The sequence below is a fragment of the Dermacentor silvarum genome, chromosome 1, assembly GCF_013339745.2.
Source record: "Dermacentor silvarum isolate Dsil-2018 chromosome 1, BIME_Dsil_1.4, whole genome shotgun sequence".
NCBI lineage: Eukaryota > Metazoa > Arthropoda > Arachnida > Ixodida > Ixodidae > Dermacentor > Dermacentor silvarum.
The window spans coordinates 211,752,679-211,865,951 of NC_051154.1; the positions used below are offsets into that span (position 1 = coordinate 211,752,679).

The following is a 113,273-nucleotide window of genomic DNA, read 5'->3' on the forward strand; positions in this document are numbered from 1 at the left end:
CGTCCACTAAACTGCAGGTGTGTTTACAGTGTATTGGCAGTTAATTCACGAAGCTAATTCTGCATCACACATGTTTCACGTAAATGAGCTTTTGGACATTACGAGATTTTTCTGTAGTGGTATTATGTTGAAAACATTAACGATTGTTTCATAGTACTACTTACTCTGAAGCTAATTAAAAGCTGCCAGTGGGTCTTTCAGTACTATCTAATGATGTTTGCACGTTTTCTATTGCAACTCTATAACAGCATTATAAAGTTCATACGCAAGAGGAATCACAACATTTTTAGACGCGCCGCTGGAACCCAATTGTATGCTATTTCTTGCAGATATCTGCCTAATTACACACAGAGTGTTCTATCCAGTGGACGGTGTTCCGTGAGCGTGTGGGGAGCAATCAGCAAAGATGGCCTTGGTCCCCTTGTGCGTCTGGAAGGGGCCCTTCACTGCGTCACGGTACTGCGACGTCATCACTAGACACCTCGTTCCGTATGCGCTGGACGGTCCCTTCAGCGACGGCTGCTATTTTTTCAACACGACCGCAGCCCGATCCATAAAGCACGTATCGTCCAGTCATTGCTAGAAGAACATGCTGTTTGCCAGCTTGAGTGGCCTCCATGTGGCGCCGACTTGAATCCCATAGAAAATGTCTGGGGCATGTTGAAGAAACGGCTGTCCACACGAGCCAACCGCGGCCGCACGGCCGATACGCTGTGGCAAGCGATCGCACAAGAATGGGAAAGCCTGCGCGGTCGACCGGAGATTACTGAATCTTTGTACGAGTCAATGCCCACACGCATCAATAAGGTGCTAGAAAACGGCGGACATTTCACTTCCTACTAGATCATTGAGAGACCTATGTTTCATGACACTTCTGTAAATGTCTTGTGAATAAATTCATCCCCTTCAGACACGAATTATGATGCACTGTCTGCAAATGCGTCAAATGCGCATGGCATCATTTCAAGACGCTCACTATTACATTCCAAGAAAGAAGACGAAGCAATGTGCTGTTTTGTGCGAGTTTCAGTAAAAAAAATTTAATTAGCGTATAACTCATTATCTAATTATTCTGAAATCCGTCAGCTTCAATGCTTGCATAAAAAGAATCACTATTAGGCCCGAAACGCATGCACACTTGCTTTTTCGGTTGTATTCGTGTCGACCGGAGAAAAAAAATACTCTTGACGTTGGTCTTGGAACGCGGCACGTCGAACGATTGTCTAACATGGTAGTGTCTCCAGCAAAGTGATCATCTGCAGCAATACGCAGGACAATGAAGTTAACTGACCGCTAGTTGTCCCATCAGGAAGCGGACACGAATGTGCACACTGAGTTTTAGGTCATTTGAAGAAACACGTGGCGTGGGACGCGCCTCCGAAGTTCGAGTCCCCGAACGAGGACGCCGTGTCGCAAAGGGTTATAAAAAGAGTCATCGCACCCGATTATTTCTTATTTTTCTAAATGTAACCACTATAGCAGCGCGGTGGTTCGGGCTTTGCGCAGCAAAACCTGGGCGCAGGCGATCAAATCCCGGCCGCTACTGTCACTTAGCGATGGGGGAGGAACGGAAAAATTCTGCCTACTGACTAAGCATCTGTGTCCCATGGCTGCCTCACCGCTCACTCACGCACTCACGAAAAAAAAAAAAAACAGCGTGGCTACGCGAAAATAGAACTGATAACAGCCGAAGAATACGCTGTCTGATTACTTGTACTGATATTCTGCTCTCAAAATATAAGCAAGTAGCCCTGGCTAACAAAGAGCGCGTCACGTTGAAAGAGATAGGTAGAAAATATTTGCGCACAGTGCGAAAATAGACAGGCCATAGATTTAAGGAGGGATGCGTCTTCAACGTAGCGCTGCTGTCGATCGCTGGTGACGTAGCGGAAGTGTCGCGAAGAGGCTCTTGGCCACGCGCTCGCGTGGTCCGCAAACTTTTGTGGTTGACTGTACGCTGCGACAGTGACGGGAGGTACTTGCTGAAGTAGTTAACGACTCCCAGTAGCCTTTGTACCGCCAATTTGTCCTGAGGTTTTGGCATTTTTAGCAGACCGTCAACGAGATCAGGATTCGGCCTAATGCCCTTGTCGCTAATGATGTCACCCAGGAACAGGACTTCTTGTAGGCCAAAGCGACACTTGGATGCATTGAAGGTAAGGCCTGCTTTTTCAGCTGCTTCTAATGCTCTGCGCAGCCTCTCATCGTGTTCGGCTCTGGTCCCTCCCCAGATTAACACATCGTCTACGTACACGCGTACACCGGGAAGGCCATCAAAAACCTCGTTAAGGGCTTTTTGAAACACTTCGCTAGCTGAAGCTATGCCAAACGGTAGTCGAAGAAAGCGATAGCGGCCGAAGGGCGTTGTGAATGTGCATATCTTCGATGATTGTTCATCTAATGCGATTTGATGAAATCCCGCATTTGCGTCGAGACGCGAAAAAAACTTGGCACCTGTTAGGTCTGCCTCAATATCCTCTCTGCGCGGCATTTGGTAGTGCTCCCTCTTGATGTTTTCGTTGATGCGTCTTGGGTCCATGCAGACTCGCAATTTTCCGTCTTTCTTTAGTACAATGACAAGGGGGCTTACCCAATCTGTGGGGCTGCTGACCTTCTGGATGATGCCTTCCTTTTCCATTCTGTCAAGTTCAGTACGGAGAGGCTCTCGAAGGGACAGGGGCACTCTTCTAGCTGGCTGGACAACTGGCACGGCATCCTTGTGCAGCGCAATCTTGTATTCACGCGGGGCGCGCCCTGTTCCATGGAAAAGACGTGGGAACTCCTTCACAATTGCTTCGGTGTTGCTCGTCGTCACGCTGTCAACAGCGTGCTGTACGATTCCTAGCTTCTCGCTGGTTTCCAAGCCTAAGATAGCGCTGTGGTCCTTTTTTACCACAAAGAAATTTACGCACGCCTCGCGGTCACCAATCTTGACGGGCGCTGAAAACTTCCCGATATGCTTGATCATGTTGCCACCGTAGGATCTCAGAACGGCGCAACTGGGCATCAGACTGGTCATCTTGAGCTTACGAAACACTGAAAGTGGCAAAATGTTTGCCTGCGATCCTGTGTCCACCTTGAAGGTGACGTACTTGCCGTCAATGCATGCGTTCACACGCCAGTCTCATTCTCTGCTTGCGCTGCTGCTGGCCACATTCAGTATTTCGAAGTCGTCGTTCTGATGCTGCACTTCGTATACGCGCTCCTTCTCGCTGCAACAGGACGCGAAATGGTTTCGCCCATTACACGAGTAACAGACTTTGCCGTAAGCTGGGCAGCGTCTCACGGCATGCCTTCGGTTGCAGCGGTTGCATTTTAGGTCGTTCCTGGACCCTCTAGGAGTGCTCTTGCTGGCTGTGACAGCGTTCATATCGAGTTCTTCCTTTGTTTTCTGCCAGAATTCGTTTTGACGAGTTGATGTTTCAGCCGCCTTGCATAGGATGACAACCTTTTCCAAGGTCAGGTTTTTGTCCCTGAGCATCTTTTCTCGAAGGCCTTGGCGAGTTTGTTCCAAAGACAATTTGGTCTCGTACCATGTCGTCTACCATGGTCCCAAAGTTGCAATGCTGCGCTTGTTTTTTCAACTCGCGTAGAAACTGCTCAAAAGGCTCCGCCTCACCTTGACTACGGGAACGGAAAACATAGCGCTCGTGGATTTCATTCTGTTGCTCCGTGCAGTATTCTTCGAACTTGGCAATCACGGTGTTGTAGTCTTCCTTGTTCTCTTCTCCGCTGAACACAAAATTGTTGAAAACGTCCAAGGCTTCCTCCCCCGCCACGCTGAGGAGCAGGGCCGTCTTCGCCGCTTCCGAGCCTCGGATTGGCTTTGCATACCGTCGCTTGCAGAAAAAACTCGAACTGCTGACGAAACCGCTTCCAGTTCCTTCCGCCATCAGCTGTCAAACGCAGCGGCTCAGGTTGCCTCAGGCGCTCCATATCGTTGCTTCTCACGTTCACCTATCCCAGGAACCATTCGCTTGAGCTGGCAGCCTTTCATCCCACTTCTGACACCATGTTTCGTTCAAGTGTGCAACGAACAGAATGGACAGCTGGGTTTTCAAGAAAAAAATCACAAACTCGTTTATTCTGCGTCGTTATTTATAGTCGAAGGTGGAAAGGGTTAGTAAGAGTGAGGGGCAGGTATAAGCACGTGGCAATCGTGCATGTAGATAGCGCCATGCGCATTCATCAGATATGATACACTGCTAAGCTAGCCTCGCTCGAGAGGGTGCGCGTGTTGAACGTTGCCAGGTTCAGTTTCCATTGGCGGCCTGTCCGGACCCAGAGATTCTTAGCACCCTCTGCCGCGTAGCAGGTCTGACCGCCGCCTTGGTCAGGTGCTCCGCAGCCACTGGGGACTGAGGGCCATGGGTTAATTGTCGGAGTCATGAGGGAGGTAGCTGCCGAATACTGCACCAGGGAGGCCAATTCCTGTTCTGGTGAGGTATTGACTTTGATGAAGCTTAGTGGGCCTTCCTAGTTTGGTTGCACCTGAACTAGTATAGCCCCACTAGCTCTCGGCAATATATTTTTCTTGCCGGTGTCAGGCACCACTCCATGCCTGAAAATGTGGGGGACTGGAGCAGAATTCGAACTTATGATCTTCAGATTTGAGGCCGGGTATTCTACCTCTCTTCCACGCCACTTACCTATTTCGTATTTAATATCAGCCACTTTCCTTCCAGCTGGAAGGAAAGTGACTGGATAGATTTGTAATGCGATAAATGCCCTAAATGTCGGCAGCAGTGACACTGCCGTCTTTTGTTCGCCTTCTCGTTTCATAAAGATTTTCCTGCTTCAAAATTTTTTTTGCTGTGCGCGTCGATTTCAGTGAATCAACGATAGCTCGAGTGATAGCTCTTTATAAAGTAATATGTTCTTTACAGGCGTCTATGGATTCTTTGTTCAGCCTACGCACTGCAGCGACTCGAATATGCATTAGTACAATTGATATGGGCACTACACACGGATAAATATTATTTAATATAGCTGTACCACAAAGAGACGTCCCTTAAACAAAATTATCATGTTGATCTTGTAAGTTGAAACGGCAAAAATATCTGCGAGGTAATATTTTGCCTCAACTAATTTTCTTTCAGCTTTGCAACGGCTGGCTTTCTATGTGTGACCATGCAGTCACCGGCCAACATTAAAAACGCGTGATCGCCTTGCTTCGCTACTATCTGAATAGCGGCAGCGCACGGTTGCAGCCGCCGGCGGGCGGTGGCGCCGAGCAGAGGTCGCGCACTCTGGTGTTCCCTTTAACCGTGGACTGCTCTGTACATACACCCTCGCAGCGTCGGCGGTGAGTGCGCACGCGCCAAGTGTCAGGGAGCAAGGGCTTCTGAGAAGGAACGTCTGGGGCGCAATTGGCTGCGCGGTTGCTGAAGTCATTCCTCTCTCGCAGCGGTGCACGTGCGGATCATTCTCTCTCTCCGACATCGCAATGGTACATCCACGTGCTGTGCGTCCTCCCGAGGAGCAGCTCGCGTATGAAGAACGGCGCCGCGAACAGCGCCGGAAGTCCGCCCGCCGCCGCCGTGCCGCCAACGTCAAACGTGTCCATGTCTTCATTGCTCGGCATAAAGCGACGCATAAAGTGACACATAATTGCGTAACACAGTTCAGAAGCACTTTAATATACCCGCGTGATAAACGTTAAGATAAACACCGCAGCCGCCCCTTTTCCGCTTTGCTAGTCAACCATCTCCATGGGATGAACGGCCGAACATTTTTTAAGCCAAGCTTTATAGGCTCACAAGTGGTGGTGGTAGTGGTGGTGGTGGTGGTGTCATGCTGAAAATTGGGCCAATCCTGGTGATAGTGCAGAAAGCATCCAAGCTCAATGGCACATACCCCTGTGGGCTCGGGTACCTGTAAAACGCCCCTGAACTACCCTTGTCACACGTGGGACCCAAAAAGACAAAATCACCAGCCCTTCTCCTGTTGAGAAAATGAGCGTGAGGGCTTCCGAAGCCCAGGTGAAACGTCAGCGAAGAGCCGCGGACCCCGAGTTGCGAGAGCGCGATGTTGAGGCCAAACGTCAGCGAAGATTCGCCAACGCTGAGTTTAAGACAAACGAAGCGGAACGCCTGCGACAGCGTCGCCTTGCCACAAGCTTCACTTACCCCCATTTTCTCGGCAGGGGAAGGGCTGGTGATTTTTTTATCTAGCATTTTTGTATACATATCTTTAATGGGTTTTTCCCCTTCAAAATCTACCTTGTACCGCTACCTATAACTGCAACAGATCCGGTCGCATCAATTTTTTCCCTGCTTTTTTTTTCCATCAGTACTCTAAACGTCTCTTGCTTATCTCGACTGCTGACTGGTTGACGGTTCCGTCCACTTAAAATTCAAGCGCTTCTAGAAGGTGTACGTTACCTACGGTTCTCAATGGATGTATCCCTTCGCATAACATTAGGATGTGCTGAATGGTCTTTGGATTTTGGCTGCAGCTTCCACATGCCTAATCTAGTTCCGAATATTTGCTCCGGCATGTTTTTTGTCCATAGGCAACCGGCTCGAGCCTCAAATAGCAAGGCACTGCCCTTTGTGTTATCGTACAGATTTTCCTTCTAATTTCTTTCTTCTCCAAATATCATCCAAATAACAGTCTCTGTTTCACTCACTTTCTTTCTGATGACTCCTGGTTGTCTATTTACAGTTTCAACTACCCTGTACTTGGTTGCCAACTTTATTGACCTCTTCCTACATTCGGTGTCCATGCTTTTCATGTAAAGATACTTGTGCACTTTAGCCACCCATTTATTTTCATTCGTGTTCCCAAGTCTTAGACTCAGGAACATCAACCAATTAAACTTAGAGACTTAGATAAATTATCAGGCACAGCCGCCAAGAACATGGCTGTGTTGGGCAACGTCCTTTTCCTGTAAGTTTGGAGAAACCGATACCTGGCTTCGCTACAGGTCTTGCACTAGCCGTATACGAGGCCGGTTTATCGTGAGCAGAAACGGTGAATTTCGGAAAATAAGAAAGGCTGCTACCATCATCATCATCATCATCATTGACCGAAGCTGACCCCCCCCCCCCCCCCCCCTCAGAAAAAACCTGGATCCGCCCCGGCGTGTTTTTGGTATAACTCGATGACCGCCTCCTGTTCAATGTTTACTATAGCAGTATTCATGCATTTATGCACAGCTGCGTATATTTGGCCACTTTAATTTTTTTTTTCGTTTTATTTTGCCCATCCACTGCTGTCTGATCTATGAACGGGTTGAAGGCCTCGTCAGCAGGCACGCCTTGCCTATATTGTATTGCCACACCTCGTTGGTTTGTTGGGCTGCGCTGTACACACGTTTGAATCAAGTCAAAGAAACGGTGGAACAATTCATGATGGGCTGAAGCTGACCGCACTGATGCATCTGAAAACTTCTGAAATAACTTTTAAATGCGAAGCATTTCCTGGCGAACATTTGCTACTGTGACAGTATCTATCTATCTATCTATCTATCTATCTATCTATCTATCTATCTATCTATCTATCTATCTATCTATCTATCTATCTATCTATCTATCTATCTATCTATCTATCTATCTATCTATCTATCTAGCCGCCTACGTCTTTGTGCTCTCAAAATTGGCATACTATGACAAGAGTATACGAGGAACATAAATGATATGTCATGACATGCGTGTCATGTAGGTCATGAAACAGCCGCCTACATCTAGGTGCTCTAATGGTCGTTTCGTTAACTTCATAGGTACCAAAATTGGCATAGTATGACAGGAGTGTATGAAGAACTTAAGTGATAGGACATGACATGGGTGTCATGTGGGTCATGACAGTGACCCAGCGAAAAAGATTAACACTCAAAGACCACTTAAATGGGTTCGCATGTGGGTACTAAGTGAAGAAAACACTAAAGGATGATGGTAGAAGTCATAGTCATGAGCATTACTCAGCAAGAATGACAATGACTCAGCGGAAAAAGATTAACACTCAAAAACCACTGAAATAGGTTTGGGCCTGGGCACTAAGTGAAGGAAACACTAAAGGATCATGGTAGAAGTCATAGTCATGACCATGACTGAGAAAAAATGACAATGAGTCAGCGAAAAAAGATTAACACTCAAAAACAACTGAAATGGGTTCGGATGTGGGTACTAAGTGAAGGAAACACTAAAGGATGGCGGTAGAAGTCATAGTCATGAGCATGGATCAGCAAAAACGTCAATGACTCAACGAAAAAAAGATTAACACTCAAAAACCATGGAATGGGTTCGGATGTGGTACTAAGTGAAGGAAAAGCTAAAGGTTGATGGTCGAAGTCATAGTCATGGTCGAAGTCATAGTCATTTCGCCTTAAGATCTCTTAGGTGTAGCTAAAGGTACTCCTGAGGACTCATGACATGAATGTCATGACATGCGTGTCATGTAGGTCATGAAAGAGCCGCCTACGTCTTGGTGCTCTCATGGTCGTTTCGTTAACATGGCAGATGGCAGGCTCCCCCGCACACTGCTTCGCATAACAGTGATTCCCACAGGGCGTGGGATCTGCCGGCACTTTTTTTATAGACATGCTGCTCTAGCTTTTGGGACAAACCTCGTACTATAATGAATTATTCTTGTACAGCCTCCCCCATTTTAGCTATATCGCGGCAGCGTCCATCACGCGTCATTTTAGCGCCTTTAAGCGGCGATAATCAGCGAGACCGGCAGAAGTACTCTCAACTGCACTGAGCACTCTCCTGTGCAAGAGTCGTCTAATGCGATGTTCCCTTCAAGACGATGTAGGACCATATTATAGTGTTCTCGTGCGATATAGCTTAAAATGCAGGAGGCTGTACTACCCGATCCTTGGCCAATCACCAAGAGTAGGTCTATGCCACTGCCACAAAATTGCCTCCTATATACTATGCACCAGCAACTCCGATTTTACAAGTTTTAGACAGCGGCAGTTTTGTCTGCCGTGAGCGTACTATTTGCTGTTCCCTCAGCCATATTGCCAAGTGGGGCACTGGCAGCGTGTTACAGACTTTGCTAAGCTTGTGGCAGGCCTGCTGAGTAGCGATTGCCAAAGCCACGCGGACCCGGTGTGACGGACCGAAGATCCACGGGGGAAAAAAAAGCAGGGTATCGCGCACCCATTCTAGACACGTATAAGCGCTGAAGGAATGGGTCACTGCGCTTCGTATAGAGGGTTCTATAAGTAGGTCATGTGTCCCAGGGGCCGTTCCCTAGATCTCCAAGTACAGGATGGAATCACCCGAATGAGAAATTATGACATAATTCATTCACTAAATTATATATCGTTTGCCTTTCCACAAATTTGAAGCATGCCATTGATTTCTGATCTTGGATCAGCATGTTTATGTTTGAGAATTTTCCTTATATATTTTATATTTGTTGACAGAGCAAGAGGAGAGGCAAAGATTGACTGCCCACGTGCAGTTCCATATATCAGGTTTGTTATGTGGGAAGCACCCGTGACTAGAGACCAGAAATCGGAACATGAGGTTGGGGAATTCATTGTGGGTTTTTAGTCCGCTGTTAGATGAAGCAGTCCACAAAAGGAGAGCGCAATAGCAATTAAAGCTTTCAAAACTCTTTTTGAACGACGCACTATTCGATGCTCCCTTTCGTCATTGGAACTGCCCGTGCGGGCTCCCCCTGCAGCAGCCTGCTTTGCCAGCGCGTCAGAAACGTCTTTACCGAAATTTTCGTAATAAGCTTTGACGCAGGTTAGTAAATTCGCGATCCTTATTAAGAGTTCTAGTTTTAATTGATCGGATTGCTGGGTTGATACACTTTTCTTTTTTATTCTGAAGGGCATTGAAAGGCTGCTAAAATTCAAAGAAAGAGGTCTTCATTTTCTCCAGTATTAGTCAACCTTTTTTTTTTTTGCGCTATAAGAATGAAAATAGAGTTTCGAAAGAATACTTTGCCAGTCTAAACAGCCTGCGTGTTCCTATGTAATTAATTTCCCTTTAATGATAACGTGGGCTACACACGCTATAAAAGCTTGGGCAGAAGTTAACGGTGGTTCATTGGATCAGTTGTATTTGCAAAGACAATGAACAGCCTCGGTACAGTTTTCATGTTCAATATGTTCTAATATGCATTCCTTCTGGGTGCGAAAAACCAACTATGTCAACCGATTTTTTTTCGATAACCGAATAGAGCATTTGTCATTATTTCATGCTTGTCTGACAATCAAGAGAGAAGAACTTTTTCGAAGACCTTGGAGAATACGGGTAAGGTTGCTATAGTAGGTCTGAAAAAGCTAAGTTGTTTCGACCGCCTTTTAAAGAAAGTACTCCTACATTTGGTATATCTAACTGTGTCGGGAAAGTGGTTGTAGAAAAGAATAGGCTAGCAATATTGGTGCGTGCATTAAAAAAAAACTAATAAAACAGCGACATATTTTACGGGGGCAGCGTGTATGTTTAAGTAATCACAGTCGGCACGGTTGGTTAATTATAACCTCAGATTCCCTCGTTTTAAGAAATGTTTCACGACATGCATTTTCCAAGCGTCGAGTGCTGACTTTTGAGCCAGTTGGATGAAACATATTTCAGAAATCATTAAGGCATGTTAGCCAGTTCACCCCCCTACGGCTCTGTCACTATTTTAAAATCTCATTGGTTTTATTAAGTGACGTCCCAGTTCCAAGCTAAGTATTGAGTTTCTTCAAAGTAAGGATCGAGTTGTCGGCGGTTCCTGCAAACTTGTTATTAAAACGCCATTCTAGCATTCCCAAGTTGCTTATTCAATTGATTGCTATCTGTTTTATACCACCCTAATAACTGCGGGTCGTGATAAGCGAGAAAGGGCAGCATACATTTTGTATTTTGTTTTGATCTTGTTGAGTAAATCGGTAACGATCCATGTCTTTCTCATATTTCGAGGTGGTCGGGAACTGATTTAAGAAAATGTAACTGATGACTGTTTTTGAACTCTTTAAAGGCGTTTTTGACTCTTTAAAGATGTCAAAGGTTGCCCCGTTAGCATGCTAAAATAAAATAAATCTGACGATGACATGTCTGAGACAGCTTGTCGCAAGTTATCTATATTTTTAGTTTAGATATCCTGCTCACAGAAGACAAGCTTTCTTTCTTTCTGATGCTATTGATAACCATAAACATTAAAAAATGATCACTTTTACGTCGTCGGTGCTAGTAAAAACACTCATTTGGCGGCATTGACAGTCTTACCAAGTGTTTTGGATGCAATAAACAAGTATTTCTGAGCGTCTGTAGCTTGTGGCACCAGCTGCAATTTTCGATTTTTAGCATATGTATGTGATATTCGTGACTCAAAAGTTATCGGTGTGCTTTACAAGGCTTGCAGTTTTTTAAAGGCGAAGATCTTTCTCGATTGGTCTTCCAGAAGGTACTGGAGACCGGCCGAGAAATGAGTCGACAGAGAAATCAGAGACAAATGAGTCGTAATTACCAAAGGCAAGAAAAGAAAACGCTGTAAGAGTGGAGCAGTGTTGCGGCAAATATTTTGTTTCCCGCTTGCTCCCATTGCGACGGACGCGACGCGTCGTCGTCATTTTATCTGTACATTGAACTATGGTGGCATTATAATTGAACATCACGCCGACAGCAGCGCCAGCTTCTCCAGAGATGGTGCTCGACGCCAATTGAGGGTGTCAAAGTGTCAAGTACGCCTTCCCGCCGTCAACAATCATACACGCAATCGGAACAGAATTTGAAGGGTGAGCATTCCGTTTTTCAATCGAAAGAGCGATTCTTAATCATTGAAATTACATGGGAAAATTTCTTCAAAAACATGTATTTTCCCGGCAAGAGCTACCGTCAAACTTTGGACTTTCTCCAAGCAAATGTGCAACAAATGCACCGCCGCTAGTTTCCGCACGTTTTTCAGTGTCGCCAGTCATGATGCGTGAAACCTTGCTCGAGCTACCTGCAGGGTCTGCCATGTGCGTACGACGCGAAGCGCAAATGTTTGGCTAACATCCTGCGTCTGTCTTTGTTTCCTGTCCCATTCACGTGGACTGGCCGCGAACCAACTTCCTCAACAATAAACTCCCATGCAACCTCCACCAAGACCAGCAGCCAAGCCAAACGTCAGCCGTCTCCCCATTTCTGCCGTCAAGTGGCAGGTGAAAGCGCTAGCTGCGTCCTTCCGCACGAGCTGCGGATCGTTTAAGAGGCTGCAGCAGTCACATCTCCAGCCAAGCGTCAGCTCCCCGTGGAGTACGCCTCGTGTGTAGCCAACGCCACGTGTAACACAATGCAGAAGTCGAGTACACACGTGCCTCCTTAAGATGGGCCTTTCATGTCTTTGCATCCTCTCCGTACGTGCGCGATAACATCGCACGGAAAGCCTCTGCGCGCTTGAAACCAACGGAAACTAATGGCGCTGTTCAGTGTACGAATTCAGCAGCCATTCAGAACCGTTCAATGTACTCTCGCCAATTCGCGGCAAATCTTAGTGCCACTATAGTGCCTCTTCGAGCGGGTCTGAGTCATCCTATTCACCCGATGGAAATTGCCGTAAACATCTCTGTACTCTCGCAAGGATTTCGGGAAAACGGGAATCGGCGTAAAACGACGCTAAGTCTTCTCACAGTGTATACGATCAGTCGAACAAGCAGATGCCCATCTGCGCCTGAAACCGTTCCTCGTTGTCGACATGGACGATGCGAGAGGCTCAATGTGCGCCTCCGGCTCTTGCAACGCACGGCACTCAACTAAGTTATATGATGTGTGTTACCTATGTCCCCACCCTTTCAAGCTTCCCCCAAACAGTTAGAAGCTCAGGTTCAAGAGTTAGACCATCTACACCATGCAACCGGAATATATCATTCGAACCAAACAACTGGCCCATATTTTTTTCTTTAGTTTTGCTATTGGAACGTTAAGAAAGCTTCACCGTATACACCGTCAACCACCGACATTCATGACCACAGCGTGGTGCAATACATTTAAATATAAATGCATTGGAAAGTGGTATAAAATAGTAAAACCAAATAAGGTCACTTACTTGACAGTATTGTTCAAATGAAACTTCCTCATTGATAACTGGGCAAGTTCATAAATTTGTATTTAAAAAATGAACATAGATCTGTAAGTTAAAAAATGTCGCAGTTTCGCCCGAAAGTTTCGGGCGAAGCATCAATTGCGATAGCAAATTGGTAGAGAGCTATTCGGAGTAGGGATAGTAGAGTAGTTTTATCGGCCGCATAAACTTGGACACATTCGCTTTCTAACTGAATTGACAAGCGTGGTGTCATCGCGCACAAGCAAACATGAATAGATCACACTGAATGACCGCAGACAATGACTGTCAAAACGCTGGCGCGGCCGCTGCAGCGGGCGAAGAATCGTGCGGTCTATCGCTTCAACGGAAACTGAGCGGCGAATGGACAGCGCATAAAGGTGAGAGCCGTGTGGAGACACGGCCGGGCTCGACTGGCGCGCGCGCTCGCTCGCTTCAGAAGCGAGTGCGCGCGCCAGTAGAGCCCGGCCGTGGTGGAGATAAAGTAGTAGTATACGTGGTTCGTGGGGAAAGGGAAAGGTTGGCGCTATCTTCTGCAGCCCTTGAGGGAGCACGGCTCAGCGCCAACGGTGCGGGCAACGGCCACCACAGCCAGTGCAAGCGTATTTGTTGGCAGAGTAGAAGCTGCTCCCCCCGTCCCTCCCGCGCTGCCTCCCCGCTTTTTTTTTTTTTTTTTTGCTTTCACGTGGGAGATTGCGTTGCCAGTTCTCCTTGCGCTGGGTTGCAAGATAAGCATTTGGTGCCATAGCACAGCGTCGCCCCTCCTCCCTCCCCCCCCTACCCCCACGGCCTTTTGGGCGACAATCGCGTTTGCTTTCCGCCGTGCGTTGGCTCTCCGTGATAGCGCGCGTCCCCCGCGCGCTTTCACTCGTACGGCGCGCTGCGACGATTTTATCGCCCTTGGAATCTATACGGAACCTGACGGCGACGGCGACGCCGACGGCAGAAATCCCGTTGAAGTGTCCATATAATTGCTATCGCAATAAAACATAGATCTGCAACTTGAAAGATGGTAAGTTTGCATACAACGGCGCTCGTTCTGTGTGCATCGTTCCACTTGTGTACATGTCTTAATTCTTGGGCTTTTTCTTCTTTTTTATTGCGCATTTAGGTGCGCATCGGCCGAAGCCGTGCACGTTGACTGTGCGTGGTACGTAATTCCCAAGCAGCAGTAGCGAACTCTTCAAAAGCGGAGCTCATGTGACCGATAATTTACCCGCACCAATCTGACGCAAATCCCACTGCTCTTCACTACTCTTTCCTCACCGGAATTCCACCGAGCGCATGCATATGTCTACGTTGTATACAGCTGAAACTGGAGCTCGCACCGAAAGCGAATGTTCAAATCTGCTACCTATTTCTAATCTTTTAAACTGTCTTTCAGCTGCCGGTACATATGAGTGATGGCAAGCCCCGTCGAGCGGTAAATCCCACAAAGGCCAAAAACAGATTTTCGGTTGAAAGGCGCTGGAGAAACTTAAGATGAATCGCTCTAGTGACAAAGAAGGCAGAGGAAGTATTGCAATACTTAAAAAGAAATGCGACTCCTCGTCTTCGGCACAGACGCTTCGTTCTCATTCCAGAGACACACACAGCATCGAGAAGGCTGACAGCGGTGTAACCGTGGTTTCTTCTAATTACTGCCTCACAGATCTTACATTTTCTGCAACAGTCAACTCATCGATTCTTAGCACTCGCGGTTCGGCAGCTCTGACGACCTTCGTAAACGTCCTTGTTGTGTATCGGTTCGTTGACTCCTGCGGTTTATAGCCTGCCCCTGTGCCGTGGAGGCAACGTGGCCTACAACCTTCCAGGTGGATGTCGAAGCCATTTCTATGCACGGGAGGTGGTAATTCGGGATATCGAACCAAAACTGAAAAAAAAGTCGCAGTTTCGCCCGAAAGGCGAAACATCGACTGCGATAGTCATTTAGTAGAGAGCTATACGCAGCAAGGATATTAGTTTAATGGGCCGTATAAATAGACAAGCACGGTGTCACGCACGCAAAGGTAAACATGAACACATCTCGCTCGATGGCCGCGGAAACTCGCTGTGAAAACGCCGGAGTGAGAAAGCGCGCCAGCAGCAGCGGCCAAATTGACCTTCGCGCTGTCTCTCGTCTCGCTTCAACGTGAACTAAACGTCGAAATGCACAGCGCATACGAAGCTACCGGCACTCGGCGCATACACTTTGTCCCCATCGCAGTTCGCTTTGAAGATGAGGCCGGTGCGGGCGCGCACTTCGCAAATCGCTTTCAATATACGGCGCCCGCGCGGCCGCGTTGTGAGCAGCAAGCGACGGAGCAGAACGCACCCCCTCCCTCTCCCTCGGCCCCGTGCCTCGCGCGCGAAAGAAGACCGCGCGCTTCCGGCCTGCCTTCCTCTCTCGCGTGCGTTACATTGAGCCGCGACTGCCGGTTCACACTCGCACACACAGCGTACGGCGCGCGGCGACGATTTTATCGCCGTTGGACTTTATATGAAACCTCACGGCGACGACGACGGCAGAAATGCGCTTGGAGTGTCCATATAATTGCTATCGCAATAAAAGGCAAAAATTATGCGGAAACTCCACTGGAGTTAAGTTTGCTTAAGCATCGTTTCACTTGTAATCTCCACGCATACGACCAACACCTCCTGTACAGGTTTTCAGGCCTGCGCGCAAGAATTTGACGTCACAAGCCGCCGGCCGTCCGACCCGCCCGACGAGTTCGCTTCCCTCGCATTCCATTCCCGTCACCTCAGTGACACTGCCGGACGCGCGTGTGTCTGCGCCGTTGCTGAAGGCACGTTGCACGTTTTTCTGTATCTTTTGACGTTAATATGGAGCCGAAGACGACAGTGTAAAAATGCCGAAGTGTCGCGTTCCGGAATGTTCCAGAAACTACGCCGAGAAGAAACAGATCCAAGAGTTTTCCTTTTCGAAGGACGAAAACATGCGGCAGAAGTGGATCCGCGCGACCCAAGGAAGGATTTTGTGCCTACTGCATACATGAAGGTATGACGGTTCTTAGGGCTCTTTCTATTAATTTTTTTACTGTACGTGGGGGGCTTTGCTTTTATAATCTAGGGGCAATGGTTAAAAAGAAAGCTCCTCGCACCACGTGTTTATAGCTAACGGACGTGTCGCGCGTGTGAACTGCAAGGAGACTTTTCTTATTTTTTATTGTTATTAACGGTTTTTTATTGCGGTTACCGTGGGACTCAGGCACACGTTTACGTTTGTGCAGGTGTGTGAAGACCATTTTCTCTGACCCTGCTTGGAGCGAATGACTTCTTACACAGGCCCAAGAACTGGCAATGTGCTCCAAGTGTCATTGCCAGTGCCGCGCCTGCGCCCTGATTCGGTGCCGGCAGTATTTCCTGGATGTCCGTCGTATTTCTCTAAGCCGGGAGAAAACACAAGAGAAGCTCCGGAAACAAAGGGGACGAGAAAGGAAGCTGAACAGCTCGCTAATGCAGTCAAGGAATCCGTGGTGTCGTACGAAGCAGAACAGAAAAGGCGCCGCTTCGCGATACTCGCGGAACTAAATGTTTGCCTTGAAGCAGTTTCAGATCCTCAGATTTAGACTATCCTCCACTTAAAGAAGTGTACGAAGTTTCTGAACATTGTAGAGAGTGTGAGCACCAGCTGGAAGCCTCCGTGACTGTTTGCGAACACCTGAAAGTTAGCATTTGTTTTCAAGGAGCTAGAATCAAAAGATTGGGAGAAAGTGTCCTTTCGGACATTGTCAACGACATAGGCGTTTTGATGAAGATTTTAGACGATATTGCCATGCTGCGATAGCTGGAGCAAAGCTGCTGTCAGCTGTTGAGCACAATGATTTCTCTTCTTGATAAAGTTGAGGCTACAGTAAGTGAAGCAAAAAAGGAACGTGTAAAGTTCCTAAAAGGACACCTTTGCAACTTAAAGTTAAAGCTCAATACAGCCCACATTCGATGGTAATCGCATGCATATTGCATTGTGTGTCAGCGCATGCTTACAAATGTTTAAGGAGAACAAATGTAATCATTCTGCCTCACCCAAACATAGTTAGAAATGCATCCTCGTCTCTGCAACTGTCTCCGCTTTCTGAGATCAGCAGATGATAATTTTTTGCAGTATATTGAAGATGTGACGACGTGTGTAAATTTCATTTCATTTGATCTATTTACTCTCAAGGCCGTACAGGCATTACAGAGAGGAGTGGCAATAGAAAAAGAAAAAAAATGGCTAATGAGGCAGCACATGATCATAGATAGCCGACTTGAACACATCATGATCTGTGATAGTGAAGATGGAGGCGGGAAGGCGATTCCAGCCTTGACTTGTTTTCGGGATGAAGGCTTCGAGGTATGCATTGCTTTTACACTGAGGCACCCCAACTTTCATTCGATGATCAATACGGGATGAAAAATGGCTCGGAGGCGAAAAAAGTGTCATTCTTAGCTCATTATTAGAGTAGTATATTTTATGAAACAGGCAAAAGTGGGAAATTCTACGTCTAGTTGAAAGGAGAGGTAGGTCAAGTTTTTTGCATCATGCGAGAAACGCTGGCTAAGCGATAGTAGTTAGAGAGGATAAACCTAGCTGAGCGGTTTTGAACCAATTCTAAGGACTGTGTTGGCCACACGCGCGACTTACTTATGCGTTTGGTTGCGAACTGTGCTACAAATGTTCTGTTGAATAACTTGTGCAAACAACGGAACTATGTATATCGCAGTGCAAATGAAGAGAATGCCAAAAAGCGAAAGGCCCGCGAGTGTACTTGTCGAGAAATAGTTTTTTAAGTTTTTTTTTTTTTTTTTTTAACATAGGGGGTTACTGTTTGTGTACTTGTTTGCTATACTGTATTTCATGTTTTATAACAGCAAGGGGTCAGTTCTCGATACTAACAGGAGTTTGTATCATGTGCGCAGTGTAGCACCCTTGCTTTGTACCTTTAACGCTTGTTTTATTCGTTACCCGCCGCGGTTGCTCAGTGGCTATGGTGTTGGGCTGCTGAGCACGAGGTTGCGGGATCGAATCCCGGTCACGGCGGCCGCATTTCGATGGGGGCGAAATGCGAAAACACCCGTGTACTTAGATTTAGGTGCACGTTAAAGAACCCCAGGTGGTCCAAATTTCCGGAGTCCCCCACTACGGCGTGCCTCATAATCAGAACTGGTTTTGGCACGTAAAACCCCACAATTTAATTTTTTTGTTTTATTCGTTGTATTGTCTTGTTATCCACGGGTAATTAGAGATCGCAGGGAGAGGCCTTCGTCCTGCAGTGGACATGAATATACGCTGCTGCTGATGATGATTGTCTTGTTCGGCTATGCTCTGTATTGAATTGTTCCGCAACGGCAATGTGCAATGCGCTGCTTTGAGCTGTATGCGTCATTAAATGTTTCCGCGCGCGCGCGCACGCACACACGCACACACACGCACACACGCACACACACGCGCGCGCACACACACACACACACACACGCAAACACAAACACATCTTTTCGCTATGTATCTTGCCTGCGCTGCGAAAACTGTGCAAACGGAAAACTTCACGGTTTCGATAAACGAAAAATGTTATTTCAGAATTTGCCTGTCTTTCTTGCATTATAAGAAAATAATGTGTTTAGATGCTGCCGATTTTCGTACCGCGAAAAACGACCAGCTTTCCACTCGAGCACGAGCCGCACAGCCGGCGAAGGGCGCCAAGCTGGCCGAGCGAGATGGAGCCGGCGGGTATGTGACGTAGCCTACGTCATCTCACGGGACGCGCAGGACTGAAAACCGGTCTAGGAGGTGTTGATACGACGCGACGTATGTTGTTTACCGCGATTGGCAAAGTAGTAGACTGTTTATTAAACGTATGCTTTATTGGCCTTGTAATCTGTTTTGACTCTTGATTCGGTCAGTATAAACCGTTATAAACCCTTATCGGTCGTTATCAACCTGATCAAATTCGATCCAACCCTTATAGACCCTTATCAACCTTTATCAGTTGTTATCAACCTTATCGGAGTCGCTCTGACCCTTATCCTTCCTCATCAACCTTATCGGACACGATCCAGTCCCTTATCAACCCTTATCAAACATGATCAGTCCCTTATCAGCCCTTATAGCTCGTTATCAACCTTATCGGACTCGATCCGACCCTTATTAACACTTATCGGTCGTTATCAGCCTTATTGGAATCGATACATCCCTGATCAACCCTTACCTGTCCTTATCGAACTTATGGGACTCGATCCGACCCTTATCAACCCATGGAGTTCGCAAGGCGATGGATCCACTTGGAATGAATTCTTGGGAAGGCACCAGTTTCGAGACATTAATTCCCGAACTTAGCGGAGAAATGCATTGGCGTGCAGTTACTCTTGTGCTTCAAGGTGTAAAACGGCGTTTTGTTAAGAAAGTAAGTGGAACGCCAATGCATTTCTCCGCAAAGTTCCCCGTTTTTATCACCGGGATCGGCAGGTCGTGAGCTCTGGTGTGACCGCCATCGTTTTTGCCTACGCACACAAACCGCCAGAAACTAGCGTATAACAGCTCCGCTCTAAAATTTGCTCATACCTATGATCTAAATTCTGTGTCACTACTCCGTCGTGTGTAAAACTGTGAGGGGATGCGCGACTCTCACGCGTCCCCTGATGTTGTTTTCCCCGCATGGCTCCCGTAATACGGCTTCGCCGCGTAGCTTTACGGCGGCAGAGTTGCGGCGCAGTGCGAGAGATGGCGCGAGTGTCGCGATGCTGGCACCACCGAGCGCCGGGGTGACTTGGGAGAAAGGGGTCAACGACGCTTCCTCTTTGGCTGGGGATCGGCGACCAACACGTACGAACGCTTCGCGCGTGCTCCGGCCCGCTTCGCGCGACCGTCGCGCGAGGCTTAGAGCGGGACACCGGTATGGACGAACACGGATCGTTCGAGCGCGCCACCGTTCGCGTGACTGTACACGTGCGCGCATCCCCACAACTGCTTCGCTGGTAATCCATCTTCACAGCAGTGGAATGGCGCGCGATTTTACAGCGATGCTGTTAAGGGCTTCGATGGTCGCGTCCGGCAATAGAAAAAAACCTCTCATTGGCCGTATGCTGTATGTGCGAGTGAAAGCGCGCGAGGGCGAGGGACGCGCGCTTTCACGGGAAGCGAACGCATGGCGGAGAGCAAACGCGACTTATGTGCGAGTGAAGGCGCGCGAGGGCGAGGGACGCGCGCTTTCACGGGGAGTGAACGCAGCTAGGGACAAACGTCCATACGGTGTCCGAGGCGGCACACTGATAGCAAATGTTAATTTGCTTCCGATATAGCGAACATGGGAGTGACGTGGAGCCGTAGCACACCTGAAAAGGCACATCTGGTCCATCGCTTTTGACGGACCGCTGGACGTGCTGCTGGATTAAAGCCTTTTTTTTTAATCCAACGGCCGTGACCCTTTACAAAGGGGCTGGCCGCCACTACATCATCATCATCATCGTATAACAAAAGTTTCCTATGTGGCCTGGTGAGGGGCCCTTTAAAAGGGCCCTGAACCACTTTTTATCGAAGTCGAGAGATGAATCTGAAGTTAAATTAGACTATTTCAGAAATACTTTGCCGCAAAAAGTTTTTCAGTGCGTTCGGCAGAAGCGGATATGCCTCGCTCGGGATGCTTCTTCAATGATTTGCACTGCGACGGCTACGGCGGAGCAGGGTGTACCCCCAACGCTGCGCCTACAGAACGTCACCGTGAGGCGCAGTTCAGATTTGATTTTTAGATGCTCACGTAGACACCACCATCGTTTATAGATATTATCTATAAACGATGGACACCACAACTTCCGATTTTGCGGCTACGACGCGACAAACGCGGTTGTCCTCAGAGAGCCGCAGTGCGCTCAGCCAGTGGACTCGTCGCGGCACCCCGTGGCATCTACGCTACGCAGGACACCGCCGCCTGGGTGGATGGATGGATGAGGCTGAACCCTTTAAACCGGGCGGTGGCATGCGCCACCTAGCCATGACTATTAACATATTTTGTACTTTGTGGTGGGTGAAATTTCACCCCTGCCTAGATTTTATCCACCAATCAGATAACCTCTGTTTGGTTATTTCTACCCGCTTAATGTCTATTTTGCCTTTACTGTCCCTAAACCCCAATGCCTTGAAAAAATCAGCCCCGTTGCTTTGCACTGTAGGGTTAAGCCCTTTACAGAAAAGTATGAGGTGTTCAGCCGTTTCCTCTTCTTCTCCACACGCACAGCACAACGTGTCTATACCTTGGTACTTGACTCGGTACATCTTAGTCCGCAATACTCCCGTCCTGGCTTCAAACAACAAAGAGCTTCCCCTAGAATTATCGTACATATTTTCTTTGGCAATTTCTTGCTTGAAAGTTAGGTATGTTCCCAGTGCGGATTTCGTCTGCATCCCTGTTTTCCACAGACCCCTCTCTGTTTCCTTAACCTTTTTCTTTACCGCTATTTCCTGGTTTGCACCCCTCCTGCAGTCCAAATATTTGATTGACAGTTTTCTGGTCAGCTTCCTCCATTTTGTATCAACATTCCTCATGTACAAATAACTGAAAACTCTCCTTGCCCACCGCTTTTCTGCCATTTCTCTCAATCGCTCCTCGAACTCTATCTTGCTGCTGGCTTCCCTGCCCTCGAATGACGTCCATATCATGTCACCCTGTACCCCCTGATTTGGTGTATTTCCGTGTGCTCCCCAGAGCCAGTCTAACTACCCGGCCGGCCCTCGCTGCTTAACTTCCAACCTTGCTCGAACCTCTGATCTCATGCACAGGACCGCATTGCCGAAAGTCAAACTAGGGACCATCACCCCCTTCCAAATCCCTCTCACCACTTCGTACCTATTGTAATTCCACAGTGCCCTATTTTTCATCACAGCTGCATTTCCGCTACCTTTAGCCGTCACATATTTTTCATGTTCCGTTAGGTACTCAGCCCCATTGTTTATCCACACTCCAAGATATTTGTACTGATCCACCACCTCCAGCGTAACCTCCTGTATCCTATGCTCGCTGCCCTGATTATCATTAAAAGTCATGACTGCCGATTTTTCTTTACTAAACTTCAAACCTAAGCTATCTCCCTCTTTACCACAGATGTCCATTAATCTCTGCAAGTCTTCCTTGCTGTCAGCCATAAGTACAATGTCATCCGCATACATCAGTCCTGGTAATGACTGTTTAATCCATACTCCTTGCTTGAAATAGGAGAGGTTGAAGCCAAGTCCACTCCTCTCTAATTTTTTCTCTAATCCTTGTAAATACAGCATGAACAACAGAGGTGACAGAGGGCACCCCTGCCTAAGCCCCTGCTGTATCTCTATAGGCCCAGATACCTTGTCTTCCCATTTTATAAGCACCTTGTTACTTTTATAGATATCTTTTAAAAGATTTCTTACTCCATCTTCCACATCTAGAGTGCCCAGTATGTCCCACAAATCCTTTTGGATTACACTGTCATAGGTTCCCTTGATATCCGATTGCCTGCGCCTGGATCGGCGCACGCAACGCCTCCTTTGCGCAGGAGACCGCAGATGCATGCAACTGCAGCGTTTGCTTTGTGCACGCTCGTGCTCATATCCTCTTGTCTGGCTGTGCTACATGGTGCGGACCGGCTATGTCCTGCACCAGCTTCACCAACGGGTAGTAGCCACATCCAACTTGCACATTTTGAAGCGCTCTCAATAACTTTATCATTACGAAGTGAAGTCTGCCAAGGCGTCTAACCAGGAGCGGCCACCAATTGAGTGCTCAAACCTAGTCGAAATCAGCGAGACCCGACGGCTATGACACCGATATATGCAGGGTGGCCAAAGTTTAATTATTACGCGGGCGGCCGCGGCCGAGCTTGAGCATACGATAGTCGGCCTTCTTCCGGAAGTACGCAATTATTATCGAAATTTGGAAGCACATTTTCGCTTACTTGAGCCTGCTTATTGAACTTCGTCAATAAATATACACAGTAACAGTAGGAAGAAGCGCACTGATCCAAACACCCTTCTCGATTAACGTAGCAGCCGCGTATGGGAATCCGCTCTATTACGAAATAAAGCGTTCAGTCCAGAAGAGAGCGGGGAACTGTGAACATGGCATCCATTGAAAAGAGAGCGTTTGAGAGAAAGATGATTTTGCGCTCCGCTTGCGAGCTCCACGCGCCGCGCACGACAGCAAAACTTGGCTGAGATGTTCACAGCAGCGTAGGCAATATATTCGCGGACTGTTTTTCGCCAAGCAAGAGGGGTGGTTCAGGGCCCCCTTAATGTGCATTCTTCTTCGTTCTGTGGTTTTACGTGTCAAAACTAGTTCCGATTATGAGGCACCTGGGGCCACCTGGGGTTCATTACCGTGCACTACAACGCAATCACACGGGCGTTTTTGCATTTTCGCCTCCACCGAAATGCAGACGCCGCGGCCGGGATTCGATCCCGCGACCTCGTGCTCAGCAGCGCAACGCCTTAGCCACTGAGCCACCACGGCGGGTCCCCTTAATGTGCACCCAAAGCATGATGCACAAGTGTTTTTGCATGCAGACCACATTGAAATGCAGCTGCGGTGGCCGGATATTGAACCTAGGCTACGACTTTGTTTTCAGCAGCAGAATGCAGTAGTATCACAGGAGTGGGTATGCGACACTTGGCGACTCCAAATAAATGCTCCCTACCTAGCGGCCTCGCCGAGAAACATCCGATCAGGTTCAAGTTTGAAGCGAAAGAGGTGTCCTATCACGGCATGCGCTGAATGCCTCGTGGTTTTTAAATCGTCGTGATGCCGCTCCGCAGAAGCCCGAAAATGAAAAAAGACGGACGTGGAAAGACTTTTGTTGTGTACTGTTATGCGTGTCATCATGCTGGAAAGATCAATGCATGATTTCATCGTTTCTAGAAAGATGCAGGCGACGCGCATCGGAGAGCAACTTGGATCAGAAACTTCCACATCGGGAAAAGGCGACATATTATACCGGTTTATGCAAAACACTTCATTCGGGACTTCTTGCTTCCTGGCGAGTAGAGCATTGCTCTCTTTTTGTTTATACTAAATATCTTGTTGGCGTTTCAAATCGCAGAGTGTACTTTCTTCAGGCAGGTGCATTAGTGTTACTATTGCTTTAAGCAGAAGAAATATTCTTGCAAATGTACTTTTGTCTGCAGGCACAGTCGCAGGTATGATAACTGCCTCGGAAGGCCTGAAGTTGATCATGACACATGTTAAATAGCGATCGACATATTGTTTTTATAGCATGGTTTAGTTTAGCGGTCCAAGCAGAAGATGCTGTTTTCTCATTCAATGCGGCGAGTTTATATATTTGCTCGCAAGAAATTTAGAAGCAACTGCAATCAGTGCTTGTTCCAGCTTTTGAACATTTGACCTGCGCACTGTGCCACTAGTCTGCTTTCCGACACTGTGCACACAGCTAAATTCCATTACAACTGGTTCAATTCGTTTCCAAGTCATGCATTTACACTAATGCAACTGACTTTGCCAAAAGAAAACCCTTGCTAAGTTTTGGAAACCTGATGGAAGAAACTCCAACTTGATCTGATCATGGTTGTTATTCACTTCTCACGTTTCACCGGGTTTGAGAATTTCTACGGGCGGCAGCTGTATGCTGTGTTCCGAAGCCCACACCCTACGAGCTCCAATACTGCGTTCTGTGAGCATGAACAAGTGCCAGTCATCGGACGCAGGCGACCTTATCACACTTATCAGCTAACTATAAAAAGAAGGTGCACCCCGACTCACAAATTGAACTGATTTGTTTTTATACCAAGAACACTGACAAGGTAACTTAGTTTTTAGCCTCGTTCTATCAGTGCAGAGTATCCGTATTTAGCTTCTGACAGCACGACAGACATTACTGCCGATATATTGCGAGATGCCATATGTGATATACAGCAACACGAATCACAGTGTGGAGTTGCTTATGAAAGTCGAAAACAGCCAAGTATCGCATCTGTAGCAGTGGAGCAACGCTGCGAACAAGTGCTCGCACCTTTCGTAGAGGCTTGCTGCACACCAACACTTCCTTTATTTAACCTCCGGCACGCTTGAAAGGCATCTAAAAAGAACCTGATGCGGCTCGCTAGACAGGTCTGACGTTTGCACGCACAGCGCAACTATTTCTACGATTTCGTCGCTTAAATCCTTGAGACCAATGTAAATAAGATGAACGGCAACAAGGACCCTTTCAGCTTCCACGAAACACTTCGATTCGATGCCACAAAAGAGAAATGTGACCCCAGCACCAAGCGAAAGAGCCGCCGTGAACCTGGATGCCATAGCCATCCTTGTATATATTTGGGTAGCATTGCCAGATCAAGTAGTGGATTCTGGAGTTGCCAATAGATGGCCCTTGCCACCGTATGTTGCGACACCAAGTAGCCTATGCGTGCATCTGTGGACTATGCTGTTCCAAGCCACGATGTGCCTTCTCACTCACCACTGCTTCTTGCTCCCTGCCCTCTGGGCATATGCCTTTGCTGCCGCAGCTACCAGCTAGGACGCGATATTCACACTTCTCATGAAAATTGTTTTTTCACTGTGCAATTAGTTCTCTTTCTCTTGCAAATGGGGGAACAAACCTTTCGCACCACACACAAATACTGGTCTTTGTTCAAAGATAATTTTGATCTCATGCTTCTGGCCAACCTGGCTAGAGCTTCTCAGCTCCAAAGTCACATGCGAGGAAACGATCGATGCAAATAAATACTTCTTGGGTCATCACATGTGGCAGCAAGCACATGTCTTTGGAACCTAATGCCTCACCAACACCTGCCGTTACGTGCACACGTAGCGTAAACTCCCCTTCACCCACTTTGCCTGCCAGCAATGCCACGCAGCTATGCTGCTCGGTGGGAAAAACAGTCTTATTACTTTCTAGACACACACTGTATATCTACTTAAATTTTACTTTATGAGATGGATAAGAACAGCGATGTGGGCGAGTTGGTCTAGGTTTATGGCGCGATTGGCAGCACAAATCACTCAAGTGTGGAAAGAAAATAACAAAGGATTAGCGAAAGATGGGCAAACACAAGCGTCACACCTAGGAACTTCGTGCCCAGACTTGAGAAAAAAAGTGCAGCTCTTAATGAGAATTTATGGCATCAATGAAGCCTCTAGGTAACAGCAACCTCATCATTACCACTGGGGCATTCTAACTAATAATAATTGATTGCATTTTATGCACCAAAGCTGCTAACAGGCTACAAGGGAAACCCATTGTGGAGGGCTCTGGATTAAGCTCTGGGCACCCCATACACGTGTTTTTGCATTTTTCCCATGAGAATGTGGTTGCTCCGGCTGGGAATTCGAACCCACAACTGTGCACTCAGCAGCAGAACACCCTAGTCACTGAGGCACCACAGTATAAAGCAATACACAATCAAGAAAATTAAAAGCAGTGAACAATAATAATGACATAGTTACGAGGTAGTACACAGTGCCAGACTGCATTTATTAATTTCCCAACGATGCATAAATACATTAAACAACTGTTACCACGTTTGTAAAACGTGAAGGCGAAAGCCTGATTGCATAGGAATGCACGACAGAACTCACCAAAATCCCAGCACCTAAAGGTAGTGGGCCAGTACCATCAGCGCCATTGCAGAGGGAGGGGCAGCATGGGAACGCTAGCATCGAACCCAGCTGTGGAAGAAGACGACGAACGCGCAAGCAGCGGCACGAGCACGAGGGGCAGTGTGGGAATGCTGGCATGATCAGCGGCATCAGAGCCAGCTGTGGAAGACGACGACGAACGCGCGAGCAGTGGCACAAGCACGTTTCTGTGACCATGTGACGTGTGTAATCATGGACGCACTAGGCACACCTTTAGTAAGCCAGAACCCTAAAGCAACCGTGGTCTCAGGGAAGCGTGCTCATCTGGCACCTTGGAGGCCCAAACTCAATTCTCACCGAGACCAAAACCTACCAAATTTTCTTTTCTGATCCGGAAGTACAAGTCCAGGCCACAGCGCGAGCCCAAGAGGTCGCCTTCAGCACAGACTGAGGGCCATCCCCCCCCCTGGTGGGGTCGCAGAACCCATCACTCCCAGTACCGAGAATAAAGTTTTATGACTGACTGACTTTTCACAAGCCACCAATTTACTTTGTTTACAGGAGCCTCCCTGAGAAATGTGACGTCAATGCGAGCATTTCCCGACGTGTTTTTATTACTCTTTGCGGCATCAGCCATTTTTCGTCACTGTGCAGTTTCACCAAGGTCACCGCCAACATAGACACCTAAGGCTTTCACCTTAATAACATGGTTAAATCAACAGCAAGTGTTGAATGTCAGTGCAAGATTTATTCTGATGGCAGCATCACTGCATCACCAGCACTTCACACTGTACACAAAATGCAGGCTGCACTGGCAGTCAGTACACGTGTTTATACTACACAGCTCACCACAAGTCCAAATAGACCTGCACTGAGAACACATTTCAGCATTACACAATAAGCAGGGGATGAACCGTTTCTGATTTATGGCATGTCAATGTAACAAATAGATTAGCACTACGTACAAATGAACTGCATGATCAATTTCAGTTGTGACTGCAATCTGGTATTTCCTGAGAAAGACAGCAGTAGGACAGTTTCTCACAATATATTACCAGTGTCATCCATTCTTTTATAGCCAGTACACACACTCGCAAGACAGAGCAGTGCAAGAATGCCGAATTTGAGTATATTATATTCGCATCAGTTACCGTGGCTTCTGATGGCATCTATGACAAATAACTACACTGACAACATACAGTGGCAGAAGTCAAGGCAAATAACACAAGAAAATGCAATCTCAACAAGCGAGACTTTATAAGAGGCGAAACACTTTTGGTTAAGCTGTCCAAGGTTGACTACTGTTAAATCACACTTTGTGCATAAATCTCTGTTGGCTACACTTACACATGCTTTGCACGTATGGCAGATAAGGCTGCAAGAGTGCAAGTGCTTAGTAAGCATCAGGACATGCCTTGTTTTGCTCTTATTTGGTTTATTCAAGTAGTGAATGTTCTATAAGAGCTTTTATCAGAATGAAAAAAGAAACAGCAAAGTAAACAATACGTGAAAAACTATTAACTGTCTTTTGCTGAACCTTTCTAATGAACACCTCTAATGCTTATACTTGGAGTTCTTTTCTGAGCTGCACCTGGCATGACTAAGGCTGACAGTCCCATCCAAAATTTGTATGATATACAGGAAAAATACAGACATGTGTTACCAACTTTACACTTGGCTTCACAAAAACTATATTGTTTCACATATATAAGACACAAATGAAGCAATGGCTGAGGCTGCAATTCAGACAGGCCTCACACATCTCTCTTACCATTCTTCGTACTTCCCTTCAATCTGCCAAGAGACTGAGAAACAGTGTTTCTCATGTTTGTAGGAAGTAGAAAAATATGCACATTCATTCGATATGCCCATATCAATGGGTTTAACTGAAACTCAGACATAAGGGGAGAGGGTAAATTAATAGCATAGGACACAACCCGATATCTACAAAAACCTTCTAGGTGAACTTAAGAACAACAACACAAAACCAAAGGCATAGAACAGCAAGAAAGGCTATGTGTACAGATGGAAAACTGTAGCTTCCCACACATGCTTAAAAGCTATCAACGAGAAACTGCTTTCATGAAACTTTGTGAGTTTCTTCTCAAGCCACAAAAAAGGAAAAAAAAAAAAAAAAGAAAGCGATAAACAACTTACAATACTTTACAGCCATGGCACATGGCGTATGTTTTTTTCACTGAAAGTTAGTGTCTGCAAGGCTCTCCTCTTCAGTGCTGGCTGTTCTCGCACTTTGGCCCAAGAAAATCACATCATCTGCCACCACCGTGCTGGTCACATGGGTTGCACCCTTGGCGTCTGTTATCTCGCCATAAACCAAACGTCCCTGGACCAGCACTCGAGAACCTTTGCGTGTGTACTGGTGCACCGAGTTGCGAAGGAATGGTTTGAACACGCTGATACGGTGCCACTGGGTCTTCTGCTGTACTTCACCAGTTTCATAGCGGTAGTTGCTGTTTGTGGCCAATGTGAACACAACAACCGGATTCGCATCAGTACCACGTAGCTGGGGCTCTATTCCAACGCGGCCCAGGAGGGTTACCTGAAGCGAGGGAAAAAAAAAAAAAAAAGTTATTTCCATATAAAAATCTCGTGGCATAGGTTCAGATCTGAACGGTGCCAATTACTATAAGCGATGACAAGGAACATGATGCCGTGCATCAGAACATCATGCTCTTTACATCGAAGGTATATCAACTAAAGTTACGTTGCACGGTCAGTGCGAACGGTACAGTTCCCCACAATACACGCATTGAACGGCAAAATTCAAGCTAAGCTCGTGTAACACAAAAAATCGTGAATAATGGTAATTTGGGCCCCGCAGATTTTTGAACATTTGGCCGCCTTGCCGACCTTTATGCGCCGATCCTGCCTTGCATGTGTGATCGCAAGTTAGGACAGGGCAACAAAAGACCTTCAAAGGACCGAACTTGTGCAAAACTTACCTGATTGATGCTCTTTTCGAAAGTAGTTGGCCTTTCCTCGCAGTACAACCGCCGCAACAGAGGCGCGCTAGGCCGACTACGCAGAAACAGCTCTGCAGACAAGGTGCAGAATTTTCGCGCGGCAATGCTCATCTTCGCCCACGTGGAGACACGCACAACGACGAGTGCTTGAACCTTAAACAATCACAAAACTTGGTGTTAAGAAGCCACCAAAATCTTGATGGGAAGACAAGTGTTTCAAATTTTTACAGTGACAATGACCGAATGTCTATACACATCGGTGATGTGTGTCGCTACATGCAGAACACAATACGCGCCATTTTCTCCTTCGTATCAATCGCATGCACCAACTTGCTAGCGCTGCGCCTGCAGGCTTCGCCTTTTGCGATTTTACGCCTTGCGAGTTGCGCCACGCTTAACGGTTTACATGCTTCAAAACGCGACAATAATGCATGTACAATTAAGAACTTAACAATTGCGACGGTATCTTATAAAAGAAAAAGACATTATAAACACAAATTTTATGAATAAAAGTTGGCAAAAGTAACTACTTGGTTTGTTCATAGATGGCAGGCAAGTCAGTTACAAGTATTTGTTACAAAGCTTGGGTTTTATTGAAGGTTTTGTTGCTAAGCTTTGTAAAACTAAAACGTCCGCCTGATGCAAGAGTGACCACAATCCATGCCATAATCACGTACCGTGTGAGAGCATTGTTTTGTTACAGTTGTGCTAAGCATTTTCCTTTTTACCAAATAAGTCGCTGCATATAAAAATGGCAGCGTACGTAATAATATTATGCAACAAACAATCAGTGTAGCTTAAAAAAATTAAATAATATGCAGTTGTTTCACTTCTTAAAGCAGTTTCAATTTTCCAAAATAAAATTATGTTTGAGATAGTTTGCGCTAAATAACAGCTTCTAATAAAACCGTGCGCAATCAAATCTACAGCACCTGCGGAAATTTTGACGCTAGATGACTCACCGCTAGGATTGAGAAACGCGAAAGCTCCGATGTGTTGATACGGTGATGTTGGTTGTTGAAGTCTTCATCTTCTTTGCATTTAGAATGTCGTGCTTGGTTTCATGCTCGCTGTTGGTGTAAGCTACGTGTCATAGTATGGGTGAGCAGCGTTCATCCGCTTAGAAAATTCAGAGTAGCTTAAAGAGTTCAAATACAAGGTTTCGCAACGTTGTGAAGGTAAGCGCCTCAACTTCCCATTAAATTCTCTACCTCCCTATCCCAGGTGTTCAAACTTTTTCCAGCACCACTTTCGCGATCTGTTTCGTTTTCGTTCATCATGTTTAGGTTACTGTCGTTGGATTAATTGCTTGCATGGCTAGCATCAGCTTTGAAAGTTGAGGGTCAGCAGCGAAATTGCTGTTGCTTTGCTAAGCAGAGTGGCAAATGTAGAAGCTCGCGGAATTCGCGTTAGGTCGGATCGACTACCTCTATGCCCAACACGGTGTTGCAATGGAATACTGTCACTGTGCGTGTGACCCGTTTCTTGTTGTTTTTCCGGAAGCCTTGGCTCGCTTGTTCCCCCGCGGTGTGTGTCTATGCTCGGGAATCCTGGCTCGATTTGTGCCTGTCACATATATTGCGTAACTATATCGCGGCAGAGCGTCAACACTGCGCACTGTGGTTAAACGCCGCGACCTTTTGATTCAGTGAAGTGGACTGTCGCTGGCTCGCATTCCCTTTGTGAGCCCTTGTGGAGATTTCCGGTTAGTGACCGCGGCTTCTTACCGTCAGTGTCACGAGACCCATGTTTACTGTGTGTATTGGCTTGTTAGTTTGTAGTTCTCCAAAGTTAATCCAAATGTTTCTCCTAAAAATCGAGAGGCAATGCCTTCATCACTTGAAGCTAATCAGAAGTATTCGCACATAGCACAATTTCGCTGAAATATCGAAGCAGAGCAGACCAATCCTGTAAAATTCGTAGCTGGTGTATTTGTTTCCCTCACACATTGCAATTAAAAGCCACCTCATATGGAGTAGTTACTAGGTAGTCATTTCCAAGCTGTTGCTTTCAAACATGTGAAATGCTTGGCCCCAGCTATCATTGTATATAGTGACAATGAATGCATCATCCCTTTCTTTTGTATTGTTTTTAGTATTTTGTTACTTCACTATCGTAAACTGTTCATGAAATCAAGGTACTGTAAGAGTGGTATAATCCCGTGATGTTAAGGAGTAAGAGTCGGCCACGGTGGCCACATTTTGATGAGGCAAAATGCAAAGACGCCCGTGTGCTTGCGTTGTAGCACACGTTAAAAGAACCCCAGGTGGTCAAAATTAATCTGAAGCCCTCCACTATGGCGTGCCTCATAATCAGAACTGGTTTTAGCACATAAAACCCCAGAAAGAAGAAGTTAAGAAGTAAGAAATAGCCTGTAGGGGGCTTAGCTTATAAAGACCAACACCAAGAAAGCAACCACAATTGCACTGTGCAGCAAGCATGTCTAAATTCTACTTCGAGTAGACAGGCAATACATAGAGAGCCATTAAAAAAGAAGGAAAAAAAAAAAAAGGAAACCATTTTACAGGTTGAACGAAGCACATGCAACACTAATATTTGACTTTTGGCTTTGTGTTTTGACCGTCTCTCCACTGTGCTGAGAAACAGTAACCTAATTTTCAAGTATTTCTCTAAGTTAGGAAAAAATATGTTGTTGCAAAAGCTCACAAAAATACTGTGCCTCCAAGGTAAGCGTAGATTGACCTCCTTGCGGCTGGAAGCCAGCTGAGGGTCCCTGAATAGCTGCAGTTTGACCACTCCTACTTTAGACACTGCTGTTGAGCATGAGTTCAGTGGTACGATCGGTGCAATTCCCAGCTGTGGCAGCCACATTCCGACAAGGACATGCACTTTGGGTATTACTTAAAAACCTCTGTTGATTTATATTTAATCGGCTTTAAACCTGTTGTGCTTCTTGCAGGTGCAGATTTTTCCCACCCTTTAATTTTTTAATTCTTTTTCAAATCTGGGAATGCAGTTTACCTTGTGTGGGATTGAGCATTAGGAGCAAGTTAAAGAGCCCCATATGTTCTGAGTTAATTCAGGGCCCTCCACTACAGTGTCATTTTGTAGCTTGTGTTTTGCTTTCGGATGCTAAGGTGATAGAGGCTTCAATTTGTTGTCTGCTTCGCTCTTTTATTCTCTCTTCTCCTCATTCCTTACATGCGAATTAACCCACTTATCTTTTCATTGCCCTTGTGCCTTGAGTTTTCTTTTGGCTGAGTGAAACTCAGTGCATCTAGTAATGCAGGTTGTTTTCTTGTGTCCCTTTTGTGCCATCATGTTGGTGCAGGTAATCATAATTATTCTATGCAAACTTGCAGGGCCACTGGTACCAATGATTAGTTGCGTCCTTGATGCTACATAGTTGTGAGAATTCCTAGCTAAAAAGTGCAGATTTGGTATGCAGTGAAGTCAACATTTACTTTCAGCCGCCGTGGTGGCGTAGTGGCTAATGCGCTACTAAGCCTGAGGGTGCAGGATCAAATCCTGGTTACGGCGGCCACGTTTCGATGGTGGTGAAATGCAAAAACGCCTGTGTACCGTGTATTAGCTGCACATTAAAGAACCCCTGGTGGTCAAACTGAATCCAGAGTCCCTCACTACCCAAAACCCCACTTTAATTTTTATTTTTTAACATTTACTTGTATTTACAGCCTTTCATATCTTATGCAAAATGAATGTTTGAATGTTTGAATGATATTACTGGTGGGCCCTATAGTAATCTATATTTTATGTTGATTTAATCCTTTGTTGGAGCATTCGTCTTGCATGTTAGAACTTTAATGTTAACTGCTAATGTTTTGGAAAGTGAAATAGTGCAAATATTATGGGGCGTTAAAGTTCAGCAAAACTTGTTGGGCAAGTTGGTGCTTAGATGCCATGACATGGACAAAAACAAGCACGAACAAATGCCTTGTGCCTGTTATTGTTCTTTTCTTTGTCCATGTTTTATGTGCCAGATATGCCGTGGTATTGGTATTGGAGTTTGCTGATTACAGAAAAAGCAATAATTTTCCTGCCAAATATTTTTTTCACTGTTAGCTTGTATATTTCATTTCCTTTCATGATGAGACTATAAACTTATCATTTGTGATGCGCATAACACGAGCACCCAGGAAAGTGGATGTGAGGATGGCTGCCGCGGTAGCTTAATTGGTAAAGTGCCGTACGCGTAATGCGGAAGATGTGGGTTCGGCTCCTACCTGTGGCAAGTTATCTTTTCATCCACTTTCATTTCTCTTTACTTGCATGACACATTTCAATTAAACATAACAATTAACTTCCCTTTTGGTTTTCTTCATATAGTAGTGACATAAAAAATTTAGCCCCTCGGATTACAGCAAGCTTCAGTTTCGTTTCTACTGTTTCATGACTTTATGATGTAGAGAAGGTAGTCATGTGGTAGAACATTGTGAGGTTTTTACATTTGCCCTGGCTTGTTTGGTCGTCTGCTATGCCGCTACATCAGCCTTCACTATGAGTAGCAGCATAGGAGGCAACATAGTGTCAACATCGTAGCGTCCTGCTTGAGCACATTCTGCATCATGACACAGTATCCTTGTGGGAAGCAAAACCGAAACTGGCTGTAGAAAAGCTATTATACTAAAATGTTTAGTGTGCTCTGAGGCCTGCCAGTATTTTTTTTCTAGGGTTTAGAGGCTCAGGACCTTCACTTAAAGGGGCCTTGAACCACCCCTCGAGCTTGGTGAAATAACATAGTCTGCAGGTAGCATACGCTGCTGTGAACATCTCAGCCAAGTTTGGCTGTCGTACGTGTGTGTGGAGCTTGCAAGTGGAGCGCGAAGTCACCTTTCTCTCAAACACTCTCGTTTCAACAAAAGCTATGATCCTCAGTCGTTTCTGGACGCTTTATTTCATAATAAAACGCATTCCCATACGGGGCTGCCGCAGGGTGCCACCACGAGTCCTCTGGCTAAGCGCACTGCGGCTTGCTGTCGCTGAGGACAACCGTGTTTAGCTTACGTTTAGCATGCCGTAGGCACCAAAATCGGAAGTCGTGGTGTTTACGTTAACATCCAAAATGAAATTTGAACTGCGCGCCACGGTGACATTGAGAAGGCGGAGCATTGTGGTCACAGCCCACTCTACCGTAGCCTTCGCAGTGCAACATTGAAGAAGGAATGGGAGCACAGCAGAAGCCGTGTTTGATTGCGAATAACTCCGCTTCTGCCAAATGCATTGAAGTACTTTTTGCGGCAAATTATTTCTGAAAAAGCCTATTTTCACTTCAAATGCATTTAACCACTTTGATAAAAAGTGGTTCAGGGCCCCTTAAAAAAAAATTGAAAGTTGAAAAAAAAAAGTTGAAAACATTGTACTCCTTTAAAACAGCTTCACTGTAAAGTTACGATATTAAATAACAAGCTCAAAACATTGTTGCTTACATCACTGTTGTACTATACAAGAGACCAAAATTTGCGCCCCGAGTGCCCCAAGCTGTTCCTTTTTACCTTGCAGGATGCCATCCGCTAGTAGTGGCCTCAGTAGCTATCACCCTGAGACCAAAATGAGACTCCTGAATGATGTGGGTAGTGCGGTTGATGTTGATGAAGGCATACCTTTGAAGCGGTACTTCAGGTCTGGCAAAGAGATGGTGCGAATGGCTGAAGTTTACCACAAAGAAGGAAATCTTGAGAGGGCCTATATACTTTACACCAAATATATCACGTGAGTTTTAGTTGCTCTGATAAATATCTTTTTAGTGTTTGTGGACTCATATTCAGATGTTTTTGCTCAATAATGTACATTTAGAGTAACTGCTGTTTGTGGAATGTGATGGCATATTCTCATTTGTATAAGGTGGTAATTTATTTTTGCTCTCATATTGGCTGTCCTCCGATTATACCTAATTTGCAGCGTTTTCACCTTCTGTTGGCTCGAGTGTTTGGTAGCATAAAATTAATAGCCACTGATTAATAGCTTCTGCTGTTATGCAGCACACATTAAACAGTGTACTAGCCAGATGAGAGCATTCATGCACGGGGTGTTCTGCGCACATGCATTGTGGACCCTGTGACCTAAAGCATTTGCAAGCCCATTGTGTATGCTGTGCTAGAACTGTATTATGCGAAATTACTGTAAATTATAAGGAAGGCTCAGCCTTTAAAGTTGCGATGAGGTCATCATTGAAAACTATAAGTGACTGCCTTCCGTTTGTCAACTTTGCAAATGTTTCTTGACACAAAAATTATTTTTCTTTTGAAAGATGCAATTGCCTTGTGACAATCTTTCTGTATGTAGTGCTGTGCAAGTCTGTTTATACATTAGTGCAAAATCTGTCAACTTTGATATTTTAGCTGGATTGTTGTGCTGTGAATGACCTGCGTTTTGCTTATATCATGCAATTTACTGTTTTTCTTTCCTACTTTTTTATCTAGACTGTTTGTAGAAAAGATGTATAAGCATCCTGCTATGAAGATGGGGCCTGTGCCTGAGTGGTTCCAAACAAAGAAGGTAATAAACTGTAATGCATGGAGCTGATGCGATCTCAATCCATTGGGCTGATCACTTCACTTCTTCCCAACCGAGTCTATGTTTTCGCATACTCTCGTATATCTGGCTGGTAAATGATTGGCATAGTGTAACTGAGGGATGTTGGGGTGTGTTGGCATGTTAAAAACATAAAGAGATATGAACAAGAACAACACATGCTTCCACAATTCACTTTGTTGCCTGGCATCTGCTACAATGTTCTTCTAAGCACAAGGTTTTGAATTCTATTGTTGGCTGCAGTGACCACAGTGGCCACATTCTTGTAAGGGGTGAATGCAGTAACGCTTGTGCAGCACCTAGATTTAAGTGCATAACATAAGTTCATAACAAAAATATGGTGAACTGAGGTCATTTTCTGTCGACTTACAATAGGCCCCTCATATTGGGCACACACTCATACCTGTTGACTAGGGGTGAACCACCTATCTGCAGTAAATTTGTTGAGGGGCTGACCATCCTCCATGACTTTGCTGGAATGTCATAAATTAGAAACTCACAGAAAAAAAAAAAAAAAACTTTACCAGACCATCAGCATATTCATTCCATCCAGCAATGTTCCTTGGCAATGACCTGCGTTTTGACAGCAAATTAGTCTTAGCTTTTTTAAATGATATTTGTGTACTGCATCTTCTACAGCAATCTGTAGCACAGCCTCTCATCTGAGGCTGCTGCTGCAATGCTGCTGCAACAGTAGCATTTAAGAGCACGTGCTTCCTGGCCCTTGCGTTAAAGAGCTTGGGGTTAGTGCTACTCACGAACTGTTAACCTTTTTAGCTGATGATCACCTTGCAACATTTCTTTTATGTTCACAGCACACCTCACTTGTCATTGTCATATTTTTAATACGTACTATATATTTTATGCATTTATGTGGTGACTGATTTTAGGCCTCTTTACAGCTGTGTTACATCCACAGTTCATGTACCCTTGCCAACTCATTATTACCATGTGTCTGGTGCTCTTTGGCCAGAAGTGGCCCTTGCACCATGAAAACCCATTAATCATAAGTGCGGGTCAGAGAACTTCATGTAGTCAAAATTATTCTCAAGTCCTTCAGTGTAGCATCCATCATAGCTCACTGTGCTGCTTGTCAGTGTAAAGAACCCCTTGAATTGTTAGTTTTCTGTTACATGCTTCTGTTATGAATTCATACTGATATGCTTAACTTATTTGTAACATAAAGAAATAAGTCCACCACCATAAGAATTAGTCCAGTAGCATATCATAGAGAGCCTGAATAACGGACTCGTTCACACTAATGCATCGACTGAGAAATGGTCACCACAACCACAGTTCAGCATCATTCTGGACTACTTTAAGTTAGCATTGCTGCCTGGCTTTCCACAAATAGCCAGTACACTGGATCAGTGGCTGAGGTGCTCTGCTTCTGAGCAGAAGGTTGCTGCTGCATTTCCAGGATGCGGCAGCTGCATTTAATTATGGAATGAAAAAATACCAAGATCTGAATGTGTGTAACCTTGTTTAGTCAAAAGTTTTCTGCAGCATCCATTAAAATCGGTGATTTTCGGCTTCCACAAAGTTATCTAATTTAGGGTTGAAAATCTGCAAAATATTTACATGAAGCAGCTACAAATCTGGCAGTGTAATACATAGCATGCAATATTTTTGTAATGTCGTAGTTCAAGATTCCCTTTGGGGTCCCTTTAAGTTTAGCTAGTTAGGAGATTACACTCTTTGAATGCCAAGTATGTCCCTCTTGCCGAAGGTACAAGGTTCCATAAGTGAAAAAAAACATGCAAGAACAGAAGACCGAGTAATGCCACTGCCCTGAAATTCCCGCTCTGGTTCCGCCATTATGTTGCGAATTTTAAGTCTCTATTCATAGGGCTAGTTATTTGTCAGTAAGTAAAGATTACCTTGTGTTTAAAAGTAAGGACTAAATCTGGCAATAGTACAAAATTTCCCTGCATGAAAACAGCCTGAAATGTGAAAATACCTGGAAATCCTTGATGTCTCACTGGTGTTATCGGCACTTAAGATTTTGGTGAGGAATTCAGGAAAAATAACTGTAGCATTAATTTTCTTCATTATATTAACCCCCCCTCCCCCCCACACACACACTTTTTTTTGTAAAAGAAATGCAAATAGAGCTGAAGAAAATTATTTGTCATGTCAGCTAATTTAGGGTTCTTAAGTTTCCCTAAAGTGAGTCAGATTAGCAAGAAGGCTGTGTACAGTGCCACAAGGAATAATTGCACTAATGCACTATGAAAGTGTGTTAATGTAACGTGAACATGTAACACTGTTTGCGTTACATCTTCACATTGCATTAACTCTTTCATTACCGTGTCTATAAATATAGATCAATTTGATTGGCAGTTTTTCCACACGTTAAATACTTCCGTTGGAATTCTTGTATTAGCTAATCGTCATGCGCCGTCTGACATGACGACTGAACTTTAACTATTCATAGATTTGACAATTTTTGGCAGATTGGAGAGTCTGGAAAAAATAAAACTTTGACTAGAGCTATCGTCGAAACTAGCCTCCAGTGCTCTAGCTTTTTTTTCAATAAAAAGATGCAAAATTTGTGCCAAAGTAGGCTTGGCAACATAATTTTTAAATGACAGTAGCAGTGAAGAGGCAGAAGCGTCTCTCAGGTTATCAATTTTCTCATCCGATGCATAGGCTGTTTTAACGATGTCTTAAATGACAGTAGATGCTCATAAGTGCATGTTATTTTCATAATTGTGTTTGACTAATATCAAGTGCAAGTTTATTAACCCCACCGTGGGTTGCTTTTATCCATCAGCACTTCGACAGAGTATGTTCAAATTATTATGAGCAATCGTGTAGGGTCATGTAGAGTTTTCACTCACACTAGAGCACGCAGTGGATTTCAGACCAGCGTTCGACTGAAGCTTGACTAGCTGCCTAATCTCTTGCATTTTGAACACTGCCTGTGCAAGTGTCGTTATTTATTACTGTGCACTATTGTGCAACACACCACATTACTTCACAACACTGTACAGGAACTTAACAAAGCATGTGGAGGCTCCAGTGCCAGTTAGCTGAACGCACACTAGACCATCTTGCATGCACAGAAAAGCTAATCGAACGTAATAATCAATTATGAGAAGGCTTCTGCATGCTCCTTGACCTGAAAGACATTGCTTCGCAAGCCTAAAGAATGCCGTTAAAAATCGAACCGCATGCTTGCTGCAATGAGTAAAAACAAATGCTCCCTGTACAATAAGAACTTACCTGTTTTCACGTTCGCAAAGTTAGTGCTTTCCCACATAGCATGGCATGGCTATGGCTAGTATCGACGCAAACAAATCTTGATAATTTTTTTTGTGTGATCTGACTTACAAAAATTGGGATTTAGTAACCAGGTGCATATTTTGTACATTTCAGATTTTTTTTACTCTCAGTATTTGTACTAAAAATACCAAATTATTACTTTTATTCATGTTCTTTGAGGTGCTTCATTGAAGTTTCACATAAGAATGCTCGAAAGCTCTCTTAGCAATTATTGCTGCTATACATACATTCAAAGCACCAATAATTATATGTATCACAGTATACGTTGCAACTACTACATCTTGAAAGAAGATGTTAAAACATAAAAGCAACAAAAATGAGCACACTTCTAGTTAAAATAGTTAAAAGGGCACTAAATAGAAACACTAAATATTTAAAGTTTTGACAGATAAAGTGCTCTTTCTAAACTCTATTTTCATTAATTTGTGACTAAGAGGTTGATTATGAAAAAGTACATTATGGAAAAGGTCAAACTTCCATTTTGAAAAATTTTGCACCAGAACTGAGAGCCTGTACGTCAGTGGGACGTCATGAATTTCAAAATATATTCTCTTACTTGAGCCATTGTGGCACATTAATAGTTCTTGGAACTTGCCTAGTTCAGTCTTTGGCTTCTCTCAAATACAATTCAGTCCATCTTTATGTATAAAAAAATAACTAGGACACTATCAAAATCTATGTATTGATGGTGAGCAGGTGCAAGAACTTCCAGGCAGTATCACCACCCGTCTTATTTTTAGTCTCTTCTGGCTTATCAAGCCTTATTATCTTATGGCAAGTGTGGCTTTTGTTTTGGTATTGTAGAATTGTAATTTACTAATATAGCTTGGTGGCATAGTAGCTTTGGGTTGCACTGCTAAGGCTGAGGGTGCGGGATCAAATCTCGGCCTTTTGATATCGGTAAAATGCAAAAATGCCCATGTACCATGCATTGGGTGCACGGTAAAGAACTCCAGGTGGTCAAAGTTGATCCGGAATTCCTCACTACGGTGTGCCTCAGAATCATATTGTGGTTTTGACAGTTAAAACGGAGTCCCTCACTACGGTGTGCCTCAGAATCGTATTGTGGTTTTGACAGGTAAAAACTTAGAATTTACTTTTCAATTTTTACTAATATAGGCCAACATTATTTTTCTTTTAGAGTCTTTTTAAAATAGGTGAATGCAGAAAAGCAGTGTTGTAATTGCAGATAAGGTGCAAGTTTTCATGTAGTTCTGATCTTGGGGTTTTGATTGCTATATAAATTTAGATAGCAAAGTTGTTGCAGACTGTTCTAGTACAGGGGCTAGTAAATCTGACTGATAATTCAAACCGTAACATTTGACCTAAAGTGCCCATGAAACATCCTGCATAACCGTACCTCTTCTTGCAAGATTTTCTTCAGCAATATATTAACAGCAAAAAGTTAAAGGTTCATAATAGGTGAACTTCAATTTTCGATAAGTTCATAAAAATAACCATTAATAGGCAATATACTAGGTTGTTTAAAGCATGAAGAGTTGACGTGCAACAATGTTAATTGTGTTTGGTCAGTCTTTCGAGTGTGATGTGATCTGTGAGCTGTCACTGCTCAAATTTGGGGGATTTTTTGTTTTCAAAGCTACTTCAGCACTGCTGTGAATAAGGTGCCATAAGCAAAGTTATATTATGCTGTCACATAGCATTGATCATCTAACGTTGTGATTATAGTATGTTACTCTGCATATTGCAAAACTCTGCTTATAGTAAACCAAAGCACAGATCCTCAAGGGAATTCTTCTATGCTTCATTTTGCAAAAACAAAAGAAAGGCAAAAAAAAAAAAACTGTAGTAAACAGCTAACTTCAACAAACCTACTATAGTGAGCACCAGTGGCCTTTGTGGTGCCATTTGTAATCCCGGTACATGACTCTTAGAGTGAGTGCTAAGCTGAGGTCAAAGTTTGAGCACAAGTAGTTGACATATTGCAACTGATGCAGCTGCTTTCTAGCAACCTTCTGTTTAGGTTTTGTGGTGTTGCTAGTTAAGCTTATGATTTGCAGCTTTGCATTCTATGGATCTGGTGGTGGCATCAATTCAAGTGGTTTGAAAAATTTTGTAGTGTGGTTCCCGCGTCTCCCCCAGAGCTCAGCATTTTGCTCTGCATAAATATTGCGCACTTTGTGGGGTGGTTGTCCTGCAGGAATGACAGTGTGCTTTATCTTGCAGCCATTCTTTTGTTTTTCGATTTTTTTCATCCTTCATCAGTTGCTTGCATGTTACATTATCGCCAGGTTTGGCCAGTGTGAATGACATAAAAAAAAAAAGTTGAAGGAAGTGAATTGGCGCTATGTGCAGGCCCAGCCAGGCCTTGGTAAAGAACACTGTGCTTGCTAAAGATTTAGGGAAAAGGGGTCTTCTTCAACCAATATGACACTGTAACTATCTTACTCAAGGTGGACACCCAAGCTATTCCAAGATCATGTTAGAACTTTGATGTTCTAACTTTAGGCCATTTGTTAATGGCCTATAAACATTTAATTCATCTAAGGCTATATTTCATTTATTTAAGGCTATCTTGCTGACTGTAATATGGGTTTGGAGTGACTTCTCTTTATAAAACTTACAATATAGTAAACTGCTTGCTTGGTCCTAATCAGCTTATATAACATGGTTCCGCTGTATCTATCTATATTGTCTGAATTTGTTAGGAAATTAATTTATAATTTACTCATTCTGATGTTATAAGTGCACGTTACAGGCCAGGTATGTTCACTGCTTCATGCTCTCTTGATGTTGTTTGCAGAAATTAGACGAAGTTTTTCCCATTGCGGAAAAATTGAAAGCTGAACTCCTAGAAAAGTACACCCAAGAGTACAAGATTCTACTAAAAAACAAGGCAAGTTCCTTTTATTGAGTAAATTAAGTATGAGCTATGAGGATTTTTTTATTCCCTGTACGTTGATCTATGCCTTATGTATGATTTATGTGCAACCTCTCTCTACTTTTGAATTGTGTGTGTGGTACCCAGCATTGTTATTGCAATTTTTTGTTGGTTATGGTATAGTTCACGTTCAAAAGTGTAGTGGTTTGCGTGAGTTGGTTCATACTCACTTCAGATATGTATTGCGTGATAAAGACAAAAAAGAGACAGAGGCACATGATGCACTGACGTTCAATCTTTGTTTACTGACATAAACTTTGCTATACATATAGATTCATCGCATTCATATTTCGTATTACCCGCTGCAGTAACCCAGTGTTTATGGCGTTTCGCTGCTAAGCTCGAGGTCTTGTGTTTAATCCCGACTGCGGTGGCTGCATTCCATTGGGGAATTTAAAAATGCTCGTTTATCCTGCATTGCATGCACATTAAAGAACCCCAGGTGATCAAAATTTATTTGGAGCCCCCCAATATGGTGTGCCTCATAATAAGATTGTGGCCATGGACATAACACCCCACAATCGAATTTAAAAAATTTTGTGTATTGGGTTCTAAAAAATTCTAGTTCTTTTTCTGTTAGCACAATTAGTGAATTTTGACAAACCAAGTTCACGAAGCCTAGCTATCAGTTCCACTTCAATAATCTCCAATTAGCTGGCTACTGTTTTTCCTGACAATTGTGGTTCTTTAAAAAAAAACAAAAAAAACTGCAGATCCAAAAAGATGGAATTTACATACAGCTGTGCTGTATGTAAATTGGAAAGGAAATGGAATAAACACAAACTCGAAACACGAGTTTGTGTTCTTTCCCCCGCACGGCCACCACCGTGCAATGTCGCTGCCACGATGGATGGATGGATGAATGCTTGGAGTGTCCCCTTTGGAATGGGGTGGTGGGTTGCGCCACCAAGCTCTTATTATAATGTGCTACCTATCTTCAAAAAAAAAAAAAGAAAAAGCGCAAAGAATTCCCCTCACCAAACTTTCTGAACCCTTATTGGGAACTTTGTTTTTGTACGCCTCCGTTGTTTGTCGTTTCCCTACTTTTCTTCCACTAATCTTCCCAATTGTCTCTTACTAATCTCTATTGCGGACCTGTTTACTTTCCCCCTGCTATCCCTGAACCCAAGGGCTTCAAGGAGGCCAGAGGTGCCTAAATTGACCGCTGGGCAGATATCTTCACATTCTTATAAAACATGCTCCATTGTTTCTCAAGCTTTACCGCAGCAAGCACATGCTTCTTCTTCCTTGTTATATCTCGCTTTATAAGTGCGTGTTCTAAGGCATCCCAATCTCGCTTCGAAAAGTAAGGAGCTGCCCTTTGAGTTTTCATGAATTGTCTTTTTCCTGATTTCGTTTTTTTACTCATAGCAGGTGTCTTTTCCATTGCTGTCACCCATGAGATTATCTCAGCCTCTCTGACTTTCTGCTTGACATCCTTTGTTGCCATGTTCACCGTACTGGTCGCATACTTGCTGGTATGCCTCCTAGTTCTTTTCCTCCACTGTGAATTAATGTTTTCCTGTACAAATATCTGAACACTCTCCCAGCCCATTTACTTTCTTCTGTATTTCTCAGTCGTTCTTCATGATCAATTTTACTCTGAGCTTCCCTCACTTCAAAACTTGTCCAGCCCATATCACCCTGGACTACTTCATTTGTAGTCTTCCCATGAGCGCCCAATGCCAGGTGTCCCACTGACCTTTGGTTGCAATCGAGTCCTGATTGTACCCCTGACTTCAAGTAAACAACCGGATTTCCACGGATGCTTGAAGGCAAGTGCCATCTGGTGGTGGTGCAAGGAACTCGGCGGCAGTAACGTCATGTGCGTCCTCCGCGGTGATTGGTTGGCCTATTTGGCAAGAGAACAGCCATGCAGCATCCACAGTCACAGGAACCCAGCGAGGTTCGCAAAGAAAAGCTCTGCATTTAAGAATGGTTGACAGCCACACACACTGCAATATAGGACTAGAAAGCCTTCATTCTTGTCAACATTGTTGCAATGCTCTCTGAGTCTGTCGTTTACGCATCCACCTGTTGGTCAATATACACTTGACCACATGACAAGGGTATTCAGTAAATTACATGCTCTGTGCAGCCAACAAACTTATTCTTATGAGCTTTATCACAATTTCAATTAGTGGGAAGAGAGGGCCTGGTGAGGTACCATAGCCCCTCTTGCTTATTGGGTGCAGAACATACCACCTTCACGTTAGAGCACATTGCATTTTTTTTTGTTCTAGTTGTGAGAAACACAGTGAATAGTATACGAAATCGCAGCATATTTTTGTTCTTCCATGGCTGCTAGCAAAATGCCACGACACTTCCCATATCGTCTCCTCAAAAGGCTTCTAATACGGCAACTAGAACATGGCCAGGATAGTCGGCATCTGCTAAGCGTCTTGTTTGCCCCCACAAAGATTTCTGCGTGCTTGGGCCAGACAAATGTAATCAAGGTTTTTAGGCACATTGATGACTATTATTAGCTTTTATTTGACTGCAGTTATTGTCCAAACTGCAACTATGCTAACCATTGTCCACAAGGGGCTTAGCCCCATTCGAAATAACACGAGGTGCCTGTTGAGGGGAGCATTCACTTACTCGGTATCAGATTGTATTTAGTATTTACGTGATAATCGTACACGCTGGGTGTACGATCCACGTGCCATTAGGTCTTAGCTGCCTTACAAACCAGCCCACTCAAAAGCAGTAAAGAGCTGTTAAGTTGTGGTTCTGCATGTCCTGCAGAAGTCATGTTCACATCTCATTGATGTTTCTCGTTAAGGCAAACGAGACGCTTAGTGGGTGCACGCTATCTTGACCATGTTCCAGTTGCCATAGCAGAAGTCGTTTTGAGGAGACAATGGGGTAAACATTGTGACGCCTTTATTGCAGCCATGGAATAACAAGAAATATGCTGTGATTGCGTATATTCACTGCATTTCTTAGAACTTGGAAAAATGATGTGCTTCGACGTGAAGGTGGTGTGCTCTATGCCCAATGAGCTGCAAGGGCTACCCAGGCTCTCTACCCACCTCACCAGGCTCTCTTTTCCCACTAATCAAAGTTGTGAAAAAGTTCACTAGAATGAGTTTGTTGGCTGCACTGAGCATGTAATTTATCGCATACACTGGTCATGTGGTCAGGCCTGTATAATATTAGTGAAACAGCTGATGTGTAAACGATAGGCTGTCCAACAACGTTGATAAGAAAGATGGAGGCTTTCTTGACCTTCATTGCGGAGTGTACGGTCATCAACCATTTTTTGATAGAATCATGATTTTCAGGAAAAGTAAGCAGCTAATTAGAGAGATTATTGAAGTGGAACTCATAGTAGGCTTGGTCAACTTCGTAAAAACCATCAGTCATATTATCAGAAAAATAATTTTCATTTTTGGGTACATGAAATTTGAATATGGTGAGCATTTACAGTGAATCTATATGTACGAGGTGCTATCCAAAAGTTTCGAGAATATTGAAAAGCACGGGCAAACTGAGTGTGGTACACTTTTCCGCCGCTAGATGTAGCTAGCAGTATGCCTTGCGGATCAGTGTGCTGAACGACTTGCATGCGAGAAGTACTGTTTTGCGAAGTGTTGTTTTGCAACGCAATGTTTCACTAATTTGGCGCATTTCTCAGCAATTAATATGGCAGATTTATAGGAGCAAAGGATTTGAAATCAAGTTTTGTTTTAAACTTGGCAGAACTGCGGCATAAACTCATTGTATGCTAGAGGACGCTTTTGGAGTCGACGCCATGAGCCAAAGTAGGACATTTTTATGGCATAAATACTTCAAAGAGGGTCGAATGTGTGTTGACGATGAACGTTCTGGACGCCCGTCAAAGAGCAGAACCCTGGAAACGATAGCGGAAGTTCGTAAGGCTATCCTTGGAAATCACATGCTAACTATAAAGGATGTCTGTGACGTTGTAGGACAATCATACGGCACAGTTCAGCGAATTTTGTCGCATGTTGTGAACATGAGGCGCATTTCTGCAAAATTCGTGCCAGGACTGCTCAGTGGCGAACAGAAGGTGCACCATGTTTCTGTCTGTATGGAACTGAAGCAACAAGTCAGAGACACTCCCACATTCCTCTCTAGTGTAAAATAACCGGGGATGAGACATGGGTTTATGGCTACGATTCTGAAACAAACAGCAGTCGTCGCATTGCAAGTCACCAAATTCCCCGTGGCCGACAAAGGCACGTCAAGTTCGTGGCAATGTGAAGTTCATGCTCATTGTTTTTGTTTTTTCACCTATATGGAATTGTCCACAAAGATTTCGTACCTCTTGGACAAACTGTGTACAGTGAGCTTTACTGTGACGTTTTGAGGCGCTTAGGAGAGAGCATTCGTTGCAAACGTCTGGAGAAGTGGAAGAACAACTGGCTTCTTCATTACAACAACACGCCCGCTCACACATCACTCGTTGTTCGACAGTTCCTAACTTCCAAACAAATCACAGTACTTCCGCACCCACCCTATTGACCCGACCTCGCCCCTTGCGACTTTTTATTGTTCCCAAAGTTGAAGTTGAGGCTGAAAGGACGTCAGTTTCGCACTGTTGAAGCACACTGTTGCCTGGAGAGTTCCACGCTGCGATCGGTGTATACATGCTCAAGGGGACTACTTTGAAGGAGACAGTGCTGATAAGGGGTTATGGTGAACACGTTTTTCTTTACGACTGAATTCCTGGAACTTTTAGGTAGCACCTTGTATATGTACTAGCAAGAATTATGTCGGTAAACAATCAGTTCAAAAGTTAGCATTATGCGTGTCCCTGTCTCTCTTTTTTTGGCCTTGTTTTATGTGCGCTACGTATGAATTCATGTACAGTATAGACCACTTATTACGTAACTGCTTATAGTGCAGGACTGGATATAATACGGTCTTTTCAGACTACCGTTAATTTTCCCATAGCACTCTATGTATACACGTATCGCTTATAGTGCAGTTGCGGGACACAAAATAACCTGTTACAGTGCGGCTGCCTGGAAGTTCGGCAGTCAACCTAGACGGCAAATGCTCCCCTCAAGCCACAAATACCGTATTTACTCGAATCTAACGCGCACTTTTTTTCCAATAAGACAGGTCCAAAAATTGCGTGCGCGTTAGAATTGAGTACGACCCTAAATCTTCGTTAACATATAGCCGTCGGCATTTAAAAATGGCTGCCTTGCACGCGCGTCAAGCCTAGTTACCGTAGCTTCCTCCACAGTGCTGCAGTACACGTGCTTAATCAATAGTCTGCGGTCTGTCTTCACGTTCTCTGCGTCTGCTCTATCAGCATGAAGTAGAGAGTTAATGATGATGTTGCATTTAAAAGGAAAGTGATCATGTGTGTGGAGACAGACAGAAATCGGGCCACATCACAGGCGTTCGGAGAATCCGAAACTTGCGTTCGGGACTGGCGCAAACAGAAAGAGAGGATTTTCGCTAGCAAAGAAATGCGGAACGGTTTCAGTGGACCGAAGCAGGACGTAATCTGCGACGACCCACTTCGGCGATATGATCACCTTGGCCCTATCTTGAAAGCAATCTGGGACGGGGAAAGTCCGCCGTGCACCGTGTTTTCGCCGCTTATAGGTCGCATTGAAGCGAGAGGCATGATAGCATGAAGGTCAATTCGCTCCCCGCGCTTCGTCACTCGAGTGTTTTGACAGTTCGTTTCTGTGGTCAGCCAGCGAGATGTGTTCATGTTTGCTTGTGCGTGCGTGATACCATGCTTGTTAATTTATTTAGTAAGTGAATACGGAACCTAGTGCACGGTGACAGCGACGGCAGAAATGCGCCTGGATTGAGTGTCCATTATTGCAATAAAATAGCTGTTTTGGTTATGTGCGGTACCGCTTATAGTGCGGATATTCGTGACTTTGGCGACTTACGTTATAAGTGGTCTACATTGTATGTGTCTCTTTAAGGAACGCTTGCAACAAAACAAACTGAATGATTGGAATTTTTGCTCATGGTTGACTGATGAAAATAGGTGTGTGCAGGAAAGAGTTTAGCAAAATAATCCACTTGTCCCAGGCAGACAGATCCAGGAGTAATTAAGTGTATGTTTCAGACTACATATCTAATACAGTTAAACCTGGACATAACGAAATTGACAAATTCCTGAAAAACTTCGTTATTAAGAGGATTTCGTTATATGCAGGTTCGGCATGAAAATTCTAAAAAGAAACGCTTACCATATTTACTCGATTCTGATGCGCCCTCGATTGTAATGCGCACCCGTTTTACGTTTTTGTCGAAGCACTCATCCTTGGAATGTCACACCAGGTACTGAATGCGTGGACGCGTGTCGTTTCGCACAAGCGCGAGGCATCGGAAACGAAGAGCGAGCGTCAGGATGGCATCGTATAGTGTTACAGTAGAAACCCGCTGTTACGTTCCCAGGGGCTGCGTTTTCCCGGCTGTTACGTCGTTTTCGGCCGCTCCCGGCACAGCTCCCATAGAACCCAATGCATTAGTAACCCCGCTGTTGTGTTGCAACTGTGGGACCGTTACTGCATCATACGTTGTGAACTGCCACCCTGCGCCGGCCCGAGCGGCCATTTGGACTTTTCATGTCGCTTGGCTGGGTGGCTTGACGATAGCATTGGCCGCCCAAAGTGCCGGGGGCGACAACTATAACGTATTTTGGGTTACCTCCAGCAAAAGTATGGCCCTTGAGATCCGTATTTGCTATCTAAAGATAGTGTCTATGATGCGTTGTGGCCCTAAAATTGGTTTGGGCTCATAGATGTTCCGTATAAAGTCCAAGGGCGATAACGCAGTCGCCGCGCGCTGTATACTGTATGTGCGAGTGAAAACGTGCGAGGGGAACCGACGACGGCATCTAAATCTTGCACGCACAAGAAAGAAAAGCAGGGAGGAAGCGCGCCTTCTTCCGTTGCGCTCGAGGCATCGGCGAGGGAGCGAGGGGGGCGGGATAGCGGGCGGCGTTGTACTGTACACTGGCATCAACTGCGTACTGCGCGGTGGGTCGCGTGGGCCGTATCTTGAAAGCGATCTGCGTTGGGGCAGAGTCTAGGCAGTGTAGGTGCGTCGGCGGCTTGTAGCTTTGTGCGTGCTGTGTGTTCTCGGCGCTCAGTTTGCATTGAAGTGATAGACAACAGCACGAAGGTCACTTCGCTCACTTCTGCAACGGCGCTTCCACACGCCGCCAGCGTTTGACAGCGCGTGTCCGCGCTCATCGAGTGTGATGTATCACAGCGTCTGCCAGCGCGTCGGCAACATCAACTGGAAAAGGAGAGTGCCGGCTTGGCGGGTTAGGCCCGCTGTAGCAAGCGGCAGGATCAGGTTTGAATGAAGGGAAGGAGAAAGGTCACGCCCGCGGCGGCAAGATCGCCGGGTCGAGGGATGTAGGCCCGCCTCGCACACGCTTGCATGCACGCATACGTGCACTCGCTTCGCATTCCATCGCGGCGGAGAAGGTGCTTCCGGTTGCTGCTCGCGCAAAAATGACAAAATTTGGGGCGAAATCTCTAGGTTGTCGGCGGGGAAAATTCGTTATATCGAGGGGGTCTCCCACTGCCACTTTGTTATGTAGAGGTCTCAAATACATGTGCTCTATGGAGTAACGGCAGGGAATAGAAAAACTTCGTTATATCCCGGAATTCGTTATATGGAGGTTCGTTATAAGCAGGTTTAACTGTATCTCACTCGAGCAATCCACTTGTCCCAGGCAGACAGATCCAGGAGTAATTAAGTGTATGTTTCAGACTACATATCTAATATCTCGCTAGAGCAGCTGAAATTGTGTTGCCTTGCTTGAAGGAGCACCTCACCTTGAGCCGCCAATAGCAGTACTAAGTGTAAAACGTCTCTGCACTTTAGGCTTTACTCTAGGGAAAAATCAGCAGAGCAGGCAGTGGACTACTCATTCCTTGAAACTCCACTCCCATTCCTTTACTTTTTATGCTGGCAGCCTGTGCCATTGCCTTAGATTTGTGCTTGTTCCGCTTTTGGGGGGCATTTATTGTTAGCAGCAATACAGTGCATTTTAGTTTAGGAGTTGCATGTAAAAAAATTTGTGTGCGCATGGGAGCTAACTTTGCTTGTTTAATTATGCGAGTTCTCAATTTCTAGGAAAGGCAAGATGCAGAAGAAGCGCTCCAGGAAGAGCGTAGAAAGAAGGAGCAGTTGGAGCAGCTTATGTATGAGCAGCAGAAGCTGTTTGCCCTGCATCAGCGACAGCAGCAGGCAAAAATGGTGCAGCCTGAGAGGCCAGAGACTCCACCGCCTCCTGCTGGTGGTATATCACCTTCTGGTGTTTATCCAATGCTGCTGGACCTGGAGAATGGTGTCCCGAGCACTCCTCGGCCCAAGACGCCACCTTTTCCAACACTGAGCGACCTTGAAGTTCCAGACATTCCTCCTAGGGCTTCGAAGCCCTCTGCTCCTCCCTTGACACCTGTGGAGTGAGTTGAATGTTTACCCTAGTGCTCCACCTGAGTAATTTGGTGCATGATGCTAACTAGAGTGGACTGTTTAGCTTTCCACTCAGGCACAAACACTGTGCTGTGTGTGTCTTTCTCTTGTTCTGCCTGTTTTTTACGGACTTACGATGATAAACGACGTAACTGCTGTTGCTGTTCATACAGTTAGGTGATCACTACCACTCAAAAGAACTTGCCTCCTCACTGTTCGTGTAGTTTTACTGGCTTTCAGTTGTTTTATCTTGCATGGAACTTAGCTGGTTTCTCATTTTGGTGCCAGCAGCACCAGTTATGATAAAATTGCTGCTATACTTGTTTTCTACTTTTACAGCTGCTTTCTTCTGTGCATTTAGGCATTGAAAAAGCAACTGTAATGTGATCTAAATGCTCTACTTACATCAGGCTAGCGATGTTTTTTTTTTAATGTTCATCTTTTTCTTTGCTGTGGACAATATTGAGACAGATAAGAGTTAAGTGGCCATGAAATAGACCGATTTCACTACGCCCACTGCGCATGTGTGTGCTTTCCAGAAGTTTCCTTGCTGCCGTATTACCTGTAGTTCTTGGGTGATGTTCAAACACTTGAGAGTGGCCCTATCCGGTGGTCGTCCACTTCATCTGTTAACAAGTTAGTTTTGTGGAAGCAGGGGTGGACACCACGTAAACAGGCATATTCTGCAACTAAACTTTTGCAGATATTGAGGAACTGGAGTTATGAAAAAGCTTATTCTCGAACGGCGTGTTTTTCAAAGCTCGTATATTTTTTTAATAGTATGCACAAGCAATGTGAATCGCTGTAATGCGTACTTTATCTGTTCATGGTGGACAGCATAGGCGGAAAGTTCTCATTTTTCCAGGGGGGCTGGGGCCCGACCAGCTTTCCGACACCTACCCATGTGTATACATACGTACGTACGTACGTACGTACGTACATACATACATACATACATACATACATACATACATACATACATACATACATACATGGTGTTCCAGTTAGCTTGGACCAAGATTTAATAAAAGACCAAGAGCTCTAGAGAAATCATACCAACTGCATAGTAGCGACAGTTGTCTGTACTTACAGCCAGTATTTTTTCATCACGAAGTATTAATTGCTTTTAATTAGTGAACTTTTTAAATTATTGCTTGAATCACAAACATGTAAATTACAAAGTTGTAGGGCGCCTCAAAAAACCTCTGAATCAAGCATTTATTTCGTGCTGAAGTGTGCCTGGTTGTTTTTTTATAAGAAAAAACAAAAGCCCGCGAGATACGCGAAATTTGAAAAAGATGTGCGCTCATGCGCCACTACCACGGTGTAAGATATATACTCTTTAGGTGGGGACACTTCTCGGCTTGCTTGCTAGACGCGATCGACCAGATAAAGTAGCACGGGCGCGCGTCTATCGGGGCAGTGATGGCAGCGAATACCTATCAGCAGAATGATGCAACTTCAGTTAGAACGCACGCGAGAGCGTGCTCCGACAAGGAACGCGCGCATGCCCTCTCCCCGGTGACCTACTTTCGTGCGTCACTCAATCATTTCGGATTTCCCGCGAACCGCCGGTTGCTATAACAACGGGAGATTAAACCAATAAAAAGCTTACTGTGTTGAAGTTGCGTCGTACTGCCAATAGGTATCTGCTGCCATCACCGGGCAGATCGGCGCGCGCCTTTGCTACTTTATCTGGTCGATCGAGTCTGGCGAGTGTCCTCACCTAAAGAGTATATATCTTACTCTGTGGCCGCTACTCAAGCGATCCCAAGCGAATAGCCACGGATACACGGCGTTACTAGTGGCAGCAGCTCGATGCAGGGCTTCACGCTATTTGATGCTCACAGCATCATGAGAACATGCCGTTGACGCATTGATAAGCGTACTGGAGCCGTAGGGGGCGATTTTGAAGCCGGGAAGCCGTGACGGCGCAGTTCTGACGCTTATCCCACCATGCTAGTTGGGTCGCAATACTTCTCGAGCCATCCTACATGACGAAGCCTTGTACGATGCGGTGATAAACAAATGCATTCATATATCTTTCGAAGGTTGCTTGGAGGCACTTGAGTAGTGGCACGCGAGCGCGCATCTATTTCATATGTTGCGGGCTTTTGCTTTTTCTTAGAAAAAACTACCAGGCACACTTCAGCACAAAATAAATGCTTGATTCTGAGGTTTTTTGAGGTGCCCTACAACTTTGTTATAATTTACATGTTTGCGATTCAAGCAATAATTAGAAAGTTCACTAATTAAAAGCAAATTATTAATTAATACTTCGTGAGTACTGGCTGTAATACTGCCTGTAAGTACACACGACTGTCGCTACTATGCAGTTGGTACGATTTCTCTAGAGCCCTTGGTTTTTTTAAATCTTGGTCCAAGTTAACTGGGACACCCTGTATATACAGGGTGTCCCAGCTATCACGCAGCACGATTTAAAGAAAGAGGAACGGCGTTACGCGAAGCAAACCTAGTGCGTATTGTTTCCAGTACAGTGTAGTAGCCGCCAGTATTTTTTTCGTTACTGAGATTTAATTAATTAATTGTAAATAATTAACTTGAGAAGTACTGTCCTTATTATCAAAGTGTCAATGAGAAAGTTGTAGAGCAACATGAAAAACTCCCGATACAGCTTTCCGTTGCTCAATACGTGCTACATAAAAGTGTTTTTCCGAGCATGAAAGAAGCCCGCGAATACGCGCAAAGTGCCTCGAGCGGCCAGTCGTGCGGCAATTCTGCGTGTATTCGCGGGCTTCTTTCACACTCGGAAAAACACATTTATGTAGCACGTATTGAGCAACAGAAAGCTGTTTCGGGAGTTTTTCATGTTGCTCTACAACTTTCTCATTGAACACTTTGATAATTAGGACAGTACTTCTCAAGTTAGATACAGTGTAGACCGCTTATAACGTAAGACGCCGGAGTCGTGAATATCCACACTATAACCAAAGCAACAATTTTCAAGGCCCACACATATGCAAAACATGTGCACCGAGCCGCCACGCATATGCGACTGTTGAGGAATGCGGCTAGAACGTTTGCATTCAATTTACAGTCGAATCTCGTTAATTCGAACCAAATCACGCGGTGGCGCCTCCGACCGGCATTGCTCCGGCACCGTCATAGAGTAAAAGCTTAGGTGAGACCCCTCAATTTCGCGCGCGAACAAACGAAAAAAAACGAAAAAAAACCGCGGTGGACAATTCACCCTCTTTCAAATGGCAAGGTCGCCAATTCTGCGTTGAGCCGGAACAACAGCCACGCTACCGTAGCCACGCGTAGAAAACGGCAGTGAACCCTTCTTTCTCCTTTATGCTTCCTCTACTTTCTAGTCACGTGTTGACCTTGCACGCTGCGGCTAGGGCGCAGAGGGAAGCAGCGGCGCTGTCCCAGGCCGGCCAACGAAACTACCCACGCCGGCAAACGCCCGCTTCCCGGTAATGGCAGAAAATGAAACTTTGGGGAGCTGGCGCTGGGCCGGCTGTAGCGGCTGCGCCTGCACGGCGGCGGGCGCGCACGGTGACAGTCGAAAGTGAGGGAGCTACGAGGGAGGGCGAGGGGAGCCACCGAAGCGGCGGAGTTGATGAGGCGAAATCAGCTTCCCTGCCGCCCTCCTCCCTCACATTCCACGGTCTCCGCGTGCGCCCTTCGCCTTCGCCGTGCAACATGGGCCATAAGTTAATATGTTATAAACCTAATTGGTGAATTTTTGTTGATTAGTCGATTAGCATTTCAATTTTTTGTGCAAGTAATGTCCACCTCTTCGAGTAGACCAGCTCATAAACTAGAATTGTGCTATCTGCCACAGGCAACCTTTAAACATTTTTTTGAAAGTGTTTGCTGAGACCCGTATTTATGGCCTGTATTTATTTATGCATGCAGAGACCCCGTGTTTATGGCCTCTGCATGCAAGAGGCAATGTTTCCATCCCTAATGCGTAAAAGTTGTAAATAATAGGAAGAGCTTTTTTTTCTTTTTCTTTTTTTTTGTCGCCAGTCGTTATTATTGCCTACTGGACAGATAATCAATACTGAGACACATATCACTCACATGCTTTTCACACGCCGTTGAGAGAAGACTCTGCTGAAGGGGTCGCTGAAGTCTGCAAGTTTTTTTCATGGTCAAATAAGCACGCCAAGTAATTTGAAGTGAGGTGAACATACATCAACATATTCATTCTCTAGGTATAGGCTATCCATTTAGTTACCTAGCTGCTTCTCTCTAGAAAATATAATAAACTTTGTCCTTTGTATATATTTAAATATATTGTGTCTGTGCATGGTGTTCTCAGCAGAAATAAAAAAAAAAAACGATTGTGAAGTGAGGAAACACGGATGAGGTAGCCGCCGCTAGTGCTTCTAATGCGCTTGTCCCCCTATTATCAGAATTTGCCGAAATAAAGCGAAAGTATAAATTAAAAGCCATGCACGTTCGCAGCCAACAATGGTGCCGTAAGCTTTTAGCCACAACAAAGTTGAAAATGTAGAGGCAACGCAAGAGAATCCTCGAATTATGTGGGTAACAGAACTCTGGTAATGACACTTTAGAAGGGGGGGGGGGGGCTCCCCCCCCCCCCCCCCCGGAAGAACTCCAGAGGGGGCTCGAGCCCTGGAGCCCCCCCCCCCCCCCCCCCCCCCCCGTAGTTAGCCTCTATAGTGGACAGCATGCAAGAGCATATATTGTTGACCTCCAAAGGTGTTTCGCATTAATATTCGAGCTTGACATTCCCAAATTCAACAGTGCTTTGACCGAGGAAGTAATCTGTGTGTGTATTCCAATACGGTGTACTGGTGGGGATTGAAATTTTCTTACCAATGTTTATTTGCTTGAGGGTAGGTATTTTTAGAATGGTGACTATTGCAGATGCTGCACAGCACTTGGAAGTGGTAAACTTTATGGTATATTTAACTGGTTTCCCAGTGCTGATAATTATGTGAAGCAATGAAGCTGTGTTACATGGGTTTTGTTGTTTGGTTTTGTGCTTATTGTTGTGATAAAGCTTAGTAGGTTTGTTAAATGACCCTGAAGCTTCGCAGGAATGCTCAGAAATGACAACTCGAGTGTGCGATTTATAGTGATGTCTCATTTATATGCTTGTGCTGACCGTGTGAAGCACTGATTACGCTTTTGTCTGTGCTTTTCTTTTGCTGCAGAAAGCATGCAAATGCTTAATTGTTATGTCCATTAGCGTACAAGCACGAAGTTAATTATTTATTGCATCAGAGTGGTTTAGATTTGCTTATGCTGCGAGACACACCTGCCGTCCTGCAAGCGATGTTCTGCCAATCAACAATGCTTGAATTCTAAGAAAACCATCTTGTCTAGCCATTAAGGCCATTTGGTGGGTACACTTTCTGTAGCCGAAAAGTGCTGCTATCAAGCAGCAAACAAGTGCATCCAGGAGGTCTGAGCAATTTGTATTTACCACAGCCGAGACTGGTCGTGTGACCAGCGTTTCAGATTGAATGCTCACATACCTTGAACGTCTGAATATTATCTTGTATTGCTGCATTTCGTCACCGCCTCTTTCACTCACACTTCACTATACACAACTCGACCAAAGCAGCAGGCATATCACTGAAACCACTCTTTCCTGTCCTGTTTCTTTGTATCATTTGGTCTCTTTTGCAGCATAACTGCATCCACAGTGGCAGAAATGCTTCAGTGCTCTGTTTCAGGCCTTCTTACCTGTTGTGAAATTTTTGCAAGATGCACAGGAACTGCAGAAGTTTTTCAAGAAATCTAATAAACCTACAAAACAATAATTTCTTACCTTATTTCTATCCGGTTCAGTTAGTAATCCTTAATCATGCATTCCTGCGGCCAGCTGTCGTCATTTGGAAAGGCGTCAACACTTACAGTTTTTTTTTTCTTAGCACTTCTACTGCAGCAGCCAGGCACTGAACAGTTTAATCCCATCTTAAAATGTTAATGGTGCACCAGTAAGAGAACGTTGCAAACAGTAAAAACATATTTGTAAACGATCAATAAGGCTCAATGCATTCTACATTCTCTGTGTGCCAATGCAGCTGGAGTACTACAATTAACACCAGCATGCACTGTGGTAGCAGTTACGTAACACAACTTGCAGTGAGTGTATCAAATATAAAACTTGTCTCAAGTAGCTTTGATGACAATTAGCTGTGTGCAGCCTGTGCAGTGCATTTTGTAGCTGTTGTCACCCCTGCTACCACAATAATGTACGGGAAAGCTTTGCTTACGCATTGCTTAGCCTCACACCTGATACACACTATACCACACCATACCATACCATACCATACGAGTTGTTTTTCAATCATTTCAAGGGCCACGTGCCAATCAGCAAAAGTACCGTATTTATTCTATTACAGTGAACTATCACTTGAGTGAACTTCAAGGGACCCAAGGAAATAGCTCACTTAACTGAAAGATCAGTAAACTGAATATTCACTAGAATATTGAACAGCATAGGGCACATCTAGTAAAAAGTGTGAAATACAATTTATGGAGTTATGGTTTGTACAGCGTAACAGTTACATTGTTGCTATCTCATTAAAAAAAAATATGTAATTTTCATTTGCACTGGTGCTCTTAAAGCGCAAGAAGCAACAAAGCTGTCCAGAGAGTTTGTTTTTGTGTACTTCCTCTCAGCTTGTTGCTGAGACACGAAGTCGTGCAACTTTTCGAGGCATCCTACAGCCTCTTGCCAGATAGAGTTACAAGACTTGAATCTGCCTCTGCCATTGCATCTTCCTCGTCTCACTCTTCTTGTTTGGGACAAACACTGGAAACAATTTCCAGATGTGATAGTTCAGAGCGCATAAAGTCGTTGGATTTCAAAAATGAGCCCGGGTCCACTGATCAAGTTCATTCAACTGAAATATTCACCATTCACAAATTCGTTTAACTGATAGATTTTTGCATAGAATGCATAGGAAAACTGCCGGGGATTTTCTAAAAGTTTGTTATTCTGAAATATTCGTTAAACCAACATTTGTACAATTAAAGGTTTATTGTATATGGTGAGGGTGCAGTTGGAAGACCCAAGAAAGAGAACTGAAATATGCACGCTAATATAAGGTGATATAGAGCAGCCGATGAATTATTCAGACTTGGCGGGGATTGCCCGAAATAACTAATAATCAGAAGTCCACCTCCCCTTCTTAGGACATCACAAAACTGGATTGGTCAAAACATTCCCTTAACCCTTTGAGGGTCAATTTTTTTCGCAGAACTTGTGCTCCTTTGGCCAGTTTCTTTTATTGCAGTTTCCAGTAGTAGGAAATGATTGAAAACTCATGAATTGAGCAAAAATTTATTGCAAGCAATGTTTTGTCTCAAAAATGCTTTACTTACACCAACAGTATGCAAACAAGTATGCTATACTGTAAAATATCGAGAAAAATGTATCAAAGTTTAATGGTTATAAGTTTGTTGTCCAAAAACATGTTTCATCACAAGAAGAAATGCGTCCGAAACAAGTCAAAAGAACGAACGCTTGAGCAATTGCCGTGAGAAGAGGCACCGCACGTGGCCATAGCAAAATCACTTCTGCGCACACCCCAGCATACTGGAATACGTGAACCGCAACTGAAGGCAAAGAAAAAGAAAGCTTACTAGTGTTATCTCTGAACTTCGGCCATGCAAGGCTTTATCTAAGCTACTGGAAACACAATAGCAACGGCCATAAAGAGTTATCACATTTCCTTCTCACACGCCTTGGAGGTAGCAGAAGATGTGCGTGCGACCACGTGAGCGAACACTCGGAGGTAAACAAGTCGGAGTCGTGTGCCCCGGTGAATGGAAACGCAATTTCAAGTGACCCCATAGAGACAGCAACACCTCTCAACAACCAGTGGTGTTGAATACGCACGAAATGTCAAACATGAGATTGGTGTCGTACATGTATGTGAGAAACCATGTGGGGGACGGATCAGCGGTGCCGTACGTGCGTGGCAAAAACCCTCGAAAGGGTTAAAGTGTGGCTTTACTGCAGCTAGCCATGCTGCCATGAAGCCACACTATAAGGTGAAATTCATGCTGCAGTGAAGTCACACCTCAAGGTGAAATTGGCATATAACCCTAACACCACCTTTACTACTAAATTTAAAAGCATTTTCGATGTGGGTTATGTGCACGAAAATACAGTACTGGCAATGTTTATTGGTTGCTCCAATTTGCGCTGCCATCTAAAATCTGGATAGCTATATTGAAACAGTAACTGAATCCATCAGCCTCGCAAATAAGGCGGTGAGTGGCTTCGAGGCTAAGGATTCAGGCAAAAAAACCTCATCGAATAAGTGCAGTAGTTGGGATGGTTGCAATACATGAGTGTCTGGCACACTGACTGCACTCATGCCTCTGTACAGAGTGTTACAAGGCCCTAGAAGATGTCCTCAGAAATGTAGTTGTGTTGACATGGGCAGACAGCTTTACTGCCACCATTTGTTGCTGCATCGGGCCTCAAATGGAGTTAGCCATTCTTCTTCGTGTTCAGTGTTTTCACAGGTAAAGCTGTTTGAATTGACCTTGCTTTGCGAGAACCTAGTGACTACAGTGGCATGTTGCAGTGAACAGGCTGCCTAATGTTCAGTAATAACATCCTTTTTCTTTTTGCTGGTGATTAGTTCACTGATTGCCGCATGCTGTTGCAGATAAGTTTGCATAGGTTTCATAATGAGAGTACATGTGACAATTTTGTCTTCTTGTCCTTCTGTCTAGTATGGTAAGAAAGGCAATTCAGGCAATTCCAGCTGTGGATCGGAGCACAAAGCCTTTGCCATTGCTTGGCACAGATGTCTACTTTCTTGGCACCCAAGGGCTACGACCTGTTGTTATGCCAGGAAGCCTTATGTCCAAGTTTCTTCACTTGGCTCGAAAAAACACTGAGAAGGAGATTGAGACATGTGGTGTCCTTGCTGGAAAGCTTGTAAGTATTTTATTTCAAGACATTTATAAATGCTTAGTAACGATAATTGACGAAAATGTGTTAATAATATTATGGTGGGAATGAAAAGATATGTGCTTGATATTGATAGAATTGAACAAGATATTAGTGCTATAATGAGGAATTGCAATTTTGAATTGACCCAAGAGAGTCTCCTGTTTCATGTACCTAACTGCTGTGCAACTGGCACAAATGTTAAAGCCCCCCTATTCCTTGCTTGCACATGATCGTGAATTAGTATACAATGACCTATATTTTTCTCTTCGTATAATAGAAAAAAGATATTGCGCTTACCGCTGCTGTAGTTTTGCTCAAACTTCACACCAAGATTACATATTATAGTCCAAATTGTTCAATATAACACTTACATTGTTACTTGCCTAGATTTTTAAGAAAAATGAAAAGTTGCCTTCATCTGTCCCCTTTGCAATTGGGGAAGCTAGCTGCTGCCGAGGCAACACAAGCATGGACTGGTGATGCCACCTATCGGCAACTGAACATAGTGGTGCCGGGAGGGTTCCCGTGCTGGCAAGGCTGCTGCAATGGCTTTCATGTTCACAGTTTTCACTCTGCTGTTGATGGCGATATTTTTGTAATTGTTCAGTGAAGACTCGCCAAGGCAACAGTTGTTTTCATCCTAATTTGACTGTATTTGTGGCAAACTTTCATTATGCCATTATGTTGCACAAAGGAGAAGGTGGCGACTGTCTCTTCGCTACTCCAGATGGGTTCAGTTGACACAACGAAGGCCTACTTCAAGAGAAGTTTCACCGGGGGCCTCTCTCCTCTTGGAGCATGCTGCTGTGGAAGAAGAGGTTCACCGAAACTGGCAGCGTTAAGAATATGCAAAGAAGGGACAAGGGGAAGGATCACCAAAGTTTAACAGATGCTATTGAAGAAACCCCATGATGTCTTGTCAGCCTGGTTTTATTATCGACAACACATCCAACAACCGTGAGCAATATGCTGGAGAGGTAGCGGTATCACCCCTACAAGCTAAGCGGGCTTCAGGAGCTCCTCTCCGTCGATGGCAAGACCAGTGGACTAGCCTTTTGTGCAGAGCAGGATAGAATGTACAATGATCTGGGTCACCTTGGCTTCATGCTGTTAAGTGACAAGGCTGTCTTCCTCTTAATTAACCTGTAATGTCAATGACGTGTGTACTAGATACTGGCCGAAGACTAACCCGGATGTTTTCACAACCCATCCGGTAAAGTCCAAAGGATTGGCTGTTTGGTGTGGAAGCTGGCAAGAAGGTGTTGTGTGGCCCTTCTTTCTTGACACAGTCACGGCCGCTTCAGACTAAGAAATGCTGGAGAAAAAATTTCTTCAGGAGCTCGGGGACAACTGCCTGCAAAAGGTACTGTTGCAGCATGACACTGCGCCAGCTCATTATGTCGAGAGTGTGTGTCGGAGGCTCGATGAAACCTTTCCCAACAGGTGGATGGGCCAAGGTTCGCCCAAAATGCTGTGGCCTCCACGTTCACCCGAGTTCAGTAATTGGTAACTTGTTTGTGTGGGGCTTTATAAAAGACGGAGTGCATTGGAAAGCAACAATTCGAAGTACGGAAGAGTTTAAAGAGCACATTAGAGAAGCATTATCACTTTGATCATTGACAGTATGCCTGCATCCATGTTCAGGAGTGACGAAGAAAAGCTCCAAATAGGCATTGATGCAGAAGGATGGTATTCTGAGTATTCAGAGCTACAGCCATTGAACTGCCACCGAGCCCCTGCCATTACCATCGTGGATCAACCATAGTGGTCTTTTTCAGGACCAACAACGAGATGCTCGGCACGGGTCGCTGACTACCACGACCTGACCCTGTACCCTCCATAGGAAATGTAATTGCATTACCAAAGTGTTCACATTGTGTCACCCTAACTTATTTGTGGGGCGCAATAAAAAAGTATTTCAAGTGTTTCTTTACATACGGAACACTTAAAAAATAAACTGCCATATCTAGGCCGCTGATAGGCTACATGGCTAGGCAAACATTAGCAGCAAGAAAATTTTCAAGTTTAATTTTGCTAATTAACTAAAATATACTAATCAGCTTCTCAAATTATTAACTTTAGGGCACATGTTGTGATTGTGAAATTGAAACTGAGGAGTAAACTCATGTCTGCTTAGCAGACATATAAAAGGGCCCTGAACCACTTTTTATTGAAGTGGAGAAATGCATTTGAAGTTAAAATAGGCTATTTCAGAAGTAAGTTGCTGCAAAAAGTACTTCAATGCATTCAGCAGAAACAGAGTTATTGGCAATCAAACACAGCCTTCGCGGTGCTTCCACTCCTTCTTTGATGATTTGCACTGTGAAGGCTACGGTGGAGTAGGGTGTGCCCACAACACTCCGCCAACTGAGCGTCACTGTGGCGCGCAGTTCAAGTTTGATTTTGGATATTAACGTAGACGCCATTACTTCCAATTTTGGTCCCTACGACGCGCCAAACGTAAGTCAAATGCGGCTGTCCTCAGCGAGCCACAGTGCGCTTAGCCAGTAGACTCGTCGCGGCAACCCGTGACAGCCGCGGTATCTACGCCTCTATGCTACATAGCAGACTGCAGCTACATGCAACTGTAGTGCGTATGGGCAGCGTTTGCATTGTGCATGACGGGGCTTGAGTGCGTGCTCGCGCTCAGTGCTCCAGTCTGACCGTGCTAACCTGGTGTGGACTGGCTTTGTCCTTCACCAGATTGAACGACGGATATTAGTCACATCCAACTTTGCATTTTGAAGCGCCATCTCATTTTGAAGCGTCTGTCACGGCGTCTAATCAGTAGCGACCAGGAATGAGCAGACACTGTCAAATGACATGTGGTCTGACCTTAAGTTTCGCATGGTTCGAGGCTAGTTGAGTGTTCAAAGCTAGTCGAAATTAGCAGGACCCGACCGCTATGACACTGATAAGCAGGGTGGCCAAAGCTTATTTCTTACGCAGCTGAGCGGGAGCAGACTATAGTCAGCTTCTTCCGGAAATACGTAATTATTATCAAAATTTGAAAGCAGATTTTTGCTGACTTCAGCCTGTTCATTAAACTTCGTGAATAAATATTTACAGTAACAACATTAAGAAGCACACTGATCCAAACACCCTTCTTGATTGATGTCATCTATTGGCCAGTAGCAGCCGCGTTTTCTGATTGATTTATGACGAAATAAAGCGTACAGAAAAGAAAGGAACATGGCTTCTGTTGAAAAGAGATCGTTTGAGAGGAAGGTGACTTCGCGCTCCGCTTACGAATTCCACGCAGCCGCACACGACTGCAAAATTTGGCTGCGATGTTCACCGCAGCTTATGCTATCTTTGGGCTATGTTTTTTCACCCAGCTCGAGAGGTGGTTCGGGACACCTTTAAGGGCGGAAGGATAGCGGACCTAGGTCTTCAACTAAAACTGCCTCTAACTTTGCAGATTTTTAAGCCATAGCTAAAAATGTTCAGACTGTCAGGCATAAGTGCCTTCTAATAGTGTGGTAAATATCGAATATTTTTGAAAATATTAAAATATAATTTCATATTTTTCTTCCTCGAAAGAACATTTCTGAAAATGTTTATGTAATCAAAGAGCTCCAACTTTTTCTTTTAGCTTTTTATGCACTGGGCTTTGTTCTGAACCAAAAGAATGATTGTAGCTTTGACCATTGTATAGTAAAGTAAATATTTACGTACCTAATACTCAAATTTTAAGCCATCTTCTTTGGCAAAGCTGTTAATAAAAAGCAACGTTCTGGTGGCAACACAATTAACTTGGTTCAGTAGGTGTTGCAAGCATTCAGGAACAATTCACAAAAAAATATATTTGGAAAGTAAAGCAGTTGCAAAGAAAATTATCCTTTTGTCAGCAAAAGTGGTGTTTTGAGAAGACGGGATTTGAAGTTTTAATTTTCGACAAATTGGCCTAAAACGCTCCTGTTGCATAGTGTTCTTGATTTGCCTTTTAATACCCTTTCTTTCACTTGCCTTGATCTTCCTCCTTTTCTTGCTTTTGGCAGAGGCCTTAAAGTCTGCCTAGCTTATTCTATCATGGTCCATCCTGCTCAGCACAGCATTGCAAAACTCCTGGTGTAGCCTCAAGGTCTCAAAAACTTTCTTTTGACATTGTTGCTGTCATTATAGTAATTATTTGCATAATAAATGCATAATAAATAAATTTGTGGCTTTTACTATGGATGCTCCAACAAACATGGTTTATGGCCACCTACCCAACAGATTAAGTGTTCACATGGGAATTATCGCAACTATTATGACACCTTTGTGGTGTATACTGAACTACTGAAAACGTTTAAGGAACTACAGACATAATGTTTCTAAACGATTGTACAAGTACAGACATTTATACATTTTAAATCGAGAATAACAAAGCAAACGTCACAGTGCGTCGCCTAAACTTGTGTAACGAGTAGGTAGGGTCACAGAGGAGGGGCGCGTTTGGCGCCAGTCTAGCAGTGTAAATATTTAAATATTAAGGCGAAAGCCTTATATGTCTCATTGTTCAGTCGACCTTAAACGTCCTTGAGCAAAAATCATTTTGTTGAAGTGAAATCATACGCGCTGACGACTCGGTGTACTAATTAACTTACTACACCACCGCGGCATCGTGTCTTACCTATATGCAAACGCTCGCACAACAATTCTGATGGTGTGCAGGTCACCTGTCGTCAACTGTTTTCTATGAGTAAGCAAGCAACGCTCATGCAACAATTCTGATGGTGCACGGGTCAAGCAAGCAATGCTCACGCATCAATTTTGATGGTGCGCGGGTCACCATCATTATCGTGGTAATTAAGATAGAGTTAATTCAGGCACTCGAACCCACGACCTTCGGAGGGAGTCGAACCCTCGAGATTATGCGGGAATTGAACTCGCCACCTTTGGCATTAAGGGGAAGTTAATTAAGGCACAGTTAATTAATAAAGTTAATTAAGGCACTCGAGCGCATGACCATTGGTCAGAAAAAAACAAGTAATAAGAAGTACACAGCGCATTCGAATGGGAATGTCAAGTAATTTGATAAATGTCTTTTGAATGCGCAGGCTTTCGCCTTCACCCTCTTTGGCGTATGCTAAAGTGACTGTCAATTTTTTTGGTGTAGTATTCTATTAAAAATGAGCTTTCTTTATTTTTTTTTGCATTTTCCCATAACACGGGCTCCAGTGAAATCTTTTGGAGCAATTTCTCAGCCATCCGGGGCACCTAGAATCGTAATTTTTATTACAGCACGTGGGTGTATGTGTAATGCACACACGCAAGGGTACGAGCAGGTTTTGAAATATTGGTTCTAATTTTTTTTTTTTCTTCGCTGTACATTAAATAATGAGCTAGCTACATTTTGAACACAAGACTTTGAAGGGCTGTATAATTGTGAACAATTGTTATACCAAAAAGTATTCCTACCATTGTGAACCTTATGCTTCCTAATATTCAGCTATGTGTGTAGTCTTTGCTCCATTGTTCGTGGAAACAATCAGTTATTTCTAATTTACTTTGGAACTAATTGGCCTATTATAAACATGATTGGATATTTCAAATCGCCCCGAAACACTGAACAATATTGTGCATTTTCATTAAATTCGGTAAAGGAGCTCTAAAGAAGACTTTAAAGCCCTGAAACACTTTTCTAACTAATCGTAGAATGGCCTCACGATTAAGACGTCTCGCGAATCTTATGGCAAAAAAAATTTAAGTGGAGTTATCGCTCCAATACCCGGCTTTGTCTCTCCTTTCGTCTGCATTAGCGTGCTGGAAGCTACATACCGCAGAAGCCAAGAGGACAAAGCCCCTGCCAAAATTTGAGTGTTGCGGCAGCGAAAGGGCTCATCGCGGCAGCCCATGGCAGGGGGGGTAGACTACACTATGCAGCACGCTGCTGTCATCTCGAAGGCCTCGCGCACCGGACACAGCTATGCTCAGTGCCAAGATGAAATGATTTTCCTGGCTTTTTGAGATTGCCGACATATACCGTCGATTTCCGTTAATTCCACCCTGACGGGACCAGCGAAATTAATCAAATTATCGGGTGGGTCGAATTAAACAAGATGCAGAAAAAAAAGTTCGAAACACACCGCTGATTCATTTGGCAGTACTTGCCTGATTCTAACAAGCCCCACATCAAACGCACGCCCACTTTCTGTCTGCAAGGTAGAAAACTAATGTAGAGATATCATTAAAGCACCTAAGCAAAGTAGAGATTTAACGTACACCCGGTCTTTTACCAAGAAAATTGAGCACTGGTATGATGTATGTTGCACAGTGGCAGCCAGTTTTCTAAAGTCAGTTTCGCCGCAGTATAGTCGTGTTATGCAGCAAAGTATATGAATGCCACGAATGCGGTCTACGGCCAAATTTTCTTGAAAAAAGAAAGGTGCTCATTAAAATGGGGTATATACTGTAATCGTACATTGTGAGCTACCGTTATTACTTAAATCTTCCTAGGGCATGCCAAAAATAGGCTTTTTCTGCCACAGATGATGTGTTCAATGAATGCACTGTCCCACAAGATCTGCTGAAACAGATGCTGCTAGTAAAGGGGTCTTTATTAGCAATTATGTATTACTGTCACGGCTTGTAACCCGTTCGCCGTTGGCGCGAAGTCGTTGGCGGGGTATACAAGCTGGTTGGTCATTCCGTACTCAAAGTGAAAGGGTCAGAGTCTGGAGTAAACAAGAAAAACGAAGATATTTATCGACTGTGATACACAAATTAATAAAATAAAATAATAAAGAAATGACGCAAGACAAACTAACACACCTGAACTTAATATAGCTCAATGATGACGACAAAGGAATTTGACAAGCAATTAACAGTAGATATAAAAATGAAACAGGGCGCGGATCAAATACACAAGAATACACTTAACAGTAGTTCACTAAGTTCAAAAGTTCAAAAGAAAACCAACGATGTCATACGCATGGCCGGGCAGCAGCAGCAAGTCCATAAACTGCGAAGTCGGTGCGCAGAGCTTTCCTGAAGAATGCCAGCGAGCTAATCTTGTTGAGATGGATGCGATTGCTTGGCTGGGTTTCCCGGGAGTCTAGATCTGACGACTTCACTCAAGCAGGTTGAGCTAATTTGAGGTGAACTACCGTGAGCTTCAGTTGCAGATGTTGGTTTGTCGTCTCGTACGTCAACTAGTTACTCGGAGTTCCTGACGTGGCTAGGCAGCCCAGGCGATACTGGACGGCACTAGCCCCTCGACTGCTTCTCAGTAGATTACAAGCTCAGCTTCTAGACTGATTAGCAGAGACTAAAACCTGTGCTTAAATAACCTCTCCTTTCCCTAGTTCTCTAGGTTGGGCAATGGCAGGTATGGGTGACGGTTCACCTAATTATTTCATGACTCCTCCCGAAGGTCTTGGCCATGCCCCTTTTAATCAGGGGTGAGGGAATGGGCAATTCCCCCCCGCTGTCAGAGGTCGCGCCCCCGCACTGCACCACTCAAACACACATGCACACCCTTGGGTCCGTTGACAAGCACAGAAGCAACAGCGGCAGCCAGCCACACGGTGCCATATTCTCGGACAATACATACGCTGCTAGCAATTTGTGGACACGGTACAGAGACATCGCATATTCGGGGTTTCCGGAAAGCACTTGACGCCTCCCATCTCAGCATCCCACTCAAGGCACGCGCGGGGCAGAAAAGACACAGAAGTTCGTAGAAAGGACTCTCTGGTCATGCGTCAAGGTTGTGCTAACAAAAAAAAAAAAACGCAATCTCCCTTGTTTCGGCCGCTTGCCCGAGTCACTGGCAATACCCGTCTTGCTTGGCCGTTTCCTACGCTCACGATGTTTTGTCGCTCGTCAATTGGCAAGTCGCTGACTTGAAACTATGCCACACCGTGACAATTACTAAGAATTCTCTCACGATCACGTAACCAGCCAATAGCGTTGGTGGGCCAGCTGCTTTCGATGACACTGCATGACAACATTGTGGAAATGAGAGCAAGTGATTTTTCACTGTATTTGAAAGTAGATTGTAAATTTCATGCTGCATGCAGTGCAGTAATAATGTATTTGACTCACGTTTTCACAACAGCCTGTACGATGGATCAGGAACTTTTTCTTACTATGTTAAAAAAGTGTTTCAGGCCCCTTTAAGACTAGCACCACTTTTCTTATATGCAATGTTAAAATGTGATATGAAATACGTTGGCATTCCAATTAACAGCTTCCCAAAAGCATGCCTCTAACAGCTCAAGACAATTATAATTGACCATTTTTGCGGAGAAGTTTGTTCTAGAGAAACGAGATGGCGCTTACGGCGGCGCGCCATACTGTTGCCTCAGCGACAGCGCACAAATACGAAATCGTTGCCTGCTTCTGCGATCAGCTGTCGGAAATGCAACTGATTTTACGCTAACACACTATGCTCCGTTTATGCTGGTTTGAATCATGTGGATTGAAAACACGGTGCAGTAGTTGGCTGCAAAAATAGTGACTGGCATATTAAGGAATGTAATGAATATATGGGGCCAAGTTTGCGGACCGCTGCTGCAACTGTGCGCACGTGTTTCTGGTACTTCGAGATGTACGGCTTTCCTCGAGGATACACAAATTTGCTCATCCCCCAGCGTTGTATCACTAACCTTCAAAGAAAGGGCATCAGCTCCAGGTACTTTGTCAAGAGTGAGTACCACTCGTTAAACAATCATAAAGGGAGTAGCGCCTAAAGGGAGTAGGTTTCGTGCACAGTATCTACACCCATCTACCCCAACCGACGTGGAAACTTACGCCCCTCTTCCACCAATGTGTCAAAAATAAGCGAATGGGCACACACTTAAACATATGTGCACTTTATACGCACAATAAACGGCGGACTACACCGATAGCGCACGAATGCTTGAAGCTGAATGTTTTGTGACGGTCCACGAGAGTAAGCGAGTTACTAGCGATAATACATCTTTGCTACAAGGTATTACAGTGTACAGAACAGCTACGTTTCAAGCCTTGTGCACAGCAAGAGCAAACCTAACGAAACTGAGCACAACCGTGAGCGATTAGGCAGAAAATAATCAGATAGTTACCGCACCGATAAGCTTTACCGAGTCAGAACTATGACAAGCCGCTGCTTTAAAATATTTGCCAAATAAAGGATGAAGAGCATAACACACTAATCCTGATTCATTTCATGAGCGGGAAGTTTGGAATTCATATTTAGCCCCTCTTTTAGAGCAAGCACCGTATACACTAGCTCGCACCGTTTGGACATAACTTAATCATCTCCGAAAGCGCTTTTACATGTTCTCTGAAGCTGTGGCCAAAACTTCGTGTCGTCCACCCAATCACTGTCTACAATATCTCCCAGAAACAGAGGTTTGCCACGCCACACCGGCGTCATAAACATCCATTCCAAAGCCGGAGGCAACGGAGGCAGTTGATTCAAGCAATGGACGCGTCACCACGTGATCAAACATGGCAGCGCCCGCAGGATCGCCGCGAAAAGGGTCAATTGAAATGCCAAGGCATTTTTAAGCAGATTTTGTGGACTGATTTTGTGACCGGTGGACCATTAGGGTTACAGAATGGATACCAAGAGAAGGGAATCGCAGTCGAGGACCGCAGAAAACCAGGTGGGATGATGAAGTTGCAAGTTGGAATACGCTAGCGCAAGACAGGGGTAATTGGAGATCGCAGGGAGAGGGCTTCGTCCTGCAGTGGACTTAAATATAGGCTGATGATAATGATGATGATCTGAAAACTGATGCTTGTCACAAGATTTCTGCTAAGCTGTTCACTACTCCTCGGCTTCAATTTCGCAATTACATGGGCCCTAAAGTTAGTTATTAAAGAGTTAACTTGCATATTTTAGTTAATTAGTAAAATTAATTGCTGAAGCTTTCTTGTTGCTAATGTTGCACCTAGCCATGTAGCCTATCCGCAAGAACAGCAGGGGCCTAGGTACGAATTAAAAAAAAAGTGTTTTGCATAAATAGAAACACCTGATGTAATATAACATAGACCGCTACTAATTGCAAAAAAAAAAAAAGGATATCAGAGTTTCGCCATAAGGGCGATGCAATGTGATAGCAACATGTTAGAATATTACACGAAGTGTAAAACTCTTCGCAGTAGTGGCAGTATGAATTGAAGTTAATTTAAGTAAGCTGACTAAGGGGGGTAAAATTGAGCTGTTGTGGGCTGGGGGTCCGCTGTTGGAATCCTACCATGGGACAATTTCATTTATGTTTATTAATTATAGCGAACATCTTTCTTGGCAACTTTACCACCACTTTTCCGTATTGGGTATGCTTCAAATCTCTTTACTGGGCCGATCCCGGAAGTAGTGCACAGCCATGCCAGTAAAATTACATTTTTTTCGAGTTTGAGCTCCTTTATTGCTTTGCATTTTTAATATTTAAGTCTGAGAAAAGATTTAAGATAAAAGGCATGTGCTGTCGGTGTTCTGTTTCATGACACTTGTTTGTGGGCTGCCATTCTCAAAATTGTGAGGAATAATTTTGTCAAGAATGTAAGACCTGGTATGAGCAACTTTAGTGATATAATGGTTTGGCAATATAACCCGCATATACTGCAAGGCATTTAGCATGGCATGGCATATAGCATACATATACCTAAATATATACGGAACCTCACAAAAACGACAATGGCAAAAATTTGCTTGGAGTGTCCATGTAATTGCTATCGCAATAAAAAAAATCAATCAAATCTACATGTCTCTATTTTGCCATAAGACGATGACATGAGAGGCATTACAGGAAATAATGGAGGAAAAAGAAAGTTTATTGGGAACAGAAAGGAGTTATTTTGTTTGAAGAGCATAAGGAAAAAAAATGAGCAGACGAAATGGCATGTCAACTGCATTGCCTGTGCTGCAACCCTCTTGTTACTGCTGTTTTGTTTTGTTGTCAACAAGCAAAAACACCATTTTATGCTTGTGCCACCTTGGCAGCAGCTAGCTTCTTCCATGGTGAAGGGTGCAGATGAAGGCAACTTTGCATTTTTTTTTTTTCTTAAAAAGGCCTGAACCACCTCTCGCGCTTGATGAAAAAAACACATTCAGCAGATAAAGGACGGTGCTGTGAACATCTCAGCCTAATTATGTATTGTTGGGTGCGGTGTGTAGAGTTGACCCGTCTGCTAACATCCTCTTTTCAAACAGAGGTGTGCTCCTCGTCTGCTTTGAGGCTGCTGCCGGCTGTCATGTGTCATCATAGAACAAATTCTCATAGAGAGCTGCCATTGGCCAATAGTTGACACTACACAAGCAGTATGTTTGGATCGGTGCACTTCTTCCTTTTGTTACTGTGTATATTAATTGATGCAGTTAACTAAAGAGGCTGAAGTGAGCGAAAATCTGTGTCTCGAATTTCGACTAGAACTAAGCACTTTCAGAAGAAGCAGACTGTCTTCTGCTCACGCTAGGCTGCGCCCGCTCACGTAGGAATGAAACTTTAGCCACACTGCTTACCATTGTCGTAGCCATCGTGTCTCGCTAATTTTGGTTAGTCTTGAACACGCAACTTGCCTTGAACCACATGAAACTTAGACCACATGTACGCTTGCCAGCGCGCTCTCACTCCTGGCCGCTGCTGGCTAGATGTCTTCGTAGGCATCGCTTTTTATTGAGCTATTAGTATTTCAAAATGTGCAGTCCGGATGTGGCTACCATCCATTGGCCAAGCTGGGGCAGGACAAGAACTGCATCCGTATCATGTGGCACGGCCAAACTGGAGCACACGAGCACAAGCGCACACTCTAGCCCTGCCGTGCACATGGCAAACGTAGCGCTATACGCATTACAGTTGCGCATAGTTGCATAATACAGATATCAGCCGGCACGGGGTGCCACGATGAGCCCTTTTGTTGTTGAGATGCACAGACAACTGTGTGCTCTGATTGGTCTCTGTGGGAGGTGTAACAGCAATGACGTCCAGTGGATATCTTGTAGACATCCACTGCCAAAACATGGACATTCCAGGGATGTGTTGAATACGTCCTGCAGACGTCCGTCACGCAATCGTTTAGCCGCACTTACCATGTCCTGTGGACATCCCTCGCATGTCTGCGAGGGTCATCATTCATGGGTACATACTGCGTACATTTCAGGAACATGTTGGGGCCTTTTAGTGTTGGCTATAATGAATATCGCGCTGTGTGACAGATGCAACGGGTGGAGCACACACGTTACGCATGCCAAAGTGCAGTGCACTTTGGCTTGTGTAGGCTTTAGTATGTACAGTAGACTTCCATTAATTCAACTTTGGTTAATTGGATATTTTGGTTAATTTGATCCTGACCGAAGGTCCCGGCCAGTGTCCAACGTTCTCGGAATGGAGGATGTTGGGCACTTACCATGTCCTGTGGACATCCCTCGCATGTCTGCGAGGGCCATCATTCATGGGTACATACTGCGTACATTTCAGGAACATGTTGGGCCTTTTGTGTAGTGTTGGCTATAATGAATATCGCGCTGTGTGACAGATGGAACGGGCAGAGCACACACGTTACGCATGCCAAAGTGCATGCGTAACCATTCAGACCATTCCATCACCTCGTGACCTTCTCATCCACAACTTCTCCAGCACCATGAGGGGAATAAAATAGAACTATGCCTACTACTGCCACTGCGGATTGAACTTTTGCTCCTGCATTTGAGATCCAGATGCATTAACCACTGAACTACCACACAACTTTTACAATTGGGAGCTTGTGTTTGTTGGGTTTCATGTGCGTCACTGGCTCAGAGTGTGGGGGCATCATTACATGTATGTCAGAGGCAACAGCAAGCAGTACACTCATGCACCATGGCTGGTGCATGATCCAGCAGTCATTTTATGTGTTCATCTTGCAAAGATGACTTTTCATTGTCTCGGATGCAAGTAAAAAAAAATTGCCGTACTGCCATTGTCTTGCTGCCACTGTCATTGTGAGGCCATCATCATCATCATCATACTGCCACTGTCATCTTTGTCATCATGGTGTCATCTTTTAATACAGTTGGAAGAATGTGTGCAGGAGTGCAGAATTCCTGCACAAAGTTAGGTTTAACTAGGGTAGTTGGGTGAGTAACTGCTGTTGCTCTAAACATGTTCAGAGATGGAGGGAGCACTTGCGAAGTCTGCCGAATTTTGTCTGTGCTATTACTTCCTTTAAATTATTTTTATTGTCCGTTAAAACAAGGTAGTTAGTGTACAGTACTTTGTTTTGTGACTAGCCACAATGGGAGTTCTATTAATGACACTGGTTCTTTCGGCAGCCGTGCTGTAGCATCCCGTCATTATACATCTTTAACAAAGTACAGTGGGGTCTCGTTAAACAGAACCTCAAGGAACCAGGGAAGTAAGTTCTGTTCATTAGGTGTTTTTTTTACCGAGAGATTGAGCTAAAGGGTACACAAGATGCTCTTTTGAAAGGAGCAGATACTTTAGTGTCAACAGCAGATAATAGGTGTGGCAAATCTGATTAGAAAGCTTCTTCCAACAAAGATTCTACTTCCACACAGCCACAGACCAGAGCTATCAGCACAAAATGTAATTAAAAAAGTTAAAAAATAAGATAAACTAGTAAAAATTGCCGTTTTAGTGAAGCAACCACTCTTCAAGTCGTCGATAACTGATAACTCTGTCTCGAGCGGGAGCGCATTGTGTGGGCGTTTTTGTGCTGCCATCGGCAACACTAAGCAAACTCGCAGCTTACCCACGTTGCCAACACCAAGAATCCACTGCAGGCCATGACCACAATACAACCACACTAACCACCGCGCCAACAAAAACCAGCAAAAGCCGCCTTGGCAATAACGTAGACCTAACTGGCAAGAAAACCCGAAAAGGAAAGGCAGCTGACAGCGATGCCTGTAGCGATGCCACTGATATTGCCTCCTCAGTTTCATTTTCGGTAATAATTTAGTTTCGTCTACCTTGCATTTGAAAAAATGTGGTTCCGTTGAACAAGCTCTTTTTTGCTTTCCCTTAATGCAAAACCAACCATCATAAGGCTTTTGTTTCGCTTAAGCGGAAATTTCATTTAAGCAGTTTTCGTTTACCGAGATTCTACTTTATACTGCTTGCACAGTTCTGATACCGTTTCAAGCCGGGTTTTGAAGAGCCCAAGGGTTATGTGGACAACATATTTGCTGTCTGTAGGCAGCTAAGTAGGTGCTCACATCTTTTCCTCCTTTTTCTCACCACTGAAGTTCTACTAATCTCTCATTTGCTGCACTCTTAACCGTGTGTAGTTCCTTCGATAGATTTTTTGTGTGTGTGGGTGCGTGCGCGCGCGCTGAAGTTTTTGTGGCCATCTGAGTGAATGTGAATGTTTGCGGAAGGGCCATACACCAATAATTTCACTGCATGTACTATAGAAGGGAGATGTAAAAATGTTATGGTTCCCTGAACGACAGAGTGAGAGAATCCGTGCTCTTCTATTCATTGCAGTGCTTTTGTTTGGGTAGACTTGAGCCCTATTGGCCTTTGGTTGGTTGTGTAACTGGAAGTGATGTGGTACTTTTTGTCTTGCAGTCAAGGAATCAGCTGAATATCAGCCACCTCTTGGTACCAAAACAGTCTGGAACTGCCAATACTTGCTTCACGGAAAGTGAAGAAGAAGTGCTCGAATATCAGGACCAGATGGGCCTTGACACGATCGGATGGGTGCATGTATGTAGCATTTAAAAAAGAAATTGTGTAATTTGTGCATCAAATTTCTCAAATTTAGCCGGCTATTATTATTTTATTTCTTACTGGAATTTTTAGTGACATATGCTACGTTGGGAAGAAGGCAGTGAAGGTTGATCTTAGTGGCAAAATGAAATGAGGCTGCCAAGGTGCAAGTGGTGAGGCACTAGAAGGCTCTAGCTTATTGGAGGTTAGACAAGCTGACAAGTGAAGTGATTAGTGACAGATTCTTACTATATGAAACATTTCTTTGCAGTGAAACAAATGTTAGCTTTTGTTGTTTCTCACATTTTGTTTGACTAAGGAATGATATGTGCATTAGGACTGTGGGAATCTTCCCCCTGTTTTCACGACTGAAGGGCAGCCTTTTTAGCATTTGCTCATACAAACTCAGAGCCATGTGACTCAAGTTTACAAGCTCGCATATCACCTGCTTTTAAGGTGAAAGATGTGAACATGGTAAAGATTTGGGATTTAGCTGGTGCTAAACCACTGTGTTCATGTGGGAGAGGGACATGTGAGGGGAAGGATAACACTGTCGATTCTGCCTATGATGTGCGAGTGTGTGTGTCCGTGTACCTGAGGGGCTTGATACACATAGTGCACCTTGTCTTGATTGCTCTCCTGACTGCAGTGTTGCCATTTTAGTGATTTTGTCACTAGATTTAGTGACTTTCTTGTCTGTTTAGCGACATATTTTTTTATTTAGCAGCCAGCGACTTTTTTTAGTGACGTCGCAGAACAATCAGTGACATTTTAGCTACATCGAAGTTAGGGAAGTTGCTTTGAAAATGGCCTTCTAGAATGCACTTTATTATTGAAAAGCTACATGTAAGCTGCTTAAATTGGCTGTGCGGAGTGTGAGCTCTGTGACCATGATGAAAGAATGGTTGCCTTCACGTTTGTGGCCTTCACTCTGCTTCACAGCATGGTGGCCTTACCGGATCTACAGTGCGCTCGCAAAATGTTTTTAACAAATCTTTACGAACCCCATTTGAATGTTTCTTAACAATGACAGTTCTGCACTTTCACTGAATAAGTTCAATTGGTGGACATTTTCATGCGCTTCAGTAAATAAATTTACCAAAATCTATTTCTCTAAATTTTATGGTGAGATTTAGAATGCAAAAGAAGAATCGGACAAATTGATTGAAGAAAGGTGCAGATATTGGAGCTGCTGGTCTCTTTCGTGCGAATCTCATGGCTTTTGGACAAATCAGTACAACGTGGTGCTTTCAGGTAGATCAAGAAGCGGAAGCGCGGCATTTGGCCTGCATAAATGTCACATAGTTGTCATCGCTGTGTTAACATGCTATGACAAGATTTAGCTCTCCCTTCAAGATCTCTGAGACCTAGAAAATATGCAGGTAAATTGTGGACCATGGGCCTCTACGTGCTGGAAAGATCAGATCATTCGTGTTCTTTTGAATCATGCTGCATTTGTAACCTCACACATTTGTAACCTCAGACGTACAATTTCAGCAGTCATCACCCATCAGTGTGCAAGTGTATGAGCAAAGTAAAATCCCACTACACACTGGTATATTCACTGTGACACGTTTCGATAGAGGGTTTCAAAGTATCGCAAATTGCCTAGTTACCTAAAATTGAAAGGTTTAGCGATAATTATAGCAGTAATTTTAGCGATATTGCCAGAAACTTTTGCAGAAATTTAGCGACTTTCCTTTCTCACTTTAGCAACATGCTTCAAAAATTATGGAAATATTGTAGTGCTTGGTCTGCAAGTACTCTAGCAGCTGCATGAGTGCAAACATTACCATGGAGAGAGGCATGCCCAGGTACACAGATGGCCAGTCCACCCTCTATCCTATCATGCTATCTCGGAGTGTCCACGATCTCTCCCCTTCACCCACCGATCCCTAGGCCCACACTTGCCTAGTGGGAGACTGTGTCGTCCAAACGAGACATGCTGGCCCAGAAACAGTTGATACAGCAAGCCAATGGAGGGGCCCCAACCACTTATCTAGGGGCCTCGTCCACTTATCCTCATTCTTAAATAGCTTTTCTTCCTCCTCCTCACTTAGAGTTAAAGTCACCAGCTTACATTAAGGGTATTTGCTCAATTAAGAGAGATCTGTGTGTAATGGAGTCGTAATTGCGATTTTCATTGGCTTACTTCTGGTGCAGCAGATGTGTGTGTTTTAGGCAGGGAGGGGTGTATTAAATGTGGCAAGACTGGTGGCACACATTGTTTGGTGCTGTAAAAATTGTATATTGTTCCAGTAATGTTTGCTTTGGTGGATGGCCTTTGCATACTGAGGTGCTTATGTAATTTGCTGAATAACCTGGCACCTTACATCTGTAAAATTTCAATCAATTAGGCACAACTCTTTTGTTCAATGGTTCTTGTGCACTTTGTTCATAAACCGTGGCGTTGGCTCAATGGCTGTGGTGTTCTGCTGCTGGGCACAAGGTTGCAAATTCGATTTCCGACCACGGGCACTGCATTCTGATAAGGGCTAAATGCAACTTTGCTCAGATATTAAGCTTTGGGTGCAAAAATCTACAGCGCTCGACAACAGCCTCTCTTATAGTCCCTGTGCGGCTTTAGATATGTTAAATCCTATCTTTTTGTTTGATTAGATTATGGATCCTGTTTGGTGATGTACGGCCAGATTCATTGGAGGTTCACATGAAATCAGCCATCAGTTCGTTTAAGGGCCCTGCGAAACCTTCTCTTCAAATCTTAAAAACACACTATAGAAAGTCTGATGCCGTTAAATGAATACTATTGCCAAATAAATTTTGAAAAGGACCTAATAAGCACGGATATATAAAAGCAATGCTTACCTTCCCCATTCTCCCTCAACACATTTCCTCTCAATGGAAGTGCCTTGCCTATTGCACCTTTCTTTCATTTTCTTCTTTACATGTTGCACTTATGGTAACTCTTCAAGGTTGGCTTCTGACAAATGTGCTGGAGAGTGACAAAGGAGTAGTGACAGGACAGGTGAAACGTGTTAACAACAGCTGCTTCCCTGTTTGCCAGAAGATCTGTGTGCTTCTGCTGTAACTTGTGTGCCACTAGAACTTAAAACTCGAAATGTTAAAATCCATGCTGAGCTGGTGCTAGGTGAGATGCGTATGTATCGGTCATTTCTTTGTTATCAGCTGGTAATTACTATGAATGTCTACTTCGTAATGCTCCACCCTCCTTGCTTTCAGACCCACCCGACACAGACTGCTTTCATGTCCAGTGTAGACCTTCACACCCACTGCAGTTACCAGCTCATGTTACCTGAAGCTGTGTCAGTAGTCTGTTCACCAAAGTATCATGAGTAAGTATCACATTTGTGAAGTTCTTCTTTTACGTGAAACGTCTTTCATTTCAGGCAGCATAGGGAGGTCGCTTGCTAAAGCCACATGTAACGTTACATGAATGTAACGAAGACATGTAATACTACTAATATAACTTGTTACTGTGCTAACCACATGCCTTACTTTGGTACCATTGTGTTGAGGAAAGAAATCATTACTCAATCATGCATCTGTATCTCGTAACAATTGGCTCAGTCGGGAGCAAATGATACTGAAGCTGGTAACATTTGGCTCTGGGAGGCTGTTTCACTCATGTATTATTTTAGAAAGAAAAAAGCATTTTTAAAAGTGTTTATTTGGCACATGTACTGTATTTACTCGCATAATGAACGCACCCCCTCTTTTCCAATCAAGAAATGTTTTTTCTCTTTCCCTCGCACAGTGAACGCACCCTGAACTTGCTGTCGTGCAGTAGGAGAGACACGGTATGATTCAGCGTCTGATATGGCGTCCGGCAGGTACAATTGTATCGAACGCTCTATCAGATGCTGAATCGTACTGTCTACTAATTTTGTTGCGATAGCAATTACATGGACACTGCAGGCGCATTTTTGCCGTTGGCACCGACGATCATGCCTCAATCTCCCGCATTCGAGGGAGGTAAGCAAGAAGGAAACTCAACGTATTCCGTTGTGCGCATGGTGCTAGGGTGAGGGAGGGGGGCAGCGCAGCAGCTACGCATTGCGCGGCCGTGCGCACCTTATCTTGAAAGCGGTCTGCGTCCGGGGCTGAGTCTAGCAGTGCGACGGTGGCTTATACCTTTGTGCGTGCTCCGTTCTCGCCGCTCAGCTTGTGTTGAAGCGTGATGGTCACAGCACGAAGGTCACTTCACATGCTGTTGTTGCCGCACTTCCTCACGCCAACATTTTGACAGCGAGTGTCCGTGGTCATAGAGTGCGATGTGTTCATATTTGCCTGTGCGCGCTGACACCATACTTGTTAATTTAGATAGTTAGTGAATGTTTGCAAGTTTATACGGCCGATAAAACTATTATCTTTACTTCGTGAAGCTGTCTACGCATTTGCTATCGCAATCGATCGTTTGCCATTCAGATGAAACTGTGACTTTTTAGAGGTAGCCGCGTAAAAAAAAATCGCTCGAAATTTTACCCTGCATAATGAACGCGCCCCCCAACTTTGCGCATATTTTTCTGGAAAAGAAGTGCGTTGATTATGGCGAGTAAATATGGTATTCAGGCACTTTCAAGGATGGTCTTTTCGGGAGGAATGCAGCTTGGCTCTTCTATATAGTCTATTTTCTTTACTCTTGTTTGGCTGTCTAAGAAGTAAAAGAGGCATAATCTGAGGTATTTACACTTTGATGAAAGGAAGGACCACCTTAATGCTCTAAGAATATCTCTGGATCTCTTGGTACAGTTGAAATCACCTGTCGCAAACTGGGTGGTACGTTTCTGGACACGCTCCAATTCAATATTTTCATTTACTGTGTATAGTCGCGTAATGAACGCACCTTTCCCCCCCCCCCCCCCCCCCAAAAAAAAAACAAAGCAAAGTTGGGGGATTTGTTTATTATGGGGGGTAAATTTTATGGGAACTTTATAGAAACGGCAAAAATGGAAAAGTAAGCCAGTAATGATTTGAAAAATCCATTAGATAACTTATCTTTGCAGTAAAAATACACTTACAGTCGAGTCCCGCTACAATGAAATTCACGGGACACACGAAAAATTTCGTTGTGGCGGAACTTCGTTGACGCGAATTGGTATGTATATACCGTATTTTCGCGATACTAAGCACCCCCCCCCCCCTCCCTCTATTTTCGCAAAAAAAATTGGGGGAAAAGTTTGCATGCGAATCTAAGCACCCGCCTATTTGTTAAGAAGAGCGCGTAGCCAAGGCCGCCTCGTAACGCCCGCGAGCCGCGCGTAGCCGGAGCCGTCGCACTCCCGAGGTGGCACGGCGTCCGCAGCGCGATCTCGCCGCACAGTCGAACTGCAGAGCCGAGCGTCACGGAGATTTTTCGAATCTAAGCACCCCCCCTCAATTTGGGCATCGCGATCACGAAAAAAAAAGGGGGGGGGGTGCTTAGAATCAAGTAAATACGGTACGTAAGCCAAACGGCAAAGCCGCGAACGAAACTGAAACCATCGTCAGGGAAATCTTTGCGATGGCGGTGGGGGGGCAAAGGTTGAGAGGTACCGAAGGCAGTCGATAAAGTGTCAACTTCACGAGAGAATGCATTTTGCGCCACTGTTACAGCATTTTTCGTACATTGCGGCTGACGCCTAATCCAACGCGCCGGCTGGTCGCGAAACACTCATTTTGCGGCACACGCACCTTCGCAATGAAGCGGTTTGAATTATCGCAATTTCACTGCATATTTATGACAAAGTTGGCAAGCTTGGCAAGCTTGCGCTTACCGGAAGTTTTATTTCCCGAAGTCGGTCAGCCTGGATTTCTTACGCTTCACGGCAAGCAAAGGCGTTACGCGAGTCTCAGAGTCCGTTAAAAGAGCCATCGCATTGTCGTGGGTACGGATAACTTTTCTGATGAGGCGAAAATGAACCATTGCTTTCAAAGCAGTCGCCGGAGTCGGTGTGTCTAGCGGATAGTCATTTTCCCCAAACGACGAGACGTTAGCATCTTGTTGACAACAGCGGCTGTGGCGCGGCCGCTATCTTGAAAGCAATTTGCGACGTGCACAAAGTGAGCGCCCGCGCGGGCCTCATCTTCAAAGCGATCTGCGATGGGGGCAAAGTGCAACTAGTGCCGGTAGAGTCGTGTGCGCTGTGCTTTCGACGTTTAGTTCGCGGTGAAGCGAGTGACGGCTCGAAGGTCAATTCGTTCGCTGTTATTGCCGCGTCTCACTCCAGCGTGTTGACACGGAGTTTCCGCGATCATCGAGCGAGATCTGGGCCGCTATTTTGTAGCGATGCCTTTAAAGTAATAATGCCTTTTCGCGCTTATCGCGCTTTGTCAGTGGTCAGAGCGACGGTCCGCTCACGATATCAACGTTGATAATGCGAGCGAACCGTCGCTCTGACCACTGACAAAGCGCGATAAGCGCGAAAAGGCATTATGACATTAAAGGCATCGCTACAAAATACCGGCCCTGTTCATGTTTATCTGTGTGCGTGTGACACCGTGCCCGGTAATTTAGTTAGCGAATGTTTACAAGAAAACTACTATCTTTAGTTCGTATAGCTGTCTACTAACTTGCTATCGCAACCGATGCTTCGCCTTGCGGGCGAAACTGCGAGATTTTTCCTTTTGCTTTCTGCCTCGGCGATCGTATGTGCCTTCACCTCGAGAGGGAGAAGTTTACGCTTCTTCGTTGGCGTAGCCATTTCACCCGGACACACACCACAGAAAATGGCAGCGATTGTGGTGATCCCCTGCAGTGTCGCGCAGGCGCGTGGTGATCACGCGTGGCTATGGATTGCAGTGGCTTAAACCGGTACTTTGAATTTGGTTTCGTTCGGGAAAACCTTGTTCAAGCGGACATACGATCATCACAGCTTTGGAAGGGCCTTCTAATTTGACTACTCGGCAGTTTCAATTTCAATTCAGTCACAGTTTCGTTCTCGAAAAGTTCGTTGAAGCGGAAATACCGAATAAAACGCCTTCGTTATGAAGGGACTTTTTTTGTATTACTTTCTATGGGCAGCTGACGGGGAATCCGAAAATCTTCGTTCTGGCGGAAATTTCGTTGCAGCGGCATTCGTTGTAGGGGGATTCGACTGTATACGATTTGCAAACCATAACGGTGTTTTTATTGCACTACACTCCGCATCAGAACCACCAGATCTGTCGTCCAGGTAGCCGGCCGCTTCATCCGCATCGTGGATCCACAACAGCTTGTCCTCTCAGCTGTTTCCAGCTGTCTGCTATTATCGCAAGCATAACATTGAAGTGCTGCTTTTCAGCAGCCATTTTGACAACCACGCTGTGTGCATCTCTTCTTGATCGTCCTGCTCATCGGCATGTCAAAGTTTTATCGTTGTCTGATCAGCGCTTCCGTTTTGTGAGCAGATAAACTCAACTTAGGGCCCATCGCACACAGCGAAACCAAAGACAGGCAGAAAAGCAAACAACAGACGTGCGAATTTGACACTACATCCGACTATGCTCACTATGCCAACCCTTCTTCACTTTGATGCACACCGGGCACCCCACCCCGCCTGGCCACGCATTGCATGCATGCTCTCTCTTTTAAGTCAGAGGAAAGTCGGGAAACTGCGTTTAAGTTACTGTTGCAGAGACCCAGTTGCAGTTTTTTTTTTTTCTCGAGTCTGTGAAGTGCCTTTGCGGTGTCACTGGCGGCAAGCATGCAGTAAGAACAGTCTGAATGTTATCGCAGTCGATCTTTCGGGCAGGTCCCAAGTGACCGTGATAACGCGCAGCCTGTTATCGCATGCTTGCCGCCAATGTTCTCTCATCATGGCTTTGCCATCAGCTTCTCAGTTATCAAACCCACCGCCCCTGCTGGTGTGCTGCCGCGCCATGTTTGCCTCTAGCATGGATGTGCAGCCTACATAACTTAGAAGCATGAATTGCTGGGCTAGTTGGTTCATGTCCTAAAGCGAAAAAAAAACCAGCGAAAACCGAGAAGCAGGACCAGAAGGAAGCACACACACACAGTCGCCGGACTTACAACTGATTTATTTGAAGCATCCACATACTTTTATAGACCGCTTTTCCTGCGCAAGCGCACGTGCTGACAAGGGAAACCAATCAGACACATTAAAGAATTCACACGAACCCCTATAAAAACCGCCACTCTTTCTCTGTGATAAGAATGAAAGGGTCGCTTATGCAAACCCGCTCGTTCTTTTTGATGTAAACCGCTTCAAGCAGTTCGCGTTCATGCTTAGACTTCCCCCTGCCGATGATGCTAGTGCGATGATGCTAGTGATGTCGATCGGGTACAGGGAGCAACTTGGCGTTGCATATGAAAGATTGTAACCGCTGCTCGCCTTTGTTTTACAGCACTAGCATCATCGGCAGGGGGAAGTCCAAGCATGAGCACGAACTGCTTGAAGCATTTTACATCAAAAAGAACGAGCAGGTTTGCATATGCGGCCCTTCTGTTCTTATCACAGAGAAAGAGTGGCGGTTTTTATAGGGGTTCGTGTGAATTCTTTAATGTGTCTGATTGGTTTCCTTTGTCTGCACGTGCGCTTGCGCAGGAAAAGCGGTCTATAAAAGTATGTTGATGCTTCAAATAAATCAGTTGTAAGTCCGGTGACTGTGTGTGTGTGTGCCTCCTTCTGGTCCTGCGTCTTGGTTCTCGCTGGTTTTTTTTTTTTTGCTTTAGTACATAAGTTAGCTGCAGAATTTCGTTAAAGTTGGCGTTTCTCACGTGGCATCATTGTTCAGTATTTCCAACACAGCGACGGGCATCGAAATAAAGTGCGCTTGCTTTAAACAAATGTGCGAGAGTAAAAGATTCTAGTCTACCCTCCGCGGTGGCTCAGTCAGCTAAGGCATTGCGCTGCTGAGCACGAGATCGCGGGATTGAATCCCGGCCACAGCGGTCGCATTTCGGTGGAGGCGAAATGCAAAAACGCCCGTGTGCTTGCGTTGTAGTGCACGTTAAAGAACCCCAGGGGGTCAAAATTAATTCAGAGCTCTCTACTATGGTGTGCCTCATAATCAGAGCTGGTTTTGGCACGTAAAACCCCAGAAAGAAGAACAGATTCTAGTCTCTCCAAAAACTACAGTACGGTCGTTTGATCGTGGGACTGCACAGTAGCAAAGTTGCGGATGCGATTGTTATGCGGGGGAAAACAAAAATTATAATTTTTAATAGCAAAGCTGGGGGTGTGTTTATTGTGTGAATGCGTTCATTACATAGCATATATGGTAGTTGCTAGATCCCATGCGGTACAAGCGTACTGTAAGACTGGACGTACATTCGATACATAGAGAGTTTCTTTTAGAGCAGCAGGTGCTATCCTTAAATAGGGGCACAAAATTTTTAAAACCCACTGGCTTTTGCTGATAAATAATGAACATGGTCATTCCAGGACAGTTGTGCTGTTGATAGTAACCCCTAAGTACTTATATTCTGTTACAACATATAGCAGTGACTCATTCATGCAGTAATTTGTAAGTAAAAGTTGGTACTTCTTTGTAAACCTAACGACACTACACTTTGAAACGTTGAGCTTCATTTTCCATTTGCTGCATCATGATAGGTTGACTAGAATGGGTAGGTGTGATAAGTGCAAAGCATTTCCCGTCCCAGGTGCTGTCGTCTTTCACGCCGATTGTGCTATGGGCCCTAGAGGCGCTGCAGCTTAGGGCTCCATCGCAGATTAACCGCGTCGTCATCTAGAAAAACAGCAGCATTGTTTCCTTCTAGAGCTGTCGTGGTTTTATATTGGGCACGAGTTCTAGGCCTGACAGCGCAAAAGAGCGTACACTTGATTTGGTGCTGGAATTTTCATATTTATGGGAGGCTCTGCATGAGGACTAGGGTTTCTTAGCATGAGCACTTGCTGGGGCAGTATGATTCAATCACTTAAGAACAAACAACTCATTTTTTTTTCCGCAGTTTGTCTTCGATTAGACATATGTGGTGAAAAAATTTGGCAGCCGTCACATGTTCGCTTCTCTCAGCGCAACTGATACAATCCGTTCTGCACTTTCACTGCCTCATACTTTTTTTTTGAGAGAGTCATGGGGAGTTAACAAAAAAAAGGACAAGTGGGTCAAGCCTTGTGCTTTGTAATTGCAGCAGTGCACATAAAGTTCTCTTCTTGCTGTGTACGAGGTTTCAATTAAGTTACTTTCTGCAATTATTAATTACCGTATTTACTCGAATCTAGGCCGACTCCGATTCTAAGCCGACCCCCCAAAAGTTTGAAGTCCGAAAAAAAAAAAAAAAAACTTACCTCGAATGTAGGCCGAACGAAAAAGCGAGGACAGCATTCGCAAAATGAAACAGCATTTATTAAATTTGAACATGCCGAGCTCATTCTATGTCACCATCGCTGCTAGCCTCATCGCTATCTTGCTTACTGCTGACATCTTCAAACAGTGTGCTATATTCAGTACCATCCAGCGCATTAGAGATGCTGCATTTTTGGAAGGAGCGCACGTTGCGGCGCATGCAAAAACCATCTCCCGTGGCCCCCTCCAACGACAGACCGATGCCGAAGTTCCGCCCGGCTTGAACGTTTGACGATGCCTCTACGGCTAGCACAACTACCGCATTTACTCGATTCTCACGCTTCCTCGATTGTAACGCGCACCCGTTTTCCGTGAGGAAAAATTTGGAAAAATAGATTTCCTCCCGATGCACTGATGTTGCGATGAATAAAAAAAGTCGCAGTTTCGCCCGAAAGGCGATGCATCGAATGCGGTAGCAAATTAGTAGACCGCTATTAACAAGCATGGTGTCACGCGCGCTCAAGCAAACATGAACACACCTCGCTCGTTGACCGCGGAAACGAACTGTCAAAACGCTGGAGACGAAGCGCGCCTTCGTGCTAGCATGCCTCTCGCTAGCATGCCCCTCGGCGAAAACACGGCGCGCGGCGGACTTTACCAGTCACAGATTGCTTTCAAGATAGGGCCAAGCCTGATCGTATCGCCGGAGTGGATCGTTGCAGATTACGTCCTGCTTCGGTCCACTGAAACCGTTCCGCATTGCTTTGCTGGCGAAAATCCTCTCCTTCTGTTTGCGCCAGTCCCTCTCGCAAGTTTCGGATTCTCCGAACGCCCATGATGCGGCCCGATTTCCGTCCGTCTCCGCACAGATGATCACTTTCCTTTTAAATGCGGCATCATGATGAACTCGGTACTTCATGCTGATAGATAGAGCAGACGCTGAGAACGTGAAGACAGACGGTAGACTATTGCCTAAGCACGTGTACTGCAGCACACGGAGGAAGCTTCCGCATGCTACGGTAGCTAGGCACGACGCGCGTGCGAGGCGGCCATTTTGAAATGCCGACGGAGATTTAGGGTCGTGTTGAAAGTGCGCGTTAGATTCGAGTAAATACAGTATTCGTTTAGAAAGCGGCACTATAGTGGCATCGCCCATTTGGTGCCATTACGATAACGCCACACCGCGCGCCGATGCTGCACCATACCGATACTACCGATACGACGCAGGTCAAAATGGCGACGTCGCTCGTGTACTTCAGCTGGCTACTGGCGCGGCTAGTAGCGGCTGCGATACTCACTTTTCTAGATGGCGCTAACTATGCACCATATTTATCAGTTTGTTAAAAACTGGCGCGTTTTTTAAAATCCTCGAATCTAAGCCGACCCTAGAGTTTCGTATGTGATTATTTGAAAAAAACTATCGGCCTAGATTCGAATAAATACGGTATATGTTTCTTTCTTCTCCAGTACACGGGCTACGGGCAACTGTGTTGTAATCGACAGCACGTTAACCTGTAGTTTCGTTTTTACTGTTTCAGACTACAGCACTCACTGTCCATAATGCCTTAGCAATGTTATACAGCAACTCTCGCCGGTAAAAAAAGGTCCTGTAACAGCAGCATAAATTTCAAGTGGTTCCTCAGATATATAAGCTCGAGCTCACTACACATGCTTTTCGATCACATGCGTACTTATTTAGGTACAAGCAGAGGCAATCTGAAAAGCAGAAGCATTAGGAAAAAATTGAACCCTGATAGTGTTGCCGATTACTTCACATGCAAGGGAAGGCAAAAAAGAAAACTTTTTGAAGAAAACTTCGCAGTGCACAAAACTGTATGAGTGCGTTGAAGGCGTGAACGCTCCAGCAGCTTCCCGTCGTGACGGTGACCTTCAATAATGAACTGCTGGACGCCAATAACGTTACAGGAGATTGTGCCGGCCAAGAGGAACGAGCAATAACGTAAAAAAAATGGTTGTCCGAGGGATCGTTAAAAAATTTTTATGGCGCGAGCGCTGCAGTAATCATCATCATCAGGCTATTTTTATGTCCACTGCTGGACAAAGGCCTCTCCCAGCGATCTCCAATTACCTCTGTCTTGGCCTAGCTGATTCCAGATTGTGCCTGCAAATTTCCCAATTTCATCACCCTATCTAGTTTTCTGCTGCCCTCGACTGCACTTTTCTATCCTTTGTACCCATTGTGTAACTCTAATGGCCCACTGGTTATCTGCCCTATGCATTACATGACCTGCCCAGCTCCATTTTTTCCTCTTAATGTCAACTAGAATATCGGCTACCCCCATTTGCTCTCTGATTCACACCGCTCTCTTCCTGTTTCTTAACGTTACACAACATTTTTTGTTCGATCACCCTTTGCGAGGTTCTTAAATTGTTCTCAAGCTTCCTTATTAACCTCCAAGTTTGTGCTCCATATGTTAGTACCAGTAGAATGCAGTTATTGTGCACTTTTATTTTCAACCACAGTGGTAAGCTCCCAGTCATGATTTGGTAATGCCTGCCGTATGTGCTCCAACCCATTCTTATCCTTCTGTAAATTTTTGTCTCATTATCAGGGTCCCCTGTGAGTAATTGACCTAGATAAACTTACTCCTGCACAGATTCTAGAGGCTGACTGGAGATCATGATTTGCCAGGCGATTAAACATTACCTTTGTCTTCTGCATATTAATCTTCAACCCTACTCTTGCACTTTCTTGGTTAAGGTCTTCAATCATTTGTTGCAATTCGTCTCCAGCATTGCTGAACACCACCGTAGCTGTTCGCAAACTGTGGCAGGTTACGGCACCCTTGTCGACAGTGCCACAATGTGGCATCAGTACGTCTTGGGGACAGGTTCCTGCAGTGGATTTCACACCTCCCCATTCTAGCCACTTGAAACCATGATATTACTGAGTCTTTCTGTAGTTGTTAGGAATCGGATGTGCACTTAGTATCGTGATATATGCAGCAGTCATCTGCGTACATCATCACACGACTGTGTGGTTCAGCATGATCATTGATATAAATCAAAAAGGGAAGCGACCCTAATATGGAGCCTTGCGGAATGCCCGATAAAACGGTTACATGTGATATTGACGCGACATGATAATGGTGCATTGTTTTCGGTCTGAAAGATGGGTTGTAGCCACATGGAGTATGTTAGGTGGGTATGGTAAAATACAATAACTTAAGGAAAAGGTGCTGTTGTGTTACATTGTCGATGGCCTTTCTGAAATCAAAGAAAATGCTATTTATTTGGCTACGACAATTTATTGCTGCAGGGATGTCTGTCGTGTGTTTGTGAAATTGTGTGAAACTGTTCTTTACTTAGGCTGAGTTATAAATAAAGTTTCAATCCATAAAATTAACAAACTTTGTTATAGAGCTGTTACGACTTTGTTTTAGATCACTTTGCTTTTCGCTTTGTTCCTTTGCGGATTATTCGTTAGCAGCCTGTTGTGGCAGCCTCACGTGCAAGCTCACATGACCATGTGTGACCACGAAACGTGACCACAAAACGTGACCACAAAACGTGACCACAAAACGCGACCACGAAACGCGACCACGAAACGCGACCACGAAACGCGACCACGAAACGCGACCACGAAACGCGGCGACCACGAAACGCGGCGACCACGAAACGCGACCACGAAACGCGACCACGAAACGCGACCACGAAACGCGACCACGAAACGCGACCACGAAACGCGACCACGAAACGCGACCACGAAACGCGACCACGAAACGCGACCACGAAACGCGATCACGAAACGTGTGGAGTGATACATTTGATGATCAAACTTTTTGCGTAGCTTCCTCAGTATTGCACGCTAAGTATTAAATGGAGTATAGAACTGTTATGTCTTCTTGAACTTTCATAAACATCTCGTGTCTGCAGCATGTTAGATGGGCACTTCTTTAAATGGAGCAGAGAATGTTGACGCTTGTGCATTTCTTCTCATTTTTTTTCTCCTTTATTAACACGAAAGTGTTTTATGCCGGGGTCCACCAAGACTTCACTGACGTATTTCCGTCACGGAAATACGTCATAGAACATAATACAAAGAAAGAAACCAGAAGAAAAAGTTCCACAAACATGCAAAATTTGGAAATCGAACCCACGACCTCTCGGTCCGCGACGATAGATCGCCGAGCGTTTAACCCATTGCGCCACAAACGCATTTGCAGAGAGCTACACAGACGCGCCTTATATATCTAACACTCCTCCGTGTACCCGCGCTCTTGCTCGGGGCGGTGCCGCCGCCTACGAGCAGAAAAGAGAAGTACTGCATTATGACACTAACGCGCACCGACAGTGAACGCTTCGGTGGTCTCAGCACTACGACGCCTCGATGCCAGCATTCGAAGGGACGCTGGCATCAAGAAGCACTACCAACGCCACCTAGGTGGCGTTCACCGTACTCAGCACAGCGGAGCGTGGCCTCCGCAATTAGCTCTGAAAATGTTTCTGAAGTTGATCGCGGAGGCTGCAATTACGACGCGCTGTACGCGCTGATTTGACTCGGTGACGATTCAGTTACGTGCTTTGTCTTGCGCGTTGTATTAGTGTGTCAGTTACGTGCTTCGTCTTTCGCGTTGTGCTAGCGTGTGCAGCGTAGTGCAGCTTCCATATGCACGACGGTTGCTCATGGTCATCGACGTTGGTAGTCGTGATGGAGGAGACGTGCCACCAGGCGTCAGCGTGGGTGCATCAACGCCTAAGGGCGCTTTAGCCACAAAACACCAATAGACATTATATATCAATGTGCAATAAACATTACACTACTTCTGTGAAGACACGTTTCACTTTCGTGTTCTATACCGATTCCTATATAAGAGGGATCAACCACATTTTTTTTCTTCCTTTTTCATATACCATTTTTAATGCTTTACAACTACTGTCGTGTTAGTACAATGCATTCAATCAAAAGTTATTTGGTTTGAGACCACTTGTCTTATGCTTCCTGCATATCTGCTTGGCATTCAAGTGTGTCAGCATAGTTCACTGATTCTTACGAAACTTACTTTCAAGGAACAAGATCTTCAACTTGACTGTTGACCATGGTTTGCGAATTATCTCTGCATGCCGTTCTACCGGCTTCCATCTACATGCTGAGGATCAAATCCTGTATGAGGTACGTTCCCCCCATTTTATTCAGTCGATGGAAAGCTATTTATGTTCATATGCTTAGCATATTTCAGACATTTATGTATGCGAATGTAAGCTGAAGATGCTTCATATCGCAGATGATCTTTCCGTTAGTGTTTGTGGGTGCTTAACCGCAAGGAAATTTACCACAAACAGGAGCCTGGCATCTAAATGGAAGCACTTTGCTAAAATCGAAACTATGCCAAGTGCTTGCAGCAGCATTTTGTACATGATTTTGTGTTCTGCACATTTTTGTCTGTCATTGTATCTTATTTTGCTTTTATTTATCATCGCTGTTATTGCTCACAAAGCCTTTGTTGCATCTGCTGACTTTTACTATTTCCAATTTATGACAGCCAACACCCTCAGGTGTTGCATCATTAGCAATAGTGCTGAAAAAAAAAGAAAATAAGTGGTAGGTAGACAGGCGGACATCTGCATTACTTCGCTTATGGCAGCTATTTTGCAAGCAAGAGTGATATGTCTTGTCTTTGAGCAGTACCCTTACCAGTCTAAACTAACAAGGTTTTTGTGCTTATAGTCCTGTTAACTTTTGATGGCATAGACATTGGGACAAATGTGTTTTAAGGGAGTAGCAAGTTGGTGTTTTTTTTTTTTAAACGAAAGTTTGAAAGATGTTCAGGTTGGTTGCCCTAACTAAACTTCAATGACACCTCCCACTTGAGCATGTCAAAATATCTTTGCAAGTAAGTTGCGATCATTGCTGTCAAAAACTGCTCAGTTATGTTAGGAACTACAGTGTAGACCGCTTATAACGTAAGTCGCCGGAGTCACGAATATCCGCACTATAAGCGGAACCACACAATAACCAAAAAGCAATGATTTTATTGCGATAGCAATTACAGTATAGACCACTTATAACGTAACCGATTATAGTGCAGGACCGGATATAGTGCAGTCTTTTCAGACTCCCGTTAATTTTCCCATAGCACTCCGTGTATACACGTATCGCTTATAGTGCAGTTGCGGGAAACGAAATACCGGTTACAGTGTGGCTGCCTGGGAGTACGGAAGTCAGCGGAGATGGCGAACGCTCCCCTCATATGGGCGCCCCAAGGAGTGCTCGAGGAAGAAAGAGAGACGAAGTGGAGGAGAAGGGCAAAATGGTGCGAACGAACAGCCAATGAGGCTGAAACCAGAATCTTGAGTGCGAGTCGTGAAATATCACGGTGCGCATAGCGAACGAGGGCCATGAAGCGGCCAACGCCGGCCAGCGCTCGCTTTCACAATAACGGCAGTAAACGAAACTTCAGGGACCGGGCAGCGTCGGCACGGCACGGCGCCCTTCAGGGTGCACGCGGAGACCGTGGAATGTGAGGGAGGAGGGCAGCAGGGAAGCGGATTTATTTCGCCTCAGCAACTCCGCCACTTCGGTGGCTCCCCTCATCCTCCCTCGTAACTCCCTCACTTTCGACTGTCACCGTGCGCGCCCGCCGCCGTGCAGGTGCCGCCGCTCCAGCCGGCCCGGCGCCAGCTCCCCGAAGTTTTGTTTTCTGCCGTTATCGGGAAGCGGGCGTTAGCCGGCGTGGGCAGTTTCATTGGCCGGCCTGGGACAGCGCCGCTGCTTTCCTCTGCGCCATAGCCGCAGCCTGCAAGGTCAACACGTGACTAGAAACGAGAGGAAGCGTAAAGGAGAAAGAAGGGTTCAGTGCCATTTTCTACGCGTGGCTACGGTAGGGTGGCTACGGTAGGGTGGCTACGGTAGCGTGGCTACGGTAGCGTGGCTGAGACGTCGGCACGTACACGCATCTTGTGGCGCAACGCAGAATCGGCGACCTTGCCATTGGAGAGAGGGTGAAATTTCCGCTGCATTTTTTCTTCTTTCTTTTTTTTGTTTTGTTCGCGCGCGACATTGAGGGGTCTCTCCTGAGCTTTCACTCTATATGGCGGTGCCGGAGCAATGCCGGTCGGAGGCACCGCCGCGTGAATTATTTTGAATTAACGAGATTCGACTGTAAATTGAATGCAAACGTTCTAGCCGCATTCCTAAACTGTCGCATACGCGTGGCGGCTCGGTGCACATGTCTTGCATATGTGCGGGCCTTGAAAATTGTTGCTTTGGTTATAGTGCGGTACCGCTTATAGTGTGGATATTCGCGACTCCGGCGACTTACGTTATAAGCGGTCTACACTGTATATGGATACTCCAGACGCATTTCTACCATCGCCATCGTTGTTGCCGCAAGGTTCCGTATAAAGTCGTAATAGCGGCTGCCCGGGTGGCCGCGCGTGCTCGCCGGGGCCCCTGTATCTTGAAAGCCATCTGCAATGGGGGCACAGTCCGCCGTGTGCTGTGTTTTCGTGGCTTAGTTCGCGTTGATGTGAGCGGCAGCATGAAGGTCAATTCGCTCGCTGCTGCGGCCGCACTTACTCACTATTAGCGGCGAGAAGTTGGAGTGGCGCCCTCTACGAGTGACGTCACGGCCAGGACGGCGCTCGCTCGGCTGCTGTGCACGCTTGTTCCCTTCGTGCATGCTTGGGGTATTGGTGGCTCGAGCCGTACTTATTGAAGGATATGTCGGCTTTTTACTGTCATGCCTGAACGGCAGTTTCTTCTTCAAAACCACGAGTCGTGAAAATTTGTGGCGTGGATATCGCAAGCTATGTAGCATTGAAGGGATCTGCTGGTTTTGCAATGCATATATGCGCAGTGTCTGTCCATAAACTTTGCGTAAAAAGAATATCTGCAATTTCAACACACGAAGTTGTGTATGATGCTCCGCAAATCACTTAACATTCCCTTAGTGCTTAGCTATGAGAGACATTGCATTTTACAAGGAAGAAAAATCTTGGTATTGGTATTAACACGCATTTAATATTATAAATGCGTGTTAGAAGGAAACTGCACAGCGAATTTTTTATGATGATTCTTAGTACTATGGTGAGTTGTTCTGGTCAAATATGGCTACTTTATTAATGCGTAAAAGGAAGAGTTAGGCGCGCATTTTTCATGAAAACGCTTGCTAATACTTTCACCGTTCTCTGAAACAGGCACGCAGAAAACGCATTGTTTATGGCTGTTAACACAACGGTGCGTCACGTATAGTATGTATATACTTTACGAATACCATAACAGCAATCACCTGAAAGAACAGTTTCGTGGTTAAGATTGAGAGCCTATCAATTGCAAGCGAGAAAATGTTTCATAGTGACCCTCAGTTGCCTTGATTGACATCATGACACAGCCCTTATGCAACTAAATCTACTGACTGTCGTTATGGCGAGGCACGCATTATTCGCGAAACCCATCAGTTCACTACAACTTCAAATTGAAACCATGAAGCAGTTCTTTAAGTGCCAATTGCAATGCCTAAGGTATACTCGAGGCTATACAGCGCAGCTTAGGCTGCGCTGCAGAGGAAAATTCAAGCGCCTTCTGCCTTACCATGTCTCGGTCCTTTGTTGTTTAACTACACCAACTGAGAACTATTCGCTTCGTGAGTACATAAAAGAGAACCTCCCATACCCGCCTCATAGAGAAGACCCCCACAAGCCTCAAATGAATTCACTTGATTTTTGACCTCCCCAGGGGAATAATGATATCTTCAATAAGCCCCATACTGCTAATGAATCAGGCTTCAGCTTCTTTCTAGCTGCAGTAATACGGTACAAAAGGAATATTTCACTAAAGAATTTGGGCTGAGCGGCCTGTGTCAGTTCGCCAAACAGATTTGTGATGTCTGTTCCTCAAGAAACAAGCAGCAGTAAATTGCACGAGTTCAACGTGTAGCACGGAACAGTGAATAAGTATTAGTACATTCCTTTGCGTATTCTTCAAATAGCTGTAAGCCTCAATTAGCTTCACTTCAATTACCACCACTTAAAATTAACCGGTGAAGAATGGCCTAATTTTGAAAAGCAGTTAAAGAAACAAGTGGTGCTGGTTGAATCCAAACTGCAGTGTCGGGTCCTCGTGTTACTGCCGAGCGTTTCTGTGAAGAAATGAAAAATTAGATATAATACCATGAGCTACTCATCATAAGCAAACGCGTTTTAATGGGTGAAAAATCAAGGTAAATGTAGCAGTCATATGTAGCAGACATAGGGGCATGCTCGTTGCACCACTGCAGGTATGGTATCTTAACTGGATTCTTATCTGCTATGTTTATGCGTTTATGCTTTTATTAGGCACGTGCGATTTATGCTTTTTTATTAGTCCCTCAATCTGCAAAGTCTACATCCGCGCATTAAAAACGCGCAATGGGCTGGTCTGAACTCCTTCGGCTGGCACTGAAGCGTTGCCCTTGAGAAATAAACTGTCGTCTAGGAATTAGGCTCTTTAAGTTTGCACGAATGAAGAGGTCATAAAAATGTATTTTAGATGACCGTCATAAGTATACCAGCACAGGGAACGACAGCGAACAAACGGACACACTGCAGAAAGCGCCCGGACAGCGCCCAAACGGCAGCAGACGACAGGAGCGAGTCCGTGCCCTGACGTCACGCGAGCGGCGCTCACAGCGCACCTGTAGGCCGTTCACGGGGCTAATAGCGTTTTCACAGCGAGTTTCCAGCGAGTGAGATGTGTTCATGTTTGCTTGTGCATGCGTGACGCAATGTTTGTTAATGCACAAAGAGCTGCGGCGGCGGACGCGATTTTGCACGCTCCCGCCATTGCGTCATTTTGCCGCTCCGCGCGAGGAATGCTGGGATGCGTGGCCGGAGCTGCTCGGTGCAGCAGGCGAAAAATAGGAATGGAGCTATTCATGCGCCAGCAATGTTGGAAAATGCCCAATGGCACCAAACGAGCCGGTTGCCTCGTGCCGTTGGAGTATAGATGCCGGTTCTTCGCCACCGTGACATCGTGGAGCTCGATGCGCGCGCGCGTTACGTCGGAATAAATCTGCAGCTTGAAGAAAGCGTTTTTCGTCTCAGTTGAGTGCCACACTTCCAGGCAGCCGCACTGTAACCGGTATTTCGTTTCCCACAACTGCACTATAAGTGATACGCGTATACATAGAATGCTATGGGAAAATTAACGGGAGTCTGAAAAGACCGTATTATATCTGGTCCTGCACTATAAGTTGTTACGTTATAAGTGGTCTATACTGTAGTAGCATCATGAGGGAAAGTTTTTATAGCTGTGTCTCTATGCAATGAAGTTGTACTATTTCCACCCAGAAGGTTTGTTGCATCACAAGTCTCTCATTCAGAGCCTCTGGTTTTTCTGCAGTACAGAGAGTTTTCTATGTCTTCAAAACAATTCTGTTGATGAGAACATTGTAAGGGAGCATTTCTGACAGAATTTCTCTAAAAACTTTCAGTGATAACTGTGCAGTTAAATTGCTTGAACTGTGTGCTTGGGCTAGCAATTCATGATAAAGCACAGATGTGTGAACTTTAGACTTCGATGCTTATGCATCACCTTCATGACACACTGCTTGGCGTGGCAAAATGCTGACCTTGAATGCCTGCTATGCTCATAGCTGCCATCAGGTAATGCAGTCTCTGATTTTTATTCTTTCATTTTTTTTATCTTTCTTTTAATCTTTTAATAATCTTTCACTGTTAGATTGGCTATGAAAAGTCAGTGAAATGCCACTTGCACCTCTTAGCTCAGTGAAAAGAAGCTTGAACCTCTTTCTGCTGGCGTGATGTTGAAGATCTCTGCAAGCACATAGGGAGCATGTCCTGCTCGGGCTCAGACATGGCAATTCACAAACATGCAGAAGTACACTGTGCTTAGGTGTTGCTCTGTTATGTAATATACCTAATCAATCAGAATTTTTCTTTAGTCTGCCTATTAGATGTAAACAAGGTGGTGAAAGACAAGAAAGAAGAATGATGTGTCATGAATCTTGTTACACTTTGAACATTGCTGTATTGAGGTTCACCTGGCAGTCTAACGATTTGAGTGTGTGAATTGAGGGCCCAGAGTTTGGTTCAAATGTTGGTTCAAATTTGTTTTTTCTTGAAACTGTTGCAGGAAAGTAGGCATGTCAAGGTGGACGAGAAGGCATCAGTTACAGTGGTGGATCTGCGAGCATAAAAAATGAACATTTGGGTGAACTGGAAGCATGTATTTGGTGTAAAGAATGAGAACACACCAAACTGTACATTTTTGTATATTTTCAGTCCCTGGAAAGGGGAATTGGTTAGGACACTCAGTGTTTAGTTACTCTCTGTGCTAGTCATAACTGCATACTTTACTTTGTCCCCTTGTTGTGCCTGGACTGCATTTTTACTGACTTCAACATCAGTTGCACATGAGAAGCTTTATACAGAAGCTATAGCCTAGGAATTGACAGCAGTCTTAGGAGCTGCCAGTGATATTAACTCCTCTAAAGTGGTGCTGTATTCTGTACTGATCATTTTCAGCGATATTCCAGCATGTGCCAGTTGGTGGTAGGAGCAGCTGTGACAATTGAATATTGTAAGCATGCATACCTCCCATCAGCATTGTTTTTGCAGTCATGTACTTGAGGGCATCGAAAAGGGGTTAATGAATCGAGCCCACTACCACAAGCTTATTTCGGAATTAGGTAGCGGTCACCTTATTTGCGAACCATAATACCTAATTTTCCAGCATATAAGTTGCACCCAGACTGGTAGGCAGGCTTTTGATGAAAAATTTTGTTATGTAGGTTGAATTTTTGTATAAGAGACACATCTCTACTTGGCTGGCACAATGAGATGTGGCTGCCCATGCTTGTATAATGAAACCTGATAATTCAGAATTGCTTCATTCAAATTGATGGTTAATTTGAACTGACTGTCAGGTCCAGTGGGAGCCATATGCACTGCAATGGAGAAAAACACTTGGTTATTCAAATCCATGTGTTTGCAAGAACGTACTTGGCCATTTGCACCCAACGCTTTTTGCTGAAATCTGGTGCCCAAAAGTAAATCTCAAGTGGCGTCAGCACTACATTGTGCCATTGAATGTTTTGGTGCACATTGGCGGGTGTTCCGCATGCCTATAATAGTGCCAGCCAATGCAGTGGCATTCTGGTAAATGCTTTAGCAGGTTTTCTGTACCTCACGTGTAGCAGACAACATGAAGCAGGTGGCGCTAGTTCTGCCCTTCATGCATATGTGGTGCACTGAAATTGGCTCCTGGTATTGCCTGTACCTCGCGTGGTACACAGCACAAGCCGTGTACTCCACGTTAGCGCTGACAACGGACTACCCTGAACGTGGTATGCTATCAAAGCAATCAAGTCTCCAATGTGGGTGCCCCAGTGTGTACAGCTTTTGCACTGTTTCAGAAATTGCTGGCATTTTTTACAGTGTACATGTTGTACACCATTCCACCGTGCACCAGATGTTGAAGCAGAGCCTGTATATATGTTTTTGAAGGCTGTTGAAAGAAATTCAGCATAAGAGCAGCATCACTTGTGCTCCTTCTTTAAAAGGTTCTTTCACCAATTTTCTTGGTTAGTGGTGGTCGGACTCTCACTTTCATACTGATGCAAAGGGCCCTGTTCTTGTGCAACGGAGTTGCGGGGTGCATACATCGCTGAACGCCAATATAGCTCGTTGAGATGCACATGCTCTCGCGCGAGAACTTTGGTGCATTTGAACGTTTATATGCTGTGGTGGAGGGCTTGGGAAGCACTGTCCTCCTCTTCTCCCACCACCATCTCCCCCCGTGGTGGCTGAGGAAGAGAAGGATGGCAGTCACCTTCTACACTGGTGCTCACACCACTGGAAACAACAAACATAAAATGAATTGGCTAATATGTATAGCCGCCTATACTACTGCTACATACTACTGCTACAGATGTGTAGGTTAATGGTTCAGTTCTTTACAAAATTACACAATATTCTCACTGCAACTAATATTCGCCCCCAAGCATGCTATTCTCTTAAATTGACAATCATCGTCAATTGTTTCTGGACAATTCTTAGTTGTACGTCTGAAATCCAAGAAAAGAAAGTTGATGCTGCAAACATGTGAGAAAACTGACTTGTCACTTCAGCGGGAAAAGCTGAGACGTTACTGCTGCCCATAGCTGGCCAGAGAGCTTTACTCCTTGCGAGGGGCTTGATCAAAATTGGATGAAAGAATACCGATATCCAGTTTTTGCCTAGGGCCAGAAGTTCCTGCATGTCTTTAGTGGCTTTGTAGGTTGCAGCTGTCAAGCTGCTGAAACACCAAGTTTTGTTTCCTTGGCTGCACCATGCTGTGACAGCCAACAGATTCTCCCACAATGATGTCACAAAGGGGCAGACCAACCACATATGATGAGGGTGCCAATAAGACCACCCGCGACTGAGTGGCACATTTTTCGATAAATTACATCTTTCTGAGCAGATCTGACTATAGTTTGATATATGAGTCATGCAGACCAGAAACTAAAAGAATGTACTCTAAACTCAACTTTTCAAGAAAGTGCTGCAGCTTTCCTTTAATTGACAGCACAACACTAATGCACTTTCAAACTACTTTTGTTTTGGAAGGACATTGCCTTGGAAACGCTTTTGCAGAAAATTATCTGAAACGTTTCATGTCAACGTGTCATGTCAACTAAGAGCCATAAGTCAATCACTTTTTATTGCTTGTGTGGCTTCCCCTTCGCTTCTGCAATTCCTACACACTCAAAGCAGCTTTCTTCTGGCAAGGGAAATGATCCACTCAGCGATGAGTCACTGGCAGACAGGCAGTGTGTTAAGGCTCATTCACTCTGCTGACTTGAGGAGGTCGCGCGACCATTTCCAACTGGCTACCAAAAAGCAAGGCAAGGCAACCGATGCTCGCAATTGCATTGCCATGTAAAATAAGTATCAGCATATACAGACATCCTGTTACTGCGCATCTGATTGGTTCAGCAGTTTTGTGACTGCGGTTGTGCGATTGAAAAATTGAGCAGTGAGCGGCTGGCCCAAAGTAGTCGCTTTTCAAGAAACCTGACCATTTGCGACTGGTCACTTTGCGACCGTCACGCGACCGCTCTCAGTCGCCGGTGTGAATGAGCGTTTATGCTGCCATTCTGCTTTTATTATGTCTCCTTGTATGCATCCAGTTATGGCCAATTTTAGGGGCACAAATCGCCTGGCATGCCTCACTTTTCTAAAATACCACATGGCTGTTCTTTAGTTGCTTTCTGCTTTGCATTGCTTGCTGTTTGTGAGCTGGCACTGATTAGTTTTGGCCACAAAAGAAATCTGGCTCGTTCAGCTGATGAAATGTTGTCTTGCACATAGCATGGAAAGCAAACATCAAGTGTTCCAAGGTTTCAGATAAACAGAGAATGACACGTGGTCTTTTAAGCCGAATTGTAGTTTTCCTCCCACCTGTGGAGAAGCAATATTTTGATGCGGGCATTTACAAAAGCTTTGACTGATCACTGGGCAGGTTTATTTACTATGTTCTAAAAGTTTTGCATGATCCCTTTCAGGTTGTCATTGCTTTCTCACTGATTGTATGCTCAAAGCGTGTGGTCTCATTTTGCTGAGAGTAGGTAAAGTGCTGCGCATGAACAACACGGGTTGCTCTTCATTTTGCAGATGTGCGAAATGAAAGTCTCTCTCTATCAGTTTCAGTAGACTCCGATTAGTGTGGGAGTTGTAAATGCACCAGGAACTGACTATGCCTAGAAACCACAAAGCTTATGTTCTATTATTATTTTTTTCTTTTAGCTCTTTATCTGAGTATACAAAAGACACTTTAGTGCTGTGGATATCTATGCTACACAGGTATGTTTGATGCTTCATTATCTTAGAGGCCTCAAAGAAGTAATGGCAAGAATGTGTGAACATACTTGCGTGTAGCAGCATGTTTATCATATGGTGTACGGGCAGCTGGTTGTTGCCCCACAGTCAGCAGTAATACTTCTAGTACTTGTGTTCATGCTCAAACCAGACTTGAGCAGGACTTTGATGACAACAAAAAAACACTGTAAAGTACTGCTCTCATATCGCTGAAAGTGATTGTTTCAGAGTATGGCCTGTGTTTAGTGATCTTTTTAGCTTCCGTTTAAGGAAAGTTAATAACACCTGTGAAAATATTGTCTGCATCTCATGAGAGCTTTTATGAAGTGAGTATTAAATATTTCACATTGTTCAATTTTTGTGAAACTATTTTTTGATGTTGTACAATAATGAGAAGTAAGGCACCACTTGTGCAATGAGGTTGGCAACCAGCAATGTTAACAATAAACTGCCCGTTTTCAAGGCCATGTTTCTATGCCTTTATGCCACCTTTGGTACGAGCAGAGTTGTGCTGCACATGTGTATTTCAAGGTTGCATGAAATAAAATCTTGACAAGTTCACTTTGTGAAACTGTTATAAATGGCTTGAGAGTAAGGGAACTTGGAGACCAAGAGCACAGAGGATTTTAATTCCTTGGAAATATATTTTATTCATGTGAAAATACTCACTGAGCACCGAGTTTATATATGCCAGTCTTGTGCTGTGTTTAATTTATGGTGTGAAGACTCCATTGGGAGTAAGTACATTGGCATAAATGCTAGTATTCTGTATTAGGTATTTAGTACAGAACTGCTAGCAGCCTGAACATTCTTGTGTCTTATACATAGTGCAATTACTGCTTTTGTTGAGTAGCACATAAGGCAGCATTCGTCTTTTGAATCTTCTTTTTACATCATCCTTATTTACTGGCACGACATAAATGGACATAGTTGGAGGCTCTTGTAAGGTACCAGAATGGAGCAAAATGTTTGTTTGTGGGTGGGTGTATGCTTGAGTGAGTGTGAGTGAGTGAATTTATAGGTGATATTTTTTATGAGGAAGATGGGCTGAGGGAAGAGATGTCTCTCAAAGATGAGGCATTTTTATGTGATGGTCTGTCGTGTATTCTTGGACAAGTTTGTTCAAAAAGGATGTGGTTGGCTCTTGGAGTATATTTTAATTATGTGCAGTTACCTTTCCCTGAAAAATGCTTTGTGTATTCTGCAACTAAGGAACAAGTTACTGATAGGAAGACTGGGCTTGCTGCTTTTTGGAAAACGTCTAATCTGAATTAGGATTTTAAAAAATATCTGCAATTCATGTTGCTGTGCTCATCACAGGCTTCCTTGGCTTTTCTGCCATGTGTGCTTAGTAAAGGTGCATGTTTTTCACAGTAAAAATGATTTACGTGCCGGAATTTGAGACTGTTAACTGTTCTTTAGGCTCGTAGAATGTAGGTGCCGTAGGTTTCTATACATGTAGATCTATAATTGTTTTATAAAATGCAATAAAGCTGGAAGAGGACTAATTTGATGCTGTGAATAGTGGTGCAAATCGTATAAAGGAGCTATATTAAAGAGCACCACCATGTAACGGGTAATACCAGGGAGTGCCACACAGTCCATTGATGATTTGAGCATCATCGGTCACTACACCATATGTTTCTTAATTTGAGTTTAATATAAGCAGCAAATTTCTTTTGTAATATCTAAAGTGGATGTTTTTTTGCACCTTGCTTTTAAGAAATTTATGCATCTCAATGTGTTGACCTGAAGAAATGTTAGAGACTGGTAATTATAGGTGAGAGAAGAAGGCATCATGTACAGAGAAAAACAGTTTATTGCGATCTTGTAACACTCTTGGTGCAGAATTTATGTGAATACATTTTTGTCGACCTTGGTCATAATAAACACATGTTTGGACAAACTTCTCAATATTTTATGCCTCTGATGCCACTTTTGTGTGTTGATCAGTGTGCGAAAGCACACTTCCAGTGTCAGCAAGTAGTGTAGTGCAGAGCATCATGAGAAAACACTGGCCAACCAATGGTGTTGCAATGCATCAATTGGTACATGCTTGCATTTGACAGCAGGCTGTTGTACCCCGTTTTATTTCTTTATTTACAGTTTACCTACATTGCCACAAGGGACTATGTACAAAAATTACACAAACATATGCCTTAAACAATATATACACATTGGGAAAAACAATTTTATCGGTGTCAACATTGTCGCAGGGAAGAGAAGAAAGGATTAATATCACTTACGCTAACGTCGTCTGGAAGCTGGTTCATTCCTGTATTGTTCTTAGAAAGAAACTGATGTTGTTGGAATCATTCAGAACATGTTTTATGGCCATTTTCGTTTGTTTTGTGCATGCTGCTAGAACGTTTCTGAATTTCAAGTGCAATCAGTGGCCAGATTAATTTATTTTGTTCCCAAAGCCACTGGAGTTTACTTCCTGCAGACTGCATCTATTGATAAGTGAGACCACTTGGGATGTGTCTTGCACATTGAGGTTGAAGGGATGCTAAAGGCAAACATTAGGTAAACTTACTGGTAAAGCAGTTCTCCAGGATGTAACAGAGCATCACTTCTACTGGCACAAGCGCTTCCATAAGGAAGTTGAGTTAACGTGGGATCAAATTTACAACACTGTCATGAATTTTGGTGCTCTAGAAACACATGGACTGCAACGTGGACATAATAGAAAAAAATTTAGCCAGCTTCACAGGCTTAACGTCGCGAAGACTGATGAAACAGCGGAGGTGGTGGCTTGTACTAGCTTTAACTTGGCTTATACTTAGTGTTAACAATTTTTACTTTGCTTTAACTTTTGCTTTTACTTAGCTTTAAGTTTTGCTTTTTCTTAGCTTTAACTTTTCTTTAACATCGATTTGTCTATCTTCACGGTGAGCTTCTTCGTAGCGTTGCCGAGACGCAGCTTCTCTCTCTGTAAACTCTGGATCTCCAACCCTCCTTCAACGCTTTGCTTTAGCAGCCCTTGCTCGGAATTCCGGATCTGCGTGCAGACGTTGAAGCCGCTCCCGAGTAGCATCCCGACGCCGTTGGCGCCGCGCCTCTTCTTCTTCGGGAGAAAGCTGCTGCTTCGTCCTGGCCATGCTTACGGCAGAATGACGCCGCCGCCAGCGCACGCTCTCTTCAGCTCGGGAGAACCGTGCACATTATGGTTACATCATCACCTCTCTCTCTCTTAAGCTCCGCCTCAACTACTGCTTGGCGCACACTCTCCCTCAATCTCCACTGCTACGTCATCGCTACCCTCTCTTTAGCTGCACCCATCTGCTGCTCAGCACGCGCCTTCCTCCTCACCCTCGTCGCTCTCCGAACACCTGCGCCCCGAATTCGCTCTCCTCACCCAGCTCGCGCCTTCCTCCTCTCTCACCCTCGCCGCTCTCCGAACACCTGCGCCCCGGTGTGCGCTCTTCACCCAGCGGCGCCGATTCTTGGCGTAGGCTCGGCACGACTCAACGTCGACCTTAAACAGCTCCGCTGTTAAAAACATTTAAAACAAAAACGAGCAAGAAAAAGGACGACGGAATGCTACAAATAACCCAATAAACATGCTTAATGCCTATTCTCGCTACACATGCATAACAAAACTCTTAGTTCACAATAGGGTAAAGAACCAAAACAGTCTAATCGTCGCGATGTGGCTGGAGTGGGTCGTAGCACAAGACGCGGCCGTTGTGGCTCCGTGACGCAGACGTCCGTTGCTGTTGCTCGACGAGGCTGGTTTCTGCGGTGCACCAGTGAATCAGGTGGCACAGGACGTGGTCGTAGTTGGTAGTGCTATCTATCTATCTATTGCTAGCTAGCTCTTATGCTGGCCGAGTGGCCCAAGTTGTCTACCATTTTGGGCCCGTGGTCGTGATGCTGTCGTGGTCATTCCATTGTCGTCATTCGAGCTTCATCATACTATCGTCATGCCGCCGTTGTTGCACGCCGTCTGCGCCCACCCAGTGGCCCAATGCCACAAGGTATTTGATCGTGGTAGTGATGCCATTGTGGTCATATTGCATCGTTGTCATTCGAGCTCATCACGCCTTTACGCCTACCAAGTTGCCGAAGTTTCCTAATAGCCTACACATGCGTTCGAACAATTTTATTACTCGGCTTTGCAGAAAAATGCAAAATAAAACGTAATTGGGCCATGAGGTATGTGCTTGATGTCACAATGGACGTCGTGGTCATCGCATTGTTGTATTGCAAGCTTCATATTCTGACTTTCGTCATGCTGTTGTCGTCACGTACGCCATCGTCATCATACAATATTCTTGATAAAGTCGTCTTCACGCTAATATCATCTGCAACTTGACGTCACCCATTGCTATCATGCTGTTGACATATTGTCGTCGTCGTGCGCCGTCAACGTCGTTTCATCGTCGTCATTGTAGCTTCGCCATCCGGTTGTCATGCTGTCGTCGTCGCGCGCCATCCTCATCACACATTCGTCGTCATGCCGTTGTCGTTATACCGTCGTCGCCACTTCAAAAACGTCATCCCATCGTCTTCATACCGCTTTCGTCATTCAATTGACGTCAAATTAACCCAGGTGAAAATATTGCTACTGGTTTTCAAGTGGTAATACTGGTTTTCAAGTGGGATGAACTGGTCTGACGTGGTACATGTCATTCTGTCGTTATCGTGATGCCATCATTCACTTGTGAATATGCCGCCATTGTCATGCCATCATCGTCATTCCAGCTTCCTAATTTGGTTATTGTACAGTCGATCGTCACGCCATCGTCGTGATTCCATTGCCCTCATGCCCATGTCGCCCCACTGTCGTCGTTATATGCCATCGTCGTCATATCAGAATCGACAACTTATTGTCATAATGCCGTCACTTCTGCGTCATTCCATTGTCACTGCGTCATGCTCGTGGCCGACCTTGGCAGCGAGTATGTGCCATAATTAACCCTTTCAAACGCCACTTTATCCCGGTCATTGAAAACTTTCACCACATTTCTTGCATCTTCAGAATCATAGAAAGTGTACAGCTGCAGAAAAGATCAAGAATGTTCAATTCTTTAGTGAGTTTTGTCAAGTTTACAGAATGTGGACTCCATGCGAAAGCTCGCTATAGTAACATCAAATATGAGAACATAATCTATCTAGTGTTTTGGAATGCTTGAAAAGCACGTATCCAGCCGCTTGAAAATTATGCGTGGTGCATGACATTGTGAAAAACAATGAAAGAAGTGTACCCGCTACACACACCATACTGACACCGAGCAAGAACACCCCTCTACCTTCCCACTCATTTTGCTAAAACATTTTGCACATGTTATTCAAAATTGCAGTGCCATTCCAATTATAAGTGTTTTGAGATGTAAGCAACACATTTTAAATATCATTACTTTCATCAGTGCTTTTGCTGTTGATGCACGATCTTGGTGTACACAATTGCGTACACAGCGTATGAAATGGTTAAGTGGCCCGATACCGGATCCAGTGTACATTGTATACTGTGTGTCCCAGCTAACGTTAGCCAAGCTGTTCAATGAAGAGAAAAAATATTTAAAGAACACCGTGCAAGATACAATTATAAGACCTACGGTGTTCAGTCGTTAAAGGTCTGGTGACTGAACACGGGAGGTCTTAATATCGTATCTTACACCGTGTTTTTAAATTTTTTTTCTTCTAACAGCTTGGCTAAGTTAACTGGGACACCCTATATAGCCGAGGCAATATAAATGTCGTGCAATATGCAATGCCTCATGACTTCAAGTGTACCATAGAGCTGGAAGAATGCCAACATTATACTATTCCATAAGAAGGGAGACATTAAAGAATTGAAGAATTATAGACCCATTAGCATGATTTCAGTACTGCATAAAATATTCAAGATAACTTCCAATAGAATCGAAGCAACACTTCAATCAACCAAAAGAACAGGCTGGCTTCAGGAAGGGATATATTCTACAATGGATCACGTCCATGTCGTCAATCAGGTAATTAAGAAATCTGCGGAGTACAATCAACCTCTCTATATGTAGCTTTCATAGGTTATGAAAATGCATTTGATTAGTAGAGATACCATCAGTCATGGATTGAGGCATTGCGTAATCAAAAAGTACAAGAAACATGCACGAATATCTTGGCAAATATATCCAGAAAGACATCCACAGTTACTTTAATTCTCCACGTGAAAAGTAGACAAATGCCCATCATGAAAGGGGTCAGACAAGGAGACTCATCTCTCCAATGCTATTCATTGCATGCTTAGAAGTATTCAAGCTATTAGACTGGGAAGGCTTAGGAGTGAGCTTCAATGGCGAATACCTCGACAACATTTGGTTTGCAGATGACACTGTCCTATTTAGCAACGCTGGGGATGAATTGCTACAAATGATTACGGACCTTAATTGAGAAAGTGCAAGACTAAGGTTGAAGTTTAATATGCAGGAGACAAAGGTAATGTTCGGGAACAACCTGGCAAGGGAACAAGAATTCATGATTGCCAGTCAGCCTCTTGAGTCTGCAGGAGTACGTTTGTCTAGGTCAATTACTCGGCTTTCCCTGATCATGAGAAGGAAATTTACAGAAGAATAAAAATGGATTGGATTGCATATGGCAGCCATTACAAAATTCTGACTGGGAGCTTACCACTGTCATGGTAATGCCTGCCGTATGCACTCCGAACCATTTTAATTATGTAAATTTCCTTCTCATGATCAGGGTTCCGGGTCCCCTTTGAGTAATGCACTGGTGAAGTGCTTATAGTTAAGCCGTAGCCTTTAAAAAAATTCTTCACCAAATGATCAAAAGTTTTATATGACCTCCTCGTGTTCTGAGAGAAGTCTACATCACACCAATTTTACGTTTGGTGGAAATATTGCGTAATCTGTGGCGAAGCTTTAACGTAGTTTGCTTATATATAATCATGAGGTTTGCAAATAATTACTGAACCCTTGTTTTCTCCTTATTTCCGTCCGTTATGCGAGGATTATATTATAGCAGGTTAACCCGGTGTCCTCGGTGAAGTAAACAAGGTACTGGTTCATATTTGGTGAAACTAAAGGGCAGGTTATGGACAGTGCTTAAAGTCAGGGAGGGCCCCCCCCCCCCCCTCCATTTTTTAAGGAGGGGCTGGGCCCACCCCGGCAGGTCATCTGCAACACTACGGCACCCATTCGACAAGCGCTGGATATGATTTTATTTCCAGTAATGCCTTGTGCAGGGCAATTCTAACTCTCTAATTTTTCTTGCGATTAATCAGTTGATGTGGCATGAGCAAAAACAGGGAAGCAGGTATTTTCGTACTGCTGCATGCATTTCCCAAGGCACTGCACATGATGGCCATCACCCATGCTCGACTAAGATTCTTGGCACAGCATACTGTTCTGTTTCATGAGCCACTTGAGCATGAAGCTACCTGCTCGTGAATTAGTTAAGGTTCACCTTGGCTTCTTCAGGTTACCAGTTAATTTTCATTCGTTCAGTTGTAATGACTGTTGTATTATACTAATGATGCATGTATTTTGCCCACTTTTGTAAGCAAGTAGGTGTGAAACCATAAAATATATTGTAGTGCCTGAGGTTGTCATGACGCGAGGCAACTAATGTTCTTTGTTGCAGCTAGACTTATTTGGTTTGAGTTCACATTAGTTTATATATTTGCCTCCCGTGTTATTTCTGTAAGAACGTTTCCCAAGTGGCAATCTTTTCTACATGCTTGATTGAATCGCCACATTAAATAAATGCCCGAATGACATATTTATTTGCAGAACACGGAACACCCACGAAAATGATTGTAATTCTTGAGAAAATTGGCTTCACTACACTGCTTGAAGTTGGCTACGTTGGTGCCAATAAAGTAAACAGAAACTGAACGTGAATAATATATATATTGTGAGACAAGGTTTAGGCAGTCAGACTCTCATTTATCGAGAGCCCCACCACCAGGCCCCAAAACGGTGATGATGAGAATGTACAGATGAGAATATGAAGTGTATGAATAATGCTCACACTAACTTCCCCGCTCGCGCAAGCGGCCAGCCAGGCCGCGATTTAGCCAGGAGGGAGACGCCGAACGAATCGTTCGAGACTCGAAACGTGAACGATCTCCGAACCACAATAACGATGGTCGGAAGAAACCTTGACGGGAGTAACGCGATAGTTCACTGGGGATGTTTGTTCATTAATAATGTAGGGGCCAAGGAAGCGCGATTCAAACTTCTCACACAAACCGGGTGTACGAATGGGCGTTCAAAGGAGCACTTCATCTCCAGGACGAAAGGAGACGTCTCGACGAGAGATGTCGTAACGTTGCTTGCGATCTAGTTGACCGACTTCAGTGTTGAAGCGAGCACGGTCACGACATTCATCAAGTCGCTAGACGAACTGTTCTGATATACTGGCCGAGGTGTTAGTTGGGGCAGTTAAGAAAGCGGCGTCGATGGTGAATGTCAGCGAACGGGCCGTAAACGAGGTAGAAAGGTGAGTACCCTGTAGTTTGTTGGATGGCATTGTTGTGACCAAACGTCACAAACGGTAAAAGTTTGTCCCAGTTGTCCTGGCTTGGCCCGATATACATTAATTTGATATCATATCTATTAGCGTGCGATGAAATCGCTCTGTTAATTAAGCCATTTGTTTGAGGGTGGTATGCGGATGTCTTCTTATGAACTGGGCCACAAGCTCTGAGTACTTCGTCGATCATTTGTGACATGAAAGTCTTGCTGCGATCACTCAACAGTTCACGAGGTGCACCATGACGCAGCACAATGGCATCCAGAAAGAAGTCGGCAACGTCTGAGGCCGAACTAGAGCATAGAGGTGCGGTCTGCGTACCGTGTGAGGTGGTCGACAGCTGTCACGATCCATCGATGACCTGCTGGCATTATGGGCAGAGGTCCAACCAGGTCGATTCCAACGATGGCAAAAGGTGCCTATTGTGTAGATATGTATATATATACACAATACGCGACTGTACTGACGTTTCGGCCGCAAGTCCCGCGGCCGAAACGTCAGCACAGTCGCATATTCTTTCTCACGTGCTTCTTTGAACGATTTCCCTGCCGTATCTTGTGGTTCAACACTTCATTGATATATAGGGTGTCCCAGCTATCACGCAGCACGATTTTAAAAAAGAGGAACGGCGTTACGCGAAGCAAACCTAGTGCGTATTGTTTCCAGTGCGGTGGAGTAGCCGCCGGTAATTTTCTCGTTACTGAGATTTATAATTAGGTAATTATAATTAATTATATAACTCAAGAAGTACTGTCCTAATTATCAAAGTGTCAATGAGAAAAGTGTACAGCACCATGAAAAACTACCGATACAGCTTTCTGTTGCTCAATACGTGCTACACAAAAGTCTTTTTCCGAGCGTGAAAGAAGCCCGCGAATACACTCAAAGTGCCTCGAGCGGCCAGTCGTATTCGCGGGCTTCTTTCACACTCGGAAAACACATTTATCTAGCACGTATTGAGCAACAGAAAGCTGTATCAGGAGTTTTTCATGTTGCTCTACAACTTTCTCATTGACACTTTGATAATTAGGACAGTACTTCATCATCATCATTTCATCATCATCAGTTAGATAATTAATTACAATTACATAATTAAATCTCAGTAACGAAAAAATTACTGGCGGCTACTCCACTGTACTGGAAACAATACGCACTAGGTTTGCTTCGCGTAACGCCGTTCCTCTTTTTTTAAATCGTGCTGCGTGAATGGGACACCCTGTATATATTGTCTTAAAAGTTTTACTGATCGCCGCCCTATGAGCCCCCCTCCATTTAAGGGAGACTTTAAGCCCTATAGTTACGGGTCATATGTAGGCGAAGCTCAAAGTCTGCGGCTGTATTACTATACGCGCGGACATTGAATGGGTCTATTGATAGACCCGCATGCGGGGTGGAGTGTGCGGAAATTTAAACGTTTCTGAATAATTAAGCTCTGCAAATATTTTTGGAATTCTCATATTGTGCCTATTTCCATGCGTTCCGAGATGCTGGTAAAATGTTTTTCTCCATGTCCATAATGAACTATACAAAGAAAGGACAGTGATATGTAGGCAAAGTGTACTGTGTGTCGGGGAATTACAATTTCTGCAGCAAATAATGTATTCATGCTCTCCGGAGGGCTAATGTGTGTTTTACAAATGTCGCTGAAATTAGGCAACTGTTCTAGAAGAACTATACAAGCCACCGAGATCAATGTAGTGAAAATGCATGGGGAGATTACTATCGTTAATGTGCCTGCCTGCGAAAGTATATGTGTGGGGATAAATTAAAGCGCGCTGAAAAAAAATTCCTTCGACAGGCGCTAATGAAGTGTTATGCGGCTATTATTCGCTATGTTTCTCACTGTCCGTAAAGAACCGTATGTCACACTAAGTTTATATTCAGGCAAAAAAACAAACAACGGAGCGGGGGGGGGAGGAGGGGGGCATAAAATGATATATATGTGTATCGAAACGTCAATATTTCTGGCTTAATTATGTACTTTGCGAATAATTTGGGAATTCTTGTTTCTTTCCTGTTTTTAAGCATTGTAAGATGTTCGTAGTATGTTTCTTCGGTGTCCTCTGTGAACTCTATAAGACAGCTTGTTTATGTTTAGTGGAAATAAGCACAGCTATTATGGGTGATGTGTAGGCAAAGTTCAAAGTATGGGAGTTAAGTAGGTAATTTGAAGTAAATCATGTATTCAGCACTGCGTAGCACTATAACTGTGCTTTACGAAAGACGCAGCATTTAGCCCACTGTCCTGAGAGAAATATAGTAACCGCTGAGATGAAATTTTACGAAAATGTGGGAAACAGTATGGCTGATGTGCATGCAAAAGTAAAATTGAGTAGGTGAAATACAGTCTTTCCTAAAAGTTCCCTAAACCCGTGAAGCGCAAACACAGTTCCACATCAAGAAGTACAACTTTTTCGCCTTTATTTCTGCTCATCAAGAGTGTAGCCATATAAAGAGAGAGAGAAAGCAAGGAGAGGAAAGGCAGCGAGGTCAACCAGACCAATGTCCGGTTTGCTACCCTACATGGGGGCTAAGAGAAAAGGGGAATAGAAACAGAGAGAGAGGGAGCACTAAATGCACGTGGGAGGATGCACCTGAGCACTATATAAGCGGTCTCTCCAAGCCGCTACATTTCAAGTACTGTACTAGTGCACGAATCGCTTTTTGTGCCAGTGACGAATGTTGCCATGATCTGAGTATCTTTTGACTCGGAGAACGGTCCTCGAGTCAAGTCGGTTTAATGTTATCCGGAGAAAGAGGCATTGGACGTCGTAGTGAGGACAGATACGCAATAGGTGCTTGATGGTTTCCTCACACTTACAGTAGTCGCACATCGGGCTACGGGCCATTCCCATAGGGTAGGACTAAGCTTTCGTAAATGCCACTCCCAGCCACAGCACAGCAATCATTGTTTCGCCGTGGGAAAGGCTATTGTCGTAGCGAGGGGTGAAGCTTATATGCAGCTGGCAATTGAAGACACTTGGAGAACTCCAGAAAACTGGTCTTTTTGCGGGCAAGCAGACGAAGTTCCCTGGCAGCGTCCATGCTATCCTAGCCAAATGTATTTTAAGCGTCTGGGTATCTTCGTAGGCAGGCCTGCAGGCAGCCCTTTAGCAAAGTCGTTTGCTGACGATATGCCTCATCGAGCCTGAAGCCAGTGAAATATTATGTTGTGCTCTGTTTCCAGACCATAATGGTGTATTTCCCTAATGCTGGGATACCATCTGCTTGTACAATCTGTGATGTAAATCAGACTTGATGCTGAGAAGTGCTGCTTTAGAGTAAAAATAAAAGTAAAAATATAACCAATTTCTGTGCCAGTTCATCGGTGACGTAGTTCGAAGTTCTGCCGCTGTAGACGTAGTAATGTGTGACATTTTGAATTTAACTGTGACACATGCTTCGCTTGGATGACGAAAGCTGCTGCTGTGCTGGTAGGCGAGGTCGAACCGACGATATGCATATTGTCACGTAGTAGTGATACTGAAGTAAACAGTCGTAAAACTGTGTACGAAACTGATTCTTTATTGGGCGAACCTGTGCCCTCAACAGCAAGCTACACTCAAAGCACAACGAAAGCGGCGGATACAGTCGGCGGTCGTCGAAAATCTGATCAACGGCGAAACGCGTCGGCTTTTATACCTGAGTCATCGAAGGTTCCAGATTAATCCCTGATGCCCGCGTGTCTTCAAGAAAGTTCTAGACAATTCGCGTCGGTCATACAATCAGATACATAAGCGTCGATGAAAACAGGCAACGGAGAAGAAGCATCGATAACGTTCTAGAAACTAGCCGATACAGGCGCGTCCTGCGCCGAGCGATAACGTTTAACATTTGTTAGCCGGTGGAAAGCGGCCACCGGTGAACGATAAACATGTATACGTGTCCAATATGTATGCTGTCTTGGTATGTCTGGTGCAGTATTAGCAGCGTCAGTTTGCTTCAGAGCCAGAGACGGATGATGGTGGTGATGTGGTGTTTAGTGGCGCACTCACCAGGTATGGGCAAAGAGCGCCAAGGGACGGATGATTGGCCTTCTTTGTAATTCTGCGAATAGCTAGGTTCACTTGATGCTGTCGTAGGCACCATAGGGGAGATAAGATGACGGTATTGACCCTTTTCGCGGTGATCCCGTGGACCGCTGTTATGTTTGATCACGTGGTGACTCGCAAGGGGTGGATTTAGATGCCTGCTAAGTACACGTCTGTAACCCAATGGCCATGATTGGCTCCAGTTTGCATCCCGTAGTGCCTTTTTCATTAACATCTTGCAGACAACCATGTGACCAGTATGAAAACAATTATTGACACCGGTGGGCATGGTCAAACCTTGTAACAGCACCAAAAACTAAAACAAAATTTTATACAGGATCTGGATAATATCGGCTACAAATATGAACACAAGGAGTAATTAGGAAAATTTATACAAGCAGCATTAACCAGCAGAGTGCGGCCATTTCTGCATTTACCCTATATGCCCTGCCGAGCTTTGCATATACAGTGTAGACCGCTTATAACTTAAGTCGCCGGAGTCGCGAATATCCGCACTATAAGCGTACCGCACTATACATAACTTGCAACTACGTCACAACCGCGGAACTCTGGGATACGATCTCGCAAGGCGCCGCCATTACGAGCACATTGCGGCAGACGACACAGCGCCAAGCTGTGCGGATTTCTCATTTCCCGTCGACGCCGTACGTCGCAATGGCGATTTGTGAAATATTGGCTGCAGTACGGAAAGTAAGTGCAAATCCGCATGAAAAGGGACCAACTCGGGGATGTACTGTTTTGCTGAGGTAATAACAAATCAGTGCGACACACAAAGGCGCTGTCCGAGAAGCGGAGAGGTACTTGGCTTGCGCGCATCAACAGGAAGGACCTCAAGAATGTTTACCTGCAGAGAAACAGTCAAAAACAAATCTCCGTCACAGCCTCCTTCATTTTCTGTCAGAAATCACATGAAATCTTTTTTTTTTTTTTTTGCTATTCTCACAACAGTTGTTCATTCTTGTGTTCGGCTGCAAAGCAAAGAAGAAAAAAAAAATGTGTGACAGCACCACAATTGCTGTTTGCAGTTGTTGTTGGCTGACACAAAGCTGGGATATGATCATGTACAAGTTTTGAAAGCAGCTGTCGTGCTACCCGTTTGCAGGTAATCCCAAGTAATTTAAGGAAAAAGAACAGGGACTCAGGGGCAGTAAAAAATACAGTTCGGCAGTAGACACACTAAAGTTGCTTTCCTTTAACGGATAGCAGGGGAAACAGGTGTTTCTTTTCTTTTTTTTTCTTTTTTTTTTTTTTTGCTTTCACTCTCGTTGGCTCATTTCTGATCCAGATTGTGAAATTCGGTGTACGTTATCCCCGCTCGGCGACATCGCCGCGTGGCCGACGCGAGTTGAAGCTTCAATTTCACTTAGGCAGATGTATGTCGATCCTTTATGTGGTTATTGCTGTTTTTTTTTATCACAGCTATGAAATGCCGAGTGCATTCAACTCACCTGGCAAGCAAGACACTCGCTTAGACGGCAACTTCTTCGCAATGAGGTTCCGACCC

At 44.6% G+C, this 113,273-nt stretch overlaps 2 protein-coding genes across 3 annotated transcripts; one reads left to right on the forward strand and one right to left on the reverse strand.

Annotated features, from left to right (window-relative positions):
• Nucleotides 1-27,253: 27,253 nt before the first annotated feature.
• Nucleotides 27,254-29,871, reverse strand: LOC119436737 (single-stranded DNA-binding protein, mitochondrial). The gene is made up of 2 exons (XM_037703720.2): nucleotides 29,489-29,871; nucleotides 27,254-29,085 (listed from the first exon to the last, which is right to left on the reverse strand). The coding sequence occupies exons 1-2, from the start codon at nucleotides 29,618-29,620 to the stop codon at nucleotides 28,720-28,722; spliced, it is 498 nt and encodes a 165-aa protein (XP_037559648.1). The 5' UTR covers nucleotides 29,621-29,871; the 3' UTR covers nucleotides 27,254-28,719.
• Nucleotides 29,872-30,457: 586 nt separating this feature from the next.
• Nucleotides 30,458-100,498, forward strand: LOC119436738 (STAM-binding protein). 2 transcript variants are annotated; one of them, XM_037703722.2, is made up of 10 exons: nucleotides 30,458-30,687; nucleotides 34,991-35,200; nucleotides 35,911-35,986; nucleotides 42,075-42,167; nucleotides 50,310-50,641; nucleotides 59,355-59,562; nucleotides 74,064-74,201; nucleotides 77,406-77,518; nucleotides 89,448-89,550; nucleotides 95,512-100,498. In XM_037703722.2, the coding sequence occupies exons 2-10, from the start codon at nucleotides 34,992-34,994 to the stop codon at nucleotides 95,572-95,574; spliced, it is 1,335 nt and encodes a 444-aa protein (XP_037559650.1). In that variant the 5' UTR covers nucleotides 30,458-30,687; nucleotide 34,991; the 3' UTR covers nucleotides 95,575-100,498. The 2 variants fall into 2 exon arrangements, with proteins under 2 accessions (XP_037559650.1, XP_049515862.1); XM_049659905.1 differs by lacking the exon at nucleotides 30,458-30,687 and adding an exon at nucleotides 30,870-31,214.
• The last annotated feature ends 12,775 nt before the right edge of the window (nucleotides 100,499-113,273 follow it).

Excerpts from the sequence above, each read along its gene's own strand:
- LOC119436737 (XM_037703720.2), bottom strand. The coding sequence starts at position 29,620 with ATGAGCATTGCCGCGCGAAAATTCTGCACCTTGTCTGCAGAGCTGTTT. Across the intron at positions 29,086-29,488 it reads TCGAAAAGAGCATCAATCAG|GTAACCCTCCTGGGCCGCGT; the intron begins GTAAGTTTTGCA and ends CCCTCGCTTCAG.
- LOC119436738 (XM_037703722.2), top strand. The coding sequence starts at position 34,992 with ATGCCATCCGCTAGTAGTGGCCTCAGTAGCTATCACCCTGAGACCAAA. Across the intron at positions 35,987-42,074 it reads AGTGGTTCCAAACAAAGAAG|AAATTAGACGAAGTTTTTCC; the intron begins GTAATAAACTGT and ends TGTTGTTTGCAG. Across the intron at positions 74,202-77,405 it reads ACACGATCGGATGGGTGCAT|ACCCACCCGACACAGACTGC; the intron begins GTATGTAGCATT and ends CCTTGCTTTCAG.